This window comes from Rhinatrema bivittatum, chromosome 2, assembly GCF_901001135.1.
Source record: "Rhinatrema bivittatum chromosome 2, aRhiBiv1.1, whole genome shotgun sequence".
Classification (NCBI taxonomy): Eukaryota; Metazoa; Chordata; class Amphibia; order Gymnophiona; family Rhinatrematidae; genus Rhinatrema; species Rhinatrema bivittatum.
In genome coordinates this window covers 529,996,609-530,140,787 of record NC_042616.1, presented here as the reverse complement: position 1 = coordinate 530,140,787, position 144,179 = coordinate 529,996,609, and positions in this window count along the sequence as shown.

Here is a 144,179-nt window from a genome sequence, read left to right as displayed (position 1 = left end):
ACATGCCTTTGGGGGGCTTTCTGTAGTGGGTGGGTTGTGGTTTGGTTGCGTCAGTTTGGAGGCAAGGTCAAATAGGGTTCTGGCGTTAAATTGGTGATCGTGGATTTTCTTTGCGTAGTATTCTCATTTGGCTTTGTCAGTGTCTTTTCTGTATATGTAGAGTAGTGTTCTGTATTTGTCCAGATGGGGTGGGGTTGGGTATTTTCTCCTTGTCTGAGTAGTCGCTTGGTGTTTTTCAGTTCTGGTTTGTACCATGGTGTTTTGTGGGGGTTGTCAGTATTGATTTATTTAGTGATGATTGGGCATTTAGATTTTGCGACTTCGGAGTTGATGGTGATCCATGAGTTGATGGCAGTGTTTGCATCGTTGACGTCTAGGGATTTTAAGGTGTTGGGGAGGGGTTTCTGTTAGGTCTTTGCTGGAGCATTGTTTAGGGAATTGGATGTATTTTTTGGTGTTATGAGTTTCCCTGTGTTTGTTTTTCAGTTGGAGTGTGGCCTGAATAAGTTGGTTGCTGGTTGCTGTGGGTGGACTGTTGGTGCTTGATATTTTGTCATTGATAAATATGAGGTCAAGGGTGTGGCCTGATCTTTGGGTCGGTGAGTTGTTTGAATCCAGTTGCTGGTATGGTGTCCAGGAGGAGTTTGTATGGGGGTGGGAGGGGAATGGCATCTATATGGAGGTTGAAATCTCCTAAGATAATTGCAGGTATGTCCATGTTAATTTGGGAGGAGATGGTTTCGATGAGAGAGGATAGGTTGAGATCTAGGCACTTCAGCGGAGAGTATAGCAGCTTGATTTGAAGGTTTTCTGTTTTAAAGAGGCCTATTTCCAGAGGTGGAGGTAAGTTGATGGGGTGGTAAGTGAGTTTGAGGTTTTTTAAGGCCAGGAGGAGTAGGCCACCTCCTTTTTTTTTAGGTCTAGGCAATGAGAAGATATTGTATGTTGAATGAGGCAGTTGGTTTATTAGAGTGGTGTCTGAGTTTTTGAGCCATGACTCAGTGATGCAGAGGATGTCTGGGCAGTTGTCCATTAGGAGGTAATGCAGAATAGGATTTTCTTGGTGACGGACTGGGCGTTTATCAGAAAAAGTGTTAGGATTGAGAGTACTGCCATGTGAGTGTTTGGGTTTGTGGGGATGGCTGTGAAGCATCGTAGGCGTTGAGGTGGGTTGTATTTCTTGTGTGTGATGCAGCTGCAGTAAGGTGGTGTTGGATTGTAGTTGGTCTCCATGGTGTGGGTGTGGTGATGAGGTGGTAGGTGAGGTCCCAAAGATGAACTCAGAGAGGTGGTGGGATTAGCTGAGGGGGGAGGGTGGTTGTTGCAGATGAGGAGACTTTTGCTGCGGGTGGGGTTGTGCTGAGGGGGTGCATGAGAGGTGCAGAGTGGGGCAGGCCCAAGTCTGTGCCTGTCTTTAAAGGGCTCACCGGGGCCTGGAGGACATCATCGGGAGGTAGTCCTCAGTCTGATCCGGTGGGAAGAGCAAGAGGTGTTGGTTGGTGGGACACGTGGGATCATTGGGCGGCGGTGTCAGTGGTGGCTACTGGCTATGGACCCCACCAGCTCTGCACCAGCAGCGCGGACTGGGTGGTCAGCGGTCGGCTGTGACGCCCGGGAGTGTATTAGTAAGCTCCAGGTCTGATGATAGCTGGAGATGTTGAGACAAGGTTGATAACTGGGATTGTGCAAGCTGTCCCTCGATGCTTCTCTGAGGATAGGGGGGGCGGCACAAAGGGGCGCACTAAGGGGCAGGCCTCTTAGTCGTGCACCTTCGGCGCGCGACGCATGGCACGTGGCACCCACGGCTCACCGTCACAGCTTAAATTGCTTGTCCCTCGGTGCGCCTCGATGATATGTCGATTGGAGAGGTGGCACTGCGATCTCGGTCGGGTAGGCCTTGTCGACGCCGCGGGCCACGGTCGGAACCGGTCGGGCTCTTGACCCCAATGGATCAAGCACCTATTACATGGAGCCGAGGAGCAAGGGCCAGTCGGAGCGTCGGGGTAGACAATAACAAAATCAATCGAGCACCATGTGAGTGTTTAATTGAATAGGGATCCTGGACAGTATTGCATTCAAAGTTCCTCCATTTGCCAGGGTGACTATTAGCTTCCGGCTGTCCAAAGAAAGGCATGTTCCCCTGCCATACCGGTAATGTATAATTTTTGTATAGGTACTGTTTGTTTTTTATTTGGTCCCATTCTAGACCTAATGGTTTTAAACAAATTTATAGAAAAATGGAAATTTCAAGGTGGTTACCATGGGTTTTGTAATTCTCCTTCTCAATAAAGAGGAAAAGTTATGGTCTCTGGATCTTCAGGAGGCCTACACTTGCACAGAAAATTCCTCTGATTGCAGTATTCCTCAGCACATAGTTAAGCTCTGGAATTCATTACCAGAGGATGTGATTATGGCAGTTAGTGTAACTGGGTTTAAAAAAGGTTTGGATAAGTTCTTAGATGAAACATCCATTAACTTCTATTAATAAAGTATAGCTTAAGATTTATTTAATGTTTGAGTACTTGCCAGGGACAAATGACTTGGATTGGCCATTGTTGTTAACAGGATGCTGGGCTTGATGGATCCTTGGTCTGACCCAGTATGGTATATCTTAATCAGCTCAACATTCCACACTTAAGCAAAACAGCAAAAAAGGTGACTATGAAGAGTCGTAAACCAACCCCTAGATGCATCAAGTCACAATGTTTTATCACAAGAGGGTTCCCACTATTGCAGAAGGGGGTGTTACCGCAAGAGGGGGCCCCCTCCCCTGAAAATGCATCATGGCTATATGGTGCATTCTTTTGTCTTGCAGCCAAACACCATGGGACAAAAGAACGTGTCAAGCGGCCCTAACCTCATGGGACTGCCATTGCCTTAAAAGGATCTCTGGCTTCCCAAAAAAGTCACATGCAAACGAGGAGTTTGAGTGGGAGTCAGTGCTGACCCCTGTCTCAACCCAGGGCCGACAGTTGAGGTGACCCAGATTCCCAGAAAATGTAACAAAAAAAAAAAAAAAAGACTCCCATGATGAAGGCTCCGCTCCCCCTTTCCAAAGTACAAAGTTAAATGTAGACTAGGCACCTGATCCCAATCTCCCCAACCCCCAAGTGACCTTGATGGCCCCTTTCCCTCACCCCCAAGTGACAGTAAAGGCCCCTGAAAGTCCATACCCCACAGGTGACAGTAATGGCCCCCGCAGTCCATACTCCCCACCCCCCAAGTGACAGAGATGGCTTTTATGTTCTTGATGTAGGAAGCACATTCTGGATGTGAGCCAAGGATGGAGTTTGGCATGCCTTACAGAATAGGGTAGGGTGGAGCAAGAAAGCCTAAAGCAAAGGAGAGAGAATAGTGTTCTAAAAAGAAACTGCCTATCAACAGATTTGGAGAGGCAAGGAGAGGCTGGAAAGGAGAGGAGAGATTAAACAATACTAGAAAGGATGCAGTGATCAGCAGCCTGGATTTTCTGAAAGATGAAAGTTATCTGTTGATGAGCAGAGAGGGGACGAACAGAGGTGGAGAAGCCTGAGATAGTCAAGTTTTCAAACTGCACTATGTCAAGACAGTGGCTATGCTGGTGAGTGGGCCCAGTAGTTTGAAATCAAATGAGGAGGTTAAGGCAGTGAACTTTTAGGGCAACGTGTCAGAGGAGTAATCAACATGGAAGTTAAAAGTCCCCAAGAATAAGGGAAGAAAGCTCAAGGAAAAAGGAAAGCCAGAAATCAAAGTCAGCAGGGAAGGACTTATCAGGGGCATCATAGATGACTGCCACCCAGAGTGAAAGTGGAGATGGATTAGGCCTCAAAAGTAGTGGTTCTGAGCTTCAAGAAAGGTTTGAAATTTTTAAGAGGAAGAGGAGAGTAGTGCCCTTCACCCAGTGACGGATTTAGGATTTTGTTGCCCCTAGGAAATTTCCATTCCTCTGTATAGGTAATAAGAAAACTACCTCTTAGGAACAGCTCAACATTTTTGACATCTCTTTCCAAGCATGACTCACATCCCCAGAAAGTATACTACTCTTGACATGATGTATATTATGATATTTTCCAAATGTTAGGAATTATTATGAAGGGAATGATGAATAAAATGGAAAATGTCATAAGGCCTCTGTATTGATCCATGGTAAGACCGCACCTTGAGTACTGTGTGCAATTCTGGTCGCCACATCTCAAAAAAGATATAGTTGTACTGGAGAAGGTACAGAGAAGGGCAACCAAAATGATAAAGGGAATGGAACGGCTCCCCTATGAGGAAAGGTTAAAGAGGTTAGGGCTGTACAGCTGAGGGGGGATATGATAGAGGTCCCTAATGGATAAACATGAATCGATTATTTACTCTTTTGGATAATAGAAAGACTAGGGGTATTCTATGAAGTTAGTTTTAAATGTGCTACTTGCTAATCATAGAAAATTCTTTTTCACTCAACATGCAATTAAGCTCTGGAATTTGTTGCCAGAGGATGTGGTTAGTGCAGTTAGTGTAACTGGATTTAAAAAAGGTTTGGATAAGTTCATGGAGAAGTCCATTAACTGCTATTAATAAAGCTGACTTAGGGAATTGCCACAGCTATTACTGGCATTAGTAGCATGAGATCTTCTTAGTGTTTGGGTACTTGCCAGGTACTTGTAACCTGGATTGGCAATGGCCACTGTTGGAAACAGGATGCTGGGTTTGACGGACCCTTGGTCTGACCCAGTATGGCAACTTGTTGTGCTCTTACATATGGTAGGTACAAGGGAGCAGATTTCATAGAGATTTTTGCATATATGGAAGTACCAGACACCCAATATTTAAGTATTCTGATTAAGGATGCTTCATTTTAGATTCTAAGAATTGGAAGAGCTAAGCCCTATATTCCCAGCCCTTTTTTAAACATCATAGAAACATAGTAATGATGGCAGAAAAGGTCCAAATGTCCATCCTGTCTGCCCAGCAAGCTTCTTATGGAAGTATCTGATGCATGTCATCCTGTAGGGTTGAAATTCTCTGCTCTGCATCTGCCACTCTACTCTGAAGTTCTGTCATTGAGGTAGAATCTTCCTCAATTTTGCCATAGACCCTCTATAACTTGCCATCCAAAGCTTCTACCACTGCTTTGGTCAGATCAGCCACTGTCAGAGAGCTATTGGGAGACACCTCTGGGCTGCTTGTTGTGGTCACCATTTTGATAGCCTGCTGGGGACCTTTATGTTTCTGACCTAATCTAGAACACATACTGATACCCCAAAATCCACTATCCGCTGTATACAAACTGCCAACTTTGAGGTACAACTTTTGGGATTCAAAATGCTGTAAGTCAGATTGAAGAAGATAGTCCTCGGAGCAAGGCAGTTTACATCCTGTCCTAACTCCCTCTCCCAAATTTTAAAACAAAGGGAGAGAGGATACAGAGACACATATGAACCCAAGTCAATAGATTAGCTCCCTCTATATGCAAATAGAGGAGAAGGAAGAAGTCAGTGAGGTGCAGCTGATGGAACTCATCCATTGCTGCAGCTGTTCCTAAGAGTGAATCACATCCAGTACTCAGTGCACCATGTCTCAGTCTCACTCAGCCTGAGGATAAGACAGAGGCTGGAAGGACTTAAAGGAGGGGCGCAGGAAGGGGGCGGGGCCTAAAAACAAGTATGCTGCACATAGTGGGGCCCAGCTATCTATGCCCTGCTTGCAGAACATTAATACTTAGTAACTTAACAACATAGAAAGGATGTCAGATAAAAACCAAATGGTCCATCCAGTCTGCCCAGCAAGCTACTCATGATAGTAACTGCTGCTGCATGCAGATTACCACCACGTTTCTGTTAAGAGTAGTAACTGCTGATCTGTGCAGGTTGCCCCCATGCCTTCTGTTAAAGGTAGTATCTGCAACTCTCCACAGGTTACCTTCCATTCTCCCCTTTTTTTAATTTCCAACATCTAGCATTTAGCGATTCGCAGTATCTATCCCATCCCCTTTTTAAGTCATTTACCGATTTCATCCATACCACCTGTTCTGGGAGGGCATTCCAGGCATATGCTAAACCTTCCATGAAGAAACAGTTCCTGATGTTGGTTCTGAATTGTCCCCCTTGTTTCATTTTGTGACTCCTAGTTCTACTGTTCCCTTTCTAACAGAAAAGGTTTGAAGGTTGCACATCATTAATACCTTTCAGGTATCTGAAGGTATATCTCCCTTGCACTTCTTCTCCACTAGGATATACATATTTAAATCCTTCAACCTCTCCTCATAAGTCTTCCCGATACAGATCCCACACCATTCTGAGTGGCTTTCTCTGGTCTGCTGCAAGCCTTTCTCCATCTTTTTTAAGATACGGTCTCTATAACTAAGCCCAGTATTCCAGGTGAGGCCTCATGAAGGACTATTACAAGGGTATTATCCCCTCCTTTTTCTTACTCATTATCACTCTCTCAATGCAGCCAAGCATCCTTCTGGCTTTCATTATCATCTTTTCACATTGCTTCGCTGCCTTCAGATTACCAGACACTATCACCCCAAGGTTCCTCTCTTGATCTTTTCATATCAGCCTTTTGCTCTCCATTGCATATAGCTCTTTAAGATTATGGCACCTCATATGCATGACTCTACATAAGAGCATAAGATATGTCATACTGGGTCAGACCAAGGGTCCTTCAAGCCCAGCATCCTGTTTCCAACAGTGGCCAATCCAAGTCACAAGTATGGGGTATGTACCCAATTATTAAATAGAATTCAAGCTACTATACCTTAAGGATTAATAGTAGTTTATAGATTTTTTCTCTAGTAACTTATCCAAACCTTTTTTAAACCCAGTTACATTAACTGTCATAACCACATCCTCTGGCAATGAATTCCAGAGCTTAATAATGTGCTGAGTGAAACATAATTTTTTTTTATTTGTTTTAAATGAGCTACTTTCATGCAGTGCTCCCTAATCCTTCTATTATCTGAGAGAGTAAATAACTGATTTACATTAAGCTGCTTAAGACTTTTCATGATTTTGTAGACCTCTAACATATCCCCCCTCAGTCATCTCTTCTCTAAAACTGAACAGCCCTATTTTCTTTAGCCTTTCCTCATACGGGAGCTGTTCCATGTCCCTTATTTTGGTCGCCCTTTTCTGCAGTTTCTCTAGTGCACTATTTTTTTATTGAGATATGGCAACAAGAATTGTGCACAGTCGGGCAGATTTTAAATGCCCTGCTCGCGTAAATCTGCCCGGATTTACGCGAGCAAGGCCCTCGCGCGCCGGCGGCCTATTTTGCATAGGCCGCCGGCGCGCGCAGAGCCCCGGGACGTGCGTAAGTCCTGGGGTTTTTTTAAGGGGGCGTGTCGGGGGCGGACGCCGAATGACACGGCGTTTTGGGGGCGGGATGCGGCGTTTCGGGGACGGGACCGGGGGCGTGGCGCCGGCCCAGGGGCGTGGTCGAGGCCTCCGGACCAGCCCCCGGGTCAGATGACGGCGTGCCAGCAGTCCGCTGGCGCGTGTAGATTTACGTCTGCTTCTAGCAGGCGTAAATCGAGGGACAAAGGTAAGGGGGGATTTAGATAGGGCCGGGGGAGGGGGTGGGTTAGGTAGGGGAAGGGAGGGGAAGGTGAGGGGAGGGCGAAAGAAAGTTCCCTCCGAGGCCGCTCCGATTTCGGAGCGGCCTCGGAGGGAACGGAGGCAGGCTGCGTGGCTCGGCGCGCACAGGCTGCCCAAAATCGGCAGCCTTGCGCGCACCAATCCAGGATTTTATAAGAAACACGCGGCTATGCGCACATCTTATAAAATCCAGCGTACTTTTGTTTGCGCCTGCTGCACGAACAAAAGTACGCGATCGCGCTCTTTTTTAAAATCTACCCCAGTATTCAAAGGTCGGTCTCACCATGGAAGGATACATAGCATTACGACATCCACTGTTTTATTTGCCATTCCCTTCCTAATAATTCCTAACATTCTGTTTGCTTTTTTGACTGCCACAGCACACTGAGCTCTAGATCTCTTTCCTGGGTGGTAATTCCTAAGATAGAACCTAACATTGTATAACTAGAGCAAGAGTTATTTTTCCCTATATGCATCACCTTGTACTTGTCGACATTAAATTTCATCTGCCATTTGGAAGCCCAATTTTCCAGTTTCACAAGGTCCTCCTGCAAATTATTACAATCCGTTTGAGATTTAACTACTCTGCATAATTTTGTGTCATCTGCAAATTTGATCACCTCACGCTTTGTACCCCTTTCCAGATCATTTATAAATATATTAAAAAACACCGGTCCAAGTACAGATCCCTGAGGCACACACCACTATTTACCTTTTTCCACTGTGAAAACAGACCATTTAATCCTACTCTGTTTCCTCTTTTAACCATTGCATCCTATCCCATGACTTTTTAGTTTTCTTAGAAGCCTCTCATGAGGGACTTTGTCAAAAACCTTCTGAAAATCCAAATACACCACATCTACTGGTTCACTTTTGTCCACATGTTTATTCACCCCTTCAAAAAAAATATAGATTTGTGAGGCAAGACTGTTGGCTGTGTCCCATTAAACTATGACTATCTAAATGCTTTGTGATTTTATTCTTTATAAGTTTCCATGATATTTCCTGGCATTGAAGTCAGGCTCACTGGTTTATAGTATCCCAGATCATCCATGGAGCCCCTTTTAAATATCAGGGTTACATTGGCCACCTCCCAGTCTTCAGGTTCAACGAATGATTTTAATGATAGGCTACAAATTAATTGAAATAGATCTTAAACGATCGAATGTGGAAACCCCTTGACAATTACACCTCCTAATCTTTTCATGCTTCTTTCATATGCTTATCTGGTTCACACACTGTCAATGTTGGAATTCAGGATGGTCGAAACTCTCTCTTTTCTTTTCTTTTCTATTTTTTTTCCCTACCCTCTTCTATTTTCCTCCTCTTTCTATCGCTCTCCCTGTTACTTCTAAGTCCTAGTGTCCTGCATTACTTCTTGATTTTTTCGCTCAGCGATTCATTATGTTGTAATTTTGTTCCTATGTTCTTCTTTGTTGCTGTTCTTAATTGACGTGCTGTATATGTTAACATCTTATGTCATGGGACTGTATATTTGTACGCACTGTCTATAATTCTTTAATAAAAATATTTCAACTTAAGAAATAGATCTTAAACTTCATATTTTAGTTCTTTCAGACCCCTGGGGTGTATACCATCCAGTCCAGGTGATTTATTACTCTTCAATTTGTCAATCTGCATTTCTTGGTATTGAATCCCAGCTGCCAAATCTTTGACTACTCTTCAAGCTTTTTTAAATCACTTTTCATTGTCTCTACTACTTGCGACATGTCCACTCTGTTGCAAATTTTTGTATCATTCATTAGAAAAGACAAACTATATTTTCTATCCCTTCCGCAATGTCGCTCACAAAGATATTGAACAGAATCGATCCCAAAACCAATCTTTGAGGCACCCCACTTAACACTTATCTCTCTTCAGAGTATGATCCATTTATCATTACATGCTGTCTTCTGATAGTCAACCAGTTTGAAATCCACTCCACCACCTTGGCACCCACTCCCAAGCTCCTTATTTTATACATGAGCCTCCTATGCGGGACTGTATCAAAAGCTTTGCTGAAATCCAAGTAAATCACATTGAGTGTTCTTCCTTGATTTACCACATTCTGGACTCATATTGTGGTTAAAAAGAAAAAGCATCCATGATTACACATGTTCTCAGAAAGGAATTCCTACCTGTTTTAGAGCCACCACTGGTGTGTTTTGTTCCTGTGACGTGCTGACAGCAAAACTCAGGTGCTAGTCCGAATTTGAGCATCAGACTGTAGTTTATTTATTTATTTATTTATTTAAGTTTTTTATATACCAACATTCAAGACGGTGGTCCCATCATGCTGGTTCACAAGAAACAGGGGTGAAATTATAATAAACTTTTATAGTGACTTTTTGTAGTGACTTTTCCTTGGCACACCTGATCAGATTTGATGGCACACTGGTTGGAAACACTGATGCAGGGCATAGGTAGTTGATCATTACTTTGCTCAAATATTCTAAGACTGGTACTTTATCTGGCTCTTAGCTAAAGAGACTGAGAACTGTCCTGGCTCTGTGCCTATAGGGAACATGTATTTATGTTTTGGATCCTTGGTTGTGAAGGAATCTCTATACTTGTTAACTGTGTTTTGAAATAAACCCTGTTTTGAGCTCCCACAGTAACCGCTGCGTTAAATAAATGTGCTTGGATCCTGACAGCTTGTTTGGAATCTAATACTCTACCCCTAGCTCTTTGCAGTGGGGCAGGGTATCTGCAGACCAGGTGTGAAGGTAATGACCACCAGGGCTGGGTAACTCAGTTCCAGCTTTTTGCCTACATCTAGCAGAATACACCTATTTTTTAAATTATTATTATTATTATATTTTACAAGGACTGGTGTGGCTGTAACTCTCTCAATCTGTTCACTGCTTTGAAGAAGCCTGTGGACTGGCCCTCTAATTTTTCTGACTTGCTGCTTATTCTGTCAGAGTTTTTTCCATCGAGTGTTTTTGCTGCTTTGCTACTTCTGCTATCAGAGTCTTTTTATTCAGCATTCCTGACCAGTTCAATTTTCTATTCCAGTTTAAATATTCTTGCACCAGTCTGCAGCAGAAAACGAAGCCTCTGTAGAGAGAGAATATAACTATATCAGATCATAACTGAACTTCAAAAGCCTTTTAAATAAAAAGCCTTTTGACTTTTTTCCGAATGTTTTTGTATACACTTCTGATCACAGTTCATCAGGTAGCGAGTTTCAAATATTTGGGCCCACCACCGTGAAAAATTTGCTTTCTTGTCTCGCACAAGCATAAATGCCTAAATAATGGAACTCCCAAAAGATTTTTTACCTTGCATGCCCAGTGACCGGGTAGGAACATCAATTTTTAGAGCAGCACTGATACAGAGTGGAATTCACAGTACAACACCTTAAAGATTAGCAACAAGATTTTAAACTTAATGCGCGAGGTAATTGGGAGCCAATGTAGAAACTTCAAAATAGAAGTCACATACTGAAAACGCATAGCCCCAGTTATTATTCGCGCCGCTGCATCTTGGGCCATCTGTAGAAACTTTTTTATTTTTATTTAAAAGTTTTATATACCGCACAATGGGTAGAAAAACTATCCGTCTAGGTGGTGTACATGGTTACTTACATACACAATAGGTTAAAAAACATTACAATTTGTTCAAAACAAGCTGTACTTGGTACTATGTAGATGCGTTGAAGCTGGCTGACATAAATATACCAAGTCTCTAACTACAAAGGACTGGATTAATATATGAAAATCATCTGATAATAGATATGGCTTTAAGCTACATTCTATTCCCGACTTATGAAACGTATTCTGGGCAACTTTAGCTACATGTAAGCACATAGAGGCTGATGCAATATGGTGCGCTCAGCCGAGCGCACTGTATAACCCACAGTCGGATGCGGGTTAAATAGGCACTAATCCACCCCCTAATGCAATAGCGGGATTAGTGCCTATTTAACGCGCATCTGATGGGGAGTGAATGAGATAACGCTCATCAACCCAAATGCAAAAAAATAAATGTGCATCTGGAGCAGGCATTAATAGCTGAGCACATTGAAAAAAAAGTACAGAAAAGCAGAAAAAACTGCTTTTCTGTACTTCTTTAAAAGTAAAAAAAAAAAGAAAATAAAAACCTTAGTCGGCCACATTGAAGACCGACGCCAATAAACTCGGCATCGGTTTTCATAACCGGCGGACTGCAGTTATGAAAACCAATGCAGAGTTTATTGGCGTCGGTGTTCATAACTGGCAGACCGCCGGTAACCGTGGGGACATGTTAGCAAGGAGGCACTAAGGTCGCGGAAGCAACCCTAGTGCCTCCTTGCTAGAATGACCCCCTAATTTGCACATAGCATGGTGCCCCCCCTTGCGGGCGCCATGTGCGTGTTAAGAAAGTGGGCGCTGACTTTTCAGTGCCCACTTTCTGCGCTTTTGTTTTGCATTGGCCCCATAGAGAGAGGATTGTATCAAATGTCACCCCATAAATTCCTTGCCTGAGTGGCTATTGGAACATGCTGGCCTTGTATTTCAATAGATGTAGACATATCATCACATGTAAACTTCGACAAAAGCAATATTTCCATTTTGCTGATTTTTAATGGAGAAACTACTTACCTGATAATTTAGTTTTCCTTAGTGTAGACAGATGGCCTCAGGACCAATGGGTATTGTGCTCTCCTGATAGCAGACGGGAGACGGAGTCAGATTTCAAAGCTAACATCAGCCTACATATACCTGTGCAGCATGCTTAGCTCCTCAGTATTCTCCTCGAAAAGCCAGTGTGGATATATGTTGCTTGATACTTGATTACACTTGAGTATACTTGATTAACTTTGAACAGGTTCAACTGATTATATATATAAAAACTTTTTGGCACTGGAGACCGCCAGTGCACTGAAACAATAAGTGCCAACACCTAGGTAACTGCAGGTGTCTTAACATAAAGGTAGGCCAAGGCTTACCCATACAGTCTTGAGATTGATATCTGAGGTTCTCTATTTCTAGAGCAGTCGTGGGCGGGATGCTGAGTCCATCTGACTACACTAAGGAACACGAAATTATCAGGTAAGTAATTTCTCCATTTCCTAGGGTGTAGCCAGATGGACTCAGGACCAATGGGATGTACAAAATCTACTCCCCTACAGGGTGGGAAGCTGCCCGTGGCCCACTTAGTGCTGCCCTCGCAAAGGCTGTATCTTCCCTGGCCTGGACATCCAGGCGGTAGAACCTGGAGAAGGTGTGTAGGGAGGACCATGTCACCGCCCGACAGATCTCGGCTGGTGAAAGCAGCCTGGTTTCAGAATGCACCTTGTCCTGTAGAGGTAGTGGTTTTCCTGCCTCTATGTAGGCAGCATTAATGACTTCTTTGATCCAGCGGGCTATGGTCGCCCACGATGCCACTTCCCCTTGTTTCTTCCCGCTGTGAAGAATGAACAGGTGATCAGTTTTGCACAAGGATTCCGATCTCTTGAGGTATCGGTCTAGGATTCTGCCGACATTCAGGTGGCGGAGGCGTGAGTCTTCCGAATCTCTGTGTTCATCTGGTGATGGTAAGGATATGGTCTGGTTCATATGGAACTGGGAAACCACTTTTGGAAGGAAGGATGGTACCGTACACAGCTGTATGGTGCCTGGGGTGAACCTGAGGAATGGTTCTCGACAGGATAATGCTTGAAGTTTGGAGATGTGCCGAGCTGAGCATATTGCGATCAAGAATGCAGTCTTTAAGGTCAAGAGGCGTAGAGACAGGCCACTTGTTGGTCTGAAGGACTCCCATGCTAGGAAGTCTAGTACTAGGTTGAGGTTCCATAGAAGCACCGGCCACTTTAGAGGTGGCCGGAGTTGTTTAACTGCTTTCAGGAAGCGAGACACATCAGGATGAGTTGATAGTCTGATGCCATCCGCTTCAGACCTGAAACAGGCCAGTGCAGCAACTTGAACCTTGAGGAAGTTGAGAGACAACCCCTTCTGCATGCCGTCCTGTAGGAATTCTAGGATCATGGGAATCTTGGCTATCCTCGGAAGGAGGGCGCGATCTTCACACCAGGCTTCCAATACTCTCCAGATCCGTATGTAAGACAGAGATTTTGAGAACTTGCGTGCTCGGAGCAGGGTGTCAATCATGGCTTTTGAGTAGCCATGCTTCTTTAGGTTAGTCCTCTCAAGAGCCATACCATAAGAGAGAATCGAGCCAGGTCTTTGTGGGAGACTGGTCCCTGCTGAAGAAGGTCCCTGTATGGCGGTAGACGCAGAGGATTCCCCACCAATAGTCTTCACATGTCTGTGTACCATGGCCTTCTTGGCTCTATCTTGTGAATGACCCTGCCCAGTAGTGGCCAGGGTGGGAAGGCATACAGGAGGGCTCTCTCTGGCCAGTTCTGGACGAGAGCATCGATTCCTTGAGACTGTGGTCCTCGTCTGCGGCTGAAGAATCTGGGGACTTGGGCATTACGAGTCACTAGGAGGTCCACGGCTGGGGGGACCCCATCGATTCACTATCATCTGGAAGGCTGTGTCCGCCAGTGACCATTCCTCTGGGTTTAGGCTCTCTCTGCTGAGATAATCCGCTGAGATGTTGTCTTTTGCCGCGATGTAGGAGGCCAAAATTCCTTGCAGGTTTCTGTCCACTCCATGAGATAGTCTATTTCCAGAGACACCTGCTGACTCCTGGTTCCTCCCTGGTTGTTCATGTAGGCCACGGTTGTGGCGTTGTCTAACATGACTCTGACAGACTCGCCTTGGAGTCTGTGGCTAAATCGCAGGCAGGCTAGTCTGACTGCTCGAGCTTCTAGGCAGTTTCTGCTCCATTCCGCCTCTTCTTTGTTCCATTGTCCCTTGGCTGTTAGTTCCTGACAGTGGGCTTCCCACCCTCACAGATTAGCGTCCGTGGTGAGCAAGATCCACTTCGGTGCAGATAGGTTTATGCCTCTGCTTAGGTGTTCTTCTTGTAGCCACCATTGAAGCTGATGCCGAACCTCTGTCGGTAGCTGGAGGCGAATTGAGTAGTTCTGGAACACTGGATTCCATTGTGACAATAGGGAGCATTGTAGTGGTCACATATGAGTCCTTGTCCATGGAACAGCTTCCAGAATTGAGGGCATGAGACCGAGGACTTGAAGGTAGTCCCATACCTTGGGGAGAACTGAGTTTAACAGGCTTCACAATTGACCCATCAGTTTCCTTCTCCTTGGAGGGGGAAGGTAGACCTTGTCCAGCTTGGTATTGAACTGGACTCTCAGGTATTCTAGTGACTGGGAGGGCTGTAGGCAGTTCTTGGCTGTGTTCACGACCCACCCGAGCTCTTGTAGTAAGTTCTTGACTCTGGTGGTCGTGTGGCGACTCTCCTACAGAGACTTTGCTCTGATCAGCCAATCGTCCAAGTAAGGATGTACCAGAACTCCTTCTTTCCTCAGTGCAGCCGCTACTACCACCATAATTTTGGTGAAGGTTCTGGGAGCTGTGTCTAGTCCGAAGGGTAGTGCTCGAAATTGGTAATGAGTGTGTGAAAAAGACTGGTCATGGATCCTGAGGAAGAGGACTGTGAGAATAATGGCTTTAGCAGCCACTGTTGCTTCCGGTGTGTGCTATTGGGCTCTAAGGGAAAGGAGTAGGAGAGTTGCCGGAGAGAGTAAATAAAGGTGGCTAAGTTTATTTTTCTTGATTGACTGCCATGTTAATTATTGGGTATTATGTGATGTGTCTGCTGTTTTGAAATATGTTTTGAAATATATTGTTATTTGGAGAATGTTTAATAATTTTTACGAGTTTTTAATTGTTGGATGTTATTCTGTTCATCAGCTGTTTTGAAACATTTATTAGAATGGTTTTACAATTATGCCTGTGGGAGGATCTATAGCAGCTTGGCTTGTTTGGTTTTCATAATAGGAGGTGTATTAGTGTTTAGAACCTGGTTTAATATTTGTAGTGTTGCCTTTTCATAGATAGGGCTGTTACTGTTTGAGTGTGTTCCATAATGCAGGTGTAACTTTGTGCGGATTAGTTTGTGTGCATTATTGCAGATCCTGGGACTATGTTAGGTGCTATATTTCTGTTTCCATTTCTCTAATTTTGCACTGCATGTAGAGTGGCTTTTTTGGGTTTCCATTCCAGTTTCTGTCTCCTTATTTGTAATTTGTGGTCTTTCTGTACTTGGTGAACATCGGTTTAGTGGGTGTGACCAAAGTGAGGTATTTTACTAGCATGTTGTATCAATCTTATTTGTTGTGTTTTCTCAATAGGACATACATTGGTGGTAAATTACTGTCTTTTCTTAAGGAGGGATATTGCGCCTGGTAGTAGAGGGAGTTTGTTTTGCTGTTACTGAGATGACACCAGAATCAGAGTATCTTTTTTTATGATGACTTGTGTGGGTAATGCCCTAGTTCTGCTCTGCACCCATTGTTGGAGGATGAGGAGGATCCTGTGGATACCGAATGTATGTTTACATTTAGCCCCATGACGGTCATATGTTCAGTGTGTCATTCATGTGAGAACCATCTGTCAGGTATGTCCTGACCGAAAAAAGGTTGAGAACCTCTGATCTAAGGTATACATGTTTAGATCTTGTGAGTCAATACCTTGATGCCAAATATGTACCATTAGGACTTCTAGAATCAGGTGGGAAAATATCAAAAGAACATAAGAACATGCCATACTGGGTCAGACCAAGGGTCCATCAAGCCCAGCATCCTGTTTCCAACAGTGGCTAATCCAGGCCATAAGAACCTGGCTAGTACCCAAAAACTAAGTCTATTCCATGTTACTGTTGCTAGTAATAGCAGTGGCTGTTTTCTAATTCAACTTAATTAATAGCAGGTAATGGACTTCTCCAAGAACTTATCCAATCCTTTTTTAAACACAGCTACACTAACTGCACTAACCACATCCTCTGGCAACAAATTCCAGAGTTTAATTGTGCGTTGAGTGAAAAAGAACTTTCTCCGATTAGTTTTAAATGTGCCACTTGCTAACTTCATGGAGTGCCCCCTAGTCTTTCTTCTCCAAGCTGCAAAGTCCTTACCTCTTTAGTCTTTCCTCATAGGGGAGCTGTTCCATTCCCCTTATCATTTTGGTCGCCCTTCTCTGTACCTTCTCCATCGTAATTATATCTTTTTTGAGATGTGGTGACCAGAATTGTACACAGTATTCAAGGTGCGGTCTCACCATGGAGCGATACAGAGGCATTATGACATTTTCCGTTTTATTCACCATTCCCTTTCTAATAATTCCCAACATTCTGTTTGCTTTTTTGACTGCTGCAGCACACTGAACCAACGATTTCAATGTGTTATCCACTATGACGCCTAGATCTCTTTCTTGGGTGGTAGCTCCTAATATGGAACCTATCATTGTGTAACTATAGCATGGAATCTGTCTCCAATAATACAGGAATCTGTTTCCAATAACTGGGGTCAACCTACAGACTTGTATGCAAGTCAAAATGGGGTAGATTTTCAAAGGGGTACGCGCATACGATACGCGTGCACCCCCCGAAAACCTACCCCAAACCCCCCCTGTGCATGCTGAGCCTATTTTGCATAGGCTCGGTGGCGCGCACAAGCCTCGGGACACGCGTAAGTCCCGAGGCTTGCATGGAGGGGCGTGTCGGGGGGGGGGGGGCGTGCCGCGAGTGCTGTGACATTTCGGGGGCAGGTCGCAAGTGACGTGGCGTTTTGGAAGCGGGCCTGGGGGCGTGGCGCCGGCCTGGGGGCGTGGTCGAGGCCTCCGGACCAGCCCATGGGTTGGGTGATGGCGCGCCAGCAGCCTGCTGGCGCGCGCAGATTTACACCTGCTTTCCGCAGGCGTAAATCTGCCAACAAAGGTGGGGGGGGGGTTAGATAGGGCCGGGGGGGTGGGTTAGGTAGGGGAAGGGAGGGGAAGGTGAGGGGAGGTGGAGGGAACAGGCAGCGCGCTGGGCTCGGCGCACGCAGGTTGCACAAATGTGCACCCCCTTGCGCGCGCTGACCCCGGATTTTATAAGATACGCGCGGCTACGCGCGTATCTTATAAAATCCAGCGTACTTTTGTTCGCGCCTGGTGCACGAACAAAAGTACGCCCTCGCGTACATTTATAAAATCTACCCCAAAAGTTACTGAACCACAAGAGAGCTGAATTCAGTTTAGAAATCTGTCCCCAGACCAAGCTTTTGCAGCTCTTCATTATCCCAGTTGTTTCCAGGAAACCTCCTTTCTACCCTAGAGGTAGACTCCAGCTAGGAGTTTTTCCACTCCTTTCAGACCTAGAGACAAACTCCTCAAGGCATTCCCCCTGCCTCTAACTAGAGGCAGCTTAGTATCCCTAAATAGGTCTTCATACTCTGACAGCCACATAAGAAAAGTGCACATATGCTCAGGTGTGCCATGAATTGGGTAATGCTATCTTTGATTTAGAGAGTGTATTGAGTAAGAGACCACGAGGGCCTTGCAAATATGTCAAAGGGTACAGTTACAATGAAAAGGAAGATGGCATATACACTCCCAGAGATCACTGAAGCACCCAGAGGTTGGTTGTGGGAGGAGAATGGTATTAGGGTTACCTTTGAACCACTGGCTTCCCAGCTGGGAGCTGTGTGGTGCTGATAAGTCCAGAATCTGCAAGAAGAGACCTGGTATTGAACTTGATGCAGGTCCCAGTGGCCATGTCCTTGATAAACCAGATTAGGCTCTAGATTCTTTGGAAAAACGTCCTTGTTTACAGCAACTTGACAGCTGCCGAGTACTACAAAGCCTATCCAGTGTCTACAGGGCTGCCTAGCCTCATGTATAGCCCCACAAAGGCTTCCCAGAATCTTGAAGATTGCCCAGTTCATGCTACTGTGCTACAAAGCCTACCCAGCACTAGAGGACTGCCTAGCCTCAGGTTAAAGAACCACAAAAGCTACCCAGTATCTGAAGAGCTGCTTCCTGTAGTCGTACCGGGTATGTAACTAACCTGTTTGTCTTGTATGGGAGGGCGTGAACTGGACTTATGCATTGTTTTGTCCTGCTATTTCCAGACCAGCACAGGGGCCAGCTGTGAAGTAAATAGACTAAGAACTGTCCTGGCTGCATGCTCCGAGGAAGCATGCATTTATGTTTTGAATTAGTGGTGATAAAGGAACCCATATGCATCATACCTGCTAATTTAGGGGGTTATTTTCTAAAGCTTTATCGTGTGCGTTAAGGCCCTAACACACGCGATAAAGCCATATCGCATGCGAAAAAGGCATTTTTGCATGCGATATAATGCAAATTAGGGGGAGGGGAGGAGTCAGGACGGGAAGGGAAGGAATCGGGGCAGGGAGGGGCGGAGTCAGCAGTGTCTTTGCTGCCGGCGATAATGCTTTCTAACATTATCGTCAGCAGTAGCACATCGAATAGCACCACCTTTCACGCTGGTGCTATTCGGTGCGAAAGCCGGCAGCCTCCACACCGCAGCCGCCGAAATTGCACCACCGAGGTGAGAAGGCTGCGGGCTTTCGCAAGCCCACCCCACCGTTTTCACAGGATTCATTCTGCGAAGAATGATGAATCCAGGCCTTAGTGTTTTGGAATAAATCCCATCTTGAACACCAAATAAACCATTGGGTTTAAATAAATCCACATGGAAGTTGATGCATGGTAATCCAGGGAAAGGTGAAAAAATACTGCGCACCATTAGTCAACTCTGCAACAGTTAAGAAAGATTCCTTCCCCATCCCAAATGTGGCACTAGGCTCAGAACTGATGGATTAGCATTTACTTTTAGCATGTAGCTCTATCACCCTATCCATTCATATTTTTTTCTTCTAGAAAGATATCCAATTTGCATTTGAAATGATTTAGTGATATACGGTATATGATCAGTGACCAGGAATATGAATGCTTTTACTATAAATCATTGTGATCTTCTTATGGAACGACAGTATAGAAAACATCTAAATAAATAAATAAATAAATTTCGTGTTGTGGTCATATCCAGAGGCAGATTGCTGGAAAATATTGGCCCAGGGGATTTTTTTCAAAACCAGCCCATGGGGTAACTGACGTGCCCAAGCACTTTCTCTGCAGCATGTGTGTCAACAGCTCCCAAAAACACGCCAAGTTAACTCTGGAACCTGACATATAGACTAGATTACAATTTCAATATAGTAAATCTCCATATCAAAACTGCAATAACTACCAGCACTCAAAACACTAACAACACTATTTATGAAAAGGCAACACAGCAATTATTACACCAGATCCTAAAAATCCAATACACCTACTATTAGGAAAACAGAAGAAGCCAAGCTGCAATAGCTACACAGAACCTACACACTAGCAGAATACATCAACTCAGTCACACACGCAATATACAAACAGACCATCACAAAAATGCAAAATAAAATAACCAAAAAGTATTAAATCAAACATGCAGACTAAAATTGAACTGTTAACCACACCAGGCTATTATGCAGTGCAACAATGGAAAAAACAGAAATATTACAATTCCTCAGAAAACATCAAAATCAGTAAATATAAATGATCAATAGAAGTAAAATCATACTAATAAAAATAATATTTCAAAACAGCTGACAAACAGAACATCTAATAATTGAAAACTCATATACATTTTCCAAAGACCAAGAAAACATTTAAATACCATCCAATACTTAAAACTTAAAAAGGATACAAAACATCCCTGGTTGTTCATACCTGGAATCTTTTGTTTTCCAGATGCCCTGAGATTGTCAGGGGTTAGCAGGGGAGAGGTGATGGGTTGTTCCTCACAATCTATCTCTCTCATATATACACACATGCTCAATCATAGAACATGCTCTCAGATACAGCAACACACACTCACAGACATGCTTTCACAGACATACACACAGATATGCTCTCACATACACATACACACAGACAAGTTGTCTGACATGCCCTCACATACACAGACACACAGTCATGCATGCTCTCTCTCTCTCTCTCTCACACACACACACACATGTTGTCTTGCATGCCCTCACATACACACAGACATGCCCTCACGGACACAGACATGCTCTCTCTCACTCATTCACTTCCTCCCCCCTCCCCAGTAGAAGTACAGCAGCAGTCTCCTCTTTCAGCCCCCATGGAAGAAGGACTCTTCATTCTTCTTGAGGCCACGGCAGCTGATGCTGCTGTTTCCTGTGGGGGAGGGGGGCTGTTGCTTTTCCTCCGGCGCTTGATGCCTTTTCCTTGTGATGGCCGGAAATGCGCTTGCGCGGAGGTGGAGGCCAAGTTGGGAAGCGCTGTTGCTGCTGCTTCTTGGACGCCGCGCGAACTTGGGGGCCAACGCTGCCTCTTCCTGCAACGACCGGCGCTCTTCTTTTACCTGCATGGCCTCTTCTTCTTCCCGCCCGCGCGGACCCACCACTTCCTCTTCCGGACCGCACTGGACAAGAAGAAGGAGAAGTCATGCCGTCGCCGTCCCCAGATTGGTGGCGCACCGATCTTGCTTCAAGCTGCAGCAGGATGGGCTTTGCCGCGGCTCGTAGGTCCTCTTCAGGCACAGCAGAATGAGCTCTGCTGCAGCCCACAGGCCTCGCTTCAAGCGTGGCTTCATCGGCTCTGCCGCGACTTTGTAGGTCTTTTTTCAGGCCTCAGCAGCCCTTCTCACTGTCTTTGGCGGGAATCCTTATTTTAAAAAAAACCAAACAAAAACACACGTGATGGGAGCGACTGGCCCACCGGGGGAAGCCCGATCCCCCGATAGGCCAATCCGCCCTGGTCATATCTATTTCTACTAGCAAAACTTTCCAAAATTTGAGAAGAAAAAACTCCCTTCCTTTGAAGGTGATGAAATCTACTACCCTATATTTTTAAAAGATACCCCTTGGTTTTATTTGTAATATTTTTGGTAAAAAGATCACCTGCAAGATCCCTGTATGGTCCTTTGATATACTTGCACAATTGATTAAAATAATTAGTAATCTGATTTCCTTTTTAAATGCCTTTTTTTCCCCCTAATGTAAATAACCTCAGGTTAGACAATATTTCAGCATATTTAAATCTCCGTGACCCCTTTCTTAGTTTTCAGGCCATTCTTTGTATTTTTACTAAAATTTGCATGTCTATTTTTAGGAATAGCACCTAAAACATAGTCCCATATTCCAAATGTGGTTTGATAAGTACCTTATGACGTTCCCATTCCTTGGTTCTTCCTCCCCCATTTACTGCATGCCCCACTATGACTGATATACTTTGGATTTACTCACTCCTGCCCAGTTTGTTTTCAGCTGACCTTCCTAGGTCGTTGTTCTGGTTAGTTTCAACAATTATTGCCCCATTCAAAGTACATTTCATCTGCTTACTCCTCTGCCCCAAATGGATTGCCATATACATAACCACAGTACCTTTCATTTGCCAGTTATCTGCCCGTTTGTCTAAAGTTGTCCTGTTCATTGAATAATCAAGGATTCTGCCCATTGGCTGTTCCTTCATCACATCTTTTGATTCTTTGAAGGCTCCTGATTTCTCAGTTCCTTTTCACCCTTTCTTCTCGGTGTGTTTGTTTCCCTCTTTGTTCCTCTTTTCCCTTTTTCTATTTTTGGTACCTTTCCAGACTGCATTTCGTTTCGGTAGTTACCGCACTTTACTTTTATACTTGCTTTGGCTTGCAGTGATTTACAAATAACACATTTTGCAATTGCACCGATAGCATTTTACATAGCTTGCATCATCCCCCCCTATATACACACAGAGCAAGCCAAACACAATGCATTGCATTTACAAAATATACTAACCAAAAAAGGGGACATTAAAAAATGTTGTTTGTTAAAACATATATAACCCCTGTCTCACCTGCCAACAGGACTCAGGGGTTCACTTGGGAGTGCTAGGGGTCATATTGCCACCCATACTCCCAGAGCTCTTGTCTGAATGGGGGTGGAAGAATCAGACTTTCAAGCCCTAGGTTTCCATTGGAGGCCTGCTTCTTTCAGTAAAAAAAAGAAAAAAGTGCTGCACACAGATTCAAAGCTGGCTCCCTGGAGTTGGCCTCCTACCCCTATACCTGTTTCCCACCCCCCTGCTCCCCACCCCCAAAACAAACATCTCATTGTCCCCAGCATATTCTTATTAATATCGTAAACCCAACATTTGTTTATTTACTTTTATTATTTTTGAATTAAACATCCCAAGAAATACTCTTGAACAGAATACAGCGCAGAATAACAGAGAGAACATTTGAAGAAAGAAATTAGCTTGTGAAATCTGAGCTTGCTTTGAAGTACACAGTTGCTTTATCCTGGCAGGAACTGATGACAGTGAAACTCAAAGCTCTTGCTCAATTGATCTCAGACTTTCTCAGCTTTTCTTTTTTTTAATGTACGTCAGACTTGAAAAACCCAACTCACAAAAGTAGATTGTTGAAAATGCAACAAAATTGAGATTGCATGGTCTGAGACTATTGAATATTCATTTGCAATAATTAACCAGACTATGTCCAACAAGATGCCACCAAATTTAATTTTAAGGCAACGATCTAGCCTTAATTCAGTGGTTGCTCTTGAGCCAATATTAAAGTATTCTTAGCGCTTTCCATTGCAGATGAGTTCCAAGGATCACGGACCCAGTCAAAATCTTCAGTTTTAACTGATGAGAAATAAAAACTCTTTTCAAGTCTTTTTAAATGTTGAGAAATGATATTGGTCAAATCACCGCTAGTAGTTGGATCTGCTAGGATTGCCAGGGGAAGCATTTCTGGTGTGCCTTTTACTAGCTAGCTTACATCTAAACCCATGGATTTACATCTAAACTCCTTGTGACCTTGGGCAAGTCACTTTACCCTCCATTGCCTCAGGTACAAAACTTAGATTGTAAGCCCTCTGGGGATAGAGAAATACCTACAGTACCTGAATGTAAACCGATGTGATATCTCAATTGAGATCGAATGTCGGTGTATAAAAAGAATAAATAAATTAATAAATGGAGTTTTTCACTGCCAGAGAGAAGAGTTGCATTTCTTCCTTGCATTTTCTTGTTCAGAATAATGAGGTGTTGGAAAATATCAGCCAGGTAAGCAAGATTTGCACATCTATGCCAGTAAACATCTGTGTATGCTGATCCCTCAGAAGTTAAGATTTTTCAATCTTCTCTCAGTTCGTACAGATGTGATAAAAATTTGTCCACAGGAAAGGCAGCGTACCTCCATGTGTATTAGCAAATTCTGATATTCTGCTTCTATCTCCTCTCAGAACAGAGAGAAAAGGCAACATTTCAAAGGCCGGGCTTTTACTTAGTTCATAATCTTTATTGCTCTCTCCAACATTAAAAGGAGTTTGCAGATAATGTTTTAGCCACAAGTGCTTATCAGTGCAGGAAACAGTGGGTCACCAGTTCCTTAACGCTGCTTACAAATCTTTTCAAATTTCCCTTGTTCCACTGGTCCATTACTCATCATGCCATGAGTTGCAGAATCTGGAAACAGTTTATTTACTTGCCCCTTTTTCATTTAGTACTTACTGCTTACTTACTTTCATGCAGTGTTAAACTCCCTTTCTTAATTCCGTAGTGAAGGTCAACTCTGCTGTGAGCTCTTGGCTTCCTTCGCCAAATGCTCTTCTCATCAGGGAGTTTGCTAGTGCTGCAGCAGCCTCTGATCACCAGGTGCCTTCTCTGGGCACCTGGTGATCCAGCATCCTGTTTCCAACAATGGCCATTCCAGGATACAAATGCCTGGCAAATCCCATGATACCAATGCCTATAATTAGCAGTGGCTATTCCCTAAAAGGTGAACTTTAAAAGCCAGGCATGCATCTTGCACTGCACATGTCCACCCGATTTTATGACGCCTGGATGCTTGCACAAGTGCTGATGTGCGCACATATTGTATTGGCCAAAAGAGGCATGATGTGGGCAGTGTTTGGGCAGGGTGTGGACATTCCAGGGCAGGACCAAGAGAAGTGTGCACAAGTACCCACATGCTTGGGTGCGCGTCCAGTCCAGTGTCGTGTAACTTTACTTTTGTATGGAGAACATAAGAAATGCCATACTGGGTCAGACCAAGGTCCATCAATCCCAGTATCCTGTTTCCAACAGTGGCCAATCCAAGTCCCAAGTACCTGGCAAGTACCCAAACATTAGATAGACCACAAGCTACTTTGCTTATTAATTATCGTCATAGCAGTTTATGGATTTAACCTCTAGGAACTTATCCAAAACTTTTTTTTTTAAACCCAGTAACACTAACTGCAGAAACCAAATCCCCTTGCAATGAATTCCAAAGCTTAACTATGAGTTGAGTGAAAAAGAATTTTCTTCGATTTGTTTTAAATGAGCTACTTGCTAACTTCTTGGAGTGCCCCTTGGTCCTTCTATTATCTGAGAGAGTAAATAACCAATTTACATTAACTTGTTCAAGTCCTTTCATGATTTTGTAGACTTCTATCATATCCCCCCTCAGTTGTCTCTTCTCCAAACTGAACAGGTCTAAATTCTTTAGCCTTTACTCATAGGGCAGCCATTCCATACCCCATAGCATTTTGGACCCCCTTCTCTGCACTTTCTCCAGGTCAGCTATATCCTTTTTGAGATGCGGTGAGCAGAACTGCACATAGTATTCAAGGTGCAGCCTCACCATGGAGCGATACAGAGGCATAATGACATTCTCCATTTTATTCATCATTCCCTTCCTAATAATTCCTAACATTCTGTTTGCTTTTTTGACCACCACAGCACACAGAGCTGACAATTTCAAAGTATTATCAACTATGACAGCTAGCTCTTTCTCCTGGGTGGTAACTTATAATATGGAACCTAACTTCGTGTAACTGCAGCATGTCATATTTTTCCCTATATGCATCATCTTGCACTTGTCCACATTAATTTTCATCTGCCATTTGGACGCCCAATCTTCCAGTCTCGCAAGGTTCTCCTGCAATTTATCACAATCTGCTTTTGATTTAACTAATCTAAATAATTTTGTGTGATCTGCAAATGTGATCACCTTACTCGTCATTCTGCTTTCCAGATCATTTATAAATATATTAAAAATCATCGGTCCAAATATAGATCCATGAGGCTCTCCACTGTTTACCTTTCTCCACTGAGAAAACTGACCATTTAATCCTACTCTGTTTCCTGTCATTTAACTAGTTTGCAATCCACAAAAGTACATTGCCTCCTATTCCACAACTTTTTAAGTTTTTTAGAAGCCTCTCAAGGAGGACTCTGTTAAAAATTTTCTGAAAATCCATACACACTGCACATACCAACTCACCTTTATCCACATATTTATTAACCCCTTCAAAAAACTGTAGCAGATTTGTGAATCAAAACTTCCCTTGGGTAAATCCATGCAGGCTGGGTCCCATTAAATCATGTCTATCTATTTGTTCTATGATTTTGTTCTTTAGAATAGTTTCCATGATTTTTCCCGGCACTGAAATCAGGCTTACTGGTCTATAGTTTCCTGGATCATCCCTGGAGCCCTTTTTAAATATCGAGGCCACCTTCCAGCCTTCAAGTACAATGGCCAATTTTAATGATAGGTTACAAATTACTAATAATAGATCTAAAATTTCATTTTTGAGTTCTTTCAGAATCCTGGGATGATAACCATTTGGTCTGGGTAATTTGCTACTCTTCAATCTGGCCTATGACATCTTCCAGGTTCACCATGGGCAGACCAGTTTGTCAATTTGGCCTACTATATCTTCATTCTATTGCTCTTCTCCTCCTCTTCTATTGCTGCAAGAGCAGCACTATTTCTGATGCAGGAGCACTTTTAAAACACGTGGGCTTGTCTGGCACTATTTTCAACCATAGTGAGATTAGTAGAGCCAGTCGGTTAGCTGCACAGGCCCATGAGTTTTGAACTTGCTTCCTGTGTCATGCAAGCTTACTCCAGTTATTTTGTATTGTCTTTGGCTGGGCCAGGATGGCATCTGCACCACTACTATCAGACTGGGAGTAGGAGTCTTCAACAACAGCAGTGGGATGGTATCTGCTGTGCCGGTACTGGGAACAGCATTATTTTCAACGGTGGCAGCAGAATGGGGTCTTTTGCTCTGCAGCTGACCAGGAGCAGCATTGCCTTCAGCTGTGGCAGTGGGATTTAGTCCAGTGTCACCACTGCTGACTGGAAGCAGCAGTCACCACAATAGGAGAAAGTTTATCAGCAATGGAATGGGCTCTGTAGTGTCATGGCATACTGGTTGGGAATCGTTGAAAAAGTACACTTCAGTACAGAGAAGGAAATTCTAAACAAATTGCAATCATTGGCAAATCTGCACTTGCTGGCAGTAGGAATTCTTGACAAGAGATCCTCTCAGGGTACTTCCTCAGTGGTACCTGCAAACTGTACGCACACTCCTTCCCAATAGGAGAAACTGGAAATTCCTCCTAATTCACTTCAGATGACTCTTAGTCTAGAACTTCCTTTAGCAGCAACTCTGCAAGTAGAATTCCCAATATGGCAGTCTTCACTATGATTCCAACTAGAAGTCCACTCTTCAGAACTCTTGAGTAATCTCCCAGAAAGTAGAAGAAGTATGGGTCTAATTCTCTTTTTCTTTTGGAGCAATGCTTGATTCTTTCCACTCTCAAGATCTTCCTTGGATCCCAAGAAAATCTCCTAAGTCCTAGGGTCAGTGAATCCTATCCTTGAGTTCAAGCTGCTCTCCCAGGACAGCAGACTGGAAGAATAGAATGTGAGCTAAATTGGGCTTATAAATTTTGTGAAATGCACACACCTTGGAAGATATCTCTCTCTCTCTCTCTCTGACCTCATTATGCAGTTTCTGTGAGGACACTGCTGCAACTAGAAAAGGACACTTTGTTGACATCCTTACATATATGTGTGAATTACAGTATATAGCTGTATGGTATGGTGCAGTTTGTGCTTGTTTCTCTTTGATTGTGATAATGCATTGTTGCTGATCTTCTTTGCTGTCCATCCAGCAGTGTCATATTTTTTTCCACTAATGAGCACATTTCAATATTTATGAGGTGGCCTCAACAAGATCCTGCACCGTGGAAGGACTCTCTTTCTGCAATAGGCAGACCAAAACGTGTTACATGTTCTGCCTCTCACCATAATCACAGGTCTCAATTCTGGGAGAATATACCCATTTTTCCATGTTGGCTCATAACCTGCCTTCTTGGGTATGGAGGCTATTTTATATATTTCTAGTTCCTAAACCCTTTGAGCTAGGAGTAGAAGACAGATAGTAGAGGGAGGGTGCACCATTTTCAGAACAGCACCTCCACAGAGGTTGCAGGAATACCTAGCCCCCTGCTGGTATGAAAGCAGGTTATATCATAGATAGGTGTGGCTTTTTGAGATAGAAATTAGAGGAGAAGGAGCTGTTTTCCTGAGTTGATTTTCTTCCTATTTTTGGTGTACTAGGCCCCATGGCTTGGATCATGCAATGAATAGATAGGGGGCAAGTACCTTGATGGTATACAACCTGTCTAGTAAGGGTATGCAGGATTTGTTTAAGGGATTTTGGGACTTGAGCGTTTTTTGTGAGATTCCTGGTACTTAGCTTGGGTTAGGGGACTATCGAGGAGTTCTCTTCTTGGGAAGGCCATAATAGAGGAGATTTTGCTACTCTTCAACACACAAACCATGGCTGGATCCAAGGTGAATTGTTCCAGAAGAATTTTAGTTTTGCCTTTTTGTGAAGATTTGCCTTGTGTTTTTGGGGGAAGTTATGCTGCCACACTTCCTGCCCTAAAGTGGGGGAATCCAGAAGAGCTGATTGTTTCCTGCTCCCTGGACATTTCATCCTAAAGATCCCGTGTGTCATCTAGAGGAATAAAACTGTGAACAAGATCTTTTTGTTTCATCTGGAGACCTTCATCCAGAGTCTTCACCCTTGGGAGAAGAGGAACAAGTGGAGGTTGTACAGTGTTCGAGACCCTACTTTTTGTCTGCTGGTATTTTGGAGAGGGATTTTCTACCCACAACTAGGAGACTCCTGGCCATTTGGGAAGACTTGTTTCTCCATGTCTAGGAGGGTGAGTTTCTGTCAGGCCTATTTACTAAGAGAAACTTGCAAAGGTAAGGAAAGTTGGAAAGCTGTAATAACAAGCTGTTTGTGCCAAAAACTGGTATGTAAAGTGCTGCAACATGCTTTTGAAAAATTGCTATAGTAAAGTTTTGTTTGGACACCCAACCCACACATCCAAAGTATTTTGTTGGCCCTCACATCCTTCCCATTTACAGTGAAGTGAGACCTCCCCAGGAGAGAAAGAGATTCACTCCCACACCTTGGGTCTTGGAGGAGTATTCCTCCCCCCTGTCAGAAAGAACCTGATATCCAGATACTGTGGGACAGAGAGAAAGTGAGGCAAGTTGGTCCCAGGACCCATGTGACCCATGTGACCCTTGTCTTCCAGGCCCAACCACAGGAACGGGGGCTACACATCAAATATAAATAAACATATAAACAGCTGAAACAAAGGTTAAGACAAAACCATATCATCTACATTTCAATGTTCATATGTAGTGGTAATGAATAACCCAGTGCTCTTCACCTTAAACTGGATATTATTGACGCTGCACAGCTAACAATGTTCAGAAATGACCATCATACTAGGCTTCCTCGTAAGGGCTTTCGCCTATTCAACTCGGCCTTATAAATAATCATAGGTCATGTTGATGAAAACTATTTTTTAAGTATTTTTTCTTATGCAATTAAAACTCGCAAAATCATGGGCTATTTTTAGCCAAAATTAATATCATGCCTTGTACAAATCCATCATTTGAAATTTCAACTTATCTTAAGCGCTTCGATATGTGAATGAGAAATATGTGAATGAGAAATATCAGTCTTGAGCCATAACAATAATCTCAGTGCTGATGACCCATCAGCACTGAGATTATCGTTATGGCTCAAGACTGATATTTCTCATTCACATATCGAAGCGCTTAAGATAAGTTGAAATTTCAAACGATGGATTTGTACAAGGCATGATATTAATTTTGGCTAAAAATAGCCCATGATTTTGTGAGTTTTAATTGCATAAGAAAAAATACTTAAAAAATAGTTTTCATCAACATGACCTATGATTATTTATAAGGCCGAGTTGAATAGGCGAAAGCCCTTACGAGGAAGCCTAGTATGATGGTCATTTCTGAACATTGTTAGCTGTGCAGCGTCAATAATATCCAGTTTAAGGTGAAGAGCACTGGGTTATTCATTACCACTGGTTTATTCCCAATACTTTTCGTCCATAATATTAAGTCCTACTCTATTGAATTCGAGGTGACAATGTTCATATGTAAACATCAAATTTAGGGTGCTCCAGTTTTCCATTTTTTTTCCACCCCTGCAGAAAACTGCTCAGTTGCTCATGCTAATCCCAGTGGTAAGATCTCCAAATCACCTTCCACATTTCCTTGTGGGCAGTCACAGGTGTGGTGTTAATGAACTCTTTTTGTGAGGCAGTTCCTGTACAACATCTGGCATATTTTTTGCCATGGCGTGATGTAAGGAAGAGGTCTAGTGTCCTCTGCCATTTCATCTCTGACTTATGACTCTTCAGATGCATGGCACCACTATCCCAGCAAAGATACTGTTGAGATTAATTGGTTTAAGCAGCCTGTGATAATTCGGCAGCTGTCATGCAGCACTTGACCAATTTTTATTGTACAGGAAGAGCGCTCCTGTGGGCACTGGGCAGACATACTTACCATGAGCATAATATAGGGCAAGTAAAGAGGTTATAATCATAGCTCAGTGCATTACCCATTTTGTGTGTGCAACTTTACAGATATTGATTTAGTGCTTACTTCTCATTTTTTCTGAGTGGATCTTGGAGGAAGATGTGCAGGTACAGGATCCGTCTAAGGTGTATGAGATGTATGCCATTCCAGTTGATATTTAGTTCTGTAAGGACCCGTTAGGTCCTTACTAAAGTCACGTGGTCTCTATTCACAGAGTAAAAGGCCATAAATATGGTGAGTTGCAGAGTAGTGTAGTGAACTAAATCATTTCTCTATGTCACCACCTACGGGAGGGTGCATGATTGAATCATTAAAATGAATGATATAGTGACTCATGGAAAGTTCTAGAGGAAGAAGCAAAAGTTGAGAGAGAGAGAGAGAAGAAGGGCACCAAGGTAATGCAGGAGATGGGTAGAAGCTGCAAGGCCCAAAGGAAGTGGTTTGTAGACTTTCCCCCAGTAGATTTTGGAGAGCAAAAAAGGGAAAACAAATATAAAGATTTCATTCCTGTTTTCTTATTTTTTTTTTGTCAATGTTGGGTTTGCCAGAAGGGGATTTGGAAACCTCACAGTGGCCTTTTGTGATTTTTCAGAAGAGAAGGAGTTTTATACTTACTAGTCCAGTTAGTATATTTAGTCACATCTCAGTGCCAGTCATTTTTGGAAAGAACAGAGGAAAGTGTGCAGAGTGCCTATCCATCCAATGTTACCACGCAAAAGAGAGGAAAGTGTACTCATCCAACACCTATTCAAGGGAGATCAAGGAGTCGAAGTGGGGAGACTTCCCCTCTGGCACAATCAGGAGACAGAATACAGAGTGGTATCAAAGCATTTGATTTTAGGCTGCATTTTTCTTTAAATTCAACAGAGAAATTGTGAGGTGGTTTTCAATAAGTAATCATATTGACTCACTGGTAGTCCTTCATTACATCACAGACCTTCCAAAGCAGCATTTGATAGCTGATATTGTCATATTTTATATATGGCAGAGAATCTAAAATGCAATATCAACACATTCAATTAAATTACTCAAGTTTTTAATTGTTACTTGATATGAAAAAAGATATGTTCACATAGCCTGTTATTTTCACAAAGATAGGGAATTGGGAAGAGTGCATTTTTGGTTATAAACATCACATACCAAAAAAGAAACCCTTCAAATAAATCTTTATAAGTCTGAAAAAGGTTTTGTTTTAAAGGTTTCTTGAAACTTATCATGTCATTCGTATAACTTCTATCACTGCAGAAAGAAACTTTCTTTTTAAATTAATATAGTGACCACTTAGCTTAGACAATTCTACTCCAAAATTAATGAATAGCTGAAAGGCATATTTTCTTATAAAGATGCTGGTAACATTCAAACTCTGACCTGGACCATATTTCACCATGAACTGGCTTTGTCAAGGAGACAAATATACAAGCTCCAAAAATGTATAAGCAAGCATCGTATATCCCCAATGATCATTGTCCCAGTTGAAACAACCTGGGTTAGCAGAAAACAACCACATGTAAAAATATTTTGATTTATTAAAAAAATATCAAAAAAAAGTGTTGTATCTTTTCTTAATCCTGTTGGATTATTTGGGTTCATATTTTTGCATTATTCATTGCCTCCTTTTTAGACAGTGTTGTATGCCATTGAAAGGTCAATGAAAGTGACACCAAAGATTTGGCAGTTCTCAAAGCTATCTTTGATGAACTAGGTGAAATTCAGCACCTGACCTGCACATGACTTGCCTGGTTGAAAGCTGGGTTGTTTGGAGATAAATTGTTTTTCCAAAATGGTTGAGACATGATCCAGAATGAGGCGCTGAAAAAGTCTGTAGATGTGGCAAAGCAAGGAAATTGGCTGAAAACTCTTTGGATCTAACAGGTCCTCACCCATTTTCAAAAGTGCACCAGCCCATAGTTGTCTCCAAATACATGCCAAGGATATTGAAAAGGGATTCCCTTTGGATACAATCTGTCCTTGTACTGGAATTGAAACGTTTTAGAAGTCAGTTCCTTGTTACTATCCAAGTTTTTTAATCTGTTCAGTGTGAATGTCATCAAGGTCTGTGGCTTTGCCATTCTTTATGCTCTTGATGATGGCTTTTTCTACTTCTGCCAGTGTGAACTGGTTACTGAAGTTATTCTGTTCTTAATCACTGCTGATATAAAGAAAATAAAATGTTTGCAAGAGAACTAGGACTGGAGCAAGACCTCCCAATGCATTTAAGTTGACCATAGTGTGATTCAGTGTGTGACTGGGCAACCTTGCAAGCTATTATCCAGGCATCCTCTCTTTCAAAAGAACAATTCTGTTTATACATTTTTCTAAAGAAAATGTTACATATCAGTGCTTTTCCTTTCTTTTCTGCTGTGCTTTGTTCCTCTTAAATGGAGCCTACTCTATTTTATTATGATTATTATTAATTTTGCTGCCAAGGATAATGGAAAGGATTTCCTTGAATATTTACCATGTCTAGCAACTGCTTCTTACTGGGCAGTATTTTTTAATCACAATCATTTATAATTTTCTTTCTTCCTAAATTTACACACGTGTTTATCCCAAAATGTAATTGGGATGAGCCACCGCTACACATAGACTGAGAAAAAGTTTCCAGGTTTTGCAGCAGCACAAATCCCCAATGTGGGAGAGGAAATGTGCTATCATAAATCCATTAGTCCCACCTAATGTCTTTTACTATATCTAAAGTATGTGGGAATAAAATGTATATATATATATATATATATATATATATATATATGAGAGGAGTTGTATAAGGTAAAATACCTATATCTTTGTTTTTAACACATGCATATTTAAGACTGAAAAAGGTCAGGCATCAAGTCAAATGAGCAGTAAAAAGTATGATAATCTCAGATTCATTTCAGCAGTAAATCTGGGTCACTAGCTGGCTTCAAGTCAGCTCTGGATAGTCTAGCTGTATCATAAATCTTTCTCTCTCCCTGTTTTTGCTCAGAAGCTCCTCTAAATCATAATATCTAGTGCAATAGATCATATGCACACAAACCATATTTTGGCACTATTTCTTTAACCAAAATAGACTTTTAAAAGTTAAAAGGTGACCCTTTTAATTTATAATCCAAGTAGAATGCAAATCACACATGCCCATATGCTGAGCACTGTACTATTTCATGACTCAGCCCTTTCCCCCAGAGGAAAAGGCAGGTTTGGGCAAGAGAGTTATCTAGGGGCATCACTTTGAAACAGATGAGTGCCAAAGGATGAAGAACTGCTATTAAGTGATGAGAAGGGGGTGAAGCTCTCCAACCCAACAGCACCTCAGGGAAAGGTTGAAGGTTTGGGCATAAGATGATATATTTTCAGTGATTTTCAACTGCTGCATTTGCTGGGAGAAATAAGAACTCTATATTACAGAACATAATGGCAGATATTTGTGCTATTGCTGGAATCTTTGCTTTTGAAACTAGAAGTATAAACAATGCAAACTGCTAGCGGAAAAAAAAAAATCATCATGTAGTAAATCAGCTGGGGTCTGTCCTTCAGCAGATGTAATAGAGTATACAGGGTTATTAGAAAGAGATGTCCCAAACATTGCTTCTCCTGCACTTTTGCCACACCACCACAACAATTTTATTTATGTTTTATATGTCCCTCTTCGCACCACCCTCCCTGACAGCAGTGTTACTTGAAGAGTCACCACCCTACCTTTCCTAGCAGTCCAGGAATTCTCATTGATTGGTAGCAAATGTCCTTCCTTCCCACCAGCACCACTTTGGGTCTGTCAAATTTGTTAAACTCATTTTTTCCCCATTAAAGTGGATCTGAACCCAGAGCCGACTTTACTATTAAGCAGACTATGCAATGACCTATGCCACCAGTATCTGAAGAGTGGCAAAGAACAGCAGCCATCGCAGCAAGAGAATAGGTCCTGACAGCCACACAAATACACAGAGGCATTAGTCTTTTTAACTGCTTTGACATTACATCTTTTGTGCACATAAATAAACTGCCACAGCAATTATTGCTTTCCACCATGGCTTTATGTGTTGTTGGGTTGTTTTTGTGTGTGTGTGTGTAGGTTTTATGCTTTTCAAGTGGTTTGACTTGCTTTGTGTCTACATCTTTGACAGGACCAGAGTTTACAGCTTTGCTCCTAGGATTTAGTTTGTGGTGCAAGGAATAGAAGGGTTGATAGTGAGGCTGGAGCAAACAAACTAAAGAAATACTACTGTGCTCCCTAAAACAGGCCTTACCTGCAAGGCAGCTGCAAAGAGGGAAGGAGGTGGGACTGTAATGACTGGCAAAGCAAAAAAGAATATAGTTTTTTTATTTCATTTCATTTATTAAGCTTTTTACTCCATTTATTATAGGTACTCTGGGCAATGTACAACAAAATATAAAATGCAATAATGCAAAAACTTATTTAAACTGGGATAAAGTGCAGAAAATAAAATAATGCAATAAAATATACAATTCAAAAAAATATTGATACAAATACAATATTGTGTTAACACAAACATTAAAATAGAATGATCACAGATTAAATAAAAGTCAGTATAGTGTTCAGTCAAGACATCAAAGTTTAAGTAAATGCCTTAGTAAAAAATGTTATAACAAGCAAGTTTTATTAGAATTGATTTAAAAAATCACTATTCTGGAGCCCAGAATAGACTGTAATGCTTCCCCCATATCTTTTAATGGAAAACAAACAAGCAAATAAATTATTTTTTTTTGTATTGAAACAAATATGAGTGCCAATGAAATGAATAAACAAACTGAAACAAATTTTTAAATTTTGCACATCTCTGTTGATGATGCTGTTATGCCTTGTATCTATTCATATTTCTGATTTTATGAGTTACCCAGTTGTTGAAAGGTGACCTTGACTTTTATGCTTGATGGATTTTGCGATCCACTGTTGGTATCTCCATAAAAATGTGGAATATAAATACATAGATGTAATAAATGAGCAAGTGTTCACTCATATAACTTAGCTGGCACTGCCATGTTGCTGACCAGAGACCTGGTTTCACTGAAGCAATAAAAATGGCATGTACTATACACACACATATTATCTGCAGATTTTTACTTCTAATTTGAGGTCCCTTAGTCAAGTATTTGGTGTGGTTCTGTCTATGTTGTGTGAGTGTGTGACTGAGATAAAGTATTTTGTTAACATGTAGTTTCTGTATAGGGAACTGTAGCAGTCAGTTTGTCATGTTCGCATTAGGAGATATACTGCAGAGTGCTTTTTGCGGGGTTTTTTTTTGTTTGTTTCTTCACAGAGTACCTTGCAATGAGATAAAATTATCCCTGTCTTTAAATTAATTGCATCTGTGATTGCATCGTTAAGACTTTAAATGTTTTCCATCGTTCTTCAAACTCTTGCCTGCTTGCTTGAGTAGATTGTAAGGTACTTGAAGCAGAGTTTGTCTCTTATATGTGTCTATACAGTGCTGCTTATACCTTATAGCACTATATAAGTGTGTAATAGTCGTAGTAATAATATTGGTGTTCTAGGGCCTGGTGTAATATGTAGTGTTGTCTTTTCATATAAGGTTGTTGCTGTTTGAGTTCTGGGAGTCTGTGCTGTTTTAGTATGGCAGGTTTGCTATATAGGTTCTGAGTAACTTATTTGTAGGGATCTTGTGTTACTTCACAAAATACTTGGTAATACAGGATGTGTATTTGGATTATTCAAATGTGAAAGAATTTAACAAATGAATAAGGTTTTGGTGCAGTTCAGATCAATCAAGCCAAATGGGAGCAATTCGACATTACTCATTTGGTTCAATCCCATTAAATCCTATGTGGGAAGCAAAGTAATGCATTTTTTTGGTCTTTAAGCCAGAGAGAATGCAACCAATTGGATATGGGACAAGAAAGTAACAGGATCAATCATGTTTCAGAACTTTTTGAAACAGCATATCACAGCTGATAGCTGCATGTCATAATTTTTTTTAGGTGAAAGTGAAACTAAGAGCACTTTGAGCAGTCACCATGTTGTTCAGTCGTTCTTCTGTTGGAAATAAGAGAAAGAGGGTAGAGATTATGAAGCTCCTTGCTTCAAAACTTAGAGTGAACAAAAAGATTAGATAAAAGATAGTTTAAAGAAGAAAGCAAAGTGAGCTGTTAGACTCATTTACAGATAATGTACCAAGCTGAAGATTGTGGTGCTACCTAGTAGCAGGAGAAAGTATGTAATCTCTGTGATAGACTACCATCATAGCTGACACTGTGCCAGTAGCTGCAGAAAAGATACAGAGAGAATGCCTGTCTCTTTCTTGCAGTATGTGGAGTATTTCTGCACTGCAGTGACTTAGAGGTAGCCTCTTGCTTTCTCTGCATAAAAGAGTCAATGTGACAGTGTCCTGATTCTTCTGTATGTGACTCTTGCACTAAGTTTGACCTATTGTCATCCACATAGTTACTCAACAAACATCATCAGTTCATTCACTGTGGTCTGTTTGTGACAAACGTGACTGACTGGTCTACTATCTATGGAGGTAATTTTCAAAGGAATTATGCATGTAAATGTAGCATACTATCGTAGCAATTTTCAAAAGCCATTTATGCAAGTAAAGTGCACTTACTTGAGTAAATCCTATGGACAATTCAATGGCAAGTATATCAATTTTCAAATGCAACTTATTTGAATAAAGTGCATTTACATGTGTAATACCCAATTTTAAACGTATAAATGCTTTTTAAAATCCGGCCCTATCTGTATATACACTAGGATAAATAAACATAATGGACCCGATATTCAAAGTGCTTTCAGTGCTCGATAGCCAGATAAGTAGCACTTATCCTGCTATCTAGTAGGCTACTGCTATGACCGTCAGACACAGATGGCTGTGACTGATTCAACTCACGTCATGTGTTGCTCTGCTTTCCTCTCCCAGTCAACTCGCGACTGGGTCTAGCCTCTACAGCCACATACCTCCGGGTTCTCAAGGCTCCTCATGGTGGCGGGGTGCCGCCATCACCCACGCCGACTCCGGGCCTTCCTAGACGGGCACGCGCGCCACCGGGCCTCCCTTTAAAGGCCCAATGGTGAGAACCTCAGGTGCGTCCCCGACTGTTGACATCACAAGGTTGGGATTCATAAGCATCTCCCTAGCCATTTTCTAGTTGACTTGGCAATGAGTTCCTTTGCCTGGTGCTTGCTCCTGTCTCCTCAGACCCGTGGATCCTGTACCAGATCTATCTACAGCTCTGGACTCTGGCTCGGGTACCCACTCCTTGGGGGCCTGCTCATGCTCCAGTAGGAGACCTTGTCTCCAGGCTTCACCGCTCCTCGGGGTAGCCCCTGCGCCTTCCAGAGTTCCAGCCTGCTGACTTCCCTGCTCCTCGGGGTTGTCCCTCGAACTACCTTACTACTTGAAGACTCGACTGTGCGCTCCCCACTCCTCAGAGCAGTGCCTAAGTTCTGGAACAGTGACTTTACCCTGCGCTTCCCTGCTCCTCAGGGCAGTGCCTTTGTTCTCTAATCAGAGATTCTATCGTGCGCAGCCTCTCTCCTCGGGGTGGCTTATGTCACTACTTCAGAGATTCGACATGGGCTTCCCCACTCCTTGGGTCAGCCTACGTCATCACACTAGAGCCTCTCTTCCTGCTCTGCCCTGCCCCTCGGGAAGTCTCCGCTGCATTCCTCCAATAGGTCCTGTCTTGCGCTCCCCGTTCCTTGGGGCCTGCCTAGCGCTCCTCTGTCAGAGGCTCCTGCTCTGGTACCTGCATCTCCAACCAACCTGAGTACTGTGGTTCTCTCCGAACTGTGTCTTTTACCCCACTCCTCGGGACACTCCACAGTACTCTCTCTATAAGCCCTGCGATCAAGTGGCTGTGATGCAGGATGTCATACCTCTCTACTACTACCACTGTATTTCCTGCTGCAGCTGACCTCGCCTCCCGATGGTGAGGACCTGTGGGGCTCCTCCCCGCAGGTGGTATCAACTCTCACCTCAGGCCAAGGGTCCACCAAACCCACGAATCTTAACAGCTACTGAATATACATATCAGCAGCCACTAGATAGCCAGATAGCCACTATATAGCTGGTCAATTTGTGGGTGGGAAGTGGGCAGATCAGGGCACTGCTACTTATCCAGTTAACTTAACCGGATAAGTAGTGATATAACTTATTCGGCTAAGTAGCGAGATATTTGTAGATATTCAGCGGCATAGTCATAGTCATGCCGCTGAATATCCCTTGTAATTTAGCCAGATATATTATGGTCCAGGGCTGGGCCTCGGTCCCTCCACCTACCTCAGGGCCAGCCCGGACCACTGGGAAGCTCCTCCAGCCATGTAGGGCTGACCTGGTTCCTGCCACAGTGTTCCCTCTGCAAGGGAGACGCCGCCGATCCTCAGACGCTGGACCTGTCCCCTAGGTGCGCGTGCACGCGCGCGGGAGGCTCGTCATTTAAAGGGGCCAGCGCGGGAAAACTGAACCCAGCCCTAAGATGATGTCAGACACTGCAGGGTTATTAAATCCTGCAGCTGGCCCTAAGCTTTGCCTTGCAACGAGGTTCGCTCTTAGAAGTTGCTAGTTTCTGTCTCCGGATGCCCAGCTATCTTGGCTTGTACTTCTGACTTCTGGCTTCTGACCCTGCTTTGTCCACCAACTCTGACTTCAGCTTCTGCCCCTGGTTTTGGCTTCAGACTTCTGACTTCTGGCTTCTGATCCTGCTTCGTCCATTTGACTCCGACTGCAGCTTCTGCCCCTGGTTTTGGCTTCAGACTTCTGACTTCTGGCTTCTGATCCTGCTTTGTCCATTGACTCCTTCTTCAGCTTCCTCGTCGTCTACAGGTACTTGCTTGTCTGGAGGTTTCTCCTAAGTCCCAGTGGCTCAGGCTCTCACGGGCTCCTCCCGGGGGAGCCGCAGGCTTCCAAGGGTGAAGACTCTTCTAGCCTCCACGGCCCATCCTCTCCCATTGACCATCTCTTCGGCCGCTTCCTTGATCCTTGGTCGCATAGGGTCACATCTAAGTCCAAGAGGCCTGGGTCCCTACAGGCTCCCTCTGGGGGGACCTCGGGCTTCCAGTGGCAAAGCCTTCTTCGGAACACCTCTTCAGCGCCGCCTCCCGGCTGCGACGCCTACTGTGGGTCCCCACAGTACTACACCTGCAGTCTCAGCTGGCCCAAGGGTCCACAACCCTAACAGGATAAGGTATATCTGGCTAAGTAATTTGTCTAGGCAGCATTGAATATTGGGCCCAATAAAACTAAAACTGCCTATCCACTATCTGTTTTAATAAATTCCATAATGTCACTGGCATCAAGAAGCAAATGTGGCAATGGGAGAGAAAGAGGGAAGGCTTTTGCTCCAGAGATACCTGGGAACAGCACAAGTAGCAGTGGTGATGATGAGAGGCATAGGTCTTGATACCTATTTCAGGAGAGATTTTTTAAGAGGGGTAGGCTGAGATGGTAGGCTGAGATGTTGGATCAGCAGCCATCTGCTCCCATCTCCACTGTTAGTTAGTATGGTATAGGAGGAGAAAAAGACAGACTCACTGGAAAGCTGCAGCAGCAATGGGAGCACACTAATAGTAGGTAAGCATCGGCCAAAACTAGCATAGTACTTCCTGTTGTGTGCTGACCAGTGTTTGCAGCAAATCTTTGCAGAACCTACTGATTCAGATAAATCCTGTGAGCAATTTGAATAATTAGAGGAAGGAGATATTTAAAATCTAGTTGCAGAAGAGGTTTTGGAGAATCTAGCTTCTAGCGTGATATCTGGTGAGCAACTGCAGGCAATAAGTGATCCTGCTGGGGCCAAGATCACTTCTCAGGAGCAGCAGATAGTTGAGAGCTTAAGAGACTCCCTTGACCTTTTACTTCCTGGTTTGCCCTTAAACCTAGCCCCAGCAGAAGCACCCAAGGACCCAGAGAGGGGTTCCTACAAAACATCAGATGTGTAGAAGCACTTTACAGTCATAGCGGATCAGCATTTTGCATAATGTATTCATTATCAAAAGTATCTATATATATAAACAGTAGGTGAAACTATTTAGCTATTCTGGATCGTTGGTAATCACTAATGCTCATGTACTAGACCAACATACATCCATGTGTTATCTCTTGTCTTATGTGACACTCCCAATACCTTTCCATCAACATGTAACTTTTGAAAACATGACCATCATAATAGGCTTCATCGTTTTAGCTGACACTTTAGGACTCGGCCTTATGCTTAATCATAGGCCACAAATGTAAATCTATTTTTTTAAGTCTTTTTTATGCCAACGTTAAAATGTTCATCCAATGAATTTCATATACTTAACTTTCTTTATACGACACAATACATCCGTATATACATCTTCTGATGATGGTCGATCAAATTCAAGCTTTAACTTTCATGTCCATTGATCACCAACACTTTGGTCACTGACACCAGACATGGGACCGTATTTCAGACTCCTTGCCCTTTTTCAAGGGCTTTTCATATCAATAGTTCAAAGGAAGAAAACGCCAGACCGCCATGTTGCTATGAGAACTATTGATATGAAAAGCCCTTGAAAAAGGATAAGGAGGCTGAAACATGGTCCCATGTCGGGTGTCGGTGATCAATGGACATGAAAGTTAAAGCTTGAATTTGATCGACCATCATCAGAAGATGTATATACGGATGTATTGTGTCGTATAAAAAAAGCTAAGTATCAGTGAAGATCTGTTGTGATTTGGAATGAGGAAAGTTACACAAAGATGAGATTTCTAAATGTATTCTTGCCCTAGCTTGATAGCACTCTTTGTGTACCTTTCCTCATTCCAAATCACATCAGATCTTCACTGATGTGTACTGTGCTGTTTGTACATCTGACTGTGCATGTAAAACTGACCCCCAAACCTTAGACCACCACCAAAACCTCACCTCCAGTTACTAGATGACCCTCGTTTGACTAATATATGTGCCACCCCAGAGATTATTTCTCTTCCTCAAACAGGATGTGCAAAAAATTCCATTCCAGGCACAATGTATAATACTAGGAAAAAAGGTGTAGTTATATCCCACAATAACATGCATAGCGCATGTGTTGCACTATCACATGCAGCATTGGCACTTCTCATTTTCATTTACTCCTCCCAAAATCCACCCTCTTGAATAAATTTCAGAAATTTGCATGGTCAGCGCACGATGCAATAAATAACGCTGGCGTTATGGGATTATTGCGGGTGTTATGGTTCTAATACATTTTGATGAATGACCCTGTAAGTTAGCTGGACAAGCGTCCCTACCCTATCCCTCACTTAAAGGTAGATTTTTAGACCCACACGCAGGCGTCCATGTGCGCGCGGTTCCTGGCGCACACACATGGATGCACCAGTAAAGGAGCTGACTGGGAGGGAACTTCCTAAACCCCCTACCTAACCTGCCTCCATTTTACCCTATCCACCCTGAACTCTAAAACCCCACTTTTTTTTGTTTTTGCACTTATCCATGGTCCGGACCACCAGCAACTTGCGTGGTCTGGTTTGCTCCTGGTGTGCACTTCAGTGGGACATTGCCTAATGGTGCTATCCTGCCCTACCCATGCTCCACCCAGACCCCCTCCTCCAGTCTACCCCCTTTTCTAAAAACCTGTTCTTCACGTACCGGGAGATACACGTGTGGCTGCAGGCCTATGAAGGGCCACGCGTGTATCTCTCAGTTTTCATGCACACAGGGCTTTGTAAATTAGCCTTTTAGCCAGCTAACTATACAACTACATAAACTGTTAGCTGGCTAAGTGGATGTCACCTTCTGCAGCCAGATATTCTAATAGTGCCATTTAACCAGCTAAGTCCGAACTCAGGGCTAGATTCATCATTCCTACGGAATGTTGAGCTGCCACGGGAAAGGGAGTGGGGGGTGAAAAAAGGGGCGGGGTGCTAGTGTGCAGCCAGCCACATCACGGCAGTGCAGTTTCGCTTGCCCCAGTGCAGCTGTGCTGGATACTGTTGTCCCCATAGCACCACGCTAAAGGTGTTGCTATTTCCCGCGCTACTGGTGGCGATAATGTCTAAAACATTATCGCTGGCAGCGGTGCTGCCACCCCATTTCCCTAAACCCATCCCAAACGCCTCCCTAACTCCACCCCTTTCCCTAATTTTAATTTTACCGCCACGATAAGCCAATTATCGCGTGCGTTAGGGCATTATCGCGTTTTATAATGCCTTAACGCACGCGATACTGGGCTATCACACCTTGGAAAATGACCCTATTAGCTGACTAAATAACGCTGACTATAGGACCCAAATGGAAGATCTTTTTGCTCCAAGTTAGAACCCTTCATTTCAATGGGCTCCTCATTATCATGGTTTTAATGTTATGGTTTTAATGAACCATGTGCTCTCACATTCTAACCCCCCCCCTTTAATACAATGTAATCTCTGAGAATCTGTTGTAATTATCATGAATAACAGTTGTAATTTCAGTTTTTGAATTTGCTATTTGATTGTATTATTTTATTCTTTCTCTTCAAGCCTGTACTATCGTTGCCCTATTGGCATTGACTCCCCTCCCCCTCTCCCTGTTTCAATGTATTTTCCACTCATGTTGTTAAAATGTGAACCGGCATGATGTTTCACACTAATGCTGGTCTATAAAGGCTATTAAATAAATAAATAAATAAAATATCCTGATTATTTTATTAAATTTGTGCATTTGTACTCTGGTTTATCACTATATTATGTCTGTTTCTTTACCATAATTTACTATAATTTGGATTCAGTTCTGATTCATGACTCTTTGCATCCTCCTTGGAATCTGAGATCAGGAATGCATTTGTAGAAAGGTGGGATTTGTTTTTTTGTAATCATTTCTTGACCTCTGGTTGATCAAATGTGAGGACTGAGCAATGAGCTGAGGACAGTCCTTTGATTCAGACTTGGAACCTTTATTTAAATGGGGGCTAAATGCATTGGCAATTGGCTCCATAGGAGACATGATAATATTACAACCATGGCCAAAGCAGAATTAAATCTTCGGTTAAAAAAATATTAAACTAAAAAAAAAAAAAGTCACTGTGAAGAGTAGTTTGTGAAGTCCTGGCATATTTTTTCTTCATCTGTACATTGATTTAATGGCATGAGAAAATAATTGGTTTTAAAATTTGATAGTCATTTTCAAAGGATTTTTATGTGTAGACTAATTAATACTTGTATGAATTGCTCAATGAATAACTTTGTTCTAGGAGGTTGGTGTGTTGAGCACAGTGCCCAAATTCTCAGCATGCAGACAATGGGGAACCAGGGTTTGGCTCCTTCTTCTGGCATGAAGTGCATTTATGCCTTGCAAGGTAGCTACAATTTATAATTTTCTTTAATACAGGTATTTTTTTTTCTTTGTCCTTTCTGTGCATGCCATATTTTTTTTTATTTTAAACCTATTATGATTAGTATGAGGTACCCCATTATTTTGTATAATTATGGTTTGCAATGTTTTGTGTGTTAATATGGATTGGCAGTGGTAGACTATTCACTTTTATTTATTTTTTTTAATGCAAACCAGATTTGAATAAGTTTGTTTCTGTTGAATTGTCTAATAATGCTTTTCTGAAGTGCCTTAAAAATGAACTTCTTTTTGAAAATGCATAAAATATGCTAATTCAAGGGGTGTAGACACATAAGTTCAGTCAACTGGATACAGAGAGATAAAGCCTGTATTGCTTTAAAAATTAACTTTTCTTATAAACATCTAAAATCTTGTGTATCTACTGTAAATGGGAGGACTTCTAATACCGACAATACAGTACAGCTAGTGATCTTTAAAAATGCACTACACTTTTTTTCCCCACATGCTTTGCACTAGTTCTCAAAAGAAAGCAGCTAGTGTTGTTTCCTTTTAAATATGAGCAGGCACAAAGTGCATGTGGAGACTACTATCTGCTATTTGTGTGGGTGGCTGAGCAGGGGCAAAAGAGTAAACATGCTTTTGGAAATCCCAAGCATGTGTGCTATTTTCGTCTCTTGACTTAAACATGTCCGCAGCTACCCCTTCTTTTAATGTGGCTTAAGGTCCAAGTATTGTGGAAGCTGCCTGGCTTTTAGCTACATTTAAGTAGAGCAATTGTCAGTTAGGCTTCCTCCCTTCTCACTCACACACCCAGGTTTTTGGAAGAGGAAGAGGGACTGTGCAGTTGGTTAAAAGTGACAAAGATGCACACAGTGTCATGCGTGAATATGAGCCTGAGATTTTTATAATTTAGGTACAGAGTGAGTATGGATGACTTAGAACCAACAGCAGAAAATATTTTGTCATAGAGAGGGTGGTGGATGCCTGGAAAGCCCTTTTAGAGAAGGTGGTGAAGACGAAAACAGTCAAAGAATTCAATGTGGCATGGGATAAATACTGTGGATCCCTAAAAGCTAGAGGATGGAAATGAAGAAAAGAGTGAATGGGATAACTTGCTAGTGCGGCGGTTACTACCCTTAACTAATAAGCCTTGATAGTTTTGATGCAACTGCAACATTGCTCTCCGCTTCAATGGCAGGGGGAAAAGGGGGTTTAGATTCAGAAAACAACCGAGGTCCCAGACCTTTATGATCTGGGGAACTGATAAGCATGGGGGCAACCTGCTTGGAGCAGCAATTACTACCCTTAACACTATGAGGATACCCCTAAAGGTATGAAGTAATACTCCCAAGCTAGGAATTTGTATAAGGCAGGTACTGTGAGAAACAGATTCTGGTTACATCACAGTATGAGAAACAACAAAGTTTTAAGCTATGGAACTCATGTTGGCCGAAGGAACAGATTTTCAGCCCAGGCATTAATGGGTAGGGATGTGAATCGGGCTTCGGATGATTGAAAATATCAGACGATATTTTCAAAATTGTCAGAAATCGGGGGCTCCCCTGTGACTTAGTAAGGGCAAAGGCTATCGGTGCCATTTTGAATACTGGCAGCCGACAGTCCGAGTGCAGGAGGTCGCTCCCGGACCCCCACTGGACTTTTGGCAAGTCTTGTGGGAGTCAGGACGGTCCCTCAAGACTTGCCAAAAGCCCCTGGTGGTCCAGCGGGGGTCCAGGAGTGATCTCCTGCACTCGGGCCATCGGATGCCAGTAATAAAAATGGCGCCGATAGCCTTTGCCCTTACTACATCACAGGGGCTACCGGTGCCATTGGTCAGCCCCTGTCACATGGTAGGAGCACAAGATGGCGGGGGCCATCCAGTGCTCCTACCATGTGACAGGTCCGGCCAATGGCACAGATACCCTGACACATGGTAAGGGCAAAGGGCCATCGGCGCCATTTTGATTAGTGGCAGCCGATGCCCCGGGAGCGAGAGATTGCTCCAGGGATCCCCACTGGACCACCAGGTACCTGTAAAAAAATTTTTGGGGGATCAGGAGGGTGGGGGAAGCTAAGGTATTAGTTTTAAAGGGTTGGGGTGGGTTTTTTGTTTATCAGCTCGGGCGCAGCCGATAAACAACACCGCGATCGGGCCCGATGAAAAAAAAAACACATGTGAATCGGAACCGGAATCCGAACCGATTCCGGTTCCGATTCACATCTCTATTAATGGGTGTTTGTAAACCCTGGGCCTGGGTTGCAAAATGGAAAATAAAGGCTAGGCAGAAGAGTACAGTTTGTGGTTTTTCTTCATTTTCTTACTGGGTCCTTAATCTTATGGCTGAGGCGGAGATGTTTCTGTAAGTTGAGGATAGCTAATTGGTGGACTATAGACTTGTCCAGAATCATTAACAGAACCTAGCAAATCAAGGTCATATCAGTGCTATAATTCCCAGCAATAGGATGATTTCCAGCAAAGAAAGAGTATTGGAGTTTGGTCTCCCCAGGACAGATGAACTAAGCAACTAATCAGAGGTGGAGTTTGGTCCAATGAGGAGACCAAATCCCTCCTATATGACTTGTAGCATCTATCCACCATGTCTTACCCATGTCTTACCTACACATGGGTAAGACACAGGACATAGTGAATAAAAAAAAAAGAGGGCAGGGAAGATCAGTGTAAGGGAACAAAGCGGGCTCAGGAGTTTGGTTTTTTTAATGCACATACCTTATGTAATTAATATCTCTTACTATGTGAATACACTATTTAATGTCTCCTACAAATTGATATTTGTAATGTTTATACAATGTGCCCAGATGAAGATTTGGCATGTAAATCTGGTAGGCATATTTCAAATGACTGAAACTCTTGCTAGACCATGGATGGCAATAAGTCTTGATTACATCAGTGATCTTCCACTCGCTAAAGATAATATGGCGATCCTTATAGGGGTAGATTAGTTTACAAATATGGCCCATTTTACTGCTGGTCCATGTCTACCCACCCACAAGGAAACTACCAAAGCCTAGCAGGTCTTCTGACTCCATGGATTCCCTGTTGAAATTCTCTCAGACTGTAAGACCCAAATCATGTCCCAGTTCTGGAAGACAACATGTAAGTTGTTAAGGCATGAAGCTGTGCGTCTCCATGACAATACCATCTATGGACCAATGGACAGACTGAGAGAATCAACCAGATACTAAAGCAATATCTTAGATGTTTCTTGAACTTTCACCAAGGCAACTGAGTTACTACCATATGCTGAGTACTCGTCCACCCACTGGACACCTTTCTTTGTAAATTATGGTTTCACCTACACTTCTATACTGCAGTGTCTCTGAATTTACCAGTTCCAGCAGCTACAGAGATTACTCAACAGATCCAGAAAGAATTGGAAAGGCAGCTGGAAGTCGCAATGGTGTCCTAAAAAGCTCAAGCTGAACATAAAAAAACAAGAGTGTCTGGCATATGTGATAGGTCAGAAAGTGTGGTTAGCAATGAAAAATATGAATTTTATCCACCTATATCTCAAACTAGACCAACAGCAACTGGGGCATATCCTATAATGCAACAGATAAATCCAGTTAAGTTGTTATGTTATGCTACTTTATACTGCCTTCCTCAAATCAAGTTCGACTCAAAGCAGTTTACATCAAATAATTAAATGCAATAATCAAAATAATACATATATAATACATTAGAAAAAATACAACAAATAATAATTCAATCCTAAAAACAGGCAAATACAGAAAATACAATAATCTGGAACCATGGCTCAATCCACCCCAGTCTCACTAGTGAGCAATAAATTCAGGGACCCCTACATATTATCATAGTTTAATAAATTTAGTTACTGTCTATTAGGGATATTCAAGAAAAAAAATGTTTGGTCTGTTTTTTTGTTTTGAGGGGGTTCATTAATTTTTTATTTTTTTTAATACAAAAAAATAGAACACCAAAACAGGTCTCCTGGAGGGACTCCAACCCCTCTTCCCACCACCGAGAAAGCCTTGGGGCCTAGGCCTACCTGGCTGTACTGAGCCAGGACCAACCAGAGCCTGCTGGGCCCCTCCATCCCCCTTAAGCTTCATAAAATTCAAGCCAGGAACCTGCACTTACCTTCTGGATTCCTCTTGCCCCCTTCATGGAAATATGAACTAAATTTATATACTAGCTACTTTGATAGAATATGTATAACTATGAACTAGAATATATACTTGCTATGGTGTTGATTGAGATGTGGATTGTGGACACAAAGTATATGATCGGAGACCACGAATAAGAACGCTGTTATTGTAAACCATTGTGATCTTCTTTTGGAATGACGGTATATAAAACAGCTAAATAAATAAGTAAATAAATTTGCTGGAGCTGGGAACCTTGTCCCCATCCCCCACTTATCTCTTTCCATAGGGTCCTTAGGATGCAAAAGGCAGAAGTAATCCTGCCTTGCCAATTGTAGATTTAACAATGACACTGGCCACATAGCGAGAGGTGCTGAAATAATGCTACTTTGGCTTCTGTCCCAGGTGTAGCTGGCGCCCATTATGTTGTATGGCAAATGTCTCCACAGTGCTCCCAGAGAAGGTGTAATTACCTGCAGTGAATTGTGTTTCCATATAATGCAAAAAGTTAAATAAAACTTTGGGGTAGCTTTAGAAACAAAAGTACCATAGCTATCCTCAACATTGGTAGTTTCTACATTAGAGGCCTCCTACCCTGAACTTACTGTATTATAGGACAAAAATCTATCTAGCAATGGAGAGAAATTAAGATCAGTACTAAACAGTAGCAGAAAATATGCCTTTACTATCAGTAGCAGTGCCTCCTTTGGAGCCTGCATTCTGTTAAATACTATTTAAATATCTCATTGGCTGATATACACATACCTACGAACTCTACGAGTTCTTGAAATTGCTGGGGCTCCAGAAAACACCATAAAGTTTCAAGTGCTGCCTTATTTTGAGCTAGAGGAAGGTGGATGCAACTGAATAAGTGGTGTGGACCAGAAGAAAGTTAAGGCCACAGACCAGAAAAAGGAGGCAGAGGCATGAGCCACACATGCTATAGGAAGAAGGAAGCAGAAGCCGAAGCGAGTCAAAAGAGCTGAAGCAGTCACCGCCTCAGAGGTGGGAGGGTCAGAGGCTGGTGATGTCATGCTTGGAGGGAAGGAGATCCAAAGAAAGGGATGGTGTTGGTGATGGAGGCAGAAAGGAGGAGAATTCTCAGGTCCAGTCTGGGGAGGGAAGAAAGGGGGTGCCATATCTGGAGGGGAGGGAGGGAGAAAATGTATGTGTATGTGTATGAAAGAGAGAGAGCGAGTGTCCATGCAGGGAGGGGAGGAGAGAGAAAGTTTGTGTGCAGCCCACCCCATTCTCAACTTACACTAATTTCAGGGTGATCAAAACTCAAAAGGTTTCTAGGTGAGGAAGCCCACGGGTTCAGTGGTAGTGTGGTACACTGCCATGTGGAAAGTCCATAGTTTGATTCCTGAGTCACCCAGGTCAGCTGAGGCTGGGAGTGCCATAGAGATAACATTCACAGCCCCTGGGGGAAGGAAGTCATGTTCACTGCTTAAGGGTGGCTGAATTCACAGCCAATGATTGCAGGGTTCTGCCCCAGAAATGTCACTGCAATGGCCAGACTAGGTATACCGAAGGGGTGGGGAGGGAGGGATATATAATAGAGGGAAAAAATCGCAGTGCAGCTGCAAATGAAAGCTCGTGGTGCCTAGTTCCAAATGAATTGGAAGCACAAAGGAGTAGGAGAAAAGGGCCAGCTTAAAAAAAAAAAAGTTTACAGGTGTGGATCTAGCATCAACTTTGAGAAAGTTATTCATCTTACGTTTCTGGATTTCATAAAATGTTCTACATTTTCTAATTTTCTTTTAAGAAAAACATCTTTAACAGAGAGGTTTGCTGATTAACAATCTTCTTCACAATGTCCTCACATTTTTTAAAATGTCTTTCAATTTCAATTTAATACAGCAACTTACGGTAAGTCTCCAGTTCCATAAAAGGAGGTTACTGGTTCTCCGTCTGTGCAAGCACCTCCGCTTCAAAGGGACTGATGTAATCAGCTGAGTGCACAGTTTCTTAACTCATAAGAAAATTGTTTTAAACTCCCAATACAAAAAGCTAACGGCATACTAATGATGTTAAACAATGCACATAAATTCGAAAACGTGAAAAGAAAAGGCTTAGCACTCAGAAAAACATGATTTCTGCACATAAATCATATTTTATGTGCAGAAGGCATGTTTATGTGTGCAAATCATGTTTTCTGTGCATAAAATACCAACTACAGGTCTCAGAACTGGAAATCTTACTTCTGCTCAGACTAATACTAGCACTGCAAACTTTACTCCACTTCTGACCAGGAGTAAAATTTCCAATGCTACGAGGCAAATGTAATAAAACCCACACTAAAATTGTAGTTGGATTTTAGCACAAGCTTTGTTTTATGCACGCTTTAAAAAAAATGTGGTCCTCCCGGGATGTAAGAAGCTAATGGCAGGCAAATAGAGCAGGAGTAAAAAAAGGTGCACTAAAGTGAAAAAAATGTGCCTTTTTTGACTCATAGTCCATTTGTATGCCAATCCATGTTTTAAAAAAAACCAAAAAACAGTTCCCCAATGTCCCGAGTGGAGCTCCCTCCAGAGTAAGCCAATGCCAAGTGGCCTAGTGAACCAAGTTGCACTGGGCCGGTAAATCTTCCTTCTCTCTCCCCAGCATGCCCAATCCCCCCTTAAAATAAAGTTGGCCAGGTAGGGTAATGGCTGGTTGGTCAGGTCTTGGTCGGGTCCAGGTCACACATGTCTTCCTTCTCCCAGTCCCTTCCCTCTCATCTTAAAAGCTTAAAAATTGGGCCCTCAGAACTCCCAATTCTGGAACTCCCTCCTAATCCCACCCGGAACCCCAGCTGGAGAAAAGCTTACCTCCTTCAGCAGGGCTGACAGCTGAGTGGTCACTCCACTGTCAGTTGTCAGTGAAAGCACCAATACCCAGGAGCAGGGCATGCTGCGCTCATGGCTGGACCTTCCTTATCCAAATGCAGCAACTGCTCAGCACCATCCTACCCATGCACACCACTCCTCACAGACCAGGTATGTGGCACACAACTGCTTCAGCGCACTCCCTTCTAGGGTCTTCACCAACTGCAGAGCCACATACTTCCCAACTATCTTTGAGAAGATCTTTAGCCATGTCCAAAGACTCTGATGACGCCAACTCTGTAGAAACTGTACCTTGCTCTAGTCTTATGCTACAGAAGCCTACCATTGCCAGATTCTCTTGCAAGATTTGCACAGCTGTACAACCTCAGTGTTCAGTATCCGATCCTCATCCAATGCTGCAGAATGCTGACTCGGTACCAGAGGGGAAAATGACAACCTACCCTCAGTAGAGATAAAAGTGAATTGCTCCCAGCTGCATGACATTTGTAGAGGGGTAAACTGGAGCCTATTTATATGTTTTACCATAGTGTAACTCAAAAAGATTTTTAAAAATCAGCCTGGATATCATTCTTATCTGCATGCGGTAGTGGCAACCTTTTGGTTTCTCCTGCCTTACCATTTTAAATAGTCAGACATATCTCTTCATCTATCTTTTCACTCCATACCCCCCTAGAAACCAGGGAATTTTAATTATGCGCATCAGAAGGAACCCTGAAGACTTCAGCCCAGGAAGAATTGAGAAGATGGGAATAGAAAATTTTAAATAATAAAAAGAAATGACTTCTGACAGCTGAAAAGCGACTTTTATGGATGGAAATGACCTGTGAAAAATTTATTAAAGCAGAATAATTTATCTGTTTTTGAGAAAAGTGCTCTTAGACATCTGCAGCAAAAATAAAATTAATATTTTACAACCATTGGTAGTGTCTGACCTCTTCTAGCACCAGTAGACTGACCAAGGTATCCCATAAAAAAACAAGGATCTCCATAGAAACCGAGAGGATTCCAAAGCCGTATCTTGGGGATACTTAGTTATGGCTTTCTTGGCAACAAGTGAGAAAAATCAGTGTAATATTACCAGAACTGGGAAAAGCACAACGTCATTAGAAAAATTAAAAAATTCTTGAACTAAAATAAAATAGAAAAATTCTAAAAGTGATATTTAGATGATTCAATATTTTGGATGGGCTAATCAGTGCAGAATGAAGGAACATCGAGTATAAATAAAGAAAAATAGAGCTCGATGACATCATGGTGCAAAGATTCAGGAAAACCAGGAAAAAGAAAAGATAGTTGAGAATCTTGGCAGTAGAGAGTCTGAACTTAATGGAAGCAGAAGCTCTGTTGAGGTGCTCAGTTAGAAAGTCCTTAAAAGTGATAAAATACTTCAAAAAGGGAAAAAGAACTGTGAAAACATGTAAATTAAGTGTGAATGAATTGTGTGAATGAGAGTTAAGATACACGGTATCCAGGCAAAGGTAAAGTCAGTGTAGGAAAGTTAATTATAACATCAAAGCTGCAACGCAGGTACCTACTGGCAGTTTAGCAAAGTTTATAGAAGGCTGAGAGTGTATGCCATTGAGAAAGATTGCAATTTGTTCAGGGAACAAAGTAATCGAGTGTGAACTGACATACATTAATGCTATGCTGAACACTAGGGATGTGAATCGTTTTCCATATCGTCTTAACGATAGAAATCGTGTGGCAGGGCAAGAAAATCGTCTTAGGCACGATTTTTTAGTTAAAAAATCGTTAAAAATCGTTTTTTCCGATTAGTGCGCACTAACTCGAGTTAGTGCGCACTAACTGAAAATGATACAATTTGACACTTTTCAGGTCAGTTAAGGTCAGTTTAGGAATGAATATGTATTCCTATTGGCTGCCCTCTTATTTATTCATGTTACCAAGTTTCCTACTGACAGTATATGGGGGATGGGAAATGGAAACAGTTGGTAGCTTGACAAAACAAGTAATGTGATCAGTCAATGTGACTAGAACTTGTGCCCTAACCCTGATACCAGGGGTATTGTGATCTTCCTGCACACAGTGCCCTATCCCTATTAATACCAGGAGTGTTGTGATCTTCCTGCACACAGTGCCCTATCCCTAATACCAGGGGTGTTGTGATCTTCCTGCACACAGTGCCCTATTCCTGATACTGGGGGTGTTGTGATCTTCCTGCACGCAGTGCCCTATTCCTGATACCGGGGGTGTTGTGATCTTCTTGCACACATCCCGATATCAGGGATAGGGCACTGCATGCAGGAAGATCACAACACTCCTGGTATTAATAGGGATAGGGCACTGCATGCAGGAAGATCACAACACCCCTGGTATCAGGGATAGGGCACTGTGTGCAGGAAGATCACAATACCCCGGAGGAGTGAGGGTCAGGCAGCTCCCCCCTGTCTGTGAAGCCAGCCTCTCATTAGTAATGCAGGGAGGGAGCTGTCTCAGACTTCACCATCCTCCCCCCCCCCCCTTACCCACACACCATTCACTAGCTGGGACATGGGGGAAGTCAGGAGTGAGGGTCAGGCAGCTCCCCCCTGTCTGTGAAGCCAGCCTCTCACTAGTAATGCAGGGAGGGAGCTGTCTCAGACTTCACCATCCACCCCCCCCCCCTCACCCACACACCATTCACTAGCTGGGACATGGGGGAAGTCAGGAGTGAGGGACAGGCAGCTCCCCCCTGTCTGTGAAGCCAGCCTCTCACTAGTAATGTAGGGAGGGAGCTGTCTCAGACTTCACCATCCTCCCCCCCCCCTCACCCACACACCATTCACTAGCTGGGACATGGGGGAAGTCAGGAGTGAGGGTCAGGCAGCTCCCCCCTGTCTGTGAAGCCAGCCTCTCACTAGTAATGCAGGGAGGGAGCTGTCTCAGACTTCACCATCCTCCCCCCCCCCCTCACCCACACACCATTCACTAGCTGGGACATGGGAGAAGTCAGGAGTGAGGGTCAGGCAGCTCCCCCCTGTCTGTGAAGCCAGCCTCTCACTAGTAATGCAGGGAGGGAGCTGTCTCAGACTTCACCATCCTCCCCCCCCCCCTCACCCACACACCATTCACTAGCTGGGACATGGGGGAAGTCAGGAGTGAGGGTCAGGCAGCTCCCCCCTGTCTGTGAAGCCAGCCTCTCACTAGTAATGCAGGGAGGGAGCTGTCTCAGACTGGTATCAGGGTTAGGGCACTGTGTGCAGGAAGATCACAACACTCCTGGTATTAATAGGGATAGGGCACTGTAAGAGATGACTGTAGTAGATTGAATAAAGATCTGATGTTTCTGCTCTCCTCACACCAAACAAAAACAACACACAAGCAGAGAAGCCCTTCTTACAAAGCTGAGCTAGTGAGTTAAGTAGGAGGAAAAGTAAACATACTGATGCCAGTGTGGCTACTTAAAAATACACTTACCAACAATCAATTACATATATTTGAACTGTGTACAGTTCCAGCCAGGACCACCTTTCTAAAATGCACAGTGATTGGCAAATTCAACATGCACTAGCATTTCAGGTGCCTGCTAACAAAAATAATAAACAAACAAGTTCTAGTCACGTGAGTGCTGATCATTACATTACTTTTTTTGTCAAGCTTCCAACTGTTTCCATTTCACATCCCCCCAACCATATTGGTAACATCAATAGATAAGAGCACAGCCAGCCAATAGGAATACATACATACATATTCATTCCTAAGTGACCTTTACTGACCTGGGAAGTGTGAACACTTTGTTTCATTTTCTGTTGGTGTTCGTTAGTTTCCAGTTCCATTTCCCATCCCCCCAACCATCACCTCAGTGGTAACCTTGGTAACATCAATAGATAAGAGGGCAGCCAGCCAATAGGAACACATATTCATTCCTAACTGACCTTCAGTGACCTGGAAAGTGTTTATTTGTATCATTTTCAGTTAGTGCGCACTAAATCGAGTTAGTGCGCACTAACGGGGAGTTAGTGCGCACTAACACGATTTAACGATTTTTAACGATAAATCGTTAGAATTTCTATTGTATCGTGTTCTATAACGATTTAAGACGATATAAACATTATCGGACGATAATTTTAATCGTTGAAAAACGATTCACATCCCTACTGAACACAACAGTTTAAGTAATAATACTGTCCCACAGTATTCATTACCATCCTGACCAGTTTACCTTGCTTGTTATAGAAGTCTGGTAAAAATAATAAAACAATTCATACAGTGCTAAAGTATTGAGCATGAAGGAATGTCAGATCTTGATTAGCCTATTCTTATGACCCAACCTACAGCTTGAAAAGGAGAAACAGTCACAATACGAAAATTCAGCTGTGAGAAGAAACTCTTTGAAAAGTGTATGGCACAACCATCATAAATAGCCTCAGAACGCTTGTGGCTTATATTGTGAAGCCCATAATAATCTGGGCTTGTCTAATCATAGGTTGTGATTAGCAGCACAGTTCTTCCAATTCTTCCGTTTAGCTAGGGTCATTTAATTATTATTATTTTTTTTAATTAGATAGACACAGTTTTCAATAAGACTATGGAGAATACACTGAGGGAAGACTTGATGGTATAAAAAGATAGATTTTCTTATTGAGTTTTTAACAAATAGGGAGTAGGAAAAAAATCAAAGAAGAAGAAAGAAGACCGAAGAAACAGAAATCATCATGACAGAGATTAGTGTGTGCACACACCAGCACTCGTGGTACCACCAACACCAGACATAGAAAGGAAAAACAAAGAGACAGAAAAGAAAGAATCTAACAATAGAAAAAAAGAAAGAGGAGACATACATATATACACAACAGAAAAAATACACAAAAACAGAAAACAAATAAATACTTACCCAACACATTCTGAAATTCGACTTTGTTGATACAGAGAACCTGAAAGACGTAAAGCAAATACAAAAGATCAATTCTTTTAAAAATACATCAGAGACAACTTGTTGCAAGAGATAAGTACTAATTATTTTATAGAAATTCTTATCTAACAGGAGTTTTAGACAGAATCTAGGTTTTTGATTACATTCTATTTGAAGTCTTTGAGGTGAAAATACCTAAAAGATTAGGAAAAGAGAAATACCGAGCTATACTTACATGTATATAGAAAGAGAGTATTATTTTAGATAACACAAAGAATAGGTTGTCATAAAGTGTATATAATAAGATATTTGTTTCTTATATATTTGTCATTATTTTATCACTTTGATGAAAATAAATGTTAAATTAATTTACACACGGTGATTCCATCTCACTTATATTAAAAAAAAACCTCTGCCTTTCCCCTCTACCTCCAAGGGACTTTTCAGGTGGGTGTAAATCCCTTTAGTCCTGGTAAGGTGTCCTAATTGAAAGGAGAGTATTCCTCTTAGCTTTGTGACAACATCTAGTGACACCCCATTAGAAACAACTGAAAACCTTTTTATTATTACACCTCAGCCACCAATAGCAGGAAGGTTGTCATAGAAATAAAGAAACATAGAAATGACGGCAGAAAAAGACCAATCGGCCCATCCAGTCTGCCCAGCAAGCTCCCACACTTATTTTCTCACACTTATCTGTTTCATCAACCACCAAGTTCAGGGCTCTTGTTGGTAACTGTTTGGTTCAAATTTCCTGCCCTCCCCTGTCATTGATGCAGAGAGTAATGTTAGTGTTGAATCAAAAGTGAGCATAAGACTTCATGGTTAAGGGGCCGATTTTAAATTTTACACGCGCGGGATAGCGCGCACAAATGTACACCTGATTTTATAACATGCGCGCGCTGCCGTGCTCATGTTATAAAATCTGGGGTCGGCGCGCGCAAAGGGGTGGACACTTGTGCACCTTGCGCACGCCAAGCCCAAGGGGAGCCCCAATGGCTTTCCCCATTCCATTCAAGGCCACTCTGAAATCGGAACGGCCTTGGAGGGAACTTTTTTTTGATCCCCCCCATCTTTCCCTCCCTTCCCCTATCTACCTAAATCTCCTCCCTACTTTATTTGATGGAGTTCAAACTTCCATGCACCGGCCAGCTGCCGGCACGCAAACCTCCAGCATGGCCGCTGTGCCGGAGGACTTGGGAATGCTCCCGGACCGTCACCATGCCCCGGCCCTGCCCCGGCCACGCCCCTAGACCGCCCATTTTTGAAAGCCCCGGGACATACACGCGTCCCCGGGCTTGCGCGCGCCGCCAAGCCTATGCACGTGCAGGGGTAGGTTTTCGGGGGTTACCACCGTATCTTACGCGCATAACCCTTTGAAAATCTACCCCCTAAGGGTAGTAATCGCCGCATCAAACAAGTAGATTTTAAAAGGGCCACGAATAGATTTTAAAAGGGCCATATGTCATGCTGCAAAGGAGGGGGTTTAAATATATATCTGTAATATGAAAGACATTTCAGTACATTCCCTATCAGCTACTAGAGAAAAGAAAAATCAATATTTTTAATTGTATTACGTTTTAACAATGTGCATACAACACAATTGTGTAGCATAGCTGGTTCATGGCCACGAAGCTTTCTTGTTCCATGGTTTTAGTTTCACTGCACTTATTCAATTAGAGAAATGAAAGGAGCAGGTGCTCCCTTTTGTTGAGCGTTAGAGATAAGGAGAGATAGTAGTATTGTTTTTAAAGAATCATTGGTTGTTTCAATAAATGGCCGCCTTCCACTGATTCCCAAATAGAGCAGCAGATCCAATTTAAAATACTTACTCTGATTTTTAAAGATATTAAGGGCCTTGTTCCCTCTTCTTTTCTGCAACCCAGTTTTCTACTGTCCTCCTCACGATTTGCACTCGCCAGATTGTAGATTATTGGTGAACCCTGCTCATAACTCCATTTGCTTAACTGAGTCCTGTATCTCCAGCATCGCAGATTACACCCTTTGGAATAGTCTCCCAGAACCACTAAAAATGGAATACGACCTATTACATTTTACAGAGATGTTAAAAACTTAAGAGAGATTTTAAAAGGGCCACATGTGTGCATCTTGCCGCGTGCAAAGATTCATGCAGGTCATAAAATACTCGTCATACATGAGAGAGAGAGAGAGACTCTTTTTAAGGTTTAGTCTGATACTCTATATATGGACCATTGTAAGGAGGCAATTTGATTCGGTGTGAGTTTTCGGGAGGTGGGGAGGTGGGTGGGGAGTGTTACAGACACATTCAGAGGTATCCATTGTAAAATTGACACCAGTAAAGAATTTTTGACCTTATAAGTGATGAAAAGGTGTTGATTTGTACAATTCAGCTGGCAGAGACTGCAGTGTACAAATCAACTATTCTTGTTAGAATTTTTATCACTTAAAAGGTCAAAAATGATTTACTGGTGTCATTTTTACAATGGATATCTCTGAATGTCTCTGTAATACCACCCTGCCCACCCCCTAACCTCAACCCACCTTGAATCAAAGTGTCCATTTACAATGGTCCCTATATCAACCTGAGCCTTATAAAGAGTCTTTCTCTCTCTCTCCCCCAACTGTCAAATCTATCAAGGAGCTATGTATGATCATAAGATCATAAGAAATTACCATGCTAGGTCAGACAAACGATCCATTAAGCCCTGCATCCTGTTTCCAACAGAGACCAAACTAGGCCAAAAGAACCTGGCAATTACCCAAACACCATGAAGATCCCATGCTACTGATGCAATTAATAGCAGAGACCATTCCCTAAGTCAACTTGATTAATAGCAGTTAACTGACTTCTCCTCCAAGAACTTATCCAAACCTTTTTTAAACCCAGCTACACTAACTGCACTAACCACATCCTCTGGCAACAAATTCCAGAGCTTAATTGTGCATTGAGTGAAAAAGAATTTTCTCCGATTAGTCTTAAATGTGCTACTTGCTAACTTCATGGAGTGCCCCCTAGTCCTTCTATTATCTGAAAGTGTAAATAACCGATTCACATCTACTCGTTCTAGACATCTCATGATTTTAAACACCTCTATCATATCCCCCCTCAGCTGTCTGTTCTCCAAGCTGAACAGCCCTAACCTCTTCAGCCTTTCCTCATAGGGGAGTTGTTCCGTCACCTTTATCATTTTGGTAGCCCTTCTCTGTACCTTCTCCATTGCAACTATATGTTTTTTGAGATGCGGCGACCAGAATTGTACATAGTATTCAAGGTGCAGTCTCATCATAGAGCAATACAGAGGCATTATGACATTTTCCATTTTAGTAACCATTCCCTTCCTAATAATTCCTAACATTCTGTTTGCTTTTTTGACTGCTGCAGCACACTGAGCCGATGATTTCAAAGTATTATCCACTATAATGCTCTTTTTCCTGGGTGGTAGCTCCTAATATTTTAAATTTTTTATTTAATGATTTTTGTATACAGGCATTCATGTCAGTACATATCACGTCGGTTTACATCATAAATCAAATGTTGGTTATTTCATTTGTAAAAAAAAGGGAAATAACATCTAAAACAAATTCATTTAAAATATAAAATCTACAACATATCTGTCTCACCAAAAGCTAAAATAAAAATAAAACTATGGATCAAAACACATCCTAAAAAATAAAAAGAGATAAATACAACAGAGTCAATCCTTGTTGTTAAAAGCTTGGTTAAAAAGCCAGGTTTTGACTCTTTTTTTAAAAACTCTGATATCCGTTTCCATCCTCAACTGGAACCTAACATCGTGTAAATACAGCAAGGTTTATTTTTCCCTATATGCAACACCTTGCACTTGTCCACATTAAATTTCATCTGCCATTTGGATGCCCAATCTTCCAGTCTTGCAAGGTCCTCCTGTAATGTATCACAATCCGCTTGTGATTTAACTACTCTGAATAAATTTGTATCATCTGTAAATCTGATAACCTCACTTGTCGTATTCCTTTCCAGATCATTTATAACATGCCAGCTGAGGAAAATTAGGGCTATGTGCACACCCCTATCTACTTTTTCTGGGTGTGTATACATTGATGTATGCGCGCACTTCCCGTCAATTTAAAATTCTCTCAAGGCCCCCATTTTTTGCATGCGGATGGCTTTTAAAATCTATCTAATATCTTTTCTCCAAAGCTTTCCCTACCTAGTTATCTCAAGGGATTATAGTATGCCTTGCTATGATTGATGAATAGCAGTTTTTGGCTGTTGCATTTAAGATTCTAATCTGTTTGTTTAATTTTTGTTTGTTTAGTCTAGGCATTGTTTTAGTTTTTCTATGTTTGTAACTTACTGTGTTTTTATTATGTATGTAATTCTTGTTACCCGCTAAAGTCTGTGGATTAGCGGGCTACAGATTTGTAAAATAAATTTATAACTCTTTAAAATGTAGATAACTGTTGGACTGTCCATCAAAGCAAAACAGGAAAGCCAGCTCTCCCGGCTCCCACATTCTTCTCTAGAAGCATACCTGCCTGTTGTCTACTTCTTATATGTATTTTCTGTTCCCTGACAGAGACAAAGTGTATTTTAAAAGCTATTTCAGATTTCAGACTCATTTATAACAGATTTTATTTCCACTATTTATGTTGCTGGCCAAGTTATTTCTGCTAGGATAACCCCCATTGCCTACTGCCTGTGACACATTAATAAGAACAAGAAAAAAAATCAGCTGTAGATTCCCTTGCTGTTGCTGTTGGATTTAATTTTGCAGTCACTCCCGACTCAAAAAAACAAACCCCTTTTATTATGGCCAAAAAGAACATATTTTTGGATCAAGCAAACCCTGGAAAATCCAACATCTGGACAGAGCTACACTCAAAAATCAAGCCAGGGTCTCCTAAAGCAAAACATTCAACATACCAGCCGATTGTTGGATCGTTTTTGGTACCAAAAGTAATTGTAATCAAATTAAATGTATGTTCTATTGCAACTGCTACCATTTCTGACTTTCCTGGACCCCTTGGAAACAAAGTAAAATTATTTCAAGGGATTTTCCTGGTAAAATGTTTAAAAATAATAGACAAGTGAATAATTATCTGCTAAGGTACTGGTAACTGCTCTCATGTACATGCAGTACCTGCCAGCACAAAGCAGATCTTGCTCTGTAATTCATTCCAGCTTTAAGCCCCTAGGTAATTAAGAAGTTTAATTGTTATAGCTTCCAAGAAGTTCCTTTAGAATATTTAAAGTGTGTTAATTTTAATGATTTTAAAGGCATGTACTTTTTATAGGAAGTACTTTATCTGCTATATAAATGTTCGCATGCCAGCGAGTTATATTGTCTACATATATTTTGCTCTTTCATTGAAATTATATTTATTTTCATCAGGACATCTTGCACTTCAATAAATAAACATCTCACTCTATATTAAAAGCCATAGGATATGATTTCTTCATGTATGTCCACTGCAACCTTTAGAGAAATGTAAGATTCTGCAATTATGTTTTTATTTTTAAAGACTTCTAATAAGAACAGATATGGGGTACATGGAAGTAAATGGAGTGAGTAACCTGTAGAGGTGTTCCTTGGTTCAAAAAATAAAAACTAGAAATTTTTTACATTCAAAAATTATTCAATGACTTATGGGTAGATTTTTTAAAAACACGCGCACGCATCCATGTGCGCATGCTACCCGGCACGTGCACATGGACGTGCGATTTTATAACATGCCTGCGTCGGTGCGTGCATGCTATAAAATCCGGGCTGGCGCACGTAGGGAGGTGGTAGATTTCCCTAGTCTACGTGCCTCGACGAGATCGGGCCTCCACCGGTTCCCTCCCAGTCCGCCCCAATTAAGGAGCGGACTAGGAAGGAACTTTCCTCCCCGACCCCTTCGAAGACCCTTCCTTTTGTAAATTTTTTTATTTCAGAACTTACACCAGCTCTTGAGCTGGCGTATTAGCTGCGCGCGCCAGCAGGCTGCTGGTGCGTGATCCCCCGGCACAGTGGCAAATGTCTGCTCCGCCCCCCAGGGCCGCCCCTCCCCGCCCCAGGGTCCGCCCCTTCATAAAGGCCTGGATCTCGTGCGCATAACAGGGGTTATGCGCACGGCTGGGTCTCTTCTAAGGTCTGGCCACACGTGTAACCCCTGTTTTTTACATGCAGCGTTTTTTTTTAAATCATGCCTTTAGAGAATAGGAACATAAGAACATAAGACTTGCCATACTAGGTCAGACCAAAGGTCTATTAAGTCCAGTTTCCTGTTTCCAACAGTGGCCAATCCAAGTCATAACTACCTGGCAGGATCCCAAGGGGTAGATAGATTCCAAGCTGCTTATCCCAGGGATAAAATAATAAAAATAATCAAATAGAAGGATAAATAAAACTTGACTCAAAGGTCCTGCTTATCTTGGAAAAGTCAATTAAACCCTTGCTACATGACTTTTTAGTTCAGCCCATGTTTGGAAAAACATCATACATTTTCAGCCTTATTTCAATATTTATGAGCTTCATTATTCCTTTTCTAATATGCCATCTTGCTATCCTGATAACAGCAACAGCTGGAATTGGGCAAAGGAAGAACAGTGAGCATGCTACAGCCATGATGTGAGATTGAATTAAAGGCAAGAATCAAAAAATGTCTGCCCACATATCATTCAACACACTGCCTCATCTACAGAGTTTTAAAATTATTTACATGTACCAGCATCATATAAATTAATAAGGGAAAATTATACTTAAAAGAAAAATTTAAATCATTACTATTTGGAGGAGAATCACCTTTATATTTATAAGAAAATAACTCAGAAAGTTAAACCGGAATTACAGAAGTGTTACCTGTATGTTGAAGTCAAAGAAATAACATAAAAGAGTCTCGTGTCCATTGCATACTTTCCCTTAACACTCACTCCCTTATAAGCATTAGGGATTTACATTCATTTTAAACAAATAAGAAATCCATTCTGAATGAGAACATTTTTGTTTTGGTTCATGAAAGCCCAAAATGAATAGCCAGTGCCTCAAAAATAACAAAAATTTGCATTTGTTTTTGGATTCCATTGAAGTCTATGGGGCATGCAAAACTGCAGGATTTTTTTTTCCTATATAAGATAGGCCACTGAAGCCAGTGATGTCACAGTGAACCTAGACTGACCAGAGTTTAGGGTTGTCAACTGGCTCCAGATTTTCAGACCAGGTTGATCCAGTCTTAGTTTTATCCCACTGTATGCAGGGACTTGTAGCCTTGTTTTTCTTAGGGAACATATACAGAAAGCAGAATTAAAAATCCCTGCATGCAATAGAGTAAAATAAAAACTGGATCAAATTGTCCTGAAAATCTGGAGCCAGTTGGCAACCCTATCAGAGCCAGGCAGGGTGGGAAGAGATAAGGAAGGAAGGAGCATGACCAAACAAAGTGAAACTTTTTTTTTTATCAGCCTATTCTTGCTGGCATATGTATGGATTGACAGTGACATCCCCTTTTTGCAACCTAAAGTTGAAAGAAATTTTTGCAGGCACCATTTTAGTTCATGTCTATTCTGAGGGAGGTTGGGTCTTTCTAAGCTCACTGAGCTAAAGGAAAAATGGGAAAATGGGAAAGGAAGCTAGGAGTATTTGAAAATGAGGTGGGCTCTGTTGCTGTTTCTTCTGTCACACTCTGTGTAAATCTGTTTGTTCAGTGTTATAGAACTACATTATCACTGCAGTGCTGTATTATTGACCAGGCAGAAGGAAGAGACAGTGTGTCTCTCTCTTTTCAGTGTGTGCAGTTTGTACTGCACTGCAGTACAGAGTGAATAGTACTGCAGGCATTTATTTTAAGAGCTGCAGTGTGAGCACTGACAGGTCAGTATTCAGCCAGGCAGGGAGAGGATGAGTTAGCCGGATGGGAAGGTGGGGGGAGGGCGAAGGAAAGTTCCCTCGGAGGGAACAGGCAGCGCACGCTGGTCTCGGCGCGCGCAGGTTGCACAAATGTGTACCCCCTTGCGCGCGCCGACCCCGGATTTTATAAGATACGTGTGGCTACGCACGTATCTTATAAAATCCAGCGTACTTTTGTTCGCGAAAATTTTTAAAATCTACCCCATTGTATAGGACCCCCAAATGCAATTTTCCATTCAGGAAGATCTAACACAGCATAAGAAAATGTTACAATGTACATATAGGGGCAGATTTTCAAAGGGGTACGCGCGTAAGATACGTGTGTACCCCCCAAAAACCTGCCCCAAGCTCCCCCTGCACACGCCGAGCCTATGTTGCATAGGCTGCCGGCGCGCACAAAGCCCCGGGATGCGCATAAGTCCCGGGGCTTTCCTGGGGGGGGGGGCGTGTCGGGGGGCGTGTTGTGGCCGGCGCGTCGTCGGGGGCATTCCGGGGGCGTGGCCGCAGCCTCCAGACCAGCTCCTGGACCGGACCATAGTGCGCCGGCAGCCGGCCCGGCACGCGCAAGTTACGCCTGCCTCAGGCAGGCGTAACTTTCGCGATAAAGGTAGGGGGGGAATTAGTTAGAGCTGGGGGGGGGGGGGGTGGTAGGGAACGGAGGCAGGCTGCACGACTCGGCGCGTGCAGGCTGCCGATTTTGCGCAGCCTAGCGCTCGCTGACCCCGGATTTTAAAAGATACACACAGCTATGTGCATATCTATTAAAATCCAGCGTACTTTTGTTTGCGCCTGGTGCACTAACAAAAGTACACATGGGCGTACTTTTATAAAATCTACCCCATAGTGTAACAGTAAAAGGCAGCATGCAGGAGAGCTCCAGAGGTGAGAGGAGTTGCTGGGCTTCCTACTTTCCCTGCCCAGGTTGAGGGGCCTACCATTGGCAGTGACTGACTGGGCAGGTAAGCCTAGTTCCCTGCTTCTTCCACCTGGAGACATGCTATGTGACATTGGCTGGGAGTAGCCGCTGGCCCTTTAAACTTGACGGCTGGGTGGTGCCCCGCTGCCGCAGGCACGCCATCTAAGCTGCGCGCACTGAAGGGGCATCGGTCCTCCGGCTCGGAGGAAAATAAAGAAGAGCTTCAACTGCGGCCGATGGGACTCCTCCTCCGCGAGGGCTGAAAATGAAGGAGGTTAGCGTTGGGAGGAGGCTGCTGCTGCTGCGAGTTCCCGGGGTGGGGGAGAGAGAGAGTGAATGAGCGAGCAAGCATGTGTGTTTGAGATCCTGTGTGTGTGTGAGTGAGATAGCATGTATGTGAATGATTGAGAGCCTGTATATGTGAAAGAGAGTATGTCTGTGATTGAGAGCCTGCCTGTGAGAGAGAGAGCATGAATGTAAGTTTACGATTGGGAACCTGTATGTGTAAGTTTGTGATTGTGTGAAAGAGTATTTGTGTATGATTGAGATCCTTTGTGTGTGAGAGAGATCATGTGTATGTATGATTAAGAGCCTGTGTCCAACAGCATAAACTTATTTCCACTGAGGCAGATAGCAAGCAGTTTTGGACACACTGATGCCACACCCTCAGAATGGCAGTGAGCGAGACACACACATCCAGATATTAAAATTCCAAAACTTATATATATATATATATATATATATATATATATATATATATATATATGTCTGCATTCCTGGTGTCTCTGTATATGTACATAGTTATAAGTGTGTATCTTTACCTTGGCTAGGAAGCCAACACTACTCAATTTGAATGAAGGGGGTGTAAGTTTCCTACGCCCTGACTTGACCCACAAGAATATAATATATACTCCATCAGGCCCACAGTAGTTTATTAGGCCTAGATGTGGTGGAGGACACTTACAGTGAAAATGTACACCTCCATTGTACTGCAAACACTGTGGTACACCTTCTGTGAGGATGGTCAAGGCTAAATATCAGCTACTTTGTTCCTGTCCTTGTAAACAGACCTTCCCAAGATAGTCTACAAGCATCCTATGGCTTTTCAATATGGAATGCCAATGTACAGTAAAGTGTATACTTGGAAGAGGCCTACTAAGGAATACCTTACTATACATGTATATTCTGCAGGTTTAGCTATGGCTGCACCAGATGGCAAAGTAAGAAGCACTGGGACATCATGCATACCGGTGAGCTGTAGGTGAGCAGAGATGAAAGCTGCTGCTTGGATGTGACTTGCTAGCCCAAGAGAAAACACTATTGCTTGGCAAATGGGTGGTGGGACTCACACATTGTTTGCAGTATTTGTTTTCCAGGGCCAAATAGGCATAGCTTCACTTGTGAAATGCAAGCATAAAGTGTGGGAATAGCACACCTGTAGCTATAGCTTTCGGTGTGTTCCAATTTAGCAGGACTGTACACTCATCACAGCTACTATTGTGTGTGGTGTCCTGCTGCTGTGGAGCACATAGAAACCATGTGAGTGTTGCCTGCACCAGAGACTGCTGAGTACATGAATTGTAGGTATACTATACACCATCTTCTCTATACCGCTACATTATATGTCCTGAGGTCCATCATCAAAAGCGATTTAGATAGGCATCTCTAAATGGATCACTCCAAATAACTGTGTCATATTTAGCCACTTATCCAGCTACATTATAGTCATATAAGTCATTATCTGGCTATAGTTTATACCTTCCCCTCCTACCCGGCAACTGGTGCTCTCCCACCCAGTACCTTTAGTGGGCCTATTTGTTAAGGTTTTGGGTGGGTGGGTGGAAGTTCATCAGGAGCTTGGGAGCAAGTGGTGGTTTGGGGAGGGGCATTGGATGATATCAACATTTTGGGGGGAGGCAGGGATGGAGGGAAAGGGGAGGGCAAGTGCTGGTATCATCTACTTTCATGTTCAAATGTTAAGAGTTTGGGGCAAGGGGGGGGGGGGGTCTTAGCCAGCAGGTTGATGATACCTGAGGGAAAGGGGTGGCAAGAGACCTTCCAGGACCCCAGTTTGTTGTTATATTTTTCTGGATGGAGCACTACTTACCCACATATCTGTAGAAGATATCCTGGTAAGTAGATAGTGAGCCAGCCTTATAAGACCAGATCACTTTAGGCTTACTCTGCAGTATTTACATGCTGGCCAGTTAGGCCTACAATTACTCAATCATAGTTTATGGTGAATGGATTAGGTGGCACATTTTTCCATTCGAATATATGGGACAGGTTTTGCTGCTAATTGTAGCTACATCACTTGTTCACCTCCCAGTCTAATGATTATGGACCTCAGTGTACTTGCCACCCGCTAGAACACAGTGTCATCCCGGAAAATAGCTTCTATGTAAAGGTCATATAGCCTGCTGTGTGATAACTGAGGAGTCCCAGAGGTGTGGAGGATAGAGGGTCAATACTGCCTAAGAGCAGAAAGTGACGATGCCTGCTGTTGCTTGTGACCAGATATGGTGACAAGCCTGCATCTGGTCTATGGGGGGACACTGTTTTCAACTGGATTCTATATGGGAGATATGTGAAAGCTATTGGGTTTGGCAGTGTAGAGGTATGAGGGCAGTCAATCCGTCATACCATGAGTTATTTCCTTTTCTAAAACCCTGGGATACATCTTTAGTCATGACTCCCTTTCTGGTCACCTATCACCCCAGCAAGCCATATCGCTCCCCTAAAGCTTAGAAGGATGAAGCTTGAGATCCTATAATTCTAAACCCTTTATTATCTCCTGGTTCTTCCCCAGTCATCACACAGCCACTCCAATATATTAGAATGCAACTTTATTTTCCTTCTCCTTTAGCTACATAACAGGGTTAAGAATTCAACCCAAAACATTATAGAGTTTAAGAAATTCCAATTAGCTTCAATCAGCACTTACTATATTTTAGAGTATGAGACCAATTTAACAGCTGAAAGAAGCATTCAAGCTTGTTAAAGACAGCTTCTATTAATTCTTAGTATCTGTCTTCACAGTTTAAGGTTTCAAAAACACCCCCCACTGCCCATGGGCTCATTCCAGTGTTCTTCTTTAACCAAACCTGCAGTTTCTTCTAATGACTATTTAGTTAACAACTCTGTGTAAACTGTAAACCTTCTAAACTGAACACACAGATCTCCTTATAGCCATGTTAGTTAAGGGAGGAGGAATAGCCTAGTGGTTAGAGCAGTGGACTATGAACCAGAAGACCAGGGTTCGAGTCCTGCTGTCACTCCTTGTGACCTTGGGCAAGTCACTTTACCCTACATTGCCTCGGGTACAAAACTTAGATTGTAAGCCCTCTGGGGATAGAGAAATACCTACAGTACCTGAGTGTAAACCGGTGTGATATCTCAATTGAGATGAATGTCGGTATATAAAAATAATAAATAAATAATAATAAATAAATAAATAAGATTCCTCTTCAACAGTAGCTTTAAACCATTATGCAGTGGCTCCTAGCAGATAATTAAGAAAACCCCATTAGCTAATCAGTACACTCCAACCCCACCTCCCCCCAACCTAACATGCAGCTTTTCCTAACAGACTGCCAATTAGCATTCAGATTATCTAATTGATAAGTAGGATGATCTGGAAAATATCCCTCTGGAATTGTTTAAATGTATTAATAATCCTTTATTTTATATATTAATTTGCCTTATATGTTATTTTTATCTATGAATGTTTTTATGTAAACCGTTATGATCTTGTGAACTTCACATGGAATGACGGTATACAAAACATTTAAATAAATACGTAAATAAATAATTAAGGAAGTTCTGCTAACTGCAACCTTTGAAAGCAGTGCTCTTGAACTAAACATATAGTTTTTCTTAGTAAAACACTCATCAAGTCCCTGTTGGTTTCAAACACTCTAGAGCTGTACTATGGGACTAAGCACAGTTTTTCTGGCAGGAAATTCCTGAAAAATCTTTTAATTAGCTGCAATCAGTCTGTAGCTCTGCTTTTGAACCAAGCCAAGTTTCTTTTAGGGACAAATACACAAAAACAAACCCAGGAACAATATCAGGTCTTTTCTGACATTGTTCCTTTTTGGTAGAGTGGTTCTACTTTTGAAAACCCTGCTGTTATACTTTCTGGTTCAAGGATGAACTTTTACAGCTAAAACATTTCACAAACAGGCCTCCTTGAATCCTTGAGAGTTTAGATTGTTACTGAGTTCATGTATAGCTGGTGTTGCACAGCTAAGCTTAGTCTCCCTGTTCTTTTCACTTCAATATAAGTGTTCAACAGACATACATAGATCACTTTGGCTTTTCCCTAATGTCAGTGTTCAGGAATTAAAATAAGACAGTCTTTTCCTAGATAATAATAGTATTTAACTTAATTTTTAGTAGGGGTTTTTCCAGTCAGTCTCAGAGTCCTCTTCTGTTGCTACCTCCTCCTCCTCCTCCTCCATAGCTGGGGATAGAGAGGAGATGTTGGGAACTGCTTGCTTTCACCTCGCTTCCCCCTCCCCTCTTAGTGCTACTGCAGACACTTCTTATACACTGAAGTAGCTACCAAAGGAGGAGTGACTAGCCACACTAACGTGCCCTGCTGGCACTCAGCCAAAATCAGTCAGCAAGGAATTTTGGGAATGTAGTTTTAAATCCAGATTATCTCAGTTTCTCAGCCCTGTTATTCTCAAGACAAGGAAAAAAATGTTGCTTTTTTAAAGACACAGTCCCTTTTTCTAAGCAGGAACAACTACCAAATCATCACAGCAGGTGGATTTTCTCCTACTCCCTACCATTCCCGACCACTCCTATTTAAAGATCAATAACCAAAGGCAGTGCAGGGGTGGTAGGGAGTAGGAGGAAGTCTACCTGGTCACAAGCCACAGCAGGTATCATCACTTTCTGCTCTTAGGCAGTGTGGACTCTCTATTCTTCACATCTCTGGGACTCCTCATTTGTCACACAGCATGCTATATGACCTTTACATGGAAGTTAGTTTCTGGGATGACACTGTATTCTAGCAGGCAGAAAGTTGATTACTTTTATTTAAAGCTGTCATATATAGAAAATCTAATGTAATTCCTGCCTTTTAGGTGGAGTGAAGACAAATGTAAGGGCCTCAATGTTATCTCTTCTGGGATGATTTGTGTTACTCTACTTAAGACCAGACAAGAATTACATGTACACTATCTACTCTCTGAACCTGGAACCTACAACTGCAAAATGATGCTTATTAGAGATGAACAAGACCAAGAGGTTAATGTACTTTTCAAGTAGGATTATGACTAAAGAGTTATTTGATTACAACATTAGATGCTAGACCATGAGAGAAGGCACATTGTTTGGTCAGTAGTGATATACTGTATCTTCACAATGGAAGAGGCCAATGGTTTATTATAGTTGTGCTATGATATTAGCATAGCTGTATAACCTACTGGTCACCACAGAGTGAAGACACTGCTACATCACATCTAGCCAAGCATTTCTACATCTATTCCACCTGACTGTGTATGGAGGTGAATATTAGGTAAATAGTTCCCATCTCACATACATGCTCATGTACTCAATAGTTAGCAAAGAGTATTCTCTCTGGAGAAGGCAACATAAGCCACTTATGAAACTCCACAGTAAGGAGTTTCATGTTGTGCTCTTGCTGTCTTTCTTTGGTGCATACAATTAGCTTTCCTTTTTAAGGCCTAGGCCATATGATCTTGCATGTGAAAAATTGGCCTAGTTTGAAACCTCTAACCTAGTTAAACAATAAGACAAAAACCACACAATAAAACAACACAACCAGATAGTAAAGTTTCAAAATATGTGACCACTTTATTAAATAACATTTGTAGTCACAACATTCAAAGCAATTCAAATTCTTTGATAATTACATTCTGCAAGGAAAAGATATGAAATAACACATGACATTGTAACTGAAATAACCAGCACATTTTGTATATACATGTGCATACATTGTTTCAAATGGTAACACTATATATACAGTATAATGATCTTATCCTTTAGCAAAATGATGATTACAGCAAAGAACCTAGGAAGTGGATACCCAATTTCTACAGTACATCTCTAATGTTAGAGCTGATGCCAGTACAACAATGTGAGAGCAAGAGAAGGTCCCAGTAGTCCATGTTGAAAGAATATACTTAAAAGGGACAGCAAAGGGCCTTGGCAGCAAAGTTCAAGAGAAGGCCCCAACAGTCTGTGTTGAAAGAGTGTACTCAAATGGGACTGTAAAGGTTCACGGCAGCAAAATTGACCTAGCAGGCATCAGGACCAGGACTGAAGAAAGCAGCATGGAGGCAGCATTACCAGGAGATGAAATAACAGCATGGAGACAGCAGCAGGACAGCATGGAGACAGCAGCAGGATGAGATGAGATGAGAAAGCAGCAGGAACAGGGGATGAGCAGGGCCGGCACATCCTTTAGGCGAACTAGGCAGTCGCCTATGGTACTGACTATTAGGGGGTGCCGAAGAGCAGCCATATGATACTGCAAGCAGTATACCACTTATGGCAAAGAGGAGTAGAGATTTGTCAGGCCGCGAGTAGCACACCCTGCTCATGGTCCTGAGAAGCGTGCAAATGAGGTAAGGCTGGGGTGGTGTGATCAGGGGAGGTGACTCAGGGTGGTGTGACTCAATTGGGGCTGGGGGGGGGGTCATAAAGCAGGAGTTGCCTAGGGTGCCTACTACCCTTGCACCGGCTCTGGGGATGAGACACAGCATGGAGGCAGCAGCAGGATGAGATGCGATATGATGAGATGAGTCACCAGCAGCAATGGAAGAGATACCAATAGCAGGATGAGATGAGATATGATGAAATGAAACACCAGGAGCATGAGAAGAGACACCAGCAGCAAGAGAAGAAACACCAGCATCAGGATGAGATGAGATGAGATACCAGCAGCATGAGAAAAGATACCATCAGCAGGATGAGATGAGACAAGATGAAATGAGACACCGGCAGGAATGTGACTGGAGACCACATCAAGGAGGCAAGACTACAGGCAAAGCATAGAAGAGGGCATAAGAAGAAAACAGCAGGACAACACTGGCAGACAGTAGCCCATCCACATCAGCAAGCTAGCACTGGACCTCTGTAGACAGCATGGGCCCACCAATCTTCTTCCATCTAGCTGGCACAGAAACTCTATAAACAGGACAGGTTCAGCATTCTTCTTCCTTCTAGCCAGCACAGGAACTCTGTAGACTGGACAGGCCTGGCTTATTTGGAAAAGTCATCTTTTAGGGCAATTTTTGAGATTTTGCAACTGTGTGCCCATGGTCCTTTTCCTCCCTAGGTTTTTTTTCTGGCTGGTGGTGGCATATGTTTCAGAGGCCTACCCCTGGGCTGTCCTGTGAGTCGGGGACTGCTCCATGGAGTGGACTCCTGTGAGGATGGGGATAGCATGGATGCAGGCTGTGGCAGGTGCTGAATTAGCTGCAGAACTGCTGTGGTCAAATTATTTATTGATGTAGACACAGTGGTTAAGCTCTGTGTAAGGTTTGCTGTTTGCTGCAGCACGGCATTCGTGTAGTTGAGCTGAGACCCCCTCAGTCGGACCAGCTCTGCCCATATATGGTATAACTGCAGCCCATGCTTTCTCTCAATGCAGCCAAGTGTGGTTTGCACAATTGGATCCACTACTGGTGCTGCTGGTCGTGGGGTTGCAGGTTGCAGAGTTGGTGTCTGTGGCTGCAATGCTGGTATTGCTGGGCTCAAGGGCTGAGGTGTCTTCTAAATCCCGTAGGACTTGTGGGGTGCTGGAGGCAGCTGGGAACTTAGCGTGTTCTTCTCATGGCAGGGCAGTGCCCTCCATGAAGCTTGACAGGTTGAAGCTGGTCTCAAGGGGTATGGGCAACCCATGGTCTTGCTGGTGTGGCTGCTGCTGCTGTTGTTGCTGCTGCCTCTCCTCCTCCTCTTCCTCTGCCTATTGTGTCTCTGCATCCATGGGAGATTTGCCACTGAGACCAGGGTGTTGCACTGCTGGTACCTGGGGCTGCACTGCTAGTACCTGGGGCTTCAAGACTGGGACCAGGGGCTTCCTGAGTGAGAGCTGTGGAAACAAGAAGAAGATATAAATATGAATACTAAGAAGTGCACATGCACTGTGCACTCAATGAGAGCATCCTATACAAAAATTGTGGACATCTGTAACAAACTTCACATTTACAGGTGATGTGACTTACTGATCCTGGCTTACGTCATGTCCAGGGCCTCATCCATTCCCTCAAAGATATCCAGTCCACTCCTCTATTGGTATCAGAACAATTGGACAAGAGTTTCCTCCTCCACTCTGGTGCATATATTTGTTCCTGCTGGCCACCTTGTTCTTCAATTGCACCTTTATGTTCTGTAGCGGTGGGCCACTTGCTCTCTGGTCCTCTTGATGCTGCTGCATTGGGATATGGCCTGGGCAATGGGCTACCATATCTGGCCCTTGGCAGCCCTGGAGGTCGTCACAGCCAAATTGTGGAAGATCATGTAATTCTCCAGGACCCTGGCATTGCGCTGCTCATTATCCTCCACACTGAACTTGTAGGCCTGTAGAAGTGGACGAGTTACTGCTTGGCTGCTGGAGAGCTGGTGTCACTCTCCTGCCTCTCACCCCCAGTTCCCATTCCACTCTGATCCCCCCCACACACCTGCCCTGACAACTCCCCCACCTACTGTCCTCCCTTTCTAGCCCTACCTTACTGTCCTCCTCCTTCCACATACCTAGATCCCTTCCTCCTGCCTCCTCCTATCCCTTCCCTCCTCTCTAGCTCTACTCCTGCTGTCCCTACTCTTCCTCCTTCTACCACTGGGGCCCCTACCATTCTTGCCCTCCTCCTCCTCTTCCATCCTCTCCTGCCTCCTCTCCTCTCTTCTTTCCTCCTTTCCCACCTCTCCTCTCACCTCTCCTCTCCTCTTCTCTCTGCTCTTTCCCCATGTCTCATCCTCTCCATCACCACTCCTCACCACTCCTCTCCACTTCTTATCACTCCTCCTACTCCTCATTACTCCTCTTCACTCCTCCATACAAAGGGACAGACTGACAAACCAGACAAACACACAAAAACTAACACTCTTCTTTCACACACAGATAAACACAATAGACAAAGGTAAAGGTAAACGGATGAAACACAAGAAATAGGAAAACTCAATAGTTAATTGAATAATGGACTCCTCTTACTAAGTCTCCAACTACTTACCATATTCCTTTCCCCCTATAACTCCTGACACACCCTCAAATAGGCAGCTGCAAGAAGCTGATACATATATAAACAAAAAAAAATAATGTGCCATACGTAAACAGATGTGCGATGTGTAAAATGACACACAACATGATAGAGTATCATGCAATGCAATAGTTAGATACATGATGCGTTATTTCATTAATTTTCCTAACCATGCCCATCTTTTTAATTGCAGGATGCTAACATGCTACATTTCTGCAATTTTACCGTGATTTGATGAATCTATCTAGGGGTTAGTCAGATAATGCCAAATAGCCTTATCCAGATATCTTATTCTAGATAAATCAACTTGGATCCTAGAACACCTCAAAGTTACTAGTTTATTCAGCTAATGACTTAGCTGGATAACCTAGAGGCATCCACTGAGCAGGAATTTTTAAATCCCACCATATGTCTGGCTAAGTCCAGAACTCAGACAAATAGCAGAATATTGACTTTATCAGTGTCCACTGCACTAACTAAATAACAGTTGTCTGAGCATGGATTTTGACTGGAAAAAGAAATCACTGTGGTATGGTATAGGTATTCCTGTGAAGTACACCTCTTAGGTACACATAGACCAGGGGCATTCCATGAAATTAGCAAATAGCACATTTAAGACTAATTGGAGAACATTCTTTTTCACTCAACGCACAATTAAGCTCTGGAATTTGTTGCCAGAGGATATGGTTAGTGCAGTTAGTGTAGCTGGGTTGAAAAAAGGTTTGGATAAGTTCTTGCAGGAGAAGTCCATTAACTGCTATTAATCAAGTTTACTTAGATAATAGCCACTGCTATTAATTGCATCAGTAGCATGGGATCTTCTTGGTGTTTGGACCAGGTTCTTGTGACCTGGTTTGACCTCTGTTGGAAAAGGTTGGACCCTTGGTCTGACCCAGCATGGCAATTTCTTATGTTCTTATGTTCTTAGTCATTTGTACATATACACTGTAGACCCAATATAAGGCAGCTTGATATAATGCAATATTGCTTATGTGGCCAACATTTTATTAGAGGCAAAGAAATAATTACAAACAAACGTCTAAGCATATTGTTTTTTTATGCACTTAGAAGGCAAATATAGTTGCTTATAATGCAGTCAAATTTTGGCTCTCAATTACATTTCTTTCAAAGCGCCACTTAGCCAGATAAGTATATCTGGATAAGGCTATTTGGCATTATCTGGCTAACCCCTAGATTCATCAAACCACGGTAAAATTGCAGAAATGTAGCATGTTAGCATCCTGCAATTAAAAAGATGGGAAATCGTCGGTTCAGTGTGCTGCGGCAGTCAAAAAAGCAAACAGAATGTTGGGAATTATTAGGAAGGGAATGGTGAATAAAACGGAAAATGTCATAATACCTCTGTATCGCTCCATGGTGAGACCCCACCTTGAATACTGTGTACAATTCTGGTTGGCGCATCTCAAAAAAGATTAATTGTGATGGAGAAGGTACAGAGAAGGACAACCAAAATGATAAGGGGAATGGAATAGCTCCCCTATGAGGAAAGACTAAAGAGGTTAGGACTTTTCAACTTGGAGAAGAGACGGCTGAGGGGGGATATGATAGAGGTGTTTAAAATCATGAGAGGTCTAGAACGGGTAGATGTGAATCGATTATTTTGTCTTTCAGATAATAGAAAGACTAGGGGGGCACTCCATGAAGTTAGCATATGGCACATTTAAAACTAATTGGAGAAAGTTCTTCTTCACTCAACGCACAATTAAACTGGAATTTGTTGCCAGAGGACGTGGTTAGTTCAGTTAGTATAGCTGTGTTTAAAAAAGGATTGGATAAGTTTTTTTGTGAAAGTGGCACCTGCCTATAAATTAAGGGATGAGCTAGCGGTGGGTGGGTTGGGAAATACAAACAGTCTAACTTCAGTTAGTCAGCCAGAGTGACTCACTGCTCTCTTGATTAACAAATGTTGGTCCCTATTCAAACCCAATCACACTACCTCAACACCTTTCCAAGGTGAGTAACTGAGCTGAACTATTCAACTTTTTTACTTTGGTATATACTGCTCCTAGCTTATTTCTAGCTTCTGGCTACTTTGTGGGTTTTTTCTTTGTGGGTTTGTTTTTTTTCAATACAAACACTCAGTTCTTTAAAAGTCTGCAGAACACTCAGTTCTGCAGACTTTTAAAAATAAACACACTACCTACTGCTTACTAGCTACCTTATTGACTGACTATTTAAAAATACAAACAGTCTAACTTGTTTATTCACTGCCTTTCTGACTATTAAAGGCACAAACACACAAACACACTAAATAATATTCCCAGATAGTTAACTTTGCCCCAATACTTTTAAAAAAGACAATGTCCCAAGCAACAACTTACTGAGTCCTTTCAGCCACCAGCAAGGTGATCCTCTCCTCTCAGTGTTCCCACAGTGTTGGGTATATTTCATTGATGATATTTGTTTTCATATGGTCAGAGTCTTAAGATCATCTCCTGCAATTTGGTGTATGGCTCAATTCCAGAGAAACTAATTTGCATTTGGTGAGCCACCAGAAGCAAAATTCGTTTCTAGATCTTTGTGTATATAATATTAATGGACACACAAACAGAGCTTATCCTGATTTCCACTTACACAAATATCATCCAAGAAGTAGTCGCGTTGGCATTTCCTTTTTGGATGATATAATATTAATGGTACATTATCCACAACGAATTCCTGTTAAACCAATAGATAAGAATACTTTATTACACTATTCCAGTTATCATCCTTGTCGGCTCAGGGATAACATACCCACCAGACAGTTTTTGCATTTGTGTTGATTATGTTTCTTTTTTCCTGAATATCAGCTACAAGTGGGTTTATATGAAAGAAAAATTTACAACTAGAGGATATCTGCACAAGGTACTTAAGCAGGCACAAAAGAGAGCTCTGTATGCCAACATAGATCTTCTACTGACTTCACAGCAACATCTTCTATGGATCGTATGGTATGCATTCTTCCATACACGCTGCATGTCAGAGAGGTTCAACAGATTATACGACTCCACTGGAATGTTTTGACATTACATCCTATTGTAACAGAGAGTCAGTTTGGTTACCAGTAAGCCCTGGGACATGCCAGTTGATGCAGTTAGTGAGAGATAATTAGGGGAGGAGCCATGCAATATATCCCTTCCCATTGAGGGTGCTGGGATGGACATTCCCCTCCTGTGAGGTTATTTAGCAGCTTTCTTCAGAGTGCTCAGCAGGGTGGCATAGTTTGTGGTTTAGGAGAAAAGTTGGAGAGGTTTTCCCTCAGTTGATTTTTGGCCTAATCCTGCCTGAGATCCTGTGGGGTGGGTTGAGAACTCCACTGTTATAACTCTTTCCATACATGCAGATTGGTTGTCCTGAGACTAATTTTGGGAAGTTTGGACTTTTGCTTGGTAGAAAACTTGTGAGACTCCTAGGCCTTTCCTGGTTTCAGGGCACAGGGAGCCCTGTGTTTGGGACACCCAGGGATAGGGAACACTCTGGTGTTAGCATTTTTTGGGACAAGAAAGATTTTTGCTTAGTTGCTCAGGAGGAAGATTTTTGCCCTCCTTCAGGTTTGGAGTGAGAAACCAGACTTAGCTGCTGTTTGGATACAGGATCCAACTCATCTGGGATCCCTACGGGAAAAAGAACAAGGAAAAGATCAAGTGTAAAACTGTGAGTAAGAACAAGTGTACACCCTTGAGGACATCCGGCGTCTTCACTCTGGAGAGAGAGAGCTTTGGACTCTCTGTGTAAGGACAGAATTTTGGGCATCATTGAAAGGAGTTTCCCAACCATCTTAGGGTTACTCTTCCCAATGGAAACCTCCACTTTACCTAATCCAGGAGAGTGGATGGCTTCCTTGCCTGTGAACAAGATTCCTGCATGGATAGAGGTAGAAATTATAAACCAAGAGAGAAATACTGTGGTGCTGGGATTTATTTAATTGTGGACCACAAAGCAAGTGGAGAACACAAACACACCAAGAGATGATTCCACAAAAGCAGAGATGTGTCCCCTACAGTCTTATTACAATAAGATGATCTACCGCCCTAATATGCAAGATATGTTCGCCTGACAATTGTGTTGATTGAATAAAAAACATTTACTACTTCAACATGGCTCCTTGCCTGAAGCTGTTTCACTTCACTTGACATACCTCTGCATTTGTGGATTTATTTAATTGTGCCATTTCATCTGACTATTCAAATCAGTAAAGTTTTGATTTTGGACACTATCCAAGTGACTCCAGCAAGGTTTTTGGGCACACATAACATTAGTGAGGAAAAATACTCCTCTCCTAGGGACAACACAAATGAAAAAGTCACCCCTAGCACTTAGGCCCTGAAAGTTAACTCTTTCTGTCACGGTCGGCCTCAAAAGCCATGCATACTGTCACGGTCGGCCTCAAAGGCCTTGCATTGTTTAGTGTGCCTTTGGGCCTCAGCCCGACCCCAGGTGCACCCAGGGCTGACCCGAGGGTTGACGGCATATTCCAGCTTGGCTAGCGGGCTGACCCTCTGCCAGGCCTGCAAGCTCCCAAGGCCAACATCCGAGGATGTTGGAAGTTGAATGGTCCTCCGACCATTCCGAGCCCTTTCAGACCTGCTGCGAACAGCATGGAGCAGCAGGCCTGGCCTGAGGTAGAGGGCAGTCGAGGACCTTGACACGAAGACAAGACAATGGTAGATATATACAGTAACAGGGTTCAGGTACTGGAACCAGACAGGAGCTGCAGTAAGACTCAGGTACCGGAACTGCAGCAGGACTCGGTAATGAAGACATCAGGAAGACACTTGGGCAGAAGGACAGTTGCACAGTCTCTCAGGGCGCCCTACTCAGCCCACCCGTGGGACTGAGTCGCAGACCACCCTGTCCCACTACGCGCCCTACACAGCCCGAAGGCTGGTCACGGACCACGAGGAGAGCGGGACATGCGCAGGGAAGATCCAGGCAAAGAGGAACTCCGATGACAGGAACAGTGACATCCGAAGCTCCGACGGTTGGTGGGAACAGAAGATCCAAGCGCAGGGACGAATCCCACCTGTTGGCCACTCCTAGGCCCAACAGGTCAGAAGGCAAGGAGCCCAAACATAGAAGCAGGGCAGAACATTCAGGAAGACAGGACATCTGGATGTAGAAGATCATGGCAGGACATCAGGAGGAAGATCAGAACAGGAACATCAGAATACCTGGATGGGACATCTGAATGGGACATCTGGACGGAACATGTAGACAGGAACCTCAGGCACGAAGACAAGACGAAAGAACGGAACTAAACAGGAACTCCATGGAGAAGACAGGAAGGCCTGATGGAGGTCTGGCAGGCAGGATCCTCCAAAAGGGTGACACTCCGATGCAAGGCGAAGAACAGACTGACGAAACAGCCCTTTATAGGGCAGAGGCAGGAAGTTCAGTTAGAGGTGGAGTCAGCCACACTTCCTGTGGCTGGCCCCTTAAATCAGGCAGAATGGCACGGGCCGGCACCTAAGAGGCAGCAGGAGACCAGTGCAGGAGTGCGGACAGCGTCCTGCACCGACGTCAGATGCTGAGAAGCAGGAAACGGGCAGGCAGGCTTCGGGGCAGCCTCCAGGCTGTCCCACGAGGACCCCCATGATGGCGTCGCGGCTCCCTGCCGCGAGGGCTGACCCGGGACGGCTCCATGCTGTGAAGGAGGTCACGGCGTCCGGTGGCGGCTCCCAGCCCACGGGGGCGGGGAGAATCCAGGACGGCCTTCGGGCCGCGTGAGCAAGGACAGGCCGCGGCTCCAGCCACGTGGGAGGCCCGACAGCTGTGTCCTGCCGGGTCGGGTGAAGAAGGGGAGAGTCGCGGTAAGTCTGCTCGCGGGAGGGGGCCCGCGGGCAGCGGGTCAGAACACTTTCCCTCCATAAAAAGGATCCACACACTGGGGAAAGAGTCGGAGAGAAGACCTAGAATTATAAATAAGTTTATGTTCCTACTGGAGTGTGACATATCTCCCAAGGTGGGGTTATACTGTTTTTCCACAGGACACAGTTTTTGCTTTACCCGTGGTAGCAATTTAAGAGATCAATTGGTCCATACATCAATTGGTCCATAGCAGCAGAGGACTCAGGATACTTCACATAAGGGCCATAAGAAATGTGACTGATACTCAGTGTGTGATAATTATTTAGAAATCACATCCTTTTATCTTTCATCCAAAATGATGTATTACTATCTACAAAGCCAGTTTGACTATAAGAGTAGTCAAGTTATCTATGCTATCCAATGCACATGTGATAGCATAGATAACTTGACTACATGAAAGGCCCAGTGAATATTTGTATAATGCAACATAAAAGCTGTATTCATATCAGCAAATTGGATGCATCTACAGTTAAACATTGGCAAAATCACAGTCATTCAGTGGAGGATTTATGCTTTGTCGTTCAACAAATTCATCCATTTTGCAGAGGTGACATTTCTTTAACACTGCAACAAAAAGAAAATATTTCATTTTTAGTTGGAACACAATAATTCCATATGGACTTAATCTGTTTATTGAGTGGGAAACATTTTTCTAACAGTATATAGTAATTTATAGTGGGAAAATAGGAAACCATCATGAATATTCACTTTTACAGCAATAAATGTATCCTGCCTTTCTTTGATTGGCTGGTATCATCATTCATTTTGGTAGCTCAAGATAAGTTGTCAGAAGTATAATTTAATACTATTTGGTTATTTTTTCATTTATTTTACCATTTGTCTTTTACAGTATGGTTTTGTATTCAACATTTCTGATTGATCAATATTTTCACAATTTCTTTGGTCAGTTCAAGTAGAAATGTCATGAGTATAAAAATGAGTCCTGTTAGCAGCTTTTGCTGATGATTTATTAATTCATATTATGGATCCTACTGTGTCTTTATGGATGATCCTCTGGGAAACAGAGCTTTATGATAATCTGGCAAGTTTCAAATTGAATCTAGATAAATTGTAGGCTCTAGCCCTTGGCAACTGGAATGCACATGCCTTGGAAGGAGGATTTCCTTTAAAATGAACACCTGATGTTATTAAATATTTGGGTATATGGCTCCAAAGAGACGTATCTTGCTTCATCTCATGCTACTAATGTAACCAAACTGCTAGAGATAACTGAACACTCTACAAAATTGGACACACTTGCCTCTGTCTCTTATAGGGAGGATACACCTCTTTACATAACATTACATAAGATAAGATTAGCCAAACTGGGTCAGACCAAGGGTCCATCAAGCCCAGTATCCTGTTTCCAACAGTGGGCAATCCAAGTCACAAGTACCTGGCAAGTAACCAAACAAATAAATCTCAAGCTACTATTGCTTATTAATTAATAGCAGTTTATGGATTTTTCCTCTAGGAACTTATCCAAACCTTTTTAAAACCCAGTTATACTAACTGCTGTAACCACATCCTCTGGCAATGAATTCCAGAGCTTAACTATGCACTGAGTGAAAAAGAATTGTCTTTGATTTGTTTTACATGAGCTACTTGCTAACTTCATGGAGTGCACCTTTGTTCTTCTATTATCTGAGAGAGTAAATAACCGATTTACATTAACTTGTTCAAGTCCTTTCATGATACTGTAGACCTCTATAATATCCCCCCCCCCCCCCCACTCAGTCGTCTCTTCTCCAAACGGAACAGCCCTAACTTCCTTAGCCTTTCCTCACAGGGCAGCCGTTCCATGTCACTTATCATTTTGGTTGCCCCTCTCTGCCCTTTCTCCAGTGCAACTATATCTTTTTTGTGATCTGGTCACCAGAATTGCACACAGTATTCAAGATGCGGTTTCACCATGGAGCGATACAGAGGCATTATGACATCCATCATTTTATTTGCCATTCCCTTCTTAATAACTTCTAACATTCTGTTTGCCTTTTTGATCGCCACAGCACATTGAGCTGATGATTTATCCACTATGACACCTAGATCTCTTTCCTGGGTGGTAACTCCTAAGATAGAACCTAACATTGTGTAACTACAGCAAGGGTTATTTTTCCTTATATTCATCACTTTGGACTTGTCCATGTTAAATTTCATCTGCCATTTGGATGCCCAATCTTGCAGTCTTGCAAGATCCTCCTGCAATTTATCACAATCCACTTGAGATTTAACTACTCTGCATAATTTTGTGTCATCCGCAAATTTGATCACCTCACTCATCATAACCCTTTCCAGATCATTTATAAATATATTAAAAAACATCAGTCCAAGTACAGATCCCTGAGGAACTCCACTGTTTACTTTTTTCCACCATGAAAACAGGCCATTTAATCCTACTTTCTGTTTCCTGTCTTTTAACCAGCTTACAATCCACAAAAGACATCACCTCCTATCCCATGACTTTTTAGTTTTCGTAGAAACTTCTCATGTGAGACTTTGTCGAATGCCTTCTGAGAATCCAAATTCACCACATCTACCAGTTCACTTTTGTCCATATGTTTATTCACCCCTTCAAAAAAATATAGGAGGTTTGTGAGGCAAGACTTCCTGTGGGTAAATCCATGGTGGCTTTGTCCCATTAAACCATGTCTACTTAAATGTTTGTGATTTTACTCTTTATAACAGTTTCCATGATTTTTCCCGGCACTGAAATCAGGCTCACTGGTCTATAGTTTCCTAGGTCACCCCTGGAGCCCTTTTAAATATTGGGGTTACATTGGCCATCTTCCACTCTTCAGTTTGTCAGTCTGGTCTACCACATCTTCCTGGTTCTCTGTGATTTGGTTCAGGTCATCTGAATCATTACCCTTGAAAACCATCTCTGAAATGGTATCTCCCCAACATCCTCTTCAGTAAACACTTTAGCAAAGAAATCATTTAATCTTTCCATGATGCCCTTATCTTCTCTAAGTGCCCCTTTAAGCCCTCGATCATATAATGGTCCAACCCTCCCTCGCAGGCTTTCTGCTTTGGATATATTTTTTAAAGTTTTTATTGTGAGTTTTTGCCTCTATGGCCAACTTCTTTTCAAATTCTCTCTTAGCCTGTCTTATCAATGTCTTACATTTAACTTGCCAATGCTTATGCTTTATCTTATTTTCTTCTGAAGGATCCTTCTTCCAATTTTTGAATGAAGATCTTTTGGCTAAAATAGCCTCTTTCAACTCACTTTTAGCCATGCTGGCAATCATTTGACCTTCCTTCCACCTTTCTTAATGCATGGAATTCATATGTACTACTGTGCTTCTAGGATAGTATGACAATTCTTCCAAAATGGCTCTATGTACTTGGGATCCTTACATTATATCTTACTGCTTATATTCTTAAAAAAATTGTTTAGACAGATCTGTCTCTTTTTAAGGAAGGGTAAAAAAATCTAGATTGGTGTTAAAAAATTTGATGAAACTTGTAAATAAGGGAGATTTGGGAGTGCCAGATATTAGAACTTATAACTATGTGCTTCTGTTTCATCATATTGGAGATTGGATTATGGATACCAACTACTTTTCAGATATGGTTTAGACGCAGAATTGGTATCTCCATTCTCCTTATGATATGTTCTACATGCCCCTTCTCCCATGATTTTTAGTTATGTTAAATCTCATTTATTTGTATCTCCTCTTTGTAAAACATGTCAGTGGTATGCCTCCACTTTACAATTACATTTTTTAGTCTCCTTTTCTGCCTATTACTGGGAATGGGGACTTTCTTCTGGATAAGGAGGTGGGTCAGTTTCACAGATGGAAGTAAAAGTGTTTACTGTTATTCAGTTGGGAGAAATAATGGATCTTTGGTTTCTTTTCCTTCTCTATGTAATAATTTTGGTTTACAATCTAAATATTTTTTCTGTTATGTGCAATTACAGCATTACATATCCGCTTTAAATAGTAATGATAATTGATAATCCGGATTGGCATGACTTTCAGGATTGGTTTGATGAAGAAGATCCAGGAAGACACTCCACTTCTTTTTTCTATAAATCCTTGGAGACTCTACATAAACAATGGACTCTTGATGATATCTGGAATAAATGGTAACAAGAACTATGGATCCAGTTTTCTCTTGTATCTTTTATTGGCTGTTTTCAATTTATTCCAAAAATCACCTGTAATTTACAAATGTAGCAAACTATTTTAAAACAAGATTCTGCCCCATGTGTTGGAACCTTACAATGTACACTGAACAGTATCTGGATTTGAATGATGTGTTTTAGACCTGTCAAAAAGGGGTTTTCAACCCTACAGACACTGCAAACTGCCGCAGCCAGGGTGAAGGAACAGAAAAATACATAAAAAACCGCTGTGTGCTCTCCTATGAATAACAATTATTTTGCAAAAATCAGCATCCAGCACTTACAGTGTTAACAGTAAGTTACAGTGTTCTGTTTAGCCTGCCCAGAGAACAGCACTACATAGCCAGCAGAGGAGGAAGCCAGAGGAATGCTGGGAAACCATTTAAGGAAGAAAAGGAACAAATTGGCTGGATCTGTTTGTGTGAGAGGTGGAGAAAGCCAGGAGTTGCCGCCAGGATCCAGGAAGAGAGGAGTATACCTATCAGCCCTGCAATCAGTTCTTTTCCTGAAGAGCTAATTATCAACAGCGCAATCCAGAAATCTGCTCTTTGAGTAAATAGAGAGACAGCTGTTTTTGCCTCATAGCTGAGCTGCCTGTAAAATCCCAACAAGGGATAGAGGATCCAGGAGCTGAGAGACTGAGACTTCCTTTCCAGAGATATCTAGGCCCAGGAGCACATGGCTGGATCACCCTCATAAGAGACTGACTTAAATAATCTAAACTTTGCACGGAGAGTATCTTAGCAGAGGAGGGAAAAGGTTTATTTCCTTGCCTTTTGTCACAAATTCAGTATCTCATCTTAACTGCTTCAGCCTTTCAGCTGAAGTCAAGCATAAACCCTTGCTGGTCTATATATAAGAGACTGAAACCAGGCCTGTTTTCAGTTTAGTACCATGTAAATTGTTTGGGAAGCTCCCCAGGAGAGAGAGAGACCTTTCACACACTGCAGTGCTTATCTATTTGGTTTGTCATATAGCCAGTTTCACCATCAAAAGGGACTTCTTCAATTTCTTAATTCGTTTTTTCACACATTTTTTGTTTGGATCAGGGTGTAACCTTTACAAATTGGTGAAATTGGGATGGATATGTCCTTCCCCCCCCCCCTTTTTTTTTTTTTTGAGTACTTAGGAGTAAAGACAATTTTTGAAAGTTGTGTACTTCACTGCCTTTCCATCCAGCTTTCTCTATTAGCGTCCCCTATTTTTTTTTTTTACTATCCATATGAATATGTTGGTTGCCCGGGTTAACAGGCCATACCCAGTGTTATTATCCCCCACTCAGACTACAAACCCTAAGATAAATCATATTAGTAAATATAATTTCTGATGTGGTACTCCCCACCCCAAGCAAAGGGGTAATTCATAGTTTAGACCGGGGGGGGGGGGGCACACAAATGTGAGAAACAGGATACAAATAATTTTTACGATTCTATATCTCACAACATTGAGGCTATATGGCTAAGTTCGCTGATTCAGAGCTTTGCCTCAAATGCATGAAGGATATGGCGCATGTGGGCCATTCTTTTTGGAACTGTTCATTGCTTCGTCCTTTTTAGAGACACATTTTTATCTACTCCAGCAGGATTATGGATATACAAATTCCTTTTGTTCCACAATTTGCGCTTTTAGATATATTTCTGACATCCTTTTGTGGATCTTCAAAACAAAAGTTGTGGATTAATAAAATTTTTCTTTTGGCCGCAAAATCTATTCTTCGTTTTTGGAGGTTATCTGAAGTTCCATCTTTTGTACAATGGCATAATAGTATTCATAATCTTTTCAATATGGAATAACTCTTGAGCCACCATGCTCCTCCTATGCATAGGAAGCATACCTTGGATATTTTGGTATCCTATATATATATATAAAATTTATATCTATTTATATATATTAAAATTGAAAAATTTTGGTCAAACCTTATGAGTGTCTTTGTAATATTTCCATTTCCATTCTTTATGTTAATGCCCTTAACTTATGGGACTGCATGGAGGGGGAGGGGGGAGGGATATTTTTGTAGTTAGTTTCTCATTTGAATGTTTTTTTCAACAATAAATGGTATACATCAGAACCAGGCTGGCACAAGCAGGTGTGCAAACTGTGCAATTGCACAGGGCAGCACACCAGGGGGGGAGAGGATGTTGGCATTGAGAGCAAGGAGAGACCCATGCTACCACCCAATCCCACAGGTGGAAGAAGCAGGAGGCCTGTGTGGCCATGGTGGACCCCATCCCACTGGCAGCAGAAGAATCAGAAAGCCCATGTAGCCTCCAGTGGGAGATGAAAATACAGGACGTGCTAGCGCCGACAGTGTTGAATTACCATGGGGACAGTATGCAGGAGGAGGTGCAGAAAGGCTGCTCTCCCCAATGAAGAAAATTCAGGCTGGTGGCAGCAGCAGCGAAGGAGAATGACCCATGAACCCTGCCTGCCTGGTCTTCATTTGTGTTTGTGTAAGTGATTTGGAGGCTGCCTGAGATGGGTGTGTTTGTGAATGGGAGCTTGCATGGGGTGTATGGGTGTGAATGGGAGCTTGTCTGGGTTGTGTGTGAGTGAATGGGAGGCTGCCTGGGATGGTGTGTGGGGAGGGGATGCTTACTGGGATGGGTGCATGTGTGTGAATGGGAGCCTTTCTGGGATGGGTGCATGTGTGTGTGTGTGTGTGTGTGTGTGTGTGTGTGTGAATAGGAACCTGCCTGGGATGTGTGTGTCTAAGTATGTGTATGTGTGTGCACATGCATGCATGGGAGCCTTCCTGGGATCAGCAGGGTGTGTGAGTGTGTGTGAGAATGGAAGCCTGCCTGCCATTTGGGTGGATGTGAATTGGAACTTGTGTGGGGTGTGTGGGTGTGAAAGAATGGGAGCTGCCTGGGTTTTGTGTGTGTGTGTGTGTGTGTGTATGTGTGTGAGAGAGAGAGAGAGAGGAAGAGAGAGATAAAATGGGGCTGTAGGTGTATACCTACCTGCCAGCAGCTGAAATGAAGAGGAGGACCTGGGGCTGCTTACAGATCCCAACCAAGGAAGAGCTGGAGATGCCTGGAGTTTTGTCTGAGAGGGTGCATATGTGTGTATGAGCTCATGTGTGTGGGTGGGTGTGCGTGTGTGTGCGTGCATGTGTGTGTGTGTATTCAAGAAAGTGGAGAGGTTTGTGCATCCCACTCCCACTAATCCATGACAGTCTCAAGGTAATTTAAAATCAAAAGTTCCCAGGTATGGAGGGTGTGAATTTTTAAAATCCTTTTTAGTTTCAATTTTCAGGTGTTTTTTAATGCCTGCGGTTTTGAAATATTTTATTGGTGTATGGGACATTTAAAAAACTTGTATGTGAGTTTTTAATTATTTGATCTTTCTCATCTGTTTTTGGAATATTATTATTAGCATGTCTTTACTATTATTTATTTATTTATTTATTCATTTCGCATTTTTCTATACCAAGCTTCATGGTTGAATACCATATCAGATCGGTTTACATCGAACGGGGGATAGAGAAACTTGTAACAAAAACGGAACAGTAAATTATAATCAGAAAGAGAGCAAAAAAAGTTACATTAAACAAGGACTATAAACTTGGAGGCTGAAACTGCCACAAAAGTCTTTTTTGAATATCGAGAGGGTATATTTGTACAAATGATATATGACTAACAAATATAAATATATACTTATGCGATTATTCAAAAATATTTGTTCAAAAACATTTGATAATTATCTGGGATTTTGGAGAATTTTGCCACGTTTTGAACGCTGCAACGGCATCAGGTCCTTGCCTTGTTATTAATAATGTGGAGCTGGACTGTTTTTTTGAATTTTGGTGTATAGCATCTTTCAAGCAAATCCCAATTAAAAAATAGTTATAAAATTGAAATATAATTTCTCATCTAATTTGACTTTCATTAAGAAGATAAAAATAATCAAAAGATATTTCACATTTTGTTTAACTTGGGGAAGGAATTTTCTCATATTTAAGGTCCACTGATTTTCTCATGTGTAAGGTCCATTTGGGTAGTGGAATTAATAGTTGATTTTCCTTGTTTGCATATACAGTAAGTACACTACTACATAACTTTGATTAGTACTGCCAAATTTTTCTTTCATATAGATATTTATATATATATATATAACCGTATCCCTTTATGGATGCAGTCTATTCAATGCAGTGTCATTTGGGACTTTGTATACATAGACATTGCAACCCATTTCTGGGCTGTGTTTTCAATGGAAGCTTTTCAAGCCTTCCCACCCTGATTGGCTCTTTGAAGTACGAGTGTAGTCCCTATACACTGATAAAGGTCTGTCAGGTAAGGCATAGTGTATGCCTAGTTTTGATTTCTACACTTGAGATTTCCAGCAAGAGGAAGGCACGTGTAATGTTGGCAGTTCTGACTTGTTACTCAATGTAGCATTGGGACCTGGTGACATGGCATCCCCGAGACCTTTAATTATATGAATGTCTCTTTGTTTCCATAGGTGAATGTTCAGAAAATAGTAATTCTTATATCTGCAGCACCCATGCTATTTGGAGGCAAGTAGGTACATTCACCAAGTTGCATTTCTTAATGTTGCGTTCTTAACCTTGGCATCATAGAAAGATGTTCCACCTTTAAAATGATAGGCAACCAGGTAATTTTGGAGCCAACTTTAAATGCAAGCATTTTTTTGTTTTCATTATTTGTTTTGTTTGGCTGTAACATTCAATCAATAAGATTTTGTATGGTTTTTGATTTTTTTTTTTTTTTTGTGGGTTTCAGTTTGGGTTGTTCCACAGCAAAAAGGCAGTATCAGTACTGTGAACCAGTAAAATTTTGAATGAGAAATCTAAATTAACATTTAGATTAAACATGTAAATTGGTCAGTCATCCGTGGAGAGTCTGCACTCACGAATCAGTGGCCCCACGTGGATTAGCAACATTTGGTTGTATAGTCTTATGGACCTAATTATAACACAGCATTTCGAGGTTCCAGTTTATTCTGGTTTATTCTTTCCACTCGTTTCAAACGCCTCATCAGTCAGAATTCAGATGCAGTTGGTTTGCATTTGATGAGATACTGATACCAGTTTTTTGTCTGCCGGCTGGGATAAAAACACTTAAATTTACACAATGCATGGAAGTGGATCTAAGGTGGATCATCACCTCAGGAATAATTATTTTCTGTTTTAGGTTGTAAGTTTTCATCACTTTGAATTTCCATTGATGTTTATCATTTATGGCAAGTTGGCTTCTCTGCTCATAATAATTGTGAAGGGTCTTTGAGCAAGATCGTGTAAGTTTTATTTTTAATATGTTTTCATTATCCAAGGGCTGTACATTTCTTCATTGAAATAGTTTTTAAATTATACATACCTTACATATTCATTGATATTTTAATCAAGAAGTTTTTTGACTTTTTGGTTTCTAGATTCTACAGTGTTTTTTGCAGTGAAACAAGGGCCTTGTCGGGGATTTCAGATCATACCCAGAAAATGTATTACACCGGCTTATAACTAGTTATATATTGTCATAGTTTGCTAGTAAGGTATTTGGTTTACAACCCAATGTGTATGGAAGTATTTCAGCTAATAAGGGAAGTATATACTGAGCATTGTTCCACACATCCAGTACTGTTACACTTTATTAAGGTGAATGTTTATGAATATGCTTGTCAATGATTCTGGCATGCTCTTCAATGTGTGTATCACACATGTAACATAGTAGCATTACATTAAAAGATGTGTGTTTGAAACTACTGTTTAAAACTACTGTATATACTTGTTGCATTGACAAATAATATAGCACAGTTTCATCTGATTGAATGTATGTGATGTTATCAACATTTTTGTATACATTGTGTGTTTCTGTGTAAAGATGTATTTGTATATAGTTAGCAACTATATCTCATTTTAACTTCTGAGATTTGTTAATAAAAAATATGGGGTAGATTTACAAAAACGGCACGTTCGTGTACTTTTGTTGGCGCTCCAGGCGCAAACAAAAGTACGCGGGATTTTAGTAGATACGCGCGGAGCCGCGCGTATCCGCTAAAATCCAGGATCGGCGCGCGCAAGGCTATCGATTCCGTATAGCCGGCGCGCGCCGAGCCACGCAGCCTACCTCCGTTCCCTCCGAGGCCACTCCGAAATCGGAGCGGCCTCGGAGGGAACTTTCTTTTGCCCTCCCCTCACCTTCCCCTCCCTTCCCCTACCTAACCCACCCGCCCGGCCCTGTCTAAACCCCCCCTTACCTTTGTCGGGGGATTTACGCCTCCCGGAGGGAGGCGTAAATCCCCGCACGCCAGCGGGCCGCTAGCACGCTGGGACGCAACCTGGGGCGGGTCCGGAGGGCGCGGCCACACCCCCGGACCGCCCCGGGCCGTAACCACGCCCCCGGGCCCGCCCCCGAAACGCTCCCGACATGCCCCGAAAACGCCGCGCAGATCGGGCCCGCCCCCCGACACGCCCCCGACACACCCCCCTCTGAAAACCCCGGGACTTACGTGAGTCCCGGGGCTCTGCGCGCGCCGGTAGGCCTATGTAAAATAGGCGCACCGGCGCGCAGGGCCCTGCTCGCCTAAATCCACCCGGATTTAGGCGGATTTAGGTGAGCAGGGCTCTTAAAATCCGCCCCTATATATATTTTACTGATGAACATTGAACATTAGTGTTCTTTTCTTTTCTTTTTGGGATAATCTTCTTCTGTTATTGTTTGAGCAGTTCACATAGTACCTATTGTCTAATATCTAATGGTTTAAAAAACTTATATATAGAGAGATAGTATAGCTGCTATTGGTAGAAATGGAGACTCTCTTTTCTACGGTGGTTTGAATTTTTGAGTTGCGGTGGGGTAGGTCGATGGTACTGGAGTTGAGTTGAAACTAAAGGAGTTCCACATATTTCCCTCTTCCTGACTGGGTAATTTAGAAGAAACGGGAAATCCCACCCAGCCAGAGGAGCTCTTGGAGGTTGGGAAGGGAAGCAGGGACTAAGAAAGATATTATATAGGAAAGAATTGTTTAAAATTAACAAAAGCTTTATTGTGATAACAATTATGAAATGCAAATAATAAAAAAAAATGCAACTAGCTGGCAATGATTTTAAAACCAGGTTCAACAGCTATTGTGTACCAACAGTAAATGCAATTCATTTTAAATTTTTGCAATTGAGATATCAGAACAATTATCAGAACAATCTGCCAACTAAGTCACTATGGTTATTCTTATGCATCCCTTCTGCGTTCAGCCCACACACGGGCCTGCTCAGCTCTCTAGCTCCTCTGCAGGTCCCGGGTCGGCCTCCCCAGCGGCAGCCGCAAGCTCTTCCAGGCCTCGGTGTCCTGCGGCGGCGGTTGCCGGACCTTCCACTGCGCACCAGGCCTCACACTGGAGTTCGGCATCTTCGCACCCCTACGCGCGCGCATGGACCTCCCGGCCTCTTGTAGGGCCAGGGTGGGTCCTAACTCTATGGCACGCCCTGATTGAAGGAACTACTTAAGGAAGTTGCTGCCTTAGCAATCGGGTCGGCATTGTATTGTATGCTAGATTGTCTCTGTATTCTAAGTCTTGTTCCAGTCTTGTTCCAGCCTTGCTCCAGGATCCTACTGTTCCAGCCTTGTTCCTACATCCTACTGTTCCAGCGTTCCTCTGTTCCTGCGTCTGTCTGTCCATCTCCCAGGTAGTACCCTCGGACTCTCTCTCTGGTACTGACCTCGGCCTGTTCCTTGACCTCTCTGCCTGCCTCCTGACCTCTGCCTGCCTTGTGACCTCATCTGACCTCCGGAACCTGACCTCTGCCTCATTGACTACTCCTCGGACTGACCCCCGGATTCTGATCTCTGCCTGGTTGACCACATCTCCTGATTCTTGCTCTGTCCCTTGCCTTGTCATTGCCTACGCTGTTCTGGTCTTCCTTGCTCCATCATACCTACAGCCTCAAGTCCGACCATGCTCCCCTGCTGTCTGTGGGCACGCCTATCTACCACCTCTCCAGGAGACCCTGCGAGGCCCATCTAAGTCCAAGCGGCCCGGGTCCCTACGGGCTCCCCCCGGTGGGACCTTGGGCTTCCAGTGGTGAAGCTCATCCTAGCCTCTGTCTCCTCCAGTGCTCCCCCCCTGGGGGCAGGTGCTTCCTGGGCACTACCAGGAAGCCATTCTCTACTGCTCCAGGACAAGGTTCCACCCCCCGAGCGCAACAGTTATTAACATTTTCTTCTAAGTCTCTCTCAAATGAAGCAAGATGCATTCAAAATTGTTATTCAGGCAAGTCATAATATTGTCACTCTTTTCTTTGACTGTATTTTACTTAACACCAATGTATTCTCTGAAATTGATGCTTTGTACTGTTCTCTAACTTGCAGTATCTTTGAACATTTTCTCTCATGTAAGTATAATCTTCTTCCTGCTATGTATTTTTTTTGTTTTTGAGTGAATGTCACTAGTGTCTGGCCAGACCTAGGCTGTTGTGAGAGTGAAAACTTAGCTGTAGGATGCAGGGTGTATTGTCTCTGATGCTCTGATTGAGAGCAAAGCACTCCTGGTTTTGTGGCTCTGGTTCTCTTCTTTTTGGTCGCCTTCCAGGAACCACAGGAACAACCTATTGGCCTGACTTTAAAAAAAAATCAAAAAGAGAAACTATATGCCTCTCACCATATATCTTCTTGCAATCTAACAATATGGCCCTAATATGTGTGCAACAGGAACCTACCATTACTGAAATTCTAACTAATAAAATAAAAGGATAAGCAATTGTCCTTAAGTACTGGTCTTTTCTCTTCCTCTGGGAACAGAAAATATGTTAATTATTTTTCCAGTCACTCTTTCAAAATGTCCCACTCCTACCTTGTGCAGAGAGGAGTTTGTCTGAATTTGGAATCTCCTTTAGAAGTCTGGCTTTTTGCCTAGATTGGTTAAAAAAAAACAAAACAGTTTCATTGTCCTGCTTAATGTCTTTTGACTTCACCAAACAGTAACACTGGCTCAAAACATTGATTTTTCTTCATTGGAATTACATCTCAGTATATAGAAGTCAAAATGGGGTAAAGTCATTTCTTACTGGTTCAGTCCAGCTTTTTCCCCTTTGTCTCCGCTGGCAGAAAAGTTTCACTCTGGGATGAACTGGATTCAGAGCTATGCTACAATCATGCACTTCATTCTCCCCTGCTGCTTGGATTCTTGACTTTACAGTTTTCCCAGTAACATTTTAACTGGTAAATCACTCCTGAATAGAACAGGTCAATTCTGCATTCCTGTTCATTTAAATAGTTTTTAACTTTGTATTTTTTCTTTTCCTTGACAGTGGATTTTCTTATTTTCACAATCTCCTCCATTCTTTGACTTGCTTGGGCTTTAACAATGATAGATTTTTCTCTCTCTCTGTTCCCACTATTTCTGTCTCAAACAAACAGGGTTTTCACCTTTTTCCCTGATTCTAAGGCAGAGCTCCAGCTGTAAGCTCTTGCCTCTGCACTAGACCAGTCTCTTTCTGCACATGGCTTTTTTTCTCACAAGGAGGATTACTGCCCTGGATGAGGTTACAAAATAGAAAATAACTCCTCACATAGTGCTAATATATCCTTAAACACTTCTTACTGGATGTTATGGGTCCCGGCTGTGGTAGGCGCACGCCCGAGCCTACTCACATCAGGAATCCAGCTGCCAGCTCCAGTTCACCTTCGTTCGTGGCTGTGGGCAGCCACCTCCATCCCCGAGCGCCTGCAGCTGCCTCTGCCACTTCTGACTCCTCTGCAGTTCCTCCCTGCACCCGGCGGGTCTCCCCTCATGGGCCGCGGAGTGACACCGCCGTCCTGCTTCCTCTGGACCCTGGCTTAGGCACGCATGCACATGACTCGCGCACTCTTGCGGTGGGAAAGTAGCCTGCAGCCCCAGATGATGACATCACTGGGCCTCTGTATAAAAGGCAGGGCCCAGCCACTTGATCCCTGCCTTGGTAACAGGTCTCCACGATTGCTTGTGTGCTCGTTGCTCGTTCCTGGTTCTTGTTCCTGACATCGTTCCTGACTCCTCTTCCTGTCGTTGTTTCTGGTTCCTGTTCCTACTTGTTACTTCGCCTCCTCCTTGTACACTTGAACTGATTCTCTGGACTATGCTTCGTCTGGACTATGCTTGGACTGATTCTCTGGTATTGACCCCTTCTGCTTCTGGACTACGCTTGGACTGATTCTCTGGTATTGACCCCTGCTTTGTCTAGACTATGCTTGATCTGATCACCTGGCTCTGACCTCAGCTCTGCTTCTGGTACCTTGCTGCCCTGCCTCCTGTCCTGACTCCAGCTTGCCTTGAACTCTCCTTCAGTATCCTACAGACCTGGGTTCTCAGGCTTTGGCCTATCTTTACCTGGATGCCCCCTGCTCTACTCTGTTCCTATTGGTGTCTGGGTCTCTGGAACCCTGCCTCATCCGGACCATCCTCGGCCCTCTGATACCTCTGTTGGTTCCTGGCGTACTCTTGTCTACACCAACCGGGAGTCATCACATGGAGGCCCACCTAAGTCAAGCTGGCCCTGGCACCCAAGAGCTCAACCTGTGGGTAACGTGCACTGGTATTGGCAAAGCTCTAGTTGGCCTCCATCTCCTAACCTGCTTCGCCTCCCGATGGTGGGGACGCGTAGGGCTTGCCCTGCGGGTAGCGTCAACCCCACCTCGGGCCAAGGGTCCACCATCAGCACAACAGATTGCCAAGGCCATGGATTCGGTGGAGACTTCTGCCCTCCAGGCCATTCCAGCTCTGGCCTTGAAGATACAAAAACAGCAGAGGTTCCTTGAGGTATTGGTCTCTTCTGTTGAACGTCTCCATGCTCAGCTGGATACTCACGCAAGTGCCACAGCTCCGACATCTGCATTAGTCAGCCCACTGCCCGCAATCTCACCCACTAGAGCTTTGCTGGCCCTACCCGCTCCTCCCCATTTTAATGGGGATCCTTGTCTCTGCAGTTCATCTTGGAAGATAGAAGGCGGCACAGCAAATTGCATATAGCATTATTCTGGAGGAACGTATTTGCCGGAGGGACTCCAGCTTGTGCCTGTACTGCACAGCTTCTGGCCACTGCCATCAGACTTGTCCCATCCATCCGGGAAACTCCTGGGCCTAAATTCGGTCGGGGTCCTGAACTTGGGCATTACTACTTCGGCCCCTCAATTATCTTTACCAGTTACGCTAAAATGGGACTCCCATTCCTTTCTAACCATGGCTCTAGTTGACTCTGGAGCAGGTGGGAGTTTTATCTTGAAAGACCTGGTACACCTCTTAGGCATTCCCACTCATGCCATTGAAGTCCCTCTATGAATTGCCTCTATCCATGGTGAACTGCTACCTGGGTGGATCTCCCAGATAACAGCACCTGTTCGGCTATTCACCAGTGCTCTCCATGAGGAGGAGGTCGAACTCCTTGTGTTGGAGAAATCTATTCATCCTATAGTCTTGGGTTTGCCGTGGCGCCAGCACCACTCCCCCCAGTTTGACTGGGGAGCTCTACAGCTCACCGAGTGGAGTTCTGCTTGTCGCCATCAATGCCTGAAGAAGGTGGAGCCTTCACCTGCAGTTCCCCTTGCTGTAGCCATTTCTGGCCTTCTGTCTCCCTATGTGGACTTCGAGGACATATTTTCTAAGCAGAAAGCAGATATCCTTCTGCCCCTGCGTAAGTTCGATTGCCTGATTGATCTGCTACCGGGTACTGCTCCTCCCAGGGGTAGGACTTATCCATAGTCTTTGCCTGAAACCTGAGCTATGACCGAATACATCCAGGAAAACCTAGCTAACGGTTCATCCAAATGTCCATCTCGCCTATGGAAGCAGGCTTTTTCTGCGTCAAGAAGAAGGATGGATCATTGAGACCTTGTATTGATTACCATGGCCTGAATGCAATCACCCGCAAAAACAGATACCCATTACCCTTGATCTCCAAATTGTTTGATTGCCTTCAGGGCGCCATGATCTTCACCAAGTTGGATCTGTGAGGCGCCTACAATTTAGCCCGTATTCGCCCAGAGGATGTTTGGAAAACAGCATTTAACACGAGAGATGGGCAATATGAATATCTTGTCATGCCTTTCGGACTCTGCCATGCCCCTGCAGAATTTCAACGGATGACCAATGAGATCTTTCGCGATCTCCTATACACTAATGTCATCGCGTATCTGGATGATATCCTTATCTTCTCAAAGGACCTGGATTCCCATCGGACCAATGTCTGCACTGTTCTCCAACGGCTTCGTGAAAATCACCTATTTGCCAAATTGGATAAATGTTTATTCGAGAAGTCCAGTTTGCTTTTCTTGGGCTACATCATCTCTCAGTAAGGATTTATCATGGACCCTAGTAAGTTAAAGGGTATTCGCGATTGGCCTCAACCTGTGGGCCTTCGGGCACTTCAAAGATTTCTCGGATTCACCAACTACTACTGTCTTTTCATAGCAAATTACTCAGTGTTGGCCGCACCCCTCACGGCCATGACTAGGAAGGGCAGCGATACAAGAAATTGGTCCCCTGAAGCTTTGGCTGCCTTTCAAGACCTTAAGAACGCCTTCTTTTCTGGACCTTGTCTGTGCCACCCGGATCCAAGTCGCCCCTTTGTCGTAGAGGTGGATGCCTTGGCTATTGGAGCTGGGGCAGTTCTAAGTCAGCACTCCACTTGAGGAACTCCACTTGAGGAACTCTCCTTCCTTGCTCTTTCTTTTCCCATAAGTTCTCCCATGCAGAACAGAACTACAGTATTGGAGACTGGGAATTGTTGATCATTAAGATCGCCCTCGAGGAATGGCCTCAGCACAAATTTACTGTCTATACTGACCACAAGAATCTTGAACACCTTCAGCACGCCCACATCTCATTGCTTGCCAGGCCTGCTGTGCTTTATTTTTCTCTCGATTTGATTTCGAGCTCCGATATCGTCTGGCGGAGAAGAACCTCCAAGTGGACACCCTGTCTCATTCTTTTGACCCTGATGGCATTCAAGAAGAACCCAGCCACATAATTGACCCTGCTTGCATCTGCCTTTCTACCACCATCACGGTCCCAGCCGGGAAAACTATTGTGCCTCGTCGGCTCCGAGAGAGGGTCCTACACTGGGCGCATGACTCTAAACTTACTGGTCACCCTGGATGCACCTGGACCTTAGGGCTGCTCCAACATTTTTACTGGTGGCCCACCATGGTCTCAGACACCCATGCCTATGTGGACTCATGCATCATCTGTGCCCAGCAGAAGCCTCAAATAGGCTGACCTTGGGGCCTTCTCCAGCCATTGCCTGCACCTGAAGAGCCATGGACTCATCTTTCCCCATATTTTGTTGTGGACTTACCACCATCTAAGGGGAATATGGTAGTCTGGGTCATCATAGACCGATTCTCCAAGATTGCCCATTTTGTGCCTCTGCCTGCCTTGCCCTCGGCCGCAGAGCTCGCACATCTCTTTTTTCAACACGTGTTTCGTCTCCATGGCTTGCACACAGATATCGCCTCAGACAGAGGACCTCAATTCGCTGCTCGCTATTGGAGCTCCCTATGCAGGATGTTTGGCATCAATCTCAGCCTGAAGACCGCATACCATCTGCAAGCCAACGGTCAGGCTGAGCATACCAGCCGCTCTCTGAAGAACGTCCTGCTGTCCTACTCCAATAATCAGCAAGATAATTGAGCAGAGCTCTTACCGTAGGCAGAAGTTTTGCACAACTCCTATGTTGCAGCAGCTACCGGAGCCTCTCCATTCTCCATAGTCTTCGGCAGGCAACCGCCTTTGCCAGTTCCACTGTCTGTGCCCTCACCGGCAGCCCAGGCTACTGCCAATGCTCTGCAAGCCCTCTGGACTCAGTCGAATAAATGTCTTTGCCAAGCAGCTATATGAGCCAAGAAAGCCATCAACTTACATCATTGCCCAGCTCCAGAATTTCAGCCAGGCCAGAAGGTCTGGCTGAGCATCCGTTACATCTGGCTGAAACTATCTTCTCAAAGGTTTGCACCTAGGTATATTGGACCTTTTTCTGTGACTCGGCGTATTGGACCAGTCACCTACTAACTTCGGTTAATGCCTACTTTGGATATACACAACTATTTCCACGCATCTCTGCTCTAGCCAATGATACTCTCTTGGCCTTCTCATAGAACTCCTGCACTATCTCCAGTGTCTACCGAGAACGATATCACTTATCGGGTTCAAGAAGTACTCGATGTCCAGAGAAGAGGTCACTGTTGGGAGAACCTTCTCTCATGGGAAGGTTACGGTCCAGAGAAAAACTCCTGGGAACCGGCTTGCCCTGCGGGTAGCGTCAACCCCACTTTGGGCCAAGGGTCCACCATCAGCACAACACTGGACTCCTTTATAACCTCCTTAAGATGGCAGAAGTCTAACAATTAATATCATCCAGTTAGAACTTTAGTTAAACACAGTACTAAACTTTTATGAAATACAGTCAACTCACAGCTCCTTGATCCTTGCACAGCCTTTTCACAAAAAAAAAAATAAGCAGGAGGTTTTCTTGCAGCTAACATCAGAATCCATGCAAATTAGCCTGTCACAGGGGAGCTACTAACACATGGAACTTTGTGGTGCCAGCTGAATGGTGCAGCTCCTTGACCTCCCATAGATTTGTATTGGCTCCAACTGCTTCCTGTGAAACACCATCCAACTTTATCTTCTAAAACTTTTTTAAAGCTTTGTTTTCAAATAAAAATTTTATGAAGGGATTGCTCAGTGCTTGCTCACATATAGGCTGGAACTGGTTTCAATACTTTTGTTCTGTTTTCCAGAGTGATTTATAGTATTAGAATTCTGTGCTGATGTCACTTCCTTTTTCCCTTCCCTGCAGACCCGGCTGATTCAAAAGGTACAACTGCAACTTTCTCGGCACGCTCTCTATGTTGTTGTTTGTTTTTTCCCCTCTGTGAGTCCTGCATCCTCTACAAGAGGAGCTGAATCCCTTCTGGTCTGATTTCTGACCTGGCTATAGCCTGCTTTTGCTGTCCTTTCAGAACCGTAGAAGGTAATCAGACATGAATGAGACAAGAAAACACTGGCTGGCTCTCTCAGCCTGTCTTTCTTTGCTTTTAACCACTGCAGCATTTCTGGGACTACTTTCAACCAGGCATACAGAATGCAAGTATTTTTTCACTTATTTACAATAGATAGATGTTTTGTAAGCTGAGGAAAAATCTGGAAACCTTTTGGGAGGTGGGATAGGTAACTAGAATAACCTGAGCTGAAAAAGAATGTCTTTGCCAAGTAGAAGATATCAAACTGTCACAAAGAGACATGAGTTACATTCACAGGGAGCTGCACCTGAATGGGCAATTATGAGCTCAGCTTATCAGCAAGAAGATGTCTAAACCAAACCAACTATTGACCCCATCTAAGCAGGCCATGATGACCTTGATATGACTAACTCTGGCTAAAAAAAAAAAAATAGTCTGAAGTAAGTTATAGCCAATCAGAGCCTGAAAATGAACTTCTGACATAAGCAGGCTATTCCCCTGGACATCCAATGTCTATAAATTTGATAACCAATTGGAGTTGCTCAGCAATTAGGTATCAACCACTCATGAGCCAGGCACTGCCCACCATACTATGAGACCATGCTAAATTGGACATACAAAATCACAAGTACAGGGCTCCAGCAAGAATACTGCAACAGGCTACAAGAAGTGCTAAGAGCAGAAAAAGTTGGAGAGAGGGTCTGTGACAGCCCTGAGACATGTCCTGCTAAAGTACTCGATTGACCACTGACTTCTACATAGCTCAACTTCAGATTATATATCTTAGATGGGTATTAGTTATTTCTGTTGAAAGATATCTAAGCAGCCACACAGGTTAAGCAATGAAGACAGTAAGCTTTGTTAATAAAGTTTTAGTGTGAATTCCTATTGTGTACTCATTAGTTTGTACTTAGCAAAGAAACTTGGGGGTGAAAGAAGTAATTCATTGAATGTTGCCATATGCTAACAGGGAGCTCAGGAGTATAAAAAATATTTCAATACAGATTTCTCTATACATTGTCACATTGAATACAGTGTGTATGTGCTCTTTTTTCCATAAACTGTAGCACCTGTGAAAATCAGGCTAGGCACTAGGAAGTTAGTATTTAGAAAACAGTTAATGTGGCATGCTTTTTAACAACAGAATGTTGCTATATCTGTGTACTTTCTGCCTGACTATATTTGTGACCTTATTTCCACGCTCCATATTGGTGTGTATGTGTATGTGTGAGAGAGTACTGTACTGAGGACAAACTGAATTCCATCATGCCACAGGGATTGAAACTTTGATGCTTTAGTACCACCCACAAAAGGCAGAGGAAAAGCTTTGCCTCTTTCTGCAAAGGGATCTACTAGGGCATGCCCAAATACTTCTAGTAGTACTACTAGTACTGAGAAGAGCAGGACTATCCCACTCAGATTAAAGAGATATTTTTTGTAGTAGGGTGAAACCACAGGCACTGTCACCTCCTATCATCCTTCTCTTCCCTACCCCCCCCCCCATGGTTGGACAATAGGGGACAGAAGGTCTAAGGCACAGTCCCCCCAAGTTTCCTGTGGCAAAAATGTAAAAATTCTGAAGCAAATTAGCAAACATTTCCATCTTTTATATTATATATTTATTTTTATTAGAAGGCAGCAAATCTTGAGCTAGCCTGCTCCCCCCCACTCCCGATTTCTGCTATCCTAGCTGACAAATCCAGGCCTGCAGGAAGGGTCAAGCAAGAAGAAGCCTGTTCCCACATTTGGCTCTGTTCCTAAAGTGCAGGGGCAGTAGAAGGCAGAGTCAGTAAAGGGTGGCATCAGGTAGTAGAAAGGCAAAGGTAAGGGCAGTAAGAAAAGAAGCATGATTCCTCCTGAGCAGTGTCTGCAGCAGCTCCCGTGAGGAAGCAAGCACTGGTTTAGATGAATCATACCATGCAGTCCCAGAATCAGATGATATTGAACACTCTAGATGCTGAGGAGAAATCGGGGAGTTTGGTGTGCTCTCCTTTAGTGAACAGCCACAGGAGGCATAAAGAAATACTGCCATGGTCACCCCCCCTCCCCGAGTAAGAACCCTAGCGGTAGCACTCAAGCCTGCAGAGATGGAGAGGAGATCCCACAAGACATCTTAGTTGTACAGGCACTTTAGAACTGGGAGGAGCATGATACCGAATGTGTTCACCATTGTAAGGCCATCAGTAAAGGAAAGACAGTTGGCCATCTTACAAACAGTGGTATGCAGCGTCATTTAGAAAAAGAACACCTATTAGTGTTGTTTTCAGGGGAGGGTGTCAGTACTAGCAGGGAGACAAATAAAACCAATGTAAGTAGGTGGCTAAACAGCCTTTTGGGGGTGAGAGCAGAGGCAGAGTGGAGCCCAATAATGGTGAGCATAGGTCTACTTTGTTTTCCTGTGCTCTCTGAATATCTTGTTTGGGGTTTTCCGAATGAGTTTCTGAGTGTTTCAAAACACATTGAACAGCAATCAGATATCCCCTTTTATGATGGGAGATATTCAGGAAAACCCAATATTCTACAGCTATTCGCCTAGTGGAGGCCCAGACTTCTGAGGGGGAGGGGGGGCGGTGAATTGAGCCATAATATTTCCATAGGAATAAAACAAAAATCTGAACAAAAAAAAGGGCTGATCTTAATTATTTTATTTATGTTAATGTCTAATAGAATTAAATACAAATTATTTTGTCAGCACTGCTGCTATAAATACTCTGGGGTCATCAACTCTTGGAAGCTTTATACCCATCATAATTCTGTTGCAGATGATGCAACAACTGTAATTGTTTCATTGATCTGTAAAATAAGTATAAAAAATGACCCTGATGCAAACATGCCAGGAAAATGTGGCATCCCTGCACACCTGTAAATCCTGAAGGACTTCAGTGTTTTCCTGAGAACTTTAGTTTCCAGAAAGAGTTCACAAGAATCTTTTTTTTTTTTTTTTTTTTTACAGAAGGTTTAATCGTACCAGGTCAGGGTGTAAACAGTTTCATATCCCCAGTGGAGCTATGTGGCAGAGCAGCTCATGAGTCATACCTAATACTGGGTTTTAGACAAAAAAAGAGGCAGAAAAATGATGCAACATATTCCCCTATGTAGTGATCACAGACATAAATAAATCACCTCAAATACTGAGAAAGCCACATTTTCGGACTAGCTCTCAGAGACGATCTTAGTATTTACAAAGTATTTACAAAAAAATCATATCATTTTGTTAGTAGATCATTCAGGAAGGAAGCTCTTTAAGCACCAGACATTCTCCATTGTGCATGGTGATGTAAAGAAAACATTTTATATGACTGTATCATTTGTCAAGGATGTCAAATGTTCTTACATGCAACCACATAATGGTATAGCAAAACTGACATTTCCATATGTTGGGGACTACTTGCAATGCTGGAGAATACCTCTAGGATAGTCACTTCTCCCTTGTTAGAATGATTTATGCCATAAAATATTTCAATAAATATATTCAAAGTTTCTAGTTAACTCATTTTGGGGCCGATGTAATAAAACGTGAGCAAAAATTGTGCTCTAAAGTTTCATGCACATTTTCTTCACTTACACACTGAAAAATGAGTTAAACCTGATGCAGTAACATAATGGTATACAAATGCATCAGTAGTTAAAAAAATTCACAATAACAAAAAAGTGCGCTCAGCCTTATTACATTGTCCCTAATATGAATAGTACTTAAAACATGATTCATGCATTATAAAACTCAAAAGGTAACTTTGAAAACAGGAAGAGTCAGGAAAGGTAAGTATAGGAGTGCCTTTAGGCTAGAGGGGTTGGGTTAGTGAATGGGTGGGGCAATAGGTAGTTGCATGGAGGGGTGTTAGTGGATAGGTGGATGGAGTAAAAAAGGTTTGGATAAGTTCTTGGAGGAAAAGTCCATTACCTGCTATTAATCAAATTGACTTAGAAAATAGCCACTGCTATTACTAGCATCAGTAGCATGGGATAGACTTAGTTTTTGGGTACTTGCCAGGTACTTATAGCCTGGATTGGCCACTGTTGGAAGCAGGATGCTGGGCTTGGTCTGACCCAATGTGGCATGTTCTTATAGGTATGGGTATTAGAGGGTAGGTAGGTGGTGGCAGATATGGGGTAGAGTCCTTCTAGTTTGTAGGTCCAGAGCAGAGGCTCTGTGACTCAGGGTTTCAAAGGTCTTTGACGTGGGGCTCCCACAGTCAGGTTCCCAAGTACTTAGGTCACACTACATTTTTAGGCTTGGACCCCTGAGTCAGAGATGGAATAAAAGTTAACATATTTCTGGGGCTGGGGTTAGTTTATGGTGCTGTGCCAGTTTAGTCCCAGACATGAAGTCCTGGGTATGGTAGTTCATCCTGGAACTCCATATCTGGGACCATACTGGCACAGCACCATAGACTACCACAAATCACCAGAAATGTGAATTAACTCTACTTCACCTCTGACCCAGGAATTAATTTTACAATCTTAAAAAACTATGTTAAGTTTTCACAGCTTTAATGTACCTTCCTGCATTGGGGATTATTTATTTATTTATGTATCTATTTATTTTACAGTTTTTATATGCCATGGAACATTCGGAACATCTCCTCGGTTAACAGGAAACAACAGGTAGCAACAGGCTTTACAAAGAACTGATGAGGTATAGAGAGGGAGGGAAGGAGGGGGGAAGGGTGGAACTCGGATGGGGGAAAGGGGAGGGTAAGGATACTAACACTTATATTTAGGTATCAAAGTATTTACAAAAAAATCATACATATGATCAGTATATTTTTACATGGGGGGCAGTATTTACAGATTACATTACCATAAAATATGGGGGTTATGAAGGGATGTCATTCTTCTAGTTAGTTACAAAGGCAATGAATTAATGATAGAGATAATGGTAGAGAAACAGTAGTTACCCATAAAGGGGTGGAGGGGCCGAAGAGGGGGAGACAAGGGCTAGAGGGGGTGAGGGTGGGTACTTAGGGAGTATGCCTGCTTGAAGAGCCAGGTCTTCAAGCTCTGTTTGAATTTTTTGCAGGCATGATTCTTGGCTGATAGATGAGGGTAGCTTGTTCCAAAGGGTGGGCCCGGCTAAGGAAAAGGCCCGGTCTTTGGTGGAGCGTAGTTTGGTAGCTTTGGATGAAGAGGTATGTAGGGTTGCTAGGTGTTGTTTTCTGATGGGATGGTCAGAGTTACGAAAGGTGAGATGTTCATTGAACCAGTGCATGTTCTGGTTGTGAATGGATTTGTGAATGAGGGTGAGGGATTTGTAAATGATTCTAGATGGAACGGGTAGCCAGTGCAGGTGTTTAAGGACAGGGGTAATGTGGTCATTTTTGTGGGTGTTGGTGAGGATACGCGCCTCTGCATTTTGGAGTAATTGCAGGGGTTGTATCACGCTTTTGGGAAGGCCCAAGAGCAAGGCATTGCAGTAGTCGATTTTCGATAGGATGAAGGCTTGCATTAGTGGCTAATGCCTTGATTAACACGGGATTTACATGGAAACATGCTAATTTGTGCATATATTTTATTCACATTTTTGTACATATGTGCTAAAAAGCCTTATTAAACCATTAGTGTATTTACATGCATGAAAATGTCCACACAAACATGAGTAAAAATATACGCTCAGCCTAGTGCATCTTTTTAATCATGACCTTTGGTTCTTATCAGTTAAAAATAACTATAAATTAAAAACCTGTCAAAGTGCTTATCAACAAATGTGACTTTTTCAGTGCTTGATGTGACTTATTGGTAATAGTTTTCTCTCAATGTTCCCATCCTCAATATATAATGCAGCAAGTGGAATCCTGATCTTATGATCGATGAACGAGAAACCATTAGTCCTATACTAAGCGTTAGTATTCCTGATATTGTGCATTCTTTTTTTTTTTTTTTAATAAAGGAATGGGAGGTTCTAATAGCAGTGATGCCCTCAATATTAAGATATTTCCACTTAGATTACAACTTATAACAGTAAACTGTACCCAAGGTGTTGCAGAGGTGGATCCTTGGCCCAAGGTGGTGTTGGCGCCACCTGTGGGGTAAACCTCCACAGATCCCCACCTTTGGGAGGTGAGGCCAGACAGGAAGTGGAGGCCAGCTAGAGCTTCGCCAATACCAGCTCTCGTTCCTCGCAAGTTGAGCCCTTGGGTGCCAGGGCCAGCTAGACTTAGGTGGGCCTCTATGTGGATGATCCCATAAGGATGGCCTGAGGGTGACACACTGGAGGGCAGCAGATATCAAAGGAGTCCAACTGCAGAAAGCAGCTGGTGAGACTGAGAGGCTGAACCAGAAGGCTGGCGAGTGGTTGGCAGCTTGGCTCCGAGAGGAGTCCAGACAGGAAGTTGGAACCTGACCTGCGCAGGCGCAGGTCGGGTCCAGGCAAAGAATCAGAGGCAGGCGGCAAGGCACGAGGTCAGATCCAGGCAAAGGGTCAGAGGCAGGCAGCAAGGCACAAAGTTGAGTCCAGGCAATGAGTCAGAACCGAGGAATCCGTCCAAAAGGGAAATGGAGGCAGGAACTGGTACTGGAACTGAAGCAGGATCAGGCATGCAGGCAACGCAGAGCACAGCTGAACAGTGTGGAGATCTGTTGCTAAGGCAAGTTCTGACTGCCAGAGCTTGCCTTATATAAGGAGGGTTTGTGGACATCATCAGAAGGGGCAGCGGGTGGCTTTCCCGCCATGGTCCCTTTAAATTCAGAAGAGACATGTGTGCGCGCACCTAGGGCCGTTGGGCCAGAGAGGAGGCGGCAACGGCATCAGGCCATGTGGCGGGGGAGAGGTCTAACTGGGCCCAGTGGGACTCCCCGCCACATGGGGCGCCCCAGGAGGTGAGAGAGCAGAACGGGAGCGGGAACTACTGCCCACTGCCACCAAAGAGGAAAGGGCTAGACCGGAGAGCCAGCGTCGGGGGTGAGTGAACCCGGCTGTGGCCCTGCGGTGACCAGGGAGTACAACATGAAGTACTTCATTGATCTTTCAGGTCTTCATTTGATAGAAATCCACCTCAATATCAGGCTGTAGTGTGTAGCAGGTTCCATCTAAAACAATGCAGCAGTTCCTTCAAGAGGAATCACCATGTTATTATTGTGTATTACATGGAATTTAAAACTCTGTGATGTCTGTTTTCAAAAAATTGTTTCTTTCTCACTTCAGTAAAAAATCTTTTGAAAGCAAGACCTATGGGCTCAATTATTTATTTATTTTTTTGTTTATTTATTTGGCATGTTTATATACTGCCTTTCTGTCTTCAAAACTCACCCAAATTGGCAAACATAACTCCAAAATTAATACAATGTCAATGCTAGCAAACACAAATAAAATGACCAGCATAAAAATAATCATAATCTCAACATCTAAAATCATAAAATCCCTCAGCTATCACAAAACACCATAGCAATGCCAGAAAAAACCAAATAAATCAGAGAGCAGAAAAAAAATTTTTTATTTTTTTTATTTTTATTTTTATTTTTAAATTTAAATTTTTATTTATTATGATTTATTAACCACCTGTTGAATAAAATTCACTCAAAGCAGTATATAGCAGGTAAATCATGGGTAGGCATTAAAGTAAGCACATACGGAAAATAAATAGCACAGTTATAATTAGACGGTAGCATTGGTACAAATAAAGAAGGTTATTTATTTATTTATTTATTTATTTATTTATTGTTTTTGTTATACCGAGTTTCATGATAGGCATCACATCAACCCGGTTTACAAATAACAAGGAGTATAAAGCATAACGTAACGTAAAAACCAATATTTTCAATAAGAACCTTGAACTTTAAATACAGTGTTTAAATACAGCGTTTAAATACAGGTTATAACATTTGATCAATAAAATAAAACAATCAACATATCTATAGATGGTAACATTTGTACAATAAACTTTAATCAATAGTACAAATAAATTATCATATTAAATAGGAAAAATAATCTTTGTAAAAATGAATAATAAACATTGGTGCAAATCAACAGAGGAAGAAATAAGATAGCCTCTGAAAGTTTATTGCTGAGTAGTCTGGGTGTGTGTGGCTTGCAGTCCAGCAAAATATCCATTAAAAACTTGGCAAAAAAAGCCAAGCTTTTAACTGATTTCTGAAACTAGTTCTGGGTTAGATATAGCTTTTCTAAGAGTGAGTTCCAGAGGGAGGGGGCTATTCCTGAGAAGACTCACTGATGGGTGTCAAAGTGCTTTGTTTTTCTATGGTGGCAGGGTTATTCCATTATATTTATGTGGTCGATGTCCAGATCCTCTTACCAATAAAACATTCAATACAGAATACCCTGAAACATTGGGAAATTTATTTCAGCTCTATTAAGCAACTTCTGACTCAAATATCTTTGGCTCTTAATGACTCTAAAACTGAAATTCTGATCATAAGCAATACAATTACAGAAAAAATCACATTTACTATCTCTTCATGCCTTCCTTCTTGTCGAATCAATTATGAAGCCAGAGATTTAGGCTGTATTCTAGACAGCGAGCTCAATCTTAGAGCTTTTATAAGAGCCACAGTCAAAGATGGCTTCTATAAACTCCAATTATTGAAGAAATTGAAACCCCTTCTTCACATGAACGATTTTCGGACGGTACTGCAGGCCTTAATATTGTCAAAACTTGACTATTGTAATGCGCTCCTTCTAGGATTGCCATCAATAGCCATCTGTCCATTGCAACTTCTGCAAAATGCAGCAGCACGCCTTCTCATCAACTCAAGGAAATTCGGCCATATTACCCCTGTACTGGAGGAGTTACATTGGTTACCAATTCATGCCCGAATCCATTATCAGTGTTTATCATTAATTCAGAAAACTGTTCATGAAGAAAACACTGATTGGTTAAATGCATCTTTACGAACACATACACCTGGTTGTAATCTAAGATCCTTAGGCAAGGCATTTCTTTCCATACCCTCTCCAAAATCCGCACATCTGAACTCAGTTAGAGAAAGAGCTCTTTCACTGACTGGTCCAAAACTCTGGAACTCACTTCCGCTAGATATCCGACAAGAAACAAACATACATTCTTTTAAAAAAATGTTAAAAATATGGTTATTTGAACAGTCCTATTCTTCAACTGGTTAATCTTCTGATTTGCTGACTCTCCCATTATTTATTTGGTTTTAGTTTGATAAGAAAGTTAGTATTTTTAGTTACTGGCCTTATGCAGGTTTTATAAAAAAAAAGTTTGTATTTTATTATTTTGTAATCTCGTTTAATCAGTTAATTTTTTTTTTCATTTCTTTATTGAAATTTTTCATTTTAGAACAAACAGAAAGTATACATATCAACAATGATGCATAAACCAGTGGTATGCCCATTAATCAGTCAAGACGATCTAACAAGATTCTCTAGGAAAACCATCTGAGGCAAAACTTTCTGTCTGCCTTCCCTTCCCCCCCCCCATAGCGGTATGCCAGCTCAAACTTGAGTCCAGTGTGTCCTTATTCCATTATGTCTTGGTTCGAGAAGTCGCTATGTACTTAACAGTGGTAAACTTAGTGATGAAGTCTTTCTTGGAATGTGGAAGCTGCTGCCAGTATCGCTGCCAGATCTCCTCACAGGCACCTCGTGCTTTCAAGGATTTGGTATTTGTAGTCATATATTCGAATTGTAACAGAGAAGTCATCCGGTTCTTCCAATGGGCTAGCTGAGGTTTATCATCTGTAATCCAGCCCGCCATTATTGTTTGTGTGCCAATTAACAAAGCTTTACCCAAGAATAATTTATCCGGAACAGGAAGATCCTCCAGAGTACTATTAAAAAGTCAAAAGAGACAAACCTTAGGATCCCTAGGAATAGGCACAGATAGTATTTTCCTCAAATCCATAAGCAAAGCAGTCCAGTATTGGGTTATTACTTCACATTCCCAGATACAGTAGAAAAAAGTTCCTTTCTCCCTACAACATTTCAAGCACAGGTCAAAGTTGCACATTTTTGCGGCATACATCCAAGAACAAGACATATACATACAATGCAAAACCTTATACCCACTTCCCTCAGAGTAACATTTTCAGAGAGGGTATAGCATCCGTTCAAACCTGAATGATCTCCGCTTCAGTTAAATAGATTTGAGCCTGCTTCTCCCACTTACCCTGTATAGTGGGCAAAACTGTTTGGGTATGTACACTATTGAGGGTCTTTGAAAAGGTGGTGCTAGAGTTTGATTTGCAACCTATTGGGATAAAGAAATCTTGTAATAACCTGAACTTTCGGGACTCAGGAGCATCAGTCAAAACAGCATGTATATAGTGCCTCGCCTGCAGGTAACCATAGAAATCTTTAGAAACTATCCTGTATTGGTCTTGTAATGCTTGGAAACATTTTACCACATAGGGACTGGGTTCCAGAAAATGCTGTACCCCCTCCAGACCCTTGGATTTCCAGGACTGGAAAACTGGTGATGCCAAACCCCCTGGGAACTGTGGGTTACCGGTAAAAGTTAAATATGGCGTAGCTGTACCCTTCATGCCCAACTGGGTCATACACAAAAACCTCCAAGCCCCTCTCCCAGAGCGTAGAATGAAACTACTTTTGAACTGTTCCAGCAAGGTTGAGCCTGGGATCTGAATGAGGTTACTGGGTCTATAGGGGGCCAGCCGCTCACAAAGAAATTGATAAGGCATGGCAACAGTAGAAGTGTTTAGCCAGTCATAAATGTGGCGGAGTATACAAGTTAAATTGTAGTCCCTCCAATTTGGACAAGCAAGGCCCCTTTGAAACCGAGGCTGCATTAACGTATGAAGAGGGAGCCTCGCTTTATGGGTACCCCATAGAAAAGCCCGGATACTACTGTTTATGCTGGTAATCTCCACTTTTGTCAACCAGATCGGTATCTGATGCAACACATAGAGCCATCGAGGAAGCTCCATCATTTTTAAAAGAAAGATTTTCCCCGTCAGGGAGAACGGCAACGAGGTCCATATCTGCAATTTTCGTGTCATATTTTTCAGTAAGGGTTCCACATTAGCTCCAAGCAGGGCCATTATGTCTTTTGTGACACGGATTCCTAAGTATCGCATCTCAGATTCTACCCATTTTAACGGGAATGGTCCCTTCCAGGAAGTTTGTATCGAGGTTCCCAAGGCCATCACCTATGATTTGTCAGTGTTAATCTTAAGTCCCGCGAAAGCACCAAAATGCATTTGGTGAAGGAGCACCTTCTCCAAAGACTTTTGGGGGTTAGTCAAAAACACCAAAACATCATCCGCAAAAGCAGAGATCTTAAAAACTTGATGCCCCACCTTGAACCCGGTAATCATAGGGTCCTCCTCAATCTTGCAAAGTAAAGGGTCGATTGACAAGATATAAAGAAGAGGGGACAGTGGACATTCCTGGTATGTGCCTCTGAATAACCGAAATTCTTCAGAAACCTGCCCATTAGCCATTATTGCAGATTTAGGATCTCTATAAAGCATAGAAATACAGTTCACTATCTCCCCTTGCGGGCCATACCTATCAAGGACTGAAAATAAATAAGGCCATGCCACCCTGTCAAAAGCCTTTTCAGACTCGAACCCTACGACCATGGCTTCCAGTCTCCGTTTTTGGCATTCTTCCATTGAAATAAGGGTTTTGGTCAAATTTGCACTAATAGCCCTTCCTTTAACAAATCCTGCCTGTTGAGCCATTATAATAGAGGGGAAGACATCACTCAGTCTGTCTGCCAAAATTTTAGCAAATAATTTTGCTTCAAAATTTAGTAACAAAATTGGTCTGTATGATGCAGGGGAGGATAAGTCTTTACCTGGCTTTTCCAGAACTGTGACTCCCCCCAGAAACTTCTGTTTCTGTTGCGCAGCTTGGAAAAACTGCAACAGGGCAACAGATATCTGGTTGAGCAGGATTTTATAATACTCTGCACTCAAACCATCTGGGCCAGGGGCCTTATGCCGCTTACTCTCCTTTATGGCAGCTAAGAGTTCTGCTATGTCAATGGGGGCATTTAGCTTCTTTCTTTGGGCCTCCGTGACCTTTGGAAGTTGCAGATCTTTAAAGAATGCATGCTCTTCTAGGTTGCCCCCAGGTCAGTCTTCTCTATACAGGGCCTCATAAAACTGCCTAAATCTAGCGCAGACTTCCACACTGGATGTGATGGGCTGACCCTTATCATTTTTAAGTTTATCGATGTAGGTTTTCCCTCTTTAGAGCTGAACTAAGTTGTCTAATAATTTTCCAGCTTTGTTACCACAGCGAAATAATTTGTGTGCTCCAGTATGTAGCATTTTTTGGGCCCTGGAGTGTAACATAGAGTTTAGGGTCTGCAGTATCTCATTATAAGCAATCTGATTTTTCCGATTGTTTTGCTGTGCTGTTTTTTAGCTAAGCTTAGTCGTTGTTCAAGTTGAAGAATAGTACTATGCATCACCTTTGATTGTGCTATTAGATAGGACGTGATCTCCCCCCATGTTACTGCCTTACTAGTTTCCTAGTAGAGGCATGGGTCATCCCTATGACCAAGGTTATGTCGTACATATTCTCTCCATTTTTCCTGCAAGAAGGCATGAAATCGGTGATCATTGGCTAAGTGGCCCGGGAAGCTCCATAGCTTAGGTTTTGTCTCGTCCCCATTGATTTTCATATCTATCCACAAAATAGCATGATCTGAGATTGTAATGGCACCAATACGGGCTTGATGAATTTTAAGGAATAGCGTTTCTGAGATGAGAATATAATCAATGCGGGACATCGTTGCATGGGCCCTCGATACATGTGTATAATCTCTTTCTGTGGGATTCAGGGTACGCCATATGTCTAAGAGATGTAATTCCTCACATAAGTATGCAATCCCCTTAATCGTTTGATCTCTGTTGGATACATTGGGTTGAGATCTGTCTAAACCCATTGCATGGATACAGTTGAAGTCGCCTAGTAAAACGAGGAGCCTTTCTGAATTGGGAGAAGTAGTCCCACCAGCCCTTGAAAAAACTTATGAGAATATACATTGGGGGCATATACTGAACAGTGTGTCACCGGCATGCCCTGTAATTTCCCCACCACTATAAGTATGCGGCCCTCTTGGTCTGAGGATTGGTGTAGGAGTTCAAAACGTATATTTTTATGAATTAAAATTGCAGTTCCCGCTTTACGACCTGCAGTTGGTTCATAAAAGCACTGCCCTACCCAACCCCTTTGAAGCTTTTTGCTCTCCTGCTTGGATAAATGTGTCTCTTGCAGGCCTACTATTTCTGCTTTTTGCCTATTCAATACACTCAGAACCTTCTGTCTCTTAATTGGGGTACCCAAGCCACCCACATTCCAAGAACATACATGTAAATGACCTATCCCACCGGCCAGGGAAAGGCCACTTGCCAAAGCAACCAAACTTTTAGTCCGCCGGACAGCTCCCAGCTTGGACCTCTGGCCTTTGAACTTCCCGAACCACTAACATATACATAGAAAGTATCGATAGATCAAAGTAAAGACCAGACTCATAATTAGAAATTTCCTCGCCATAGAACCCCTGCTGACCTAATCTCCCTCCTTCCACCCTCCTCCCTCCCATCCCTGTATATAACTCAGAGAACAACCTTTCCCCTTTAATCTACGTTCCTTTCCCACATGAAGGTGAAAAAGAAGGCCCCTCAAAAAAAACAGGGCTTGAGGTCAGTGATAACTGCACTTGGGTGTTGCTCCCCCTAATCCAACACTTTCATGTAATGTGCATATACAGTGAGAAACCAAAAATTTTTTTAAGATAAACTGAACATTCAACAGTGAGAACCGGTACAAATTGCCAGCACCAACGTCATTTTATACCAGCCATATGTTTGTATCCTTGGGTAGCTTCGAACTCAGGACTGAAGCTGGCTTCTTTGCAAACAATATACAGGCCTGGTTGTGCTGCATCAGTGGTGCCCTTCCAGGGTAGTCAGCCATTCCTTCACTTTGTCCGGCGTGTCAAAGTTAAGAACTTTCCCATCTTTCCAGATCCTTAGCAAGGTTGGAAACCACAGAGCAAAACAAATGTTTTTGTTAAATAGGTTATTGCAGGTTTGGGAAAAGAGCTTTCGTTTAGCCACCACGGCTGCAGAGAAATCCTGGAAGTTGATAACTTTTTGATCTTTATAGTGAAGCTCTTTATTCCGCCGAAACGCTGTTAGGATTAGAGACTTTTGAGTCCAATCTAAGAATCTTGCTATAATTAGGCACGGACGTTGGTCTGTATAACGCTGCGGTCCCAAGCGATGTGCTCTTTCCACCATCAGCTTTCCCTCCAAGTCTGGGAGTTGAAGTGCCCTCGGAAGCCAGTCTTCGAGCAGCTTTTTAAGCTCTCCCTCTGCGACATTTTCTGGGATCCCCAAGAATTTCAAATTATTTCACCTCGCACGGTTTTCTAGATCTTCCAGATTCCAGATTGAAAATTTTGGTATTCCTTAATATTTCATCCATTTTTTATACAATAAGGGGCGGATTTTAAGAGCCCTGCTCACCTAAATCCGCCCAAATCCGGGCGGATTTAGGCGAGCAGGGCCCTGCGCGCCGGTGAGCCTATTTTACATAGGCTCACCGGCGCGCGCAGACCCCGGGACTCGCGTAAGTCCAGGGGTTCTCCGAGGGGGGCGTGTCGGGGGCGGGCCCGAACCGCGCTGCGTTTAGGGGGCGTGCCGGGAGCGTTTCGGGGGCGGACCCGGAGGCGTGGTTACGGCCCGGGGCGGCCCAGGGGCGTGGCCGCGCCCTCCGAACCCGCCCCAGGTCGCGTCCCGGCGTGCAGGAGGCCCGCTGATGCCCGGGGATTTACGCCTCCCAGAGGGAGGCGTAAATCCCCCGACAAAGGTAAGGGGGGGGCTTAGACAGGGCCGGGTGGGTGGGTTAGGTAGGGGAAGGGAGGGGAAGGTGAGGGGAGGGCAAAAGGAAGTTCCCTCCGAGGCCGCTCCGATTTCGGAGCGGCCTTGGAGGGAACGGGGGTAGGCTGCGCGGCTCGGCGCGCGCCGGCTATACAGAATTGATAGCCTTGCGCGCGCCGATCCAGGATTTTAGTGGATACACGCGGCTCCGCGCGTATCTACTAAAATCCAGCGTACTTTTGCTTGCGCCTGATGCGCCAGCAAAAGTAGGCCTATTCGCATAGTTTGAAAATCTACCCCTAAGTCATGATGACTGCTTGTGCAAATAGAGTTGTGGGGTGGTTCTTACATGGTTCCAATCATTTTTATCAGATTGCATGCAATTTTCTGAGCCAAAAACATTAAAATCAGGAATCCCCACAGAGCTCAATATTATCAGTTATACTATTTAATGTGTATTTGCAACTCCTAGTTGGACTGATCAACTAACATGAATTTCAATGCAAAATATATGCAGACCACATTCAGATATAATGAACATAAGAACATAAGAGATACCATACTGGGTCAAACGAAGGGTCCATCAATCCCAGTGTCCTGTTTCCAACAGTGGCCAATCCAAGTCACAAGTAACTGACAAGTACCCAAACATTAGATAGATCACAAGCTACTATTGCTTATTAATTACCGTAATGGTAGTTTATGGATTTAACCTCTAGGAACTTATCCAAACCTTTTTAAAACCCTGTAACACTAACTGCTGAAACCACATCCTCTGGCAATGAATTCCAGAGTTTAACTATGCACTGAGTGAAAAATAATTTTCTTCGATTTGTTTTAAATGAGGTACTTGCTAACTTCATGGAGTGCCCCCTGGTCCTTCTATTATTTGAGAGAGAGTAAATAACCGATTTACATTAACTTGTTCATGATTTTGTAGACTTCTATCATATCCCTCCTCAGTCGGCTCTTCTCCAAACTGAACAGCCCTAACTTCTTTAGCCTTGCCTCATACGGCAGCCGTTCCATGCCCCATATCATTTTGGTCGCCCCTCTCTGCACTTTCTCGAGTGCATCTATATCCTTTTTGAGATGCGGTGACCAGAACTGCACACAGTACTCAAGGTACAGTCTCACCATGGAGCGATACAGAGGCATTATGACATCCTCCAATTTTATTTTCCATTCCCTTCCTAATAATTCCTAAAATTCTGTTTACTTTTTTGATGCTACAGCACACTGGGCCGATGATTTCAATATATTATGCACTATGACGTCGAGATCTCTTTCCTGAGTGGTAACTCCTAAGATAGAACCTAACATTGTGTAATTACAACAAGGGTTTTTTTCCCTATATGCATCACTCTGCACTTGTCCATGTTAAATTTCATCTGCCATTTGGAAGCCCAGTCTTGCAGTCTCACAAGATCCTCCTGTAATTTATCACTATCCACTTGAGATTTAACTACTCTGCATAATTTTGTGTCATCCGCAAATTTGATCACCTCACTCGTCGAATCTTTCCAGATCATTTATAAATATATTAAAAAGCACTGGTCTAAGTACAGATCCCTGAGGCACTCCACAGTTTACCATTTTCCACTGTGAAAACTGACCAATTAAACCCACTCTCTATTTTCTGTCTTTTAACCAACTTGCAGTCCACAAAAGGACATCACCTCCTATCCCATGACTTTTTAGTTTTCTTAGAAGCCTCTCATGCGGGACTGTCAAATGCCTTCTGGAAATCCTAATATACCACATCTACCGGTTCACATTTTTTTTCACCCCTTCAAAAAAATGTAGGAGATTTGTGAGGCATGACTTCCCTTGGGAAAATCCATGTTGGCTGTGTCCCATCAAACCATGTCTATCTAAATGTTTTGTGATTTTATTCTTTATAACAGTTTTCATGATTTTTCCCAACACTGAATTCAGGCTCACCAGTCTATAGTTTCCTAGATCACCCCCGGATCCCTTTTTAAATATAGGGGTTGCATTAGCCATCTTCTAATCTTCAGGTACATTGGATGATTTTAATTCAAGGTTACAAATTTTTACTAATAGTTCTGAAATTTCATGTTTAAGTTCTTTCAGAACCCTGGAGTGTACACCTTCCGGTCCAGGTGATTTACTACTCTTCAGTTTGTCAATCAGGCCTACCACATTTTCCAGGTTCATCGTGATTTGGTTCAGTTGATCTGAATCATCACCCATGAAAACCTTCTCTGGAATGGGTATCTCTCCAACATCCTCTTCAGTAAACACTGAAGCAAAGAAATCGTTTAATCTTTCCTCGATGACCTTATCTTCTCTAAGTGCCCCTTTAACCTCTTGAGGTACAAATACACGTGCAACACCTCTGTCTGTTATATAATATAATATAAATATACCAGAGGACAATAGGCTAAATCTCAAACCCACCAATTACTTAATTTATTGTGTATACAACATTTTTTAAATATTTTTTATACAAAACAATCATGTGTGAGGCATCTATACATTTAGAATAAATTCTAAAATATGATCAATACAAATTATTGATCCACAATCATACTTCATCCATACCATTGATCCATAAAAACCACAATACACAATATCATCAACAATACATTACATATCTCAACAAACCTGTGTAACATATATATAACTGTACTGAGACCCTTTAACAACTGTTCGAAAAAAAAAAAAAAAGGAACATTCGAACAGTTGTTAAAGGGTCTCAGTACAGTTATATATATGTTACACAGGTTTGTTGAGATATGTAATGTATTGTTGATGATATATATGTATTGTGGTTTTTATGGATGAATGGTATGGATGAAGTATGATTGTGGATCAATAATTTGTATTGATCATATTTTAGAATTTATTCTAAATGTATAGATGCCTCACACATGATTGTTTTGTATAAAAAATATTTAAAAAATGTTGTATACACAATAAATTAAGTAATTGGTGGGTTTGAGATTTAGCCTATTGTCCTCTGGTATATTTATATTACCTTTAACCTCTTGATCATCCAACGATCCAACCGACTCCCTTGCAGGCTTTCTGCTTCGGATATATTTTTTAATGTTTTTATTGAGAGTTTTTGCCTCTATGGCCAACTTCTTTTCAAATTTTCTCTTAGTCTGTTTTATCAATATCTTACATTTAACCTGCCAAAGCTTATGCTTTATCCTATTTTTTTTCTGAAGGATCCTTCTTCCAATTTTTGAATAAAGAACTTTTGGCTACAATAGCCTCTTTCACCTCACCTTTTAACCATGCCAGTAATCGTTTTGCCTTCCTTCCGCCTTTCTTAATGTTACGATTCCTGCCCGCAGAGCTACTCTCCGCGAGCAGGCCTCTCACCTATACGTGACAGGGGACACCGTCAGCTGAGCCGTGTCCTGGGGCAGGACGCCGCTGACTCCTTCTTCCGCGGCCCGGACGCTGCCTCCATCTTTGGTCCTGCATGGCAGGGCCAAACCTGCCGGGGGCCGTCCTTCGTGGCTACTCGCCACCGCCGGCCTCGCCCCTGCAGCCTGGTATTGCCGCTCTGGCTCCCCTACGCTCCTCTTCATGGCCTGGAGCCGCCGCCAGCCTACCTCCGCAGCAAGGAGTTGCAACGTCACCTTCGGGTCCTCTTCGGATTGCAGGAAGCTGTCCTGAAGCCTGCCTGCCTGTTTCTGCGTCTCCGTGCTGAGGTGCAGGAGAGCACCGCTGTCCATGGTGCTGTATCTCTCTTCAGCCTTCCTTTAGGCACTGGCGTGTACCTCTTCACTCCATTTAAAGGGCCAGCCACAGGAAGTGCTGCTGGCTCCTCCCGATGATGACTTCCTGCTTCAGCCCTATAAAAGGGATTCTTCTTCAGTCTCTCGTCGACTTCAGATTAGGTTCCACAGTCGTCTGTGTCTCCTGACCGGTCCAGGTCTTCCGTGGTCTTCCGTGCTTTGATGGCTTCGTGTTTGGTGTCTTCATGTTCCTTATTTCCCAGTCCTGATGTCCATGATGGCTTCATGTTGTCTTGTTCCCAATCCAGATGTCCTTCTTCTTTGGAGTTCCAGGTTTGGTCTGCTTCCTGTGTTCCATGTGTTGCTTCCTGATGTCGCCAAGGTTCCGCCCTCCTTCGCCATTCCAAGTTCTCCTGGATCCGCCAACTCCTGTGGTCCTCCAGATGATACTTGCTCCGTCATTGGAATCTCATCGCAGTTGGATCCGGTTCCTGTACTCCGGAGTCTTCTTGACCTGCCAGCTCCATGGCTCTCCAGGTGACACTTCTCCGTCATTGGAGTTGCTGGCTGATGGATTTGTTTCCTGCACTCCGGAGTCTTCTTGACCTGCCAGCCCCTGTGGTTCTCCGGATGACACCGGCTCTGTCATTGGAATCTCACCTCGGCTGGATTCCTTTCCTGCGCTCGTCCCACTCTCCGCATGGTCCGTGACTAGCCTCCTCAGGTTGTGTAGGGCATGCAGTAGGACAGGATGGTCCATGACCAGCCCCACGGGCGGGCTGTGTAGGGCGCCCTGAGAGACAGCGCCAATGTCTAACTTCCCAGCCTCTCACCTCGTCTGTGATGTCTTCACTTCAGCCCTTGTCTGCGATGTCTTCGCTTCTCGCCTCGTTTGTGATGTCTTCGCATCAGCCCTCATCTGTGATGTCTTTGCCTCAGTCCTAGTCCAAAGTCTTCTGTGTTCCAAGGACTCCATCTACCCTTGTCTTCTGTTCGGCCTGCCGCCCATTGCCGTACCCAGCGGCAGGTCCGAAAAGGCTTGGAACGGTCGGAGGACTGTTCATCAATCAACATTGCATTGTTGGTTGTCTGGGGCGAGCAGGTCCGGTTGAGGGTCAGACCTTGTTCCCTAGTCCTTGCTTCAGCCTTGTCCTGCTCTCGTTACCCATGCTCGCACCAGCTCACCTCCCACGGTGTGGCTTGGGGCTCCTCCCTGGGTCATGCCATGGCCCAAGGGCTCACTTCTCCTGCTACAACCATAGCCGAAGGCCTCCCAGCCCTCGGTCTTTAACAACTGCTGGAGGGCGCGCTCATAACAGAATCTGAAGGCCTCCAAGCCTTTGGCTCGTGACAGAATCCGAAGGCCTCCAAGCCTTCAGCTCGTAACACTTAATGCATGGAATACATCTGGTCTGTGAATCTAGGATGGTATTTTATAACAATATCCACACCAGTTGCACTCTTTTTACCTTTGTGGCTGCACCTTTAAGTTTTTTTCTAACTAGTTTTCTCATTTTATCAAGATTGTGAGATTTTGAAATTGTGTATTAAAGACATTAAGATTGGCTCTGTTATAACAAATTAGTGTTAAACAGAAGACTGAAATATTGTGGATGGGACTAAATTACGATCAAATGCGGTCTTTGGGTCTGGGCCTAACAGTACATACAGAGGATATTTCTGGGAAAAATTCATTTTCGGGTTAGTGCGTGCTAACGCCCGTTAAGTGTGTACTAATGGGAGTTAGTGCGTACTAACCCGAAATTCGGGTCCCCCCGAATTTCAAAGGCCTGAACCATGGGAAATACAATATTTCCTGTGGCGGGCATTTTTTAAGTTTACAGTACCTCAACAGTTAAAATATTTTCTGGTAAAATATGATTTTAGACAAGTTGTCCAGACTAAAGTGCTTAGTTCTTTGGACTATTATAATGCTCTGTACGTGGGGCTACCAAAATGTATGATCAATGCTTTACAATTAATCCAGAATGCAGTTATTAATCTAATTTCAATGTAGTCCAAAAGAGAGTACATTATGGGGTAGATTTTTAAAAAATACGCGTGCGCATCCATGTGTGCGTGCTACCCAGCGCAAGCGATGTTATAACATGTGCGCGCCGGCATGAGCATTTTATAAAATCAGGGGCGGAGCGCACATGATGGGGGGTTGAAAATTGCAATTTGCACGTGGTGACGAGATAGGGCCTCCCCCAGTTCCCTCCCAGTCCGCTCCAATTTAAAAAAACACAAAGAAAAATATGCAAATAATTTCTATAGATCAGAAGGTCCCATGGCATCAGCACATGTATGGCAGCAAATGTTTCATCAGCAAACCAGAGCCATCAGCAGCAAGAATTGTTGGAGTGGGCCAGAGCCGTCATTGCCACTGGCTTGGAGAAGAGATGGCTGAGGGGAGATATGATAAAAGTTTATAAAATAATGAGTGGAATGGAACGAGTAAACCTTAATCAATTGTTTACTCTTTCAAAAAGTACAAAGACTAGAGGACACACAATGAAGTTACTAGGTAATACATTTAAAACTAATAAAAGAAAATATTTTTTTACTCAACACATAATTAAACTCTGGAATTTGTTGTCAGATGATGAGGTGAAAGCTATTATGTAATTGCATTTAAAAATGGTTTGGACATGTTCCTAGAAGACAAGTCCATAAACCATTATTAAAGTGGAGCTGCAGATATCCATTGCTTATTCTTGGGATAAGCAACTTGGAATCTATCCACCCCTTGGGATCCTGCCAGATACTTGTGACCTGGATTGGCCAGTGTTGGAAACAGGTTGCTGGGTTTGTTGGTTCCCTTGGTCTGACCCAGTATGGCAATTTAATATGTTCTTATGTTCTTATGGTTAGTTATGACTTTACCTGCCGGCACGCAATCCCTCGACACAGCAGGAAATGGCTGCTGTACCGTCCGCCTCCAGCTCCGTCTGCCCTCCCCCCCACCCAGCCGGACCGCCCCTTTTCTTCTGCCCGGCTCTTGTGTGTGTAACAAGGGTTACATGCGCGGCCGGGCCCCTTTTAAAATTTGCGCGGTGAATACAAGGCCCGGCCGCGCATGTAACCCCTGTTTTTTACGTGCGCTGGGCATTTAAAATTGGGCCTTATGCCTTTATTGAAGGAGCTGCGTTTGCTACCTAAAGCATACTGAATAAAATTCAAGATGCTAATATTAATGCATAAAGTATTTTATAGAACTGATCCATCATATTTGTAAACTCTAGTCCAGCATTATTTTCCATCCCATCAGTTCAGATCCTTGGAGAATTTGTTGTTTGTTGTGCCAACAGTGAAAGATGCAAGACATCATATTATGTGTGATGGGGCATTTTCAAAAATTGGCCCAAGGTATTGGAATGACTTACCAATTGTTATTAAGAAAGAAGCCAATTTTAAATTATTTAAGAAGAAGCTAAAGATATTTATTTTTTTCAAGTGTTTCCTGCAATCGTGACTGGAACTTAACTAAGGGTTTTTAATTTAGTTATGTAACATGGATGAAATATTTATTTTAATATTTTGTCTGTGTGTATTTGTTTTGTTTCTATGTAAGTCTGAGTGTTTATGTGACCTGTTGTAATCCGCTTAGTACAATAGTTATTGAATAAAGTGGAAAATAAATGTTTAAATAAATAAAATAGATAAACTGGAGACAGACTAGATCCTTATAGTACGCTGTAGGAGAAACCAGCAAACTCTACAGACTGCTGCTTGTCTGACATGCATGATCCAAACCAGGCTGATACTAATCCACTAATATCCGCTTCTGTCAACCATGAGAGCATAACCATGTGGTCAACTATACCAAATGCTGCTGGTCTATCAATACTAAGGTGAGTCCCCTGTTAAAGGTCATGTGGAAATTATCTAGCAGAGTGAGGAGAACTGTCTCTGCTCCACAGCTAGTTCTGAATCCAAATTGGCATGAGTTTAACCAGTTTCTCTTAATCAACCAGTGATTCAGTTGGGCGCATGCTACCTGTTCCACCAGTTTGCCCAGAAATGGGATGTTTAAGACTGGGTGGTAGTTTGCCAGCTTATCTTGAGCAAGATTGATCTTAGTTTAGTAGGGGACATACCACAGCCCCTTTCAGCATTGCTGACAGAAAGCCATTTGTGAGGGAGAAGTTTATAATTTTTGTGGCCCATTGTATAAGGATTCTGCATGTCAGTTTCACCAACTGTGATGGGCAGGGACTGAGGGAACATGATGTGATTGCAATCCCCCTAACACCTTGCTGAGCCTTTCCTGTGTTACTGGCATTAAAGAGTCCCACATATCTTAGTTGGAGGGTGGAGGTGGGCAGTTCAGTACTTTTCTGATTAGCTAAGAGTTGGTTTGGCAGATCCTTCTAAAGGGTCTGCAAAGTTCCTTAATTTTGCTGCTGGAAAATGAGACAAAGTCATAACTAACCATAAGAACATATTAAATTGCCATACTGGGTCAGACCAAGGGAACCAAAAAGCCCAGTATCCTGTTTTCAACACTGGCCAATCCAGGTCACAAGTACCTGGCAGGATCCCAAGGGGTGGATAGATTCCAAGTTGCTTATCCCAAGAATAAGCAATGGATATCTGCAGCTCCACTTTAATAATGGTTTATGGACTTGTCTTCCAGGAACTTGTCCAAACCATTTTTAAATGCAACTACATAATAGCTTTCATCTCATCATCTGATAACAAATTCCAGAGTTTAATTATGTGTTGAGTAAAAAAATATTTTCTTTTATTAGTTTTAAATGTATTACCTAGTAACTTCATTGTGTGTCCCCTAGTCTTTGTACTTTTTGAAAGAGTAAACAATTGATTAAGGTTTACTCGTTCCATTCCACTCGTTATTTTATAAACTTTTATCATTTCTCCCCTCAGCCATCTCTTCTCCAAGCCAGTGGCAATGACGGCTCTGGCCCACTCCAACAACTCTTGCTGCCGATGGCTCTGTCTTGCTGATGAAACATTTGCTGCTACACATGTGCTGATGCCATGGGACCCTCTGATCTATGGAAATTATTTGCATATTTTTCTTTTTTTTTTATATATATACACAGTGTTACCATCAAGAACTCCAGCAATTACACTAATGTGCATGCAATTTATGTGCTTTACTGACCTTCATAACTGGGCGTTAGCTAACATCTGTAAATGAACATAGGCTTCTTTATCTTTTAAAGAAGCAGCATTCTCTGTTTTTCTGTTTATTGCACAGACAACGTCTTATGTTTATGCAACACATTTTTATTTATATTATTTGATTTGATTTATATTCCGCCTTTCAGCCACTTCAAAGCAGATTGCATTCAGGTACTGTAGAGATTTCCCTGTATCCAGAGAACTCACAATCTAAGGGGGTCATTTTTCAAATCACCTTAGGGCCTTGTCACATGCATTAGGGCCCTAACGCCTGTGATAACGCCATAACACATGTGATAAATAACACAGTTTGAGATGCGTATGCAAATTTAAAAAATTTTGTCAAGAGGGAGGAGTAAATGAAAATGAGGGGCGCTTAACATTGCATGCGATAACATAACACACACAATCACAGGATTTAACTACACCTTTTTTCCCAGTGTTATGGCTGTGATAAATGGATATTATACCCAAAATGTAATTTATCCCATTTCAGGGGGAGAGAGAGAGAGAGAGAGAGGGTGTTATGGTTTAGAGGTGTTTGAGTGGATTCTCGGGGTACTGTGGAGATGACCACGCCCACAGGGAGGAGCCCTGTCAGGAGCCACAGTACCAGGCTAGACCCAGGATGCACAAACACAGAGATTTGTCTTTTATTGAACAGCTAATGAGTTCCCCCAGAGGTGGCAGTAGTGATGCAATCCAGAGATAGTAGTCAAGGGATCCTCGGTGGGGGAGACCTGTCTCTCAGAGGTGGTAGGGAAGTCCGGTTTCAGGTTCCCAGTCAGCAGAGCTATAGATGAGACAGACTGACAAGTTAGATTACTCACTAAGATGGTAGCTGTGTGGTAGCAATTCCAGTAGGCAGAAGTAGATGGTTACAGGTACCGAGGCAGGGAGAGCAGGCCCTCGAGGAGCGAGTACCTGATCCCAGTAAGGCACCTGAAAGAAAGCAGAGGGCCCCCGAGGAGCGGGTACCCAAGTTAGAGAAGTACCCCGAAGGGCAGAAAGAGCTTCCAGTGGCAGCAAGGAAGTGGCAGAGTAGCACAGACCGGAGGCTTTCCATCCAACATGATCCTTGCTAACTCAATGAGCTAGCAAACAAGGGCAGGCTAAATACCTCCAGGAAGGGGCGGAGACCAGTGGTGGTAGGCCGGCCTCCCTGTGCTGATCTTCTTTAAAAGAAGGGCTGGCTTCGTCACACATGTCTAGAGGATGTTGGGGGTGGGGCTTCCACTGCGACGGCATCCTGAGTGCAGGGCTAGGCCTTTCGACAGCCACCGGGTGTCTGGAGCGCGTCGGACCGAGGCCTCCTCGGCTGACCGGCATAACAGTACCCCCTCTTCAAGGGCCCCTCCTGACGATTCATCAATTTCCTCCTCATCCTCTGTGGTCCAATCCTCTTCATCCATCTCGAGAATCTGTTTGCCCGTAGGCTGTAGTGAAGGGCGCATCCTTTGTTGCAAGAGAGCATGTAGATGCTGAATCTCCCATTCCTTGTATGCCAGTACAGCTAGAAGACCTTGCATGGTTAGTCCCTGCAACTTCATCAATACCTTGTTCTCCAGTTCTTTGCAGATCAATGGTTTCCTCTTGTGCACAAGTTCACCTTGCGGAACGGACACCCTAGGTGGGCTAGACCTCCCCTGGCGAAGTAAGGGCACCGATAGTGCCATCGGCTCAGATGTGGTCCTGGGTAGTCCAAAAGTTTTTAAGCAAGATTCTGCACAGAACGGACCCCATTGGATCTGATCGGGAGAGGACCAATCAAACTGTGGCTGATGTGTTTGCAGCCAAGGTAACCCCAAGATTATAGGACTCACTGCGTTGAGTAGGACGAAGAAGGAGAGATGTTCGATGTGATTTGTTCCAATCTTCAAGGGTAACAGCTGAGTGATGTGAGTGACCTCTCCGGGAAGAGGGTCTCCATGCACTGACGAAAGAACTAATGGAGGATTCACTGGTGAGGTGTGAATTTGATAATATTCTATGAGGTCTTGCTGAATGAAATTCACTCCGGCGCCCGAATCCACCAAGGCCTGCGTGAAGTTATTGGATGTAGACAACTCCAGAGAAGCAGGCATCATAAATAAGGGTGAGGCCGCTGTACGACCGTGGCTAACAACCTCTGCCATCTCTGGACACCACAGCTTCTTTTTTTGCTCCGGGAGCATGAGTACGGAGGATCTGGAGTTACCAACACATCCTGGTTGCGGGTAAGGAGTGGTTACAGCTGCCGAATCATGGGCTCGACCTAACTGCATTGGTTCCTCTTCAGGAGAAACAGGGTCTTCTAACAGAAGGAGAGGGTCAGAGACAAGACCACCTCATCTTGCATGGTTCTCCCGGGCTCATTCTTGGAGTCTCCGATCAATCTTACCCTTGAAGTTTATAAGGGCCTCAAGGGAAGTGGGGAGTACCCGCGCTGCCAGTTCGGACCTTGATCTGTGAGGACAATCCTTCCAGGAACATGGCGTTAACACAGTTCCCCTGCCAATTTAACTCCGTAGCCATGGTATGAAATTCTATAGCATATTCGCCGAGGGACTGAGACCCTTGCCGGGGGCGAAGCAGGTCAGATCCCATTGTAGGAATCCTGCTGGGTTCTTCAAAAATCTCCTTAAAGGTGGAGGGACAAGTTGGATAGTAGGGGATCCGAGTGCTCCCATAATGGTGAAACCCATGCCAAGGCTCTTCCATCCAGGATGGAAAGAATGAAGGTAGTCTTTACCAAGTCGTTCGGGAACAACTGCCCTGCATCTGCCATCATCTACTGTTACTATGTTAATGAAGAATTTCTGGTGCCTTTGTCGCTCGTGTGTCCCAGTTCTCCTTTTTAGAACCACGTCCTGGACTTGCTCTTGAATACCACTTTCTGACCACCCTCAGTTCTCCCCCGTATGACCTTTCACAGTTGCTATTCAGCAAAACCCATATAATCCCATGATATTGGCCTTTTGAAGCCAACAATTAAAAGGGTTAATTGAACCTTTTATAAACTGTAGATTGATGCATCTAGCACTCTTTCCTGTAATTTTGGATTGGTCATGTTTGCTTCATTTTTTTCCATTGATGCCCTAAGATCCATCAGGCTTAATGGATGTTATGTTTTTCTGTTTTGCCTGACAGCACATAGTTCTTATGCTCTCACACGGTAAAATGCTCAGTAAGTTAGTAACTTTTTATGCTTCATTTGTGGATAACAAAAACATTTGTAAAAATAACTTTTATCTTTTTGTCTTCCTGCCTCAGAATTCATGGTGCACAAGTCAGAGCCTCAGTGTTGTGTCCGTTGCTGCCCGACGTCTCCGCTCCACCCACCTTACCTCGTTGGCGACTCCCTTCGGGGTTGATGGAAGGCTAGCTGCTGCGGCGTCTCCATTCCGTCCTCCTCCGGTGTCCTCGGACTGGCTCGACACTGCAAGCCGCCATGTTGACCAGATGTCTAAGGGTGCGCGCGGCCCGACTGATGTACCAGCGTTGGCGCGAACCTCAGGGCGTCCCCCTGAGATGACGTCACCATCTCCAGATATTTAAGGACTCAGTTTTCGCTAACAAGACGAGTTAGCAAGGGATTGGTTACCTAGCTTCCTCCTGGTCGCTGCGGATGGGATTCGCTCTCCGCAACCCTAGCTACTCTGCCTCCTCGGACTTCATTAGAGGTACCCGCTCCTCGGGGGCCTCGCTTTCTCTTTTTCTTTGCAGGTTGCAGTCCAGAACCGCTATTCGCTCCTCGAGGGCCCACGTCCCGGACTTGCTCCTGAATACTACTTCTGCTAAGAAGTCATCACTGCTTACAACATTGCGAGTTTCCATCTATCTCTCGGAGCTTTCCCTGGGTACAGGTACTCGCTCCTCGAGGGCCTAATGTATACCATCTCCTGGGCTGCCTTAAGAGACTATTGTGTGAGTGTTACCATCAAGGACTTGATCCAGAGCTCTGCATATACTGCCTACTCACTGTTTTAGTTTCTCTACAGCTCAACCACCCTGGGATTGCTGTTCCAACACCTGAGGGGCTACAGCCCAGCTGGGCGCTTCCAGCTCACTACTGCCACCTCTGGTGGTTTACCATATTGTCTAATAAAAGAACTAGTGTGTGTCTGTCTCCTACACTAAGCCTGACCAGTGGTCCCTCTCAGGATTTCCCCCGAGGGCGTGGTCACCTGCCACTGGTCCAAGGATCCACCCACAACTACTCTAAATAACTACAGATTGCTAAATACCAGCTTTAACAACAGAGCTTTCTGACCTCAGCAATCAGAAGATTTAAACATTTAGGAATGAGGCACTTTTGGGGTTGTTGGCTTTGTAGGTTTGGTGATTTTTTTTTGGATGTATTCCAGATTTTTCTCTTCAGATATAAGTATCAGAACTAAGTTCACTGGAAGTTCTGATTGCCTTTCCAAAATATAAAGGAGCCTATGCACTAAAGTTTAGCATGCATGTTAAGGCCATTTAGAGTAAAATAGAATAGCATGTTAGGCACTTCAAGCCTAGCATGCATGATAAAATGGTCTCAGGATGTTAGTGAGTATGTTTAGCATGTAAATAAAGAAACAGCTTTTTTTTCAGCGGGTAGTAGCTGGCACTGAGTACTGGCATCTTTTTCTTCCACTTGCTTAATTTGCTCTGTGGCCCTCAAAAAACCCCCCCAAAAAACATGCATTCTGCATGTGAGTACCAGCACCGTTTTGCCAGAAAGACAGCACTGTATATTAGGCTTTAGTAGGCACACAGAGGCAGGAGCTGGAACACACGGACACAGGAACGCAGAGCAACTAGTACTCAGAAGAGTGGGACCTGTTGCTGAGGCAAGGATTGGGCAGCAGGAGCTGCCTTAAGTAGTGCTGGAGGTTGAGAATTGTATCCGGAACCGCTGGAGGCCTTTCCTGCCGCGGCCCCTTTAAATTGGGGCAGTGCCCGCGCACCTAGTAGGATCTGGGGCTGGTGGTGCGGCGGCAGCATTGTTGGCTCCCCGCCGCATTTAGAGAGAATGGCGGTGGCGTGGGGAGCCGCGAAGAAGGCCTGGAATGCTTTGGGGGGTAAGTGTAGCCAGCCACAAGGTTCTGCGGCCTGCTGCCGTAACACCTGCTTAGACTTACTTTCAATTTTTTAAAATATACGTTTTGGCTTTTATAGCCTCTTTCACAGCACTATTTATCACTGTTGCGTTCGTCGGGGTCAGACGGCTTCGCCCCTTATGCCTCACCTTTTTCTCGGCTCCTCCCACTTACCTTGGGAAGATGGCTACCGTTGTGTCTGCAAGCCGCCTTCTCCGGTGTCCCCGGAACGGCTATGGCGTTGCCTCCCACCATGTTCCTCCCAAGGGCTTACTAGGGTGCGCGCGCGCGCACACTACCCACATCTTTATTCCAGCTATGGCGCGAACCTCGGGGGCGTCCCGCTCAAGTGACATCATGCCATCCAGATATATACCCTGTACTTGTTTGCTAGCTCATTGAGTTAGGAATGGATTGGTCTCGGCCGGTCTAATCTACTCTGCTGCTTCCGTGCTGCCGCTGGAAGCTCTCTCTCTGCCCTTCAGGGTAATCTCTAAACTGGGTACCCACTCCTCGGGGGCCCTCTGCTTTATTTCAGGTGCCTAACTGGGATCAGGTACTCACTCCTCGAGGGCCTGCTCTCCCTGCCTCAGTGCTTGTACCATCTACTTCTGCCTGGTGGAATCACCAACCTACAGCTACCATCTAGTGAGTAATCTAACTCTCAGTCTGTCTTATCTACAGCATTGCCTTGCTGGGAAGCCTACTCTGGAATCCCTCTATACCAATGTGGTGAGACAGGTCCCCTCTGCCGAGGGTCCCGAGACTGATACCTCCGGATCACCTCACTACTGCCACCTCTGGTGGTATACATCAAGCTGTACAAAAAAAGATCTAATTCTGTGTTTGTGCATCCTGAGTCTAGCCCAGTACTGTGGCTCCCCACAGGGCTCCTCCCCATGGGTGTGGTCATCTGCCACAGGATGCTGGAACAGCGGACCCTCTGCTTGGCTGTGGGAAAGAGACTGAGAGTTATGAGTACACAGTGAGAAATATACAGAGTCCCAGGTAGAATTGGTGAAGCTCTGAGACAGGGAGAGCAGGCCCTCGAGGAGCAAGTACATGATCCCTTAGAGCAGGGAAGACTCAGTGGTATTGTACTCACACAGCGGTTCCACTAGACGAGAGGTCTGGCATTGGAACAGAGGGCAGGCCCTCGAGGAATGAGTACCTGGTTCCAGGGAAGTTCCTGTGGAATAGATGGTAGTTGTACTCACAGATGGATACTGTTAGTGAAGTCTTCCAAGTAGAGAAGATGGTAGATGCAGGCAGCAACTCAGGGAACATGGGCCCTCAAGGAGCGAGTACGGGTTCCTGATAGCACCTGAAAGAAGTAGAAGAGGCCCCCGAGGAGTGGGTACCCCATTAGCAGTAAGAGTTCCAGAGAACGTTGGAGTGGCAGAGTAGCTTCGGTACAGAGAGCAAATCCCATCTGCAGTAATCTGAGTTGTTGCTAACTCAATTAGCTAGCAAAAGAGGTAGGCTTAAATATTTGGGCAGGATGATGTCATCTCAGGGGGACGCCCCTGAGGTTCGCGCCAATGAGGAAATAAAGATGAGGGTGGAGCCCTATGGTACCTTGGAGGAGCATGGCGGGAAGCAGCACCAAAGCTGGTCCGGGGACGCCAGAGAGGTTGGCAGACAGACGGCGTGGCAGCCAGTAGTCCGAGGTGAGCAGGAGGAGCTGCAAGAAGAGTAAAGTAGGTGGTGCGAAGCCGTCACAGACCGACGTTCGCAACACTATTATGATTGATGATTTATATTTCTTGATATTGATGTTGTGGATGTGGACCACTGAGGTGAGGTGAAGTTGGCGCAACCTGCAGGGAGAAGCCCTGCACGTCTCCATCAGCAGGTGGAGCTGGCTGTAGCAGAGGCTATACTGGAGCTTCGACAATACCAGCCCACGTTTCCCCCAGGTTAAGCCTAAGACTAGCCGGGGCTGGCTAGTCTTAGGTACAGGCCTCTGTGAAGGCGATGATCGATCACAATGAAGACATTGCAGGCCAGCATGGAGAAAGAAGCGAAGTCAGGGCAAGCAGTGATCAGGGCAGACAGCAATCAGATATGGTCAAGTTCAGTCTGTGGTCAGAGGCAGGCAAAGTTCGGTGAGTGTCATGGTCCAGGCAGTGGTCGAGGCAGGGAGAGTTCAATCAGAGATGGTGAGAAGAAGCGGTCAGTGGCAGGCGGTAGTCAAGCGGTGTTGAGGTTCAGTCCAAGTGTCAAGCCAGAAATCGAGTCCAAGTCAGAGTCAGAGCCAGTCCGAGATCATAACCAGAAGTCCAATCCAAGGAGATGGAGAATGAAGAGAAGGATGGAGGACCACAGGAGCAGGAGACACTGAAGACGGACAAGGGATGACTGACCATGAAGATAAGAACTCAAGATGAACTGGACTGCCAAACAGGATCAGGAACAAGACACAGGAATAGGAACAAGGTGGCAAAGCACTTCTTGAAGTGAGATGACCTATTGCCGAGGCACTGGATGGGAGTCAGATTCAGCCTTTTATAGGGCTGCCTTGGTGATGTGATCAGGAAGTGTTTCTGGAGGTTTCTCGCCACTGGCCCTTTAAGGTTAGGGCAGTTGGCATGCAAGTGCCTTAGGGAGGGGCCTCTTACAGGGATCCATCGGATCCTGTGGTGCCAAGGAAGAACAATTGTAATGCAGCCCCTCACCACACTCAGGGGAGGACCTATCGCTGGGGACCCAACAGGAAAATAGAGGCAGTTATGGTGGGCAGCTGCTCCTCACAGGGTAGCCATGGCATAAGAAGGTGGTATGAACAGGTTCGGGCTGGAGGTAAGAGCGGTCTGTCTCCTATCATCTGCCGAACGCAACAGTTCCTCCTCCTCTAAACCCCCTCCCTGAGGGTTTAGGTTTCTGGGAATACCTGGCATGAAACTCTCTTAGAAAGTTCTTATCCAACATGTTTCAGATAGGCTCCCACTTATTCCCTTCAGGACCATATCCTTCCCAGGATATAAGGTACTCCCATGTCTTGCCGCATCGCCTGATGTTCAAAACCTCTTTTACCTGGTAGGTAATGTCCTCCTCTGAGGAAACATCTTAAGGTTCCAGTGGTCTTCTGGAAGTCCATGAGAGGATTACCGGTTTTAGAAGGGAGACGTGGAACATGTTTGGATTCTGAGAGTGACAGGTAACCCGTAACTGATAGGTTGCTGGACCTAACTGCCATAGGATTGTGAACAGCCCAATGTAATGGGGACCTGTCGCATGGAGGTTATCTGGAGCCGAATGTGACGGGTGCTGAGCCAGACTTTGTCCCTTGGCTTGAATTGTGGTGCAGTCCTCCGGTGTGCATTGGTAAACCTTTTGGCTGCCTTTTGTAGCATCTCTGTGGTGCGTACCCATAGTTCCTGAAGTTCCTGTGCTAACAGTTGGGCTTCTGGCACAGGCACAGTCAATGGAATGGGCAATGGAAGTAACGGTTGCCTCCTTTAGATGACCTGGAAGGGCGAAGACTCCATAGTTGTGGTGATGTGGGAGTTATGAGAAGACTCTGCCCACAGGGGGAGGGAGACCCAGTCATCTTGATGGTCATTTGTATAAGCTCTGAGGACACTTTTTAGGGTGCGGTTTGTCTGTTCTGACTGGCTATTTGCTTGAGGATGGTATGCCATTGTGTAGTCCAGGGGAATGTTAACATTTTTGCATAGGGACCGCCAGTATTTGGCGTAGACAATGTGCCAAGGTAACCGTGTAGGCCAGGGGTGGGCAATTCCGGTCCTCGAGGGCTGCAAACCAGTTGGGTTTTCAGGATATCCTTAATGAATATGCATGAGAGAGACCTGCATACACACTGCCTCAGTTGTATGCAAATCTATTTCATGCATATTCATTAGGGGTATCCTGAAAACCCGACTGGTTTGCAGCCCTCGAGGACCGGACTTGCCCACCCCTGGTGTAGGCGAAAGATGTTTTGCGTGAGTAATTGTTCTGGGGCTGTGGGAAGCCCGGGAAATGTACTGAAATGGGCCATCTTAGAGAAACGGTCGATTATGACCGAAATGATTGTGCAGCTGTTCAAGAGTGGGAGATCCACCATGAAGTCAGTGGACAAGTGGGTCCAGGGTTTCCTGAGGGCTGGCAATGGTTATAACAGCCCCCAGAGTAATCCCATCAAAGGTTTTGCTGCACACAGGTAGTTCAGGACTCCACTCAGGTCCAGATATCTTTTTTCATTTGTGGCACCAGTAGTACTGCTGGAGTATCGCTAGAGTTGGGCTCATCCAGGATGGCCTGCAACACTGGAATCATGGGACCATTTTAACACTTTTTCTTGAAGTTTATGTGGAACAACTGTCTTCCCTGTTGGGACGATCATGGTGGAGGCTAGGAGGCTCCGGGATGGATCAATAATGTGCCCGAGTGGTTCCAGGGTGTCCTCTGCCAGAAAGGACTGGGAAAGGGCATCTGCTCTGACATTCTTGGTGGCTGGCCAATTCCTCAGCTCAAAGTCAAAGTGTGCAAAGAACAGCAACCAATAGGCCTGGCAGGCATTCAGCTGTTGAGCATGATGAAAATGCTCTAAGTTTTTGTGATTGGTGTTAATGGTAGTGCAATGTTGAGCACCTTCGAGCCAATGGTGCCATTCCTCTAGCACAAGCTTGAAGGCCAGCAGTTCTCTGTCCCCAATCCCATACTTGCGTTCTTTGATGTATTCTGATATCGCTTTAGTTTCTGGGGCGGATAAAGAATATACTCTGCCACAAGGTGGTTCGGTGTTAGGTAACAAATCAGTGGCACAATCGTATACCCTATGGGAAGGCAGAGTCTCAGCCTCCTTTTTGGAGAACACATAGGTATAATCTGTGTATTGTGGAGGCAGCCCTACCAGGATTGTCACCAAGGGCAAATGAGGTGGTGGTTCAACACATTGAGAGCCCCAGCTGGTCAACTGTAATAAAGCCCAGTCAAACTGTGGAGAGTGTAGTTGTAACCAGGGTAAGCCCAGCACAATGGGATGTACTGCCTTGTTGACGATATGAAAGACTATGCTGTCTACATGTAGCCAGCTGGTGCGTAGGTACAAAGGTGCCGTGACAAGGGTGATCTGGCCAAGGAGTGGATCCCCATGAATCGAGATGACTAAGGGCATCTTCCTGGTAACCGTAGGAAGCTGCAAATGGTTGACAAAGGCTTTCATTATGAAATTCCCCCTGGCACCAGAGTCTACCAAGGACTGGGTAAGAAATTCTTGGTTGTTCACAGACAGGCTGATGCAATACCATGCTCTGAGGCTAGCGCATTAACACGTGGTTGGACACGCGTTTTAGATGTGCATCCATAAACCCTTATGCAATAAGGGGATTAGCGCATCCAAAATGCATGTCCATACCAGCGCATAGTTAATAGCGCTCATCACATGTAAATTCATTTTGACGAGGCTATTAACTATCACCCACTTATGTAAAAAAATAAATGTGCACCATACGCGCACATTTTTACTCTCAAAACTTAATGCCTGCTCCGGGGCAGGTGATAAGTCTTAAGGAGCCCCTAAAGTTAACAGAAAAGTAGAAAATACTGCTTTTCTGTAATTCCTCAAACTTAATATCATGGCGATATTAAGTTGGAAGAACTAAAATAAAGGAATAAGGTAAAAAAAAAAAGTCTTGTCAGTGGTCAGGTTAAAAAAATGGACGCTAAATTAATGAGTGTCCATTTTCCTTTCCCATGGCTGTGCACAGGTTAGGAAAATGGATGCTCGTAAAATTGAGCATCCGTCTTCCTAATCCTTGCACAGCCACTTCTCCTGGGCGCATAATGCTGAGAAGGTGCTAAGGACAGACAATTTCCCCTAGTACCTCCTTTTTAACGCAGCGGCTCTTTTGCCTACTGCGTCACGAACCTGGGAGAGGTGGATGGGTGCATGTTAGGAAAGCGGGTACTCAGTCATGAGTGCTCGTTTCTCGTGCACAGATATTGCATCGGCCTAAGAGATAGTCACTGGGAGCATTAGTTGAGGATCAGGAGTCTTGAAACCTAGGATCTTCTCCCCACTAGATCCTATGCTGGTTATTTTCCTGGCTTCAGTAGACAGCGCACAAGTTGGTGCTCGGTCCCAGCGCAGTAGAAGCATAGCTGCAGCTGATGTTGTGGAGTCTTTCTTTAGGGGTGAGGTGCCCCTGGTCGAGCTGCATTGCTTCTTCCAGGCGTGCTTGGGCTGGTTCTACTATTGGAATGGGAGAAAGGGTGGCGTTGAAATCGAGGAGGTAGCGCGGTGCGTCTCCGTTGAGGGCAGAGGTCCTGGGCCCATTGCTGGAGGCGATGATCAATTCTACCAGATAAATCAATAAGACTATCCAGGGATTCTGGGAGCTCATGAGTGGCCAACTCATTCTTGACCCACGAAGTCAGCCTGCTCCATGAAAATACTATGGAGGCTGTCTTCTCCCCAGTTTAAATTTGTAGCCATGGTTCAAAACTCTATAGCATAGTCCATCAGTGTTCGGGAACCCTGGCGTAGGTGAAGAAGGTCCGAACCCACCATGGCTAGCCAGCTGGGATCAACGAAGATGAGCTTGAAGGCCTTGACAAATTGTTGAAGATCCTGAAGAAGAGGATCGGCTCGCTTCCATAATAGGGAGGCCTTACCATCCCGCAGGGAGAGCATGAAGGCCGTCTTGACAGAGTTTTTGGGAAACAGTGCTAGATGGAGAGAGAAGTGTATGAAACATTGGTTGAAGAACCCTCAGCATTGTTTCATGTCCCCAGAGTACTGGGGTGGCGCCAGTAGTCAAATCATGGAGCAGAGTAGGGACAGCTGGAGTGCTGCAGCGGCTGCAGGAGGCAAGGAAGCAGTTGAAGCTGCTGCTGCATCCATGCAGGCCCTCAGTTGCTCCATGAAATTTGCCAGAAGTCAAGAAACTGCTGCTTCTGCCGGATATTCTGTGCTAGGCCTGGAATAGCCTGAAGACTTGAGGCATCCGCCGTCCATGAAAGGAATCTGTTTAATTTTGAATTGGAACAATAGACCAAAGGGATTGTTCAGTGAGAGGCTGACATTAAAACCAGAAACTGTAAAAGCTGACTGGAACACAGTTTCAGATACTGACTCTGCACAAATGCTCTAGCAGGGTGAACTGCTGGTATAAAAAGCAGTTTTGAGACCTGTATTTTATTTTGGATTGGAACTAAATATTCAAGGGGAGATAAAATTAAGGAAGATTTTTGCTACATTCAGTGCTTCATGGGAGGACCCCACAAGCCGCCTCACTCACCTCCAATGTGGCCGGGCCCATCCCATGGTCAGTACACAGCCTCCTTCTCTGAATGCCACCCAGCTTGGCTCGAGATGCCACCAGCCTCTGCTTCCGACGCCATCCCTTAGGTGTGCATGAGTGCATTATATAGGCCCCATGGTGGGAATCGCTGAGCAGTGCCTTCCAATGACATCAGGCTGACCAGTCTACTTAAGCAAGGGTCTTGCAGTACTATCTTGCCTCAGCAACAGGTCTCCTACGTTAGCAGTGGATGTTGTCTTTGAGTTCCTGGTTCCTGGTTCCTGTGTCCTGTGTTCCTGATCCTCCAGCCTTGCCTTGTCCAGCCTTGTCTCATCCAACCTTCCTTGTCCAGCCTTGCCTTGTATTGCCCATCTCGTCCAGTGTCTTCAATGTGTCTTCGTCCAACCTTGGCCTGACTTCCAGATTTGACCTTTTGCGTGGAGCTGACCATGACTGCCTGCTGCCTGGACCTGACCTCTTTCCTGGACCTGACCATGATTGCCTGCTGCCTGGATCTGACTTTTTGCCTGGACCCGACCATGATTGTTTGCCACCTGGACTTGACCCCTTGCCTTGACTTGACCACCCTTGTCCACCACCTGCCCCAACCCTGGCCTTTCTCTGACTCTGTTAGTCTGCTGTCTGCCCCGACCCCGGCGTACCATTGGACTCTTGCTCTAGCCACCACCCTTAGGTACCCACTAAGACCTGCCCGCTGTCAGAACCCAAGGGCTCAATCTAGGGAAATAGCTGGTATAGGTGAAGCTCCAGCCTGTCCTGCTACAGGGCGAGTTCACCACAGCACAAAGTGCTCACACTCATGCCACCCTTTACAACACCCCTGTTACAAAGACCGTACATTTCTGGCCAGAAACACAGAGAAGCACAGACAGAAATCCACACAGAAATACTCAGAGCACATCGAAAGTGGTGCACAGAGTGAGCCACAAAGAAAGACTGACAAAAATTTAGTGTCCTCACCTCTTGAGAACTGAAGATAATTTATACATACCTGGTGATTTTCTGAGTAAGAAGTAAAGCCTGCAAGAGACAAAAAGTGAAAATAATTTGAGAAAAGAATCATATTCTTGGTTTAAGAAATTTATACTACGTTTGTGTTATTGATTTAAACTGAAACTTCTCTGATATTTTTGTTTTCTGTTGGTGAATCCTGGTAACCACAAGATAATCTGTGAAGATCTTTGAAAAACCTGGAAAGGGAAAAAAAAGTAGTTAATAGTGAAAGGTAAACTATCGGTTAAACATGTATTTATTTACATGTAAAAACAACAGTTTACATTAATAACTATATTAGAATGGTATAATAAGTATAACAGTAATATGTTTTACAATGTTAACAGTAATATAATGTTTAACATTGATTAATGTTTAACATTAAATGTGTAAGACAAGATAACATTTTCTAGAGATGATAATAGGATATAGTGATTATGTTGTCTGAGAGGATAATTATGGTATTTCTCTAGAGTTGATTTGAATGTCATGAAAACATGACAGTTTAAATAGGGGGGGGGGGGGTAAATGTGTGGTGGTATGGGTGGGGGAGATTAATTAGTGTGCTTTCATGACTAAGTGAGAGCATATGTAGAGAGAATTTCTTAACTCCTATGAACCCTAGGGGTCTCAAAAGTAGCTGCTATATACATATTATAAATGAGGGGATAAGGAGGCTAAGGTGGTGCGTCAGATGGTGTTGTTTAACCTATAAAACAGAAAAAAGGGGGAGCTTAATATTTTTTCCTCAACTTACGCATGCATTCCAAAAAAGAAAAAACCACAAAAATCTCTCTCTCGCTCAACACCACTCCAAATTATATCAAAGCATGTATGTTACCGCATCAGCAAGCCTGACGACGTGCTTACCCCTGGTTTGTAAAAAGGGAAGCCGTCCGGTCTTCTAATCATCTGCGGTGCAAGTCTGTTTCAATGTGTATATTGTTTTTTTCAATTCGAATTAAACATTTTTCAATTTTTCATTTTTATGTGCTTTTAAACTCTCTGTAGTCCCAGTCTTTCCAACAGGAAGGTATCAGCTCGAACCCGGCCGATGTTTCGCTATACAGCTTCTTCAGGAGCTGTTGATGTTAAACCTTTCCTGCCAGTTTTGTAAAGGAAACTCTACTTCGAAAATAGTTCTCGCTTTCATTCAGTGTTCATTTCTCAATATCCTATATAAACAAAATACCTTAATCAGTTTATATGTACACAATATCGTCACTTATCTGATGTTGGTAAAGCAAACCACAACCTTCTGACAGGACGACTCTCGTCTCAACTAATTTGAATTCCATGGGAACAGAGACCATCTTGATGCTAGCTGTCAACTTAAAAAGAGCAGAGCAACCAATCAGCAGCTATTCCAAAATGTCTCACAAAAAACATTTAATTCCTGTTCTGCATTCAATCCCTTAGGATGTAATGTATCTAAATAGTGTATCCATTTTTGCTCAGCTTGCATAAGCTTTCTGTTGATGTCTCCTCCCCACCAGTGCGGCACAATTTGTTGAATGGCACAAACTTTTAAATCCTTGAATGAATGTTCATTTTCCAAACAATGTACAATGATCGGAGCGTTTAGATGTTTGATGGCTAGGCTGGACCGATGTTCAATAATTCTAACCCTCAACTGGCGTGTAGTTTTCCCCACATAGATCAACTTGCAGGGGCAAATAATCACATATATTACTCCTGTAGATTTACACATGGTATGTTGTTTTGAAACAATCGTCACCAAAGCATTCACCGAAGTCACGTGTGAAATGTCACACACCACGTCACATACAGAACAAATAGAGACTGGCAAAAATAGCCAGTCTCTATTTGTGAACTTGGCTCTCAAAAAAGCTCATCTCACACAGGATCTGGGATATCCTCTTTCCAAAAAACGGCCACTTAGGTCTGCTGCATGTTTATGGTATTCTTTCTTTGATGAACACAATCGCCATATTCTAAAAAATTGACTGGTAAATTCTCTTTAAGCCTATGCGGATGTGCACTCGTGAAATGCAAAAATGTATTACTACTTACAGGTTTGTGATATAAAGAGGTGTCAAACCCTTCCAAAGTTTTCTGATTTGTGATATCTAGAAAATTAATCTTCTTGGATTGAAATTCTGCTGTGAAATGTAAACAGGAATTGCATGTATTCAACCATGCTAAAAAATCATTGAATTGTGCCTGTGTCCCCTGCCATAAAATGAAAATGTCGATATACCGCTTCCAAGCAAAAATCTTTTGAAAAAATGGTTGGGAATCATTAATCCATTTTGATTCAAAAACACCCATGTATGATTCAAAAACACCCATTTTGATTCAAAAACACCCATGCATGGTGCAAAAACACCCAGGCATGGTGCAAAAATATAGAGAGCAAAAAGTACAGAGAGCAAAAATGGATACATTATTTAGATACATTACATCCTAAGGGATTGAATGCAGAACAGGAATTAAATGTTTTTTTGTGAGACATTTTGGAATAGCTGACGTCATATTGTTGACGTCTCTGCTGATTGGTTGCTCTGCTCTTTCTAAGTTGACAGCTAGCGTCAAGATGGTCTCTGTTCCTGTGGAATTCAAGTTAGTCGAGACGAGAGTCGTCCTGTCAGAAGGTTGTAGTGCGCTCTACCAACATCAGATAAGTGACAATATTGTGTACATATAAACTGATTAAGGTATTTTGTTTATATAGGATATTGAGAAATGAACACTGAATGAAAGCGAGAACTATTTTCAAAGTAGAGTTGCCTTTAAAAAATTGGCGGGAAAGGTTTAACATCAACAGCTCCTGAAGAAGCTGTATAGCGAAACATCGGCCGGGTGTTGAGCTGATACCTTCCTGTTGGAAAGACTAGGTCTACAGAGAGTTTAACAACACATAAAAATGAAAAATTGAAAAATGTTTAATTCGAATTGAAAAAAACAATATACGCATTGAAACAGACTTGCACCGCAGATGATTAGAAGACCGGACGGCTTCCCTTTTTACAAACCAGTGGTAAGCACGTCATTAGGCTTGCTGATGCGGTAACATACATGCTTTGATATAATTTGGAGTGGTGTTGAACGAGAGAGAGATTTTTGTTGTTTAACCTATGCCATCTTTGTAGGCTTGTCGAAATAACCACGTTTTGAGTAGTTCTTTTAAATTGTTTTGTGTTATTTTGTAATCTTAGGTTTTCTGGTAAGGTATTCCACAGACGTGGACCGGCTATCGAGACCGATCTTTCTCTTACTGTAGTAAGATTGGCAGACATGACTGAGGGGATAGCTAGCAGGGTTTTTTTTGTTGATCTTGTGTTACGCTGTGGATTATGTTTTTGTATTATAGTAGTTAGGCAATCTACTTCATTGTTATGTATTAATTTTTGTATGATGGATAGCATTTTGTACTCTATTTGTTTTTCAACGGGTAACCAGTGCAGTTCTTTTAGTACAGGGGTGATGTGTTCTGTTTTTTTGTGGTCGGTAAGCATTCTAGCTGTGGCATTCTGTAATATTTGATGTGGACGTGTAGTTGTTTTGGGCAGGCCTAACAGTAGCGAATTGCAGTAATCAAAGCTTGTGAAAATCAGGAATTGTAGTATGGCTCTAAATTCGGGTTGGTTTAAGAGTGGTATTAGGCATTTGAGAATTAATAGTTTGTTGAAACCCCTTTTGATTTTCATTGCTATGTGTTTTTTGAAGTTCAGTTCTGGATCAAGCCATAGACCAAGATCTTTCACATTTTCTTTTAGCTTGATGATGGTATTGTTAATTTGAATAGTGTTAATAGGGTGGTCTACTGAGCTTTTTCTTTCGAGCAGTATACATTCTGTGTTATCCATGTTAAGGCAGAGTTTCATTTGATTTAGGAGATTTTTTATGTTATTGAGATATGTGGCTGCGAGTTTAAGTGCATTCTCTAAAGTGTTTGTTACTGGGGTGACTAATTGCATGTCATCAGCATACATAAAGTATGTGATGTCGAGACTCGAGAGCAGTTGACATAATAGGAGGAGGTATATGTTAAACAGTGTGGCTGATAGGGCAGATCCTTGTGGAATAGCCTCTGATATGGTGTTAATATTTACCTGAAATGATCTGTTGAGGAGGAAAGAGGTGAACCAGTTTAATGTTTTACCTGTTAGTCCAATTTTGGAAAACCTGCATATTAGGCTTTTATGTTCGACAGTGTCAAAGTTGGCGGATAAATCTAGTAGAATGAGGATGTATCGCTGGCCATTGTCGAAACCTCTTATGATTGTGTTTGATAGGTTGAGGAGTAAGGTTTCTGTGCTGTGATGTTTTTGGAATCCGTGCTGCAGATTTAGAACAACCTGATGGATACAGGTTCAAATGTGGACCATGGTGTAATGTCTTTGATGATTAGCTTATATTTTGGCTTGGAGTTTTGTCTATTTTCTCTGTAATTTTGCTGATTTTGTTTTTGAAGAAAATTGCTAGATCTTGGCTTAGGTTTTTGTTTGAGAGTGTGTTGGTTTTGTTGCTGTCTGAGATTAAGTTTTTCACTATATTGAATAGAGTTTTTGGATTATTTGAAACATTTTGGATTTTTTTGCTGTAGTATTCTCGTTTCGTTTTGTTTATCATGTTTTTATAGTATGCTAGGTGTGTGCGGTGTCTTGCTAGTGTTAGTGGGCATTTGTTTTTGCACCAGTCTTTTTCTTTTCTTCTTAGGGTAGATTTGGTATCTCTTAGTTGTTTATTGAACCATGGGTTAGCATTTTTTCTTTTATCGATCCGTTTTGTTCTTTCTGGGTTTATAGTATTGGCGATTTCTGTTGTTATTTGAAGTCATGAATGGAAGGCATTGTTTATATTTGATAGATCTATGTTCATTAATTGCTTTTTGAGTTCTTGTTGTAGTAGATCTAGAGGAAATGGAGGTCTATATTTGAAAGAGTAGGGCTTGTTTTTTTCTGACTTGTTGTTTGAGTCAGTTAAAGTCTTGCAGTGTAGGAGATAATGGTCAGACCATGGGACTGGTGAGCAGGATACAGTGGGATCTGAAAAGAAGTTATCATTTGTGAAAATTAGGTCTAGTGTGTAGCCTGCTTTATGTGTTGGGTTGTTAACAAATTGTGTGAAGCTGAGGGCGGATAATATGTATGGGTTTGGCAGGAGTGTGATAATGGGATTTCATTGGTATGGAGATTAAAATCTTCGAGAATAATTGTGGATTTTTTGTGGTTGATGTTTGATATGAAGAATTCTATTAGAGGAGAGATGTCGTTGTCTAGTAGTTTGGGGGGGGGGGCAGTAAACCAGGCATATCTGGAGTTTGTCTGAGTCAAAGAGAGCTACTTCATATTGTTGTGGGAGTGAGTGAGGGATTAATTTCATGGCAAAACATTTTTTAATAACTAGCAATAATCCACCTCCTCTACGTATTTTTCTGGGTATGGAGAATAGAGCATATGAGCTATTGGCTAACTGGTTTGTTATTACGAGGTTGATTTTTTTAAACCATGTTTCAGTCACTGCGATGGAGTCTGGGTTTTGATCTTGTAGAATGTCTGAGATTAACATGAATTTTTTTGTGAGTGCTTGTACATTTATGAGGAGGAAAGCTAAGCAGATCATGTTTTTTAGTGAGTCGTTGATGTGTATCTTTACCAGGTTTCGGTGTCTCTCGAATGGGTTGTTTGTAGTTGCGGTATTCATCTTTAGTAGGTTGATTAGAGGTAGGTTGAAGGTTACAGGTCTCTAGGATGATGGTTTGCTTCTGATGAAAGGTTTGGTGTCAAAGGTGCGACTCAAAGGGGCGCTCTAAGGGGCATGCCCTTTAGGTCGTGCTCCTTCGGAGCACGGCGCCTGGGACTAGTGCCTGGCTTTAAGGCTCTTTTAGTCTCACTCAATGATGTCAATCTTGAGCCCGGTCGCTGGTAGGTGGAAGGTGCGATCGGGGGAGGGCCTGCGGGAGTCGTTGGAGGCACGCTTGCGAAGGGGGGGGCTCTTACCCCGACTGGGTGGCGCCAATCGCGCACGCCCTTGCAGCCGATGAGACGTCCGGAGGGAAGAGGGTGCTCAGGGCTGGTGCCTGGGCTTTAAGACCCTTTTAGTCACACTCAATGACGTCGATCCTGCGCCTGGTCACTGGTAGGTGGAGGGTGCGATCGAGGGAGGGCGGCATGCTTTCAAAGGTGGGGCTCTTACCCTGACTGGGTGGTGCCGACCGTGCAAGCCCTTGCAGCCAATGGGACGTCCGGAAGGAAGAAGTGCTCGGGGCTGCTGCCTGGGCTTTAAGGCCCTTTTAGTCGCACTCAATTATATCGATCCTGCGCCCGGTCGCCATCTAAGATGTTTTCAGGTGCCTAGTGTTCATCGCTGGATGTATCTAAAACAACTCTAGCTCTGGCTGAGCTCAGGCAAACATCGCCCATTTTAGTCATTGTGTGCCGCCCGTAGCTAGAAGCGATTTTAACATGTTACGGAGGTGACAGATAACGAGAGAGAAGACGAAGTGTGTCCCAAAACTGAGCGGTTGCCAGGGGCAGCGCTAGACCCAGGCCCGACTTCCTTCACTTGAAGTTGTTAAAGGTGTTCCTGGAAAGTATTTAAAGAAATTTTACTTGTTACCAAATGAAGTTTTTTCAATTTGTGGTTCTTTCAAAAATGAATGATATTGAATTTGAGACAAGGTGTTTATTACACTAAATTAACACCTATTGTATTTCAGAATTTTATCACTGATTATTTTTTCTACAACCAGTTCTTGTGGCACTTACTTCTCTCCTCTACCTGCCAGGAAACCACTGGTATTGTTAATAAAATACAGAGAAGAAGTGTTCTTTTATGTGTGACTGCCATTGAGGGGAAAAGTGACAGAGAGAGGCTAATCACTTCGGCCCCATGATAGTTCAAAATCTCTCTCTTTCTTGTTCCACCCTTAAGGGTATGTTCCAAAATACTATGCTGTCTCCTTTGTGTGCGGGCTTGAAAAAGGAATGAGTCTCTGCCTCTCCTCAGGTTGCAAGCAAGTGCACGGCCACTCTGAGCACCAGGGTTAATATTGTATGATGTTTAGACAAATTGCTGCCCTGATCTGTATGTTAGACAGATGTTTCCTGCGGGTAGCAGGACACTCGCAGAGTAACTGTATTACAGTGATCAGGGCAGCGAGGCTATCTCCTTCCTTCTGTGATGCTGCAAGTCATTGGTCCCCTCTCCAAGTCCCTCTGAGATGTCTGAGCAGCACTGCAGATCAGGGTGATAGATTCCCCTTGGGCACAAAGCACATGCTCCTCTCACAGCTGCCAGCTGCTCTTTTCAGCACACACACACACACACTAAAACCTGCCATAGTCATTTTAGTCCTGAGCTCCTACTGCAAAGAACACTTCCCAGGCAATTCTAGATTCTGACTCGAAATCCATGGGTTCTCTATATACCGGAAATAGTGTTATTTTAGGAACTGAAGTGCAGGCGGGTTCAGGATTGGATGGCAGAAGTCCTTTCTTCTTTGTAGCAAGTCGATTTCTTTATTTTTAAGTCAGCAGAAATGATGCAAGCAGACAGGGACAGGTTAATCCTCAAGTGACATGTTTTCAGTCTCCTGAATAAAATCACATTACTGAAAGCAGTTTAACAGGTAGCACATGTAAAACTTCATTTGCAGGCATCCTGGATGCAGATAATAGGGGCAGCAAGTTAGTGCCCAGGCCACATCAGTTACCTGAAATCTGTTTGCTGGAGTCCAGAGATGTTGATAAGAACATAATAATAACCATACTGGGTCAGACCAAGGGTCCATCAATCCCAGCATCCTGTTTCCAACACTAGCCAATCTAGGTCATCAGTACCTGACCGGATCTCAAATAATAGAGAGATTCTATGCTGCTTATGCCCGTGAATAAGCAGTGGCTTTCCCCAAATCTGTTAATAACAGTTTATGGATTTTACCTCCAGGAATGTGTCCAAACCTCTTTTAAACTAAGTTATGCTGCTAACTACCTTTATATAAACCAAAACTCTCTATATATGATGTATTTGACAACACTAGGATCACAGAAACACCATATTCATGAGCTGAAAATAATTAATACCATGTAGTCTGTAATTTTTGTGTGGATACCTCATAAATTTGCGTGGGCTTTTATTTAAGTTCCTCATGCTAAGGTTGTGCAGCATTTTAACAGCTGTTGTATATGTCAATTAGGTTGTCTTTGACTGTATAACCAATTTATAATCATCGGTGACCACACTATTTTTTGAAACATTTTTTTTAAAGAGAAGCTTTGCTAAAGAAACCGGATACTTATCTTAGCATTGCTTGGACAGTATTTGACAACACCGACTCGACCCGACAAGGTTCATGTTTCGTGGGCTGCATCAGGGGTAGAAAACTGGTGCGGTGTCTATAATACAAAGAACAAAAAATTGTGCTTATCTTTTTAGTTGAATTGAAAATGGTTCAAGACGCTTATACAAGATAACATATGTTCTTTGTGTCTGTCTCTCTGCATGCACTGCTACTCGGTTTCTGCTTTGACTCGCAGGGACCACCATTACTATTGACTGTCTTTTTAAACTAAACAGGAAGTTCGAGATTAGCCAATCAAATTTAGAGGAGTTGGCTGCAACTACCAATCAAATTTTAGACCAGTGAGGACCATTCAACGCTGTCATTTAACCCATCTGGGGCTTCAGATGTGAGAGTAAAAATATTGGAACAAGTGTGTAAGAGCGATTGCGGTGGTGATCTCAGTTGCCAGCTCAACTATCGCAAGCAATGGTGGATTTTTACTCTCGCATCTGAAGCCCCAGATGGGCTAAATGACAGCGTTGCATGGTCCTCACTGGTCTAAAATTTGATTGGTAGTTGCAGCCACCTCCTCTAAATTTGATTGGCTAATCTCGAATTTCCTGTTTAGTTTAAAAAGACAGTCAATAGTAATGGCGAGTCCCTGCGAGTCAAAGCTGAAACCGAGTAGCAGCGCATGCAGAGAGACTGACACAAAGAACATATGTTATCTTGTATAAGCGTCTTGGACCATTTTCAATT